The 144,179-nt window shown below is 32.0% G+C and overlaps 1 protein-coding gene across 1 annotated transcript; it reads left to right on the forward strand.

The window, feature by feature from the left end:
* Positions 1–22,538: 22,538 nt before the first annotated feature.
* Positions 22,539–80,250, forward strand: LOC142326159 (RCC1-like G exchanging factor-like protein). Its single transcript, XM_075368406.1, has 8 exons — positions 22,539–22,717; positions 26,933–27,093; positions 33,126–33,228; positions 40,702–40,993; positions 49,791–49,963; positions 66,505–66,663; positions 71,198–71,457; positions 80,113–80,250. The coding sequence occupies exons 1-8, from the start codon at positions 22,585–22,587 to the stop codon at positions 80,188–80,190; spliced, it is 1,359 nt and encodes a 452-aa protein (XP_075224521.1). The 5' UTR covers positions 22,539–22,584; the 3' UTR covers positions 80,191–80,250.
* Positions 80,251–144,179: the final 63,929 nt, after the last annotated feature.

Below are 144,179 nucleotides of genomic sequence, written 5' to 3' on the forward strand. Positions count from 1 at the left end.
AATTATTACAGAGTATCCTTCAAAACCACTTTCAAATAAACAATGGTCTGATGGATTGAACGGACTATACTATTAATAAGTATATTTTCATGTAAATACTCGTACATAGTATGTTTCAGGCCTAAAAAATAATAGAACATTACTTGTTTCACTATTGCAAATAAGATTTCTTTTTATTTCATCACAATTTCACTTAAAAATTATGTAAATTAGGTGAGTGAATATCTCTCTATAAGATGATTGAATCTGATCATTGTAAAAATATGTTATAATAAAAAACAAACCTTTATTAACTTCCGAACTATTTAAGTGGGGAAAAAACGAAATAAGATTTTCATTAAATTAATCTTATAATATTTTCAAACTTTGACCGCAGTTGGGAAAAAACAACTTAAAAAATAACAATGTAATTTCTTTTGTCCTCCAAATTTACTGACAGTTAAGATAAATTTCCATATATGAGAATGCTATATTGATACTTACTTCAAAGAACATAAGTAAAGAAGTGAAAAAAAAGAGAAGACTAAGGCAAGGTGACATGTTACCAGCAAAGATTTTTTATGCAACAATGGAAACAATTTTTCTTAATTTAAAAACTGGCAAAGCAAAAGAATATACATGTGAGTATATATATACGGCTCCATCTATCTAGAATAGAGAATTGGAATAAGGTAAATAATGAACGGAGTCATTAGAAGAATTTGTTTAGGGCAGTATATATTTAGAAAATATAAACACATTTTTCGAGCCGATATTTAAGAGAAAAATGATAAGAAACTACTTAATAGGTGATCCTACAAGTGGTAAAGGTGATAAACATTATATTTGTTTACTAACATGCGATAGATGATTTTAATCTGTTTTTTTGATGCTGAAAACTAATATAAACTCAGAATCTTTCTATCACCCACTATTTTGGAAAAATTTTTTAATTTTAATTAAAGGATTTTTTTTCATTTTTCAACGTACAGTTAGCATTTTAAGCTCCTGTATTGTATTTTGTTAGCTCATTTTTTATTGTTTAACTTTGTTAACATAATTTGTAAGCTATAAATAAACAATATTAGACAAAGACTTAGATCATATCATAGTCACATATTACGACATATGTACCTATGGTTTGGCGTGAACCAAATGATTGTGAAAACGATTGTTGTTTTTGTTTAACAAGGGTGTCTGGAATTTCAGAAAAATCTAAACATACTGTAAAATATCCTTTATTGCAATCTGCTATCAAGACTGTACCTCACAGTGAAATTATTCCAGTTCCTGAGCCACCTGTGAATGTGTTTCGAAAGCAGCGATGAAGAATCAGACAGTACTGAAGAAGACAACAATGATTTTGTTTTTGAATTATCTTCCAATAAACCACATCTTATATCACAACGAGAATTAAATGACTTGGTTAGGGATTTAAATTTATCAAATAATCAAGCTGAACTGTTAGGATTAAAACTGCAAGGTTGGAATTTACTCCAAAAAAAAAATACAAAAATTTCAGGCTTTTGAAGCAGACAAAAAGAACTTTCTCAGTACTATATTGATGAAAATATTTTGGTTTATTGCACAAATATTGATGAGCTTATGTTGCACTTAGGAAAAGTTCATAAACCTGAGGATTGGCGACTTTTCATAGATTCGTCCAAGTATAGTTTAAAAGTGGTTGTACTACACAACGGCAATAAATATCCTTTGATACCAATCGCTTCTGGTATTAATTTGAAAGAGACATACGATGTAATGAAAGACGTTCTTGAAAAAATAAATTACAAAAAACACAGCTGGAATATATGGTGATTTGAAAGTTATAGCTATTTTATTAGGCATGCAGTTAGGCTACACTAAATACATGTTTTCTTTGCAAATGGGACTGCCGAGATAAGAATATATCTTACTAAAGAGTGGAAAAAACTGGACAACTTAACTCCAAATGGGAAAAATACTATTTATAAGCACTTAGTTGAACCCAAAAATATATTTTTACCCCCTCACCATATCAAGCTAGGACTAATGAAAACTTTTGTAAAAGCAATGAAGAAGGATAGTCCCGGATTTTTGTACATCAGGCAGAAATTTCCGAATGAAAGTGAAGCAAAAATAAAAAAAAGAATATTTGTTGGTCCTCAAATAAGAGAGTTGGTCGAAGATGATGTATTTAACTCAATGTTAAATAATGTAGAAAGTGCAGCTTGAGCTTGATTTAAAGACGTTTTCAAAACTTTTCTTGGCAAACAGAAATCCGACAATTACCACGATATTGTTAATCAACTTCTTCTTCACATAGAGCTATGGGATATAATATGTGTTTGAAAATACATTTCCTCCACTCAAATCTGGATGGAAAGCCACTATGAAGGGAAATGGAATACTAACATGCTAGCCGATTACTAATTACTGTTGGGCATTAATTCGGGATGTTCCTGAGGCTATTTATAAAAAAAAAAACGAAATCATTCTAACACAGGTATGGCCATGCAAAATTATAAATTTTAGAGATTTTAACTATATTTTCCCTTAATTTTTTTGAAGCGTAATTTATTTAAAACTAAAGGTGATATAAAAATTGTATTTACAAATCTGTAATGTACGCAAAACAGCAATTCAAGAAATGGTATCACACTTAGAGAAACATTAAAAATGTTTTTTTTTTTTCTATCAGTGTAATAAACGATTACAAAACGTGGAAATTAACACAGAAGATAGGAAAAAATACAAGTACAAAAACGAGAAATAGGAAAATGTTCAGGGAATAAGGAAAAGTCTAAGCAGTGGATCACGAAAGAAACCAAACTACTCGTAGAATATACAGGAAAGATAATTTTGGAAAGAAAATAGGATTAGAGCGGCCACACTGGCATTTTCTGTCGTGATATATACTCAAAGAAAATAATAAATTCAATATTATTAAGAATAAATAAAGGGAGAGCGGAAACTAACTTTAAATATCGATAAAACCGTTGCATTGTGCTTATTAGGTAGACCTAACATTTCTAATCGCGTGGATGGAATTTTCATTAACGATAACGGAAGCGATAATCTACAAAACGTAATGTGTAAGTTTTATTAGACGACATATTCTTGCGGGATGATCAAATTTGATTTCGTTTGTAACAAAATCAAGTCGCAATTCTTTTCTCTGAAGCTGCTTAATAAAAAGCTAAGCTTGCCATCAATATTAAGTACCTACTATGCTTACGTAAATTCTAAGTATACTGTCATCTCTTGAGCCTACTTTAAAAAGTCACAATGAGTTTTTAAGATTCAAAAATGGGCTGTTAAATCTTTGGCGCTCCAAAATATGAATCTTGTAGACCGATGATTAGAAAATTAAATACGTTATTTTATCCTTGTGTTTATATTTATGTACAATCTTTGATAAAAATAACGGTCATTTATTCATATAAAATAACAGTATCCACTGTTATCACACCTGACAATGAACTCTTGGTATAACTCAACAAAATACTTCGGTTTACAAACAAAAGTCTTATTATGCTTTGGTTGCACTATTTTTAATAAACTGCCCGAACCATTTGAAAAATGTTCCTATCTATTTATTAAAATACAAATAAAAGTTTTTTTTTACGGAAACAATACTACTCTGTTGATGAATTTTTAAAGAATACTAATGAAAACAAAAAAGTATGAATTATTTGCATCCCGTTCAACGTGTACTTAAACATGTGCTTAAAATAATTTTCAATAGCAGTTTCTGAAATGTGAATTATTTTACAGCAATTTTTTATATTTAATGTATCTATACATTATTTAATTACCTTAACAATATTTCACGTTTTTGTATTTAAATAAGTAAAAGACTTTAAACAAATCTATTTTTTATCTTATAAGTTGTTTTTTTATATTTATAATGTATCTTATAAATAAATTAATTAATATAATCCTCCTTACCAGCACGTTGATACGTTCACTAGTATACTACTAGGACCGGGAGAGTCCTCCAACTGTTTTTAAATTTTAGCTATGATTATTAAACTTTGATTCTAACATTAATTTTAACTCCTGATGATGGCTTCCAAGTAAGCCGAACGATCTACAGAACGTATCAACGTGCTGGTAAGATGACTTATATTAATTGTTAATTTATTTATTTAACATATCAGCGGTACCATGTTTGAGAAATTAATTTATCTTATATTTACGTTCTGTATATATTAAATTATGTTCAGATCAGAATAAAGGTTTATTTTGCTGGGAGGAGGAATTAAGAAAAATATGTGGAGGAACAACTTGGTAAAAAGTGGAAGGAGAAATAACTAACAAAACGGGAGAGGACCAAAGGGTGCAGTAGTAGTTTATATGTATATCGGGTTTAACTGTTTTGATTGGTTCTATCGTTACACATATCTTTTATTTTTATTTGGAGTTCGACATTAAAGATATAGATGAGGAGCTGTACGTGAAATCTTTTAAGTCAAAGTACAAAAAATACAGTAAGCCGAATGAATAATCAAGTAAGCCAATCAAGTATTTTTAATATTATAAAATTTAAGAATAAATATAATAGAAAAGAAGCAATAAATGGTTGTTTATTTAATTATTTAAGTCAAATTATCTTACTGAAAAGTATGTTATAAGTAAATAAAACAACATTCTTTTTTTTCTTTTTTTTAATTAACTGATGTAGAAGATGAAACGAACTTCTTTTCTATTTTTATTTTTATCTGATGAAGTAGTGATTACTACGAAAGCACTCATATTGTACAAGAAACAAAAAACCAGTGTGTGATTTTTATTTATTGTATAAAATATATAATTGACTGATACTGCATTTTACAGTATGTTACATCTATATTATTATTATTTTTTTTTTTTTATTTTTTTAAGTTTTAGGGGCATTTACTGCTATGGCATTAGCCCCTTCCACATCAAAAAAAAAACACAAAAAACACACTTTTCCTTCCCGGTTAAAAACAGGAGAGACATAGTATACTTGTCTTGTCAATAGAGATCATCTAATAAACAGACTTGTCATGGGATTAAAACCCCAAAAGAAACACAAAATGGCAGCAGTATAAATCAAAACCACTTAATGCAAAACACTTGCCGCTTAAAAACAAAAACCATTTCTCACGAAACGTTGTCAAACAATCAAATTCACATCAAGTACTATCCAAACCACCATTGCAAAATATTAAAAAACACTGATATAAAAATAGTGTTAAACACGCAATGACAAGGGTGTAAAGGGGCCTTGCCATCACACATCACTTATAACAGCAGATGTTAAAAGAACATCAAAAAACACATGTTAAAACTCTCATGTTATTCAAAAATAAAAGCACATCCTTTATTAAAAGAAATTCTTCGTAAAAGCATAAAATTTTATTGCCCTGGTTTCCTTTTAGGCCATCTTTTTTGCTTCTTTTTTCAAAGTATCATGTCGAAGTTCAAAGTATCTGAGGTCTCGGAGATGGAGTCTTCAGATCCTCCGCCGTAAGTCTGGGAGGATCTCCTGCTACCGGCATAGAATGGCTCCGCTGGCACTGTCAAAAGTACTTCACAGTCGAGACTGGATGCACTCACGCTAGAACATGTGAGGAGGCCGAAGTACTCGCTCTCTCGCCTAAAGACCTCCGTGCTTTCGGAGGCTCCATTGTTGGTTGTTTAAAATCTTCCTTTTCTAATATTTTCACTTCTGATTTCGCGGATCCAGCGATGAGGATCTTTTCTTCCTGCACTTTTACTTTAGATGTAGTGGCTCAGTTTTTCTGTCAGTTACTACTTCTTTTGGCTTAAAATACGTAATAATTGTAGGCTCAAATTTAGGCTTTACGGAGCTCTTTTCCACAGAAACTTCTGCTTTCTTTCGCGACGGCTTTGGACTATTTCTTTTTGATAGTAGACTCTTCATTTTATCCTCGATGATACATTCGACCATCTTAGCCAGAGCTGGTACCAATTCTGAGAAAAAATCTAGTGATTTAAAGGAGGCTGTAGAAGCTACAGAAGCAGCCGAAACTTATGCATATTAAGCTATCTTTGGCATTCTGCAAAGAAATCTTTTTCTTGCGTCAAAGTAGCCGACTTTCTGTATTGTCTTGATCTCTTGGACGGCTATTTTCTGTTTATAAATAGGACAATTCCTAGATCTTGCAGAATGATGTCGACAGACAGAATGTATCCCTGCACGAGTCATCTGGATGTAATGGTTCAACACACACACACACACACACACAAAATAAATAATAAATGCACATACACATAAATGCATATCTGCTTCCTTGTGCAACGAGCTACCGTGTGTTCGAATCTCTGACACCCAAAGCAATACAAAGATGTTGGTATAAACAAACGCACATCCAACCTGTAAAATCCAGCTTTTATCTTCTCCGGACACTTCGGTTTACTAAAAGTAAACACGTGTGACACAAAGGAGAGAGCTTCTCCATTGCGTCGTATGTTTAAGCGACGGAACGCAAACACACCTTGTTCCTGAAGTTAATTTACAATCTCCTTTTCCGTGCAGTTTAACAGATCTCTGCACACGATAATGCCCTTTGAGGTGTTCAAAATACTATGGACAGATACCTCCATGTCCATGACTCCGATCTTCTTGGTTTTTAATAATCGCAACGATTTAACAGTCTTTCTTCTTCAAAACTAAATATTCTGGTACTGAACCACTATTCTTCGGTCTAAACTTAGAAGTTTCCTTCTTTTTTCCAGATATAACGTCTTCTTTATCACTAAATTCTACACTCTTTCTTCTCTTCACCTACGAACGCAAAGCCTCTCCAGGATTAGGGTTTTTACGTGAACCCTCTTACACAGATGTAGATGTTGAAAAATTCATTACCTATATTTTCGCCAGTCATGATGTCACAAAGGGCGGGCGAAGAGACGGTTGGGCGTGCCCCAGATCATTAATCCTGCCTGGGTTCCTCTAGTCAGCCACCTCCAACAAATCTAATCCGGGCCGGAAAGCAGGTACTGCCTGACCCACTATACCGACATCCCAGAACTCACATGTAGCAGTAAGGGCTCCAATACCCTCACCCATGGGACAATCCTTGCCAAGGGCTGAAGTGACTGATTCACGCTGCATGGCGCACTGCTTCGGCAGAGCAAGCTTACAGCAGCACACCCTCAACCTGGCTCCATAACCCAGAGGGATGGGCACTCCCCGTCGGCACTCCACCCACCATCGGTAAATAGATCACGGTCACATTTTCGGCTCGATATTATCGGGTCGGTGTTAAATCTCCATGGCGAAACGAGGCCGAACGGGTCATAGTGGAGAACTTCATAAATTACTTGGCTAAAGAAAGGATTGCTGAGGGGGTCTAAGGTGCCGCTTGGGCTTTCTCGCTTCTGTTTCTGTTTTTTGTGTTACATTTTTGTTGTTTTGTATTATATTTGTTTTTCTCGTATTCTTTGTTGCGTGTTGAACTCAATTCTTTACCTTTCGGGTAAGTAGTAGATTTAGTTCCTTATTTTTGTTATTCGGTCTTGTTTGAGACTTAGTTTAGATGTTTTTTGTTTTCTTTTCCTGAGAGTTCTTAATGATACACCGATAGGAATGTCACACGAGGCATTTTGATCGGTGGCATCCTGATTGAGGAAAGAACAAATCTGAGAGATGCCTTAGATTTTGAAGATGAGCTCCAGTAAAGCACATAAGGACTAGGTACGGAAGTGGTGGCGTAGTGTCCGAAACTGCCACATGGGGGGTGTCTTCCCCTACAGAGTCAGGATGATTTCCAAGGGCAAAGAAGACCCAGAGTCGCCGTTCTCCTACCGCCCATTGTGTATGCTTGACACAGCTGGGAAGGTATTGGAGAAGCTGTTAAAGAAAAGACTGGTTGCGGCGATGAATCAGGCAGGTGGCCTATTACCCAACCAGTACGGTTTCGGCCAGGTTCGGTCGACCCTAGGTGGAGCCCAAGAGGTTGTTGAGGTAATGCGGCGAGCAGAGAACCACAATAATTTTTCACGCCGTGTGGTCCTTTTCGTTCGGTTGGACGGGAAAAACGCTTTCAACTCTGCACGGTAGAGCAATATGCTTCGGCCCTGGAGCATTCGTTCCACGTGCCTCGATACCTCCATAGAATGGTGGACGCATATCTGAGGAACCGTGGTCTCATATACGAGGCCGCGGCAGGCTGGCGTAGAACTGCGATCACGTCAGGGGCGGCGCAGGGGTCGATTCTCAGCTCCGACCTTTGGAACGCCGTCTATGACGGCTTGCTGAGGCTGGAGATGCTTGAAGAATCGGCCTTAGTTGGGTATGCTGATGACGTTGCGCTACTTGTCAACGTTCTTGTGACGTGGAGCGCGCCCAACTAAGGCTCAGCCGAGCCATGTACAAAGTCAGTGTCTGGCTGGACGACTATGGGTTGTCTCTAGCCCTCAACCCAACTCCGAAGGGGAAGGCACCCGCCTTGTGACGCCACACCACATCCCGTTCCTAGCCCTAGATGGCCCTAGTCCTAGATGGGCTTTAACGGGATCTCTAGCCCTCGGCAAAATGGAGATCATGGTTCTAATGAAGACGCGTATAGACATCCTCCTCCATCTGTGGGTCGGGGACGAAGTGTCAAGACCAAGCCGGCCGCAGAGTACCTCGGTGTGATGATTGACCGGAAAATCAGCTTTGCTGAGCAGCTTTGAAGAGCCGCCGACAAAGCTGTGAGAGCCATAACCGCTGTCAGCCGGCTCATGGCGAATATCGGCGGACTGAAGGTCAGCAGACGACGCTGCTGATGTCCACGGTGCATTCCATTCTGTTATACGGGGCAGAAGTGTGGACCCAGCCATTAAGATTCGAAAGAAACCGTAAGCTGCTCGCACAGGTGCAACGCACGCGGCCTTGCGAGTCGCTTCCGCTTATCGGATGATTTCCGAACCTGTCTTACTGGTAGTTGCCATCGTCGTTACTGGTAGTTGCCATTGCTGTTTTGGCAAGGCGGCCTACAGGAGGCGACGGGCAGGCGAAGACCGGATGACTATCGCCAAGAAGGAACAGTCTCGCCCGTTTCTCGCATGGCAAGAGACCTGGGACCACGAGACCGGAGGACAATGGACCGCAAGGCTTATCCCTTTGGTCAGACTGTGGATGGAGCGGTGACATGGAGAGGTGAGTACTACGTGACCCAATTTTTAACGGGTCACGGGTACTTCCGCGCTTATCTTCATGTCGTAGGGAAAACGCCGTCCCCCGACTACCTGTATTGCACCGGTGTACGGGACGGCGCCGAGCACACCTTTTTCAAATGTGCTCGGTTGACGGCATATCGAGGAACACCAGAGGCGGATCTGGGAGCGCTCAGCCTCCACAAAGTGGTTATGATGATGCCCCGTTACCTGAGCAGCTAGGAGAGTGGTCCGATTCGTCAACAGCATTCTCAGGATCAAGAAGGGTGACTTGCATAGTCGTGAAAATTAGGAAGCGGCCTTCTCAGGCTAGGATAATAGGACTCGTCCTGAAGTAATATGTTATACGGTTCTGGGTCAAGTCCTGGTAGGAAGGGGTGTGGTTTTAGTCGGTAGTCTGCTGATGGTGTTTGGATAATAACATCAGTGAGAGCCCGTCTCCACCTCCCTACTTCCAAAAAAAAATTATTATTATTATCATTACTAAAAACATTACTGTAATTATTACTTTCTTTCTGATTGATTTGGCTGTAATACATAGTGCAAACCAAGGCTGAAGCACTAAGTATACCGTTTTGATTCATTAAAAGATTTTCTTTTAATCATTGTCATCACCAGCACCTTCTTCATAAACTTGATCAGATTCATATCTAGCCTTAATAATTCCTTAATCTAACTTTATAGTCCCTTAATGCATATTTATAATTAACTATGCCCACATGGTATCGTCAGTATACGTATCGTCAGTATACGACATGGTATCGTCATATAGAAAGAGCTAGAAAGAGGTATCGTCAGCTAGAAAGAGCAATATTAATAGCACCAATATCCATTGCATTAACAGTAAAAGTTATCCAGAGCAGACGTTCCACATGCTAGTCCTGTATCTCTGACTCATACCTGTACTTTCAAATAGTCTTGTTATATTACCTAATTTATCTGAATAATTATTGATCCAGTTCTTGATCAATTTTTCCTGTAGAGAAATAATGCTGTACTCATAATTTTTCTTAACGTAGACGATTTTCGTTAATTTTTTTTTTATTATTTTATTTAAATTATAAGTTGCATTGTTCTAGTAAGCAATAAAAAAATTATAATTCACAGTTTACCAGTTTATTTAAATTATAAGATATTAAAAGTGGGTATAATTTAGGTGCTTAATAATTGATTAATTAAACGACGTGTTTGTGAAAAACGTCAAAATAAGAAACAGCTGAGGTATACTAATTATAAAGCATTTCCTTATGTTAGCAATTTATCATTTCTCTGGCAAAGTAGTGTATTTTAATATGAAAACTGATCTGTTAGCACTAAGTAAAAAGAAGAAATTAAAACTCAAATTGGGATTTCAAATTTAAAAAAAAAGACAAAACTCAAATATGTATTTACAATTACATCAATGCGAAAATTGCAATTTAAAAAAATGTTTAAGTAAGAATATGTTCTAAATAGTAATCAAGAAATTTAGAAGGTAAGCTGCATGAATTAGGAAAATACAACAATGGTATCATTCTTGAGATTTTTGGTCATTTGACAGAATTTAGCAAAGCCTCAAAAACTAATGTAGCAGTTGACAATAATGAAGTGGAAACGGTCTAGAACAGTGTTTCTCAACCTGGGAGTCGTGAAATTAGCCAACAATTTTACTTCTAAATAATAATGAATCATTTTTTGAGAAAAAAAATCATTTTGCATTTTTACATTTTACTTACATTTATGTGAAGAAAATAAATTATTGAGATGGTTGCACTTGCTTTTCATTTAAAAGTTTCTCCTTACATGGATCTATGTTAGAAACACACAAAAGCAAATTGATTTCAAGTGATAAAAGACGATTTCTATGTTTAGTTTTTAGCACAACCATACATAAAAAACTCTTTTTACAAAGTTAAGACGTGGCAAAAGGGATTAATATTTTCAATCCTTCTTGGACTAAATCTCCTTTTTCACTTCGATGAGCAAGCCAAAACATATCTAAATCTTCAATGTGAATTGTAGTTATAACGTTTTATTGGCAGACATTTCGAAGAGCTGGTCATGAATCTCAACTGGTAACCTAGCCGCTCGCTGCAATAACATTTTCCTAAATGCATTCAGTACCAGTCTCTTAGAGAAAACATTTTTGTTTTCTGGGAAATACTCCACAAAATGAATCTTTTTCCGGCGCAAATGCATATTCATGATACCCAAACTGTGGTAAATAATAGTGTCTTCATCCATATTTTTCTCAATATAATCAGAAGTGAAACATCAAATTTTTTACTTTAAAAGCAAATAATCCAGATCAAGCTTCTTAATGAAAGCAAGAACTTCATCATTAATAAAATGTTTATCATCTCAATGTAAATTCACATTCAAGTCAAAGATACTCAGCTAAATAAGTCAACATTAACATATACTCATTATTCTACAAAAAGATTGAGAATGGCATCTGTCTATCCAGGAAAAATATTATTAATTCACCTTGCAATTCCAATAACCATGTTAACACTTCCCCCACGATAACCTTCTGATTTCTGTATGGAAAAAGAGATCTTTACTTTTCCCCCATTTCATCACATTTTTTAGCAAACAGTCTATTCTTTAATGGTGGACTTTTAATAAAATTAACCATTTTTATAGCTTTGTAAAGAATTTGATTGAGATTTTCCAGCATATATTTTGTGGAAAAAGCATGTCTCTGAAGGAAGCAGTATGTCCATTCCACCCTTGGTGTAAGACGATCTTTTAATTTTTTCAGAGATCCATTCTTCTTTCCTGTTATCACTGACAAACTGCAAAATATTCTGTCCAATCAATGTTACAGCTTTTAGTAGCTCCATAAAAAACATCAAAAAGACACTATCCTATTATACGACCAGATATTGATTTGCAAAATAACATATTTTCTTTGACTGATCTGTCCTTATTGAATTCATATCTTACAAAACATAAGAACTGAAAAATGTTAGCCACATCTGTTGATTCAGAAAAAAAATCACTTGAACTCACTTGCTGAATTATTTGATCGTGAATATCAGCAGCTATGTCTACTAGCCTTAATAGGCTAGTAGACATTGGAAAGCAGAATTTTTTGCTTCTTCCAAGCTTATTAAAACCCTGATCATAGTTTCATTGTTCATTTCTCAAAGTATGTAATTTTCTTTCAAAAATTTCCAAGTGTTTGCTTTTAAGATCTAGATGTTTAGGTTGCAAATGTCAAAGTGATTTTGATGGTTTCATCATGGCTTTCATCTGAGAGGTCTTGAAAGCAAACAACACACTGTAGCTTTCCATCCAATGAGATAAAACTATAATTTAAATAACTGTCATTGTACAATCGTGTGTTTTTACCAATAAATTTATTAAATGTAGATGGCTCACTTCACAAATTTATCCATTTTGTATAAGAATCTAATTGAAAGAAAAAACAATAACACCATTTGACTACACTCTAAACAACTGAAATCTAAATTATTATTATTATTTTCAATGAAACTACACTTTTAAAAACTGAAATAAAGGCATCAGATGAACATTTCGCATTCAAAACTAAACAGACATTCTGCAGTCCCTTACGCCTCTTTTGTACTGCAGAGAGCACAAAATGTTTAAAGATATTATATACATGTTCGAACATGACACTCTTGCAGCAAATATTATCCAAGTAGACTATTTTCTTTCTTTCTTTTTCCTGTTTAGTCTCCAGTAATTATCGTTCAGATAATACTTCAGAGGATGAATGAGGATGATATGTATGAGTGTAAATGAAGTGTAGTCTTGTACAGTATCAGTTTGACCATTCCTGAGATGTGCGGTTAATTAAAACCCAACCACCTAAGAACACCGGTATCCATGATCTAGTATTCAAATCCATGTAAAACTAACTAACTTTACTAGGACTTTAACACTGGAACTCTCGACTTCCAAATAAGCTGATTTGAAGTAGACCAACTTACAAAGAATACATACACATCAAGTTGGAGCTTGTAAATTGCTAATTTTGATACACTTCAAAAATGCATGTTCATACCCGTCGCTATAAATGCAGTTAAATAGTTTTTACTAGATTTCAATGGTTGTGATTGATTTGTGATTTACTAGGTGGGTTGTGAAATATTCATTATATATATTTTTTTTTTTACATTTTGGCATCGTATGGCTAAAAAGGTTTGGAATCACTGGTCTAGAAACTGCAAAAAAGGAAGTTAGACTGAAATGTAGCCTATTGCAGTTCACTTTTACTAGAAGAATACATATGCATTTGCATAAAATTAAAAAAAGAAAAATTGAATACTTCAGATACTGATCAGGAAGTTGGTTACAGTTTTATTGGTGTAGATTAATCACCCTATTATATTTTATATTTACCCTTCAATAAAAATCTAACAATGTTTTTTTTAAAAAATACATAAATTATTCCAAACTAAATTGTACTTATGTAAATAAAGGTTTTTTTGGCAATTATTATTTAATTTTGAACTTTAGAAGAGTACACCAAATTAAAATAAAAAACTACCCACAGTTTAGTAATTCTTACTTTTGAAACGAAATCAAAAAGTTGAAATTTAAAGGCCAAGGATTATTTACAAGATAATAACTATATAAAAATTGATACAATAATCTTGGATCACATGCATACAACAATCTAAAAATAGAACTGAATGATGCACTATAACTTGAAGATCAAGAACATAAATTAATTAGTAATATTTCCAAATCTGAACAACTGAAAACTGTATCAATCTACAAAATCATTATTACCAATTAAGACTGATGATTGAGACATACATTTCGTTTTTGAGTTTCAATCTTTAGATCAGTTGGCAAAAGTGAATATTTTCCATGTTTCTTCGCTTCTCACCACCTCTTCATTTTATAATAAAAGTTATACCTTGCATCATCTTATGGTCTTCTGTATATACTGTTCCCTTGGTTTAATAACTACAGCAACTATTTTCTTCAACTGATATTTCCATTATGAAAATTGTACTGAACTCTCATATTGCAATGTGTCTCAACCGCTCAATATTTATTTTCTTTAATATTTTTAATAGCACTGACCTTCCTCTAACATTCTTAATATCTCTTTGTTCATCTTTACAACTTAAGGAATTTTTAAGTTTCTCCAATAGCACATCTTAAATGTTTGCATTACTTTTGGCTCAGTTGTCCCTACTCTTTTTCCTTTCCTTCATATCCATATAACAAATTAAACACATTTAAGTTTTATATGTATTCTTGATTTTAGTCCTACCACTTCTTACTTCTTTCATCTATTGTAACTTCATTTCTGCAGAATAAAAACTCCTTGATACTCTAGTAGTTTACCTGATTGTGTACTCACCCTGGTTTTCCTACCATGAGAATCTTCATCTCTTTGTTTATTTTCATGTAAATAATACCTTCCTAAAATAATTTTCATCTCTTCCAACACTGCAATTAATTCCTCTTTAATTTCTGCTACAAATGCAGTAACATCTGCCAAAAGTACACATGAACAGTTCATATATTTTCACTTCTAATTCTTCCCTGAACCTTTCATTCCAACATTATCTTACTTCATACAATATTTTTTTTATATGTAAGTTTAAAAGGTGGGGGACTGACAACAGTCCTGACTCACTCATAAATTTCACCCATCTGATAAATTTCAGATCACTTTCCTTTATACACCTTTATAGGCTAACAACCATATTGAAGAACTTAATGTACAATTAAATATCTGGTACAAGTTGATTGACCTTTCTTACTAACAGCATGGTACATAATAATCAGAACAAAATCAAAAACGTATTAGGTGACAGAAAATGTATAAATAACATACCTCAACCAATAGTCCAAAATACAAACCTTTTGAAAAAGGATATTTTGAAGTATAACCTTCAAATTATTAAATATTAAAATGGACTGAAGAATGCACTTCACAACAGAGATAAAAACACTCACAGGCATTACACAACATACCAATATGTAGAAACAACAGGACACAGACAATAAGCCACATGTAAATTGTATATACAGCACATAAAAACCAGGATCTTAACATATGCGAGTAGTGCAAAACTTACAACCAATAAAACTTGATAAAAACTATATACTTTTAATTGAGTGCATCATGTTTACTCAAACAGTTTTTAAGATGTTTAAGAATGGCAACTAGTAAACAACAGAGCTACCACCAACTCCACTGAAGAGAGTACTGTTAATTGACTCTTAAAGTAAATTTGGAGTAATCTTAAAGTACTCTTTCTAATATATTGGAACAGAGTTAAATAATAATTTAATTATGAGATTTTGTTATGATGTTAAAACAAATTTATTTGTAATACAAATATTATTAGTACAAATATATTTTATTAAATTAAATAAATTAAAAGTTTTGTAAAACACGACACATATTTACATCAAATATGTAAATTTGGTTCAACTTACATAATTTTTTTTTAATTTTATAAGACAAAACTAATAGTAATAATAATATAATTTCAGTAAAAATAAAGTGTAATATATATATATATATATATATACAGCAAATTCATTTCATGAAAAAAAATAATAATAATAATAATATGAATGTCTTCTGATTTGCCTTAATCCGAAGACATTAATTTAGTTTATGTGATGCTTCAGCAGAGCTGACTTCAATATTTAGTTGATTTTATAATAGTAGATGTGTAGAGAGGGTAAAAACTATAGAAGATAAACATTTAACCCTGCTGTTCTGTTCAGGTCAATATGACCCAAAAGAGTTGTCCTGTCATTTTAGTTTTTTTACTAATGTACTGTTCAGGTCAGTATGTTCTGATGCATAATTTTATTTATTTATCAACATTACCTACAATTTGTTACAAGGATTTTAGGCTTATGAGTTAAATCAAACTTTACAATAATAATTAATATAAATAATCATATAATGTTGAAGCTGTCAGAAAAAGAAAATCTTGAACGCTGGCAGCAAGTCAGAAATGTTCTTATAGATCAAAGAAATCAAGTTGTACGTATTGTTTTATCTCAACAAAAAATTGTACAAAACACAAAAAGAGTAAGTTAATATTACATCAGTTTCAACAATTCTAACTCAAAAAATATGTTTGTTGTGCTCCAATTGTCGATAATGTTTTATTATTTTACTTTCATTAATCTCACTGAACAATTTTTCTGGAAGAATACTGATTAATTTTGAACTTACAGAGCACACGATGATTTTGGTTGAAAAAATCAATTTTCACCCTTTTTGCTATTTTTTTGATAGTTTACATTTATATGAATGGGTTATATGAATCAACTCATATTACGTCCAAAAAATATTATAAATATAAAAAACTCATATTTTTTAATTGTCACAATGCTACTTAGAACATAATACTGAGACTTTACTCATTTCCCTTTATTTGAGATATGTTCAAGTATTGTGACTTTTATTTGATTTAACTGATTACACAGGTTGAATAGGGAATTTTTTTATGAATAAAGGAAAATTATATTTAATTCATAGCTACTCAAACTGATTTATTCATATTTTCATAAGGATAACTCAGGTGCTTTGTTTTTGAGGTTATAGTGTGCAGTTTTTCTTTTGTTAGTCATTTTATCTCATTTTGCTGTGTCTGTTTTTAAGTTTTAATTATAATTTAATAAATTAAATATGCCTAAAAGTAGCAGGTTATTTAAAAAAAAGGAACCCTGAAATACTGGTGGAAGGCCGAAAAAACAGGCTTTACTTATAATTGCCAAGTAAATAATTTTTTTAGAACTTGTAAGAAAGTTGAGAAGGGCTATGAAAATAACATTAGGCTAGTGTATGTCATGAGAATGATTTAGTAAAGGGTACAGTTCTGCTAAAACATTTTGTTCTGTTATTAACTTACCAAAGCCACTCTTTAAATTTAATCATTTTTGAAGCATTATCTGTGAGGCTGCTATAAATGCTGCTCTAGAAAATATGAAGAGAAGTGCTCAAGAAACTGTGAAGACAAACAATGATAATCTAGGTCTTATTGTAGTGCTAGATGGTACATGGCAGAAAAGAGGGTTCAAGAATCTAAATGGGAGTGATTTCTGCCACCTCTTTAGATACTGGAAATGTAATATATGTTGAGCTGCTATCTAAATTCTGCCATGGTTGCTGTAAAACAAAAACAGTTGAGAGTAAGGCAAAACATCAAGTGGCTGTTGTCAAAAGAATAAAGGAGTTGGTGCAAGGATGGAGGTCACAGGAGCTGAAGCAATTTTTAAGCGTTCTGAAACTGTAAATGTTGTAAGATACAATAAATATTTAGGTAATGGTGACAGTAAAGGTTTCAAAAAAGTAAAGGAACCTGGCTGCTTATGGTGCTATAGAAACTGAAAAGCTAGAGTGTACTGGCATGTGCAGAAGAGGATGGAGGCACACCTGAAAAAGTTATGAAAAGGTTTTAAGGGTAAAAAATTATTGATAGAAAATTATTAATAACATCCAAATTATGGTATGGCAATCAGAAGAAATGTGAAAAGTGCTGAAGAAATGAAACATGGAGTTTGAGCAATTTTCTTCCCATGACTTCAATGAATGAAAAACCTTCTCATCAACTATGCTCTAATAATTGAAGAACTTGGTGTAGGTGTAATAAAGCAAAAATACAGAAAATTATTGAAATAATTATTTAAATATTGAAAATTATTGTAATAAAAAGCCATTACTACCTGCCATTGCTGAAGTTGTTAAGCCTATGTTTAAAGATTTGGCAATCGTTGTTACATAAGTGTTTGCATGGTATCCAAACCCCAACAAATCTTTCAACAATATTATTTGGAGTAGAGTCCAAATTTGTTAGTTTAGAAACCCTTATTAAGTTAGGTGTTCATGACAGTGTTGTTACTTTTAATGAGGGTGATATTGGAAGAGTTTTTAAATTTCTTAGTATTAAATCGTGGGTGAATACTTTGATTAGTTTAGTTAACAATGATGAAATTAGAGTATAAAAATCTGAAAAAGAAGCTACATTCTTGTATAAAAAAGTCAATAGGAAATTACAGAAGAGAAAGGAAATTCTCTGAGGATCTATGTGGTGTATTAGTACAGCTACTGCCAGTTTTTTGGACATGTAATCCTTTTCAAGATAATAAGGCTAACAATTCAAAAAAATTGAATAAAAATGTACGAGTATATAAAATATTTTTTAGAAAATTTAGATTTTAGTTTAATAGCATGAAAAACTGTCAGCAGGTGTAAGAAAGTTGTATTTAAATGCATGCAAAATTTCAAAGCTGTAGTGTTTCTATATGGTGAGCAAAAGGAACTTGAAATTGACAAATTTAATATTATTAAGATACAAGATGCCTGCTCCCTTTAATACATTCAGATTTTTGAAAGTAAGTTTATATGGACACTGTTTATCTCTTTTTAGTATTGTTTTAATAATAAATTTTTGTATCTTAAAGATATCATTCAAAAAACCATCTACAGTACCACCCCATATAATGATGCCATACTGTAAAATAGATTGCACAAAAGCAAACTACATCATTCTGAGAAAATCAAATCATATTATTCTGTTTATTTTAAAAAAGTTATAGGCCATAAATTTAAGTTTCCGACATAAAAATGTAATATGTTGGTACCATTTCAAGTTTTCATCCACTATAAGCCCCAGAAACTTTAATGTAAGTTACCTCACTTATAGATGGACACTACTTACATGTAGCTCCATTACAAAAACATGAATATGAACTATGGATCTTCAAAACATTTCTCTAAGGTTCACCAAGTGAATTAGGAGAGAAGGTAACAAATTTTATTTTACTATAGTTAAGCTTGAATTGTGCTTTTCCAACCATGATTTCACAGTAAAAATACTTTTTTCTGCCCATTTGTATACTAAATTCCATGATTTTGCACATTAAATATTAGTGCAGTATCATTAGCAAATGATACCATTATCCATGTCTAACTTCAATAAATCATTAACATCAATCAGGAACAACATAGTTGTAGAACCATTATCCCTTAAGGGAGGCCATAACTTGTTAAACAGGTGTGATGTGGTTTATCTTTTATAATCATTTGTATTTTATTATCAGAATAATTTTTAAATAACATTCCAGCCCATAGGGGGAAGACACCCCTCGTGACATTACCAATCACCACACCACCACCTCTGTTCCGAGCCCTGAGGGGCTTTACCGGATGTCATCTTTAGACCCTCTAACTGATTACATCTCACAGTCATCAGCCAGGCCTCAGTCGGGATGCCACTGATGTAAATGCTTCGGCAGACATTTGCATCAGTAAAATACATATCAAATTTCGCCTTCATGTAGGCCTCAAACAAACATCTTCACATCCAACCTAACATGATTCTCTCAAACTAACTAACCAAAAACACAGAAGCATGAACCCTGCACCTAGTCCACACTTGACAGCACCATTCATGACTGTTAGTGTCTCACAATATGAACAAGTTTAAAGTCAAATCAGTGGTACACTAATACTAATCAAAATTGTCTTACACAACGTAGAAATTCAGACCTAATGAGTTGACCAATTTAGGTCACCTAACAAGGGGAACGTAACTTCATTCCGGTCCGTGCAGGAGCCAGGGACAAACCCCGCACCCCCATCTGATTCCACCATGGTGTCGCGTGTGGCATTACCATAAATAACACCTCCAATACCTATTTTTTCTAACTTACCCAGTAATACGTTGTGAGGGACTGTATCAAAGTCCTGAGCAAGATCTGAAAACACAGCCAAAGATTTTTCACCATTATTTAGATAATTAACAATAGTGTTAATAAATAAATACAACTAGGATATTTTCAGTATTTTTATTAGGTTGAAATCTAAATTGGTTAGATTCCAATTACTTGATATTTGTTTAAATATTTAATTAATCTAACTTTTATTATTTTCTCCATTATTTTTGTGATATTGCTAATTAAACTAACTGATTTGTAACTCTCAAATTTTATTGGCTCACTTCCTTTAGAAATTGATTTAATTCTTGCTTTTTTAAAAATGGAAAGGGTATTTACAATTTTTGAAACATCATTAAAAATTATAGATAAAGGCTTAGAAATTAGCTTGACAATCATTTTAAGAACCTTATTACTTACTTCATCAAGTCCAGGACTAGAATTAGCTTTAAAAGTGAAAGTAGCTTTTTCAACTTTTCCTTCATTTTATATTATGTACACTATGAACAAGGTGGTTTGGGGATATGTGGTTGTGCATATACAGTATAATATAACTGTTGGTTTATAAGTTTGATGTATCTGAAATTGTATGTACTACATCATCATCACAATTATGGCACACTATTCAATTGAAACAGATGTTTCAGAGAGTTTCAAAGAATTTTTATCACATCTGGACATGTCACTTGCATACATATCAGGCACAGTATCATAAATATAGCTGCAAACAATTCAGTTTATTTAGCCTCATTTCATTATTTTATTTAGTACGGAGAGGTCCATATTGATGGAACATTTACATTTGAATACTGCGAGCAATAACAGTCATGCATGTTTTTCATATAGCTTAACAGGAAGTGTAAGGATCAAAGTTAGAGATACATTTTTCTTTCGTTGTGGTAGGGAATCATTGTGATGTGGACCGCTGTTGAAATTTTGAATGTCGTGAAAACGTTCTTCAGTAGTGGAAGCTCCATCGTCACAGCATAATGGTGTTTCAAATAACATTTTAAGAAACAGGTAGCACCATCCCTAAAGGTCATACTGTGGGCTGTTCACAACTTTTGTGAGACCACAAACAAACAAAAAACAGTCCCCTGGGAGACCTCGATCGTCGCATAGTGTAATAAACATTCAACATGTGTCCAGTGCCATGGACCAAAGCCCAAACAAGTCAATTCAACAATTGTGTTGTCAAGTGAATATTCCACGTACCAGTGTGCAGCAAATCCTAAAAAAGGACTTAAAACTGTATCTATACAAGGTATAGGTGGTGCATAAATTGTTAGACCAACGTAAGATTTAACAAACCACATTCTGTGGTTGGCTAATCAGCAAAGGTGATGACTGTGCAATACATTTCATGTTAGATGAAGCTCATTTTCACCTCAGCAGATAACAGATAGTTCTGTTTATTAACATCAGTGATGTTAATGCAACAGGATTGTGCCACCAGACATACTGCAGTAGTGTCAATGGCAACCCTTCAATGACACTTCCCGGGACACCTCATCTCCGGATTTGGTAATATCCATTGGCCATCCAGATCCCCCAATCTAATTCCACTGCACAAGTACCTATGGTTATCTAAAGAAGCTGTACACTACAAAACCTGCTACCATCAATGAACTTCAGGACAGCATCTGAATGGAGATAGTAATCATCCCTGCCGAAACCCTGTGACAAACTATGCTGAACATTATTTTTAGAGCCAATGAATGTTCTTGTCGAAGGTGGTGCCCATCTAAGGGATGCAATCTTCAAACACTAAACACAGTACAAAACTCCTGTCCTTTGGCAATGTATTCCACATAGTTGGTAGTAAATGTTGAGTTCAACATGATCCACAAATGCATTTTAAATGTGTCCTATTAATATGGCCCACTCTGTACAATATGAGTATGGCATATCAAATAGAACAGAGCAGAGTTCAAGAAATAGCAGTTTCCAATAGTAAAAATGAAGTATCAAAGATTGAAAATCATGCAAATGTCAAGGCTGAGAGTGATAGTGATGATTCTGACAAGGATGGTGAAAAAAGTTAAAGAAATTTTGCAGCAAGCACTAGTATACTTTCTAAGGGTAGAGAGATGAAGTGGAATCTAAAATGTTGCCTCCACAACTATACGGATCACAAGCTGCCCAAAACATTACCAAAAATTGCACCCAGTGTCATCGATAACATACTTTGAGACTTCATTTCATCTTTTTTCAATTTTATCAAAAATGAAGTGATAAAATTGAAGGGTCTTGATTATATGGAGAAAATTGAAGAATTTAGACAACATCTTCAGGCATATTGTGGATAATTGTTTCTGGCAAGGGTTTATAAATATAACGGGTAATCAATAAAAAGCTTATAAGATCCAGATACTGGTCGATTAGTGTATAGATACACTATACAAATAGTTTCACAAAAAATAATATGTCACGGGTCATATTGACCCAAATGTATGTTAATACAGTAAATGTGAACAGAACACCGGGTTAAATACACAAAATACTTAAGGATGTAGTATATATGGTTTTGATGAGGTTAAAAGATAAGCATAGAACCTAATAGTAATAGCATCAATCAAATCAGTTAAAGCAATATAAAAGGATGTTTTATACAACATTCTAGAATATTTTAACGATTCATTTTAAAGATACCTTAAATTAAGATTCAAAGTATTAATGCAACAGAAAATATTACAAACTGTCAATTCTACCCCATCGATATAATTCGATACTACAAATATCGGTATTGTACGATGGTATTTTGTAACTATACATCGAAAGTTAATAAATGTAGTGTATTTGTTATTTAAAATGTTAGTTAGTGGTCAATTTATAGAGTTAAATCGTTACTCGAAGGCTTTAAAAACATGCTTGTTCCTTTTTGTAAGAAATTATAAAGCAAAAAGATTACACCCAGTGAATCCAGAAGAAGAAGAACTACCAGGTAAATAAAACTTTATTATTTTGTTTCGGACGTTAACATAACCTCAATAATCGGCTTGTTAGTTGACTAGCAAAAATAGATCTCTGTTGTCTTTACATCGGTATATATTTGCGATCGTCCATATGAAAAGGGGCCGTAATTTATAACTGGTTGATTTTTGAGATATTTTAGTCGCTGATAGAAATATGGAGAAAAATGGCCGTTTTAGTTTTTGCTATATAAGAAAATTAATTTTTGAAGATTATAAACCAAATATAAACGTCTGATAAAATGACACATATAAAGTATACTTAAAATACCAAGCAAGAATTAAATTTAAATATTTCGTTAATGAAATATTACAGAATACAAATTTCATTTTTAATCCATATATACAGTCAGATTTTACCTGTTAGATATAAAGTGAAATTTGTGCTCACACCCGTTTTATTTTACATTTTTGGTACTAATAGTATTAAATTAAGAGTGAAAAAGAGGAAAAAATATTTCCAAAAAAATTTATGAAAAATGAATGTCTACAAATGAACACCAAGACAGATTTTTCAATATAAATTATATTTAAAATTCAGATGAAAGAAAATTTGTACAGTATTATTTAAATTAGTAAAATACCATAAAATTGTTATGTTCTATCAAACAGTCTGACTTTCGTCTCTTCCATCATCCAAAGGGGACTTATTTGATGCAATACCGAGAACCATTGTAACTAACCCAATTTTAGTCAAATGAACTTACTTCTTTTTTTTTGTCTGATTCATAATGCAGTAATTTTGAGAAATTACTGTATATATTTTGAGCAGTTTTCATATTTTATTATAACGGTATTTTTTACAAAAAAAATAAAATACAATCTTGTGTTTTTCTGATCAAAAGATCCCAGTGTCAGAAAACAAGCTTGGACAGTAGGTGACCTGTGCAAGGTTAAGGTCCACACTTTATCATTTATCGCTACTCTAGTCAGTTAGCAATTAGTTTTATGGGCTATGACAACCTCTTCAGATGCTAATCCATTTTGTAAAGAGAGGTCAGAGTTAAGTTAGTCATGTGTGGAGAGATCTGTTTCTGTTTAGCCTGTGGAACCACTGTAAAGTATTGCTGCAGAGGATGAATGAGGATGATTTGTATTAATGTAAATGAAGTCTTGTACAGTCTCAGGTCAACCATTCCTGAGATGTATGGTTAATTGAAATCCTACCACCAAAGAACACCTATATCCACAGTCTGGTATTCAAATCCATACAAAAGTAACTTCCTTTACTATGATTTGAACCTTAGAACTCTCGACTTCAAAATCAGCTGATTTGTAATGATGGGATAAATTATCTAGATATGGCAATACTTACCATCCTGTAGGACGTTTTGCAGAATTTATGTTTAAACAGAAATATAGTCACTACAGTGAGAGACTACACCACAATCTTCCATGCTATTAATCATGTATCTGATGAATAATCACCTTGCAAAGAGCTGTGTCAGTCATCTATGACTGACCCAGAGTCCAACTCCAATTAAACAGAATGAATTAGAATCTGAAAAGGTAACCGTAACTCACAAAACTGATTGCTAATTTACCAGAGTACTGTTGATGGAAGTTGAAGTAATTACTCGGAATTATCAAAATAAGTTCTTTAGGAATGAGCAATTTGATTTCATCTGCGTACATAAACCATACTTCGTCAGTTTTAAGTATCTTAGTAAAGTACTTGATTTATCATTATTATTAAATATTTACAGACTGTATATATATATATATATATATATATATTCCTAGATTTGAAACAATGTTGGCTCCCTCATAGAATAAAGAGTTTTTTAAATATAAAATACAGACCGTATGTCAAAATAAAATAAATAAGGGAGGGAGAGTAGATTTGAACAATTTTTTGTAGATTCATTTTTACTGTTATCAATAACTGCATACCATTCTCCAATCTTTTTGGTATTTAATATTATTTTCTGATGTTAGCAAATCAAATGTTATTGTTATATTAGCTTTAAATTGTTCAAGTTTCCTTTTGACTTTGATTTCTCTAATTTTCATGCTTTCTTTATTTTTCTTTGGCATGCTTGTCCATTTTGCTTTCACATTTTTTCTTTTCCTTTAGTAATCCTTGGAATAACTTTAGGGTAAGGTCTCACTACATCTGGACCTGGTGATTTTTCAACAGGCTTAGTGCATGAGGTTCCAGTGGGGCTTTTTACAACTGAGCTGGACCTTGGCATTCCTTTTCAGATCAAAAGCATGATGACTCTTTAGTAGGGTTTGGTCTTTCATCTAAATCAGTGTACTGATCCAGGCTTGTTATGAAGTCCTCCTCTGTGAATACTGACCTAGTGAATGGCTGTATACCATACCCTTTAAACCCAGAAATAATGTTCTTTCTAGTAAAGGTCAAATCAAAAGCTGTTGCTGTTGAACCAGGAAGATCATGAATCTTTTTCCCTGAATTACTCATTGCATTCCCTGGATTTTGGGCTATTGCAAGGTGCACTTTGAAAGGGCCGAGAATGCAAGTGTCCAATGGCTGGAAGTGATAGTGTGAACGTATTGTTAAAATAATACCTTTTCCGTAAGAAACAAAATTGCATTCAAATGACCATTTCCATGATTATCCATGATTAAAAGAATGGGTGATTCCTTTGAACAGTTTGTTTATTAACTAGATGTTCTGGAACTTTGATGAACAATTCTTTGATCATTCAGACACTAGACAGACAATTCATTAAACCTATGCTGCCTGGAAGAGATTTTTTTCACGAGAGCATTTTTCACTCTGCTGTGAGATAATACAAAAACTGGAGGTACTTATTTCCATTCACATTGATAGCACACATAGTAATTAAGCTAACTTCTGCAGACACAATTTGGCCTACTTGCTGTGCACCTTTACAAGCAACAACCTTCAAAAAGCTTGTACTACAGTCATTACAATAGTTTAATCTAGTTTAAATATTTTGTCTGGGCAAAATTTGTACTTTTCATATACATGTGAAAGGCTATTCTGAAACCACTAGAGAAGACAATTTTAGTTTTAATTTTTTTAAGGCCGACAAAGCCTTGTGTTATGCTACATATAGTAGCTGCTGTCAAACGGGCATATTTTCCTCCAGCACCTTCTGGATACATTTCACTCCTTAAATACAATCACACCATGGCAACAGAACCTGAGCACCAACTCAAGAGACCTCCTTAGGAAAAAAATAAAAGCCACTTTTATCAAAATAAAAGTGATTAAGTTTTAAAAATAGATTACGCATTCTGCTGTTGGCCTAACCTACCCTAAATAGCATAATGTGATGGTTAAGCCTACAAAACATTTCCAACCAGTTTAAAATTTAAATACTTTTAAATTTTTTACATGTTTGAACTTAACTTTTGCATGTTTGAATGCTGAGCGTGTATCCTGGTTCTATGATCCAAATGAAACTAATATAGTTTCTGTAATACATTGCATTTTTTTACATGTTTTACAAATTATAATTTACTTTTGTAGTAGTTTTCTACATAACTTGTTTATTAAAAGAACATTTAAAATAGGGTTATCTAATTTCTGCATCATTATTACAAATTCTAATTTGTTTTCCATCAACCATTGACCCCTTTGGTTTTGTTAGTTATTGTAATGACATAGATTTGATGAGCATTAAGATTGATTTAACCTAAAGCAAAGTTGAATTATACAGATTATGATGTCTTTTTTGGTGCAGGTTAAGTATAATTTTTTATACACTATTGGTTTATAACAATTTAACTATAAACTCTTGTGCTATCACTACCCATTATGGTGTTTATGGTTTGTTTGAGTATGGTATGATCAGAAGAGAACTTCTGATCATAATGCCTCAAACTCAAAGAAGAGATTTTTTAGTAGTTATATCCTTCTGCTGCTGCTATTTATTTATTTTATTTGTTTTATTTTTTTTTCTTACACATATCTGATCATGTAATTTTGTTAAGATTTACTTCAGTGAAAATTTTATTCTGCAACGATTTTTTTTATGCATTTCTGTTAATAAACTACTTGTTTATATTTATTCAGTTCATGGTTATTAATTTTGCAGGATAATAATTTGTTCTTTGAAGTAAGGAAATTGTGAAAAATTAAAGAAAAGTATACATAATTATAAAGATTGTAAAGATATTGGAAAAAAGTACTTCTACTTTATTTTGTCAGTAAAATACTGATTATAAAATTATGTTTAATCTGTCAATAGTTTTTGAATATCCTGTTGGATCTCCATCAGATCGTAGAGTATATGTGTGGGGTGTGGTGGAACATGGAGCACTTGGTATCCATACAAGATTAAAAAGAGGAAAGACTTTGCCACAGTATTATCAACGACCAAGTTGTCATATTTTTGGATTTATTCGTAAGGTAGGTGAAATACATTTCAGGCATGAAGGAAATGTAACTTACAGTATGTGGATGGGAAGAGTAATTCTTTCTCACCTTGGTGGAATATTTGACAACAATGCATTACTTTTTTCTTTCTGCTAATACAGAATTCTAAAATGAATCATAGCTCAGCAAGACTGCTTCTGACCTTTAATCCAGTAATGGAATGGAGGTAGCCTATGTTATTGCACTACAATTCATTTCTGCCTTGAAAGAAAATACTGTAATGATCTTGGAAACAGATAAAACCTATCAAATTTTACTTTACCTGACAAGACATTAAAAAGTAATGTGTTCTTTTTAGTTTAGCGTCTGTTCTGCTGTTTTGAGTTATTTTGATGCAAATTTGAATTGAGGTTGATCTATAAATAGCTGAACAGAATATTGGAAACAGAATGTAACAAAATAAACAAATCATTTCTCATATATACAGATTGTTTTGGAGTAGTTCATTTTAAGCACAGACATATGGGATTCCAGATTATTCTTGTTCAATCCATACTGATAGTGAGAATGTTGTGAAAAAAGGATTTCAAATCATCAGATGGATGGCTTGAATATTTAAAAAAATGACATCATAAAATTAAATATACATCTACAAGTGTTATTGATCCAATAATAATAATAATAATAATAATAGTAGAATGGAAGAGCAAACTATTGTTTAAGGTAAGGTTTAAAGACCTTATACCATTTATAATGGTATATAAACTATCATGATATTTTATTTTTTTTATAATCTCAACTTTACAAAAAAGCACCTCATTAAAATGGTAACCTGCTAAAGCAGAATTTTCATTATGTTCCAGTAGTTCCTGTTATGAAAGCGTAGCATACATAAATTCTATATGATGCACCAGTTGACTCACCTCCTCACCTTTATAACCATCTTTTGATTTTTTTTTTTTTGAGATTTTAGACTAACTGCCTACTTTTGATCTTACTCCAAAGATTGTTGTATTTTGATCCCTGAACATAGGTACACTACAAATCTTTATACAAATCCATTTAATAAAATAAAATATACATTATTTGGATCTCTGAACTTGCATCACACTATATATTTTGTTGTAGTGTTTAGACCTCTCCTTATGAATTTATTTGTGAAGAGATTTTATACATTGCACATAAGATCTTTAATATTATACATATATTTTATAATAAACTATTTCTTTTCTTAAGAAAATTTCTAAATTAATAACATCAATTAGTCCTTTAAAGATAATTTATAAATTCTATTGTTGATCAGAACTACTATTGGTTCAAACTTTCAACCATATTAGCAGCACTTGAATAATCCATTATTGAGTCCCTGAGATGTTTTATTTTTAATAAATATGTTTTATGAATATTGTGATTTTTCTTATAGTAAACTCCTTTGTAACATTTTGTTGCCAAGTAATGAATCCAACGAACATTAGTCTTTGGAATAAATAATTGCCAGTTATCCTTTACATCTTCCCTCATATTTCGATAAACATCAAACTGGTAGTCACCATATGCATCAAACAGGTCCTTATCTTTACCAATATCATTATATATGTCAAAATTACCTGATCGAATCCTTGACAGAGTGTAATCTATTATTGTACTTATTTTGCCAAATGTTGAAACATAATATGCTTTACCTTCTATTATGTACTTAATACTTCTTTTATCCGTTTTTGAAACTAGGACATTACCCCAATGTAAATCCCTATGCTCAAATTCAAAGGCTTTTTCAGCAGCAGCTAAAGAATATATTACTTGTAATAAAATAGAATATGATTGCCTGGCACTGCAAAACTGATAACTTTCCAGCGGTTCTCCTCCATGTAACATTTCTAAACCGATAAATAGTTGACTGGAATCAAAAATTATTGGCGATTCATTTTCTGAAACATTACTTTTATCATATTTATTCCAAAGTTCAATCATTTTTTCTGGATATTTTCCCTTTAAACAGGTTATTTTCAAAATACTACAGAATCCTTCAGTGTAGTTGTCATTAATAAAATCTTTAAGACTGTTAAGCGAGAGTGAAATGCACATCTCAGAAAAGACTTCACTGTAAGATTTTTGAGGGGTAAAATTTACCAGTCTACTTCCTTCAATTGGTATGATTTTTAAAACTGTTTTTTTACTCAATTGATTAGGGAAAAAGCAGAAGACTTCCCCATAGAGACCTTCTCCAATTTTGATACAATTTTTAAGTTTATTTTTTGAGTAGACATCTGTAAAATTTACTGGTGATGTTTGGCCACACAGATTTAATACCTTCTCTTCAGATTTTTCATGATCTAAGAAACTTGATGAAATTGACATTGTTGTTTCAAGATTATCCATTTGCAGTAGGTTTGCAATTTGCTTGTGAATCATTGAAGTACTATCTAATTCTACATTTTCCTTTACAGTATCATGACGGTCTAAAGAATTATTATATAAATAAGCACTATGATGTGACACTTTTTCTTCAGCTGAAGAAATCTCTTTTATTTCTGTGAGGTTCTTAACATAATCACTATTATTTGTTTTTACTAAAGTACACTGGTATTGTGGATTAAGCGAAAGTCTTATGTTCCAATTTCTTATAGCCTCATTTGAATGTCCTTTTTCTCCTGCTAATGACACTTGTTTGCTTCTTACAACTGCTAGTAACGATCTTCTCCATTTCTTTCCTGGCAAAATTTTTGCATTTTGTTCAGTAAGATTTAGTCTTGAAATTATTCGTTTTGAGTTCAAAGACTCAAATGAACTTTCATGATTGCTTTCTTCAGAACTTTTTGTTGAATTATGATCATCTGATGAAAAGTATAAACTGTTATTAAAAGTGATGTCAAATATATTATTAGATATTGGTGGTTGATAACTGCAGCTATCATTCTTCGTGTCATTTAATTTCTCATCTTTTTTTACATCAGTATGACTGCAGTTCTCTTTACAGGCAGTAACTATATTTTCAGCGTAGACGTCTCTTTTTCTTGTTTCAGATAGTCTATACAGATCTGTTCCTAATGAGATGGTGTTGATTTGTTGCATTGGCTTACTTTCATATTCAGTGTTACCCAGGTAAAGTGAATCTAGTTCAAACTTTTCATCTGAGCCATCTTTCTCTTTTATTGGACAACTTTCAAATTGTGTATTCCATAACATACTATCACTTTCATCAATACTTTCTGCCTTTTGATAGTTTGAGAGGTTTATATTACCATCAGAAATATCATTTGAATAATTTTTATCATTTTCATGTGTGTAATTATTTTCATTAATTTTTATTTTACCTTGTGGGAAATAAATATGTTCAAGACTATTGTAAAGCTCAAAATTATTCATGAAATTAGGTATTTTTTTATTGCATAATGCGATGGGAGAAATCTCCCAATTTCTTTGTTCAGATTTTTCCTCATTGCAAGGTGTACTAGCCCTTGAAGAAGGTAATGCACTATTTTTTTTATAGAAAACTTGTTTATGAGAACAAGCATTATGTGATTTTGAAGATATAGAATTAAAATTCTTTTTCTTTTCTCTTAATTGAATGCATTCACTAAATTTACATAATAAATCTGGAGGTGAATGTAACATTAAAGAATTTGGATTTATAGGCAAGCCAATTATTTTTTTTGATGAATTTGTTAAGTCTCTCAGTGCCAGTTTTTGAATCCCTTCATCCACATATGATAATTCATCTTCTAAGGAATCTTGCAAAGTGATAGTAGAAAGTTTAACTGGATTATTAATTTCAGATGTTATTGTGCATCCAGGAATGTATGGTAATTTCTTAGATTTAGTAGAGTATGTTTTACTTGAATTTTCTTTATATAATGAAGCACAATTATCTGAATTATAATCTTTTACAATTTGTGATGAAATTGTATTATTTGGCAACTTAGAAGCTAATAGTTTCTTAGTTTGCTGTTGTCCAGAAATATCTGATAAATTGTATTTAAATATATCATCTTTATCTTGATCATCAGCTGCCTTTTCAAATTCAAAATTTGAAGGTTGTGTTAAATTACTTTTGTTTTCTACTCTCTGTAACTGATATTCATGGTTGTTTGATCTATAATTTTTTGCATATTTATAGTAATTGTATTGATTTATATTAGCATCATTTAGATTGATAAACTGATTTCCAATAAAAAAATTGTTTATTATTTTCTTGCAGTATTTTGCTTTTTTTGCGTTATATCTTCTCTTGAGTTTAGGTAAATATTTACATCGAAATGTCGGACGTGTTGACCGTGATGATCCTGACATTGTTAACTTTTTTATAAAAATATTCTTTCTCCTCTGAATGTATCAGTTGGAAAAGCAAAACTTATAAAGTGAAATTACTGAAGTTAAGCTGTTAAAATCCAGTATTATGAGAATGTATTTTTAATTCGCTAAATGTAGTATGTATAAGAAAATAATTTCTGATAAATTTATATTAATAACTTTATTGTGTAGTAAAAGTTATTTTTAAATAAATAACAGTTCAACAGTAACAGCTGTGTTTTTTTTTTTATTTCTGTTAAAAAATAATAATAATTAGTATAAAGAAGAAACAAAGTCAAAATCTTTTTTATTTTTTTTTTTTTTTTAGTTCGTTTTATGAAAAAATTTCTTTTTTTCGTAAAACTGATATTTTCATGATTAAAATATAAATTCAGATAGTAGTAATAACTCCCCATTATAAAAATCTTGCAGTTGGAATTTGTTTTATTTTATAGTATGAATACATTATAATTCGGTACTAGGTAAAGATTGAATATTATTTTATTATTATTTTCATTATAAACAAATTTTTCTTCTTGAATACAAACATTTCTTATTTTCATAAAGTATTGAATCTAATGTAAATAAAACAAAAAAAAACCTTGTCTAAAAGTTACACCAGTAACATAATTTTTCATTTTTTGTGTTAGCAGATTATGATCAACTTAATCAAAGGCCTTACCAATATGTAAAAAAAAACTGATGCAGTGAGCTTATCTTCTGTTGTAATATGAAGATCTGTGGTAAATTAAAAAATTGCTGATGATGAAGTTTTGTGTTTGTATAAAATATATTGGAAGGAAAGGAAAACTTAAAAAAAAAAACTGGTAGTAATTTTTTCTTTAAAAAGTGCAAAGAAAATTTCACCCACTTGTGCTTATTGCACCTTTTTCACTATTTGATAAATTGTCAAACAAATTGTTTTATGTTGCAAAAAAGCATATCATAAAAGCAAAAAATATTATTCATTTTTTCTGTCACTTTTAACAGTTTCTTTTTTGAGTTTTTGAACAGACCTGGCCATAATAATAAACAGATATTAAAAAATAAATAGATACTAAAAAAAAAAGACTAAATTCATTAAAATGTTATATAATTATGAAGAACATTACTAAATAAGATTTATTAACAAAACACAATTTGGAGTAATACAGGAATATGTTACTGAAGTAGAACTGAAGAATCTGTCATTGTACTCAAAAAAGTAATTTTTTTATTTTCTTTTTATTAACCTCATGTGTAGATAAATATTTTTGCTTAGTAAATAGCTGAGTAGTAAAATATAGTAGTAGTGCTCAGCAAGTTATTAAAATTAACGGTAATGTGACATCCTCAGTATTTCTATTAATACTGAGTTGAGTTCAGATTGATTAAATGAATGATGATTGTAAATTTCATTTGAACACATTCATAAAATTTGTTGTATAAAAATATACAGTTCTTGTTTACTAATCCAGACCTCCAGTTTTAAATCTGTTATTATGGCATCATGAATGTATAATCTTATTTACTATATTATAGTAAAAAATATAGATTATACCACATTATTATTTAACATATTCACATCAGAGAAAAAATTCAATTTAGAGTAATTCCTGAAAGAGAATTATAGCATTTCAGTTATTACAGTTAATAAAGGTTCATCCTTGGATACCTTAATCAACTTTTAGAAGATGCTCTCTGTGGCCAAGTATCAGTCACAAACTTAGTAACAAAAAAATTAATTTAACATAAATAACTTCACCTTAACATATATAACATTTGTTTTTTTTAAGGTGAGAGATGTAACCTGTGGTTTTGGATTTACTGCTTTTGCTGTTAAATCCAATGACAAACATAAATTATTTGGCTGTGGAATAAATACAGATTCTCAAATAGGTATGTACTAATCTATTTTTTACATTTTATTTTTTGTCTTCCGTCATTTGACTGGTTTGATGCAGCTCTCCAAGATTCCCTATCTAGTGCCAGTCATTTTATTTCAGTACCTCCTATATCCTACTTCCCTAACAATTTGTTTTACATATTCTGAATGTTGCCTGCCTGCACAATTTTTCCCATCCACCTGCCCCTACAATATCAAAGTGACTACTCCAGGTTGCCTTAAGGTGTGACCTATAAGCCTGTCTTATTTTAGCTATATTTTTCCAAATGCTTTTTTCTTCATCAATTTGCCGCCACACTTCTTCATTTGTCACTTTATTCACCCATCTGATTTTTTAACATTCTCCTCTAGTACCACATTTCAAAAGCTTCTAATTTTTTCTTGTCAAATATTCCGATTGTCGAAGTTTCACTTCCATATAAAGCTACTCTCCAAACATATACTTTCAAAAATGTTTTCCTGATGTTTAAATTAATTTTTGATGTAAGCAAATTATATTTCTGACTGAAAGCTTGTTTCTCCTGTGCTATTCGGCATTTTACATCGATCTTTAGTAATTCTACCTCCCAATTATAAAAATTCTTCTATCTCCATAGTCTTTTCTCATCCTGTTTTTATGTTCAATAGTCCATCTACTTTATTTCCACTACATTTCAATACTTTAATTTTGTTCTTGTTTATTTTCATGTGTTAGTTCTTGCATAGGACTTCTCCACTGATTGTTTCTTCTAAATCATTTTTACTCTTAACTAGAATTACTGTATCATCAGTAAATAGTAGCATCTTATCTTTTCAACTTGCACTGTTACTCCAGATCTACACTGTTCTTTAACATCATTAACTCCTAGTTTTATGTAAAGATTAAAAAGGAATTGTTGTAGGGAACATCCTGGTCTGAATCCCTTTTTTATTACTGCTTCTTTCTTATGTTCTTTTTACTGCTTTTGCTGTTAAATCCAATGACAAACATAAATTATTTGGCTGTGGAATAAATACAGATTCTCAAATAGGTATGTACTAATCTATTTTTTACATTTTATTTTTTGTCTTCCATCATTTGACTGGTTTGATGCAGCTCTCCAAGATTCCCTATCTAGTGCCAGTCATTTTATTTCAGTACCTCCTATATCCTACTTCCCTAACAATTTGTTTTACATATTCTGAATGTTGCCTGCCTGCACAATTTTTCCCATCCACCTGCCCCTACAATATCAAAGTGACTACTCCAGGTTGCCTTAAGGTGTGACCTATAAGCCTGTCTTATTTTAGCTATATTTTTCCAAATGCTTTTTTCTTCATCAATTTGCCGCCACACTTCTTCATTTGTCACTTTATTCACCCATCTGATTTTTTAACATTCTCCTATAGTACCACATTTCAAAAGCTTCTAATTTTTTCTTGTCAAATATTCCGATTGTCGAAGTTTCACTTCCATATAAAGCTACTCTCCAAACATATACTTTCAAAAATGTTTTCCTGATGTTTAAATTAATTTTTGATGTAAGCAAATTATATTTCTGACTGAAAGCTTGTTTCTCCTGTGCTATTCGGCATTTTACATCGATCTTTAGTAATTCTACCTCCCAATTATAAAAATTCTTCTATCTCCATAGTCTTTTCTCATCCTGTTTTTATGTTCAATAGTCCATCTACTTTATTTCCACTACATTTCAATACTTTAATTTTGTTCTTGTTTATTTTCATGTGTTAGTTCTTGCATAGGACTTCTCCACTGATTGTTTCTTCTAAATCATTTTTACTCTTAGCTAGAATTACTGTATCATCAGTAAATAGTAGCATCTTATCTTTTCAACTTGCACTGTTACTCCAGATCTAAACTGTTCTTTAACATCATTAACTCCTAGTTTTATGTAAAGATTAAAAAGGAATTGTTGTAGGGAACATCCTGGTCTGAATCCCTTTTTTATTACTGCTTCTTTCTTATGTTCTTTTATTCCTATACTTGAACTCTACATTTTTTTAAATTCTGAACATTTTATTCCAGTCTACATTATCAAATGCCTTTTCTAAGTCTATAAATGCCATGTGTGTTAGCTTGTTTTCTTTAAACTTCCTTCTACTATTAATCTGAGCACTAAAATTGCTTCCTTTGTCCCTGTACTTTTCCTAAGACCAAATTGGTCTTCTCCTAACACTTCTTCTACTCTCCTCTCAATTCTTCTGTGCAGAATTCTAGTTAAGATTTTTTATGCGTGGGTAGTTAAGCTAATTGTTTTGTATTCTTCACATTTATCTGCTTTTGCTTTCTTTGGTATCATGACAATAACACACTTTTTGAAGTCTGACAGCACTTCCCTTTTTTTGTAAATATTACACACCAGTTTGTAGAATCTATCTATTGCTTCCTCACCTGCACTGTGCATTAATTCTGCAGGTATCCCGTTTATCCCAGGAGCCTTTCTGCTTTTCAAATCTTTTAATGCTCTATTAAATTCAGATTTCAGTATTGTATCTCCCTTTTCGTCCTCTTCAACTTCCTATTCTTCCTCTATAACACTAGTTTCTAATTCATTTCTTCCGTATAACTCTTCAATATATTCCACCCACCTATCAACCTTTTCTTTCACATTATAAATCAGTGTACCATCTTTAGTTAACACATTATTAAATTTTAACTTATGTACCATAAAATTCTCCTAACTTTCCTGTATGCTCTGTCTATTTTACCAGTGATCATTTCTCTTTCCATTTCTGAATACTTTTCTTTAATCCACTCTTCTTTTGTTAATCTGCATTTTCTGTTTATAGTATTTCTTAATTTTCAATAGGTCCTTTTACCTTCTTCATCACTATACTTTCTGTATCATCATAACATCATGCATCAGCTGTAATATATTCCTCTGATATCCAAGGTTTTCTACCAATTCTCTTTATTCCACGTAAGTTTGCTTCTGCTGATTTAAGAATCTCCTTTTTATTATTTTCCCATTCTTCTTCTATATTTTTTACCTTATCTTTTTTACACAGACCTCTTAACGTTGTCCTCCTCAAAAATCTTCTTTACCTCTTCCTCAAGCTTCTCTAAATGCCATCAATTCATCTGACACTTTTTCTTTAGGTTTTAAACCCTAATCATCTACATTCCATTATCACTAAATTATGGTTGTTGTTAATGTCTGCTCCTGTCAACGAGTTGATTTCTAAATCTTTGCTTAACCATGATATAATCTAGCATTATTGCCTAGCTTTTTCCATGTTTATATTCTTCTATTATGAGTTTTAAACTGTGTGTTGGCAATTACTAAATTACACTGTGTGCAAAACTCAATATGTTGGTCCCCCTCTTTCATTTCTTTTGCCCAGCCTATATTCAACCACAATATTTCCTTCTTTGCCTTTTCTGATGCTTGTACTCCAATCTCCAACTATTATTAAATTTTAATCCCCTTTTATATGTTTAATTGCTTCGTAGATACACTCTACCTCATCTTCTTCATCATGAGCACTTGTAAGCAAATAGATGTTAACAATCGTCGGTTTGAATTGCTAAGCTTTTTGAAATATTCTACTCTCTCTCTATCTTGTTCATTATGAAACCTACTCATGCCTGCCCTTTATTTGACACAAAGTTAATTATTCTAAAATCACCTGATCAGAAATAGTTTTCCTTTACCCACCGAACCTCACTAATTCCTACTACATCTACATTTAACCTACCCATTTCTTTCTTTAAATTTTCTAACTTACCAACCTTTTTTTAGACTTCTAACATTCCACGCTCTGACTCATAGAATTTCTGGTGATCCCTTCCTTAGCAGTCCCCGCCAAAGATGTGAAGGGAATAGTTTACTTCCAGAATTGGGAAAAAAACAGCTGTTGTTTTCCATTGCTTTCAGTGATGTTGGTAGGCTGTGTAATTCTTCCTGTCCTATGTCCTTAACAGCTACTGAAAGAGCTGCTGCCCTTTTTCAAGAATCATTCCTTAATCTGGCTTTCAGCAGATACTACTTCTATATGGTTGCACCTTTGGTCCAACTACTCTGTATCACTGAGCACTCTATCCCTCTCACTATTGGCAAGGTCTCATGAGTCATACAGGGAAGGTTTTTACATATTCAATTATTACTTATATATTTGAATCTCTAAAAACGCAAGGAACTTTTGTGATAACAGTTGTTCAACTTTTTGACAAGTCTCGTAGATTAGATCTGTTTGCTTTTCTACATTTGAGTTTCCTCTTTAAACATTTATGTCTTCCTTCTGATTTGTTTTTATTTAATGTAGGTAAATTCATATAGCATGGACGTACTGAGTATCGAGTCATGTTATTATAAGTAATGGGATTATTAGAAAATAGCACTTCTTCCAATTTTCAGTGAAAAATGGTTCAGTTAACAATTGTATTTTTATTACTTTCTGGTGTTATTAGGACATCATTCTAATTTGGAGTAGTGTTTGTTGAGAATAAAAAACGACAATCATAACCACCATTAAAAAATGTAAAAAAAAAATTATTAAAAAGTTACCTATAATACGGTGAAGTAGTGTTGGAGGGATTCACATGATAGTTCATTTAAATCCATCAAATGTCATCTAAGGATCCATTCCCCTTTGTTCCTATCTGTTTCTTGTTGGAATATTTGATAACTGAATTGATTTCTTTTCATGTATATAAAAAAATGTGTATATATATATATATATATACACATATGCAAAGGTAAAGTAAAGGTGAAAAAACTAATAATATAAGGTCCTCTCTACTCTTAATCTGTTTACACCATTGCGATTGTGTAAAATAGTTGTGCATAAAAAAAGAATTATATATATATATTGAGGATTTTGTAAGAACATCAATGGTGGAACAGCAATTATGAAGAAACAGTGGAGAAAAGACATGAAGCATGGCTATTTCACCAATTTAAAAAATCAGACATATGCTTTGGTATTTACATATTAGCCCATCAAACATAACCTTAATGATCCCATAACTTTGAAAATACTTCAAAGTTACAGGATCATTAACATATTTTACATATTAAAAATATAAGCATTATTGCTTATAATTATAAGATATAAATTAAACAAACTTAATCTAAGCTTGCTTCACTAGCTAACCTCGACTAATCCCTAACAGTAATGTTTTGATTATTTAAATAACAATAAATACTGAATTTATTATTTCTTTTTTTCCTGTTTAGCTTCCAGTTATTACATTTCAAATAATACTTCGGAGGATGAATGAAGATGATGTGTATGAATGTAAATGAAGTGTAGTCTTGTACAGTCTAAGTTCGACTATTCGTGAGATGTGTGGTTAATTGAAACCCAACCACCAAAGAACACTGGTATCCACAATCTAGTATTCAAATCTGTGTTAAAATAACTAACTTTACTAGGACTTGAACGCTGGAACTCTCGACTTCCAAATCAGCTGATTTGGAAAGACGCGTTCACCACTAGACCAATCCTGTGGGTTAATTTATTATTTAAATACTCAAAACATTACTGTGTTAATTAGTCAAGGTTAGCAAGCATAGGTTAAATTTTGTTAAATTATATTTATAAAATAAATAAATATAAATGTTTATAAAAATGGTAATACAATGGTTATATCAGGTGATATTAACAATAACCCAGAAGTTTGCAATTTATTGGTCTATGGGCTAATATGTAAGTATCCAACCTTCCAAAATCTAGTAAAACAAAGAAAGGATACCACCTGAACTCTAAAGAGAATAAAAAGACAACACCATAAAGACACAGTAAATTCATTAGAAGAAGAATTCAATAAAACACAATCAAGAAACTACATAAAACATTCAAGAATCAGCTCCAAAAAATATGTTCCCCCAACCTTACTAATAAAGAATGAAAATATTAAACTAGCCCGTAACAATGAAGACAACATGAAAATCCTACTAAATATTTCAACAAACTCCTAGGTTGTGAAGAACTGACAGATGCCTAAACTTCAACACCAACACCCCAAAACAACCCACCAGAACATATCAACCCTCCCGTAATAAAAGAAGTCTACCAAGCACTAGGTGAGATGAAGAATTACAAAGCAGCAGGAGAAGATCAAACTTTTGTAGAGATCTTGTAACATGCAAGAAGATCATCAAAAATTGCCCTTTATAAACAACTTGTATCTGAATCAAAGAAAAACTACCAGAACACTGAACGATAGCCCTCATCCATCTGTTACACAAAAATGGGTACAAAACAGACCCTAACAATTACAGGGGAATTTCACTCCTACACACAACATACAAAATTCTTTCAAGAATCATCCTCATCAGGATTGGTTTAAAATTCAAGAAAGAACTAGGAGAATACCAGGGAGATTTCAGACCCTGAAGGAACTGTCCAAACCAGATCATGAGTCTCAAGCTAATAATGGATTTCAACAGTAAAAAAGCAGAGACATGGTGATAACATTTGTAGATTTCAAGAAAGCTTATGACTGCATTGAAAGAGAATCTCTACTAAAAATTCTAAGACACCTCAGACTACGTACCAAATTAATAAACGTGATAAAACTGACCCTCACAAACACTAAATCAAAGGTAAAATTCAGAGGTGAGCTCTCAGAACCATTCAAGATCAAAACAGGACTGTATCAGAGAAATAAGAAGGATCTGATGTAAATTGGCCCTACACACCTGAGGTACAAGATATCATAGTTCCTGTGGTAAACAGACTGTGTTACTTATAGGACTGAACATCGCTGAATTTTGATGGGCTTGACGTGCTGGTAAGCTGTCTTATAATTGGCTCAATGATCAAGTAAATGGAAAATCACTTCATTCTTCACTTTACCAAAAAGCCTATAATGAAAAAGCTTATTATTATTGATAGTGGTTATGTCATTTTTGGGACTCATGTCATGTCACTGTATAACGTTTATTTTAATAGCATTTAACATATGTATTTGTCATTTGCATGAGGTCACAAAAATTTACACATACCATTTCATATTGTATAACAAGCTAGTAAAATCTGTGATTTTTTTTACAGAGCTTACAAGTGATATAAAATTATTTATATATATTTCACTTGTTTATCATTATATGAAAGAAAATTTTGTTTATGGTTATTAGATGTTTCACATGTTGTAGGGTTAATAATATTTCATTCTACAGATACTATTAAAATTAGTTCTGACATTCTTGTGTAATACAGCAGCAAACAGACATTACTCTAGATAACTACATGATTACTCTTTAAGGGAACGCAAAGGCATCTTAAAAAGATAGTATCATCTTAAAATGATGATAGCTTATAAAAACCTGCATTTTAGGTATGTAGATCTTAAACAACTAGGAGGATTGGTATGTGATCTGCATGGTATATTATTATATAAACAAAATAAAACATATGTTTAACTGTAATCTTTTATTAATTTGTAAATAATTTTTATAAATTTTTTACTTGCATTTTATAGTTAGAAAAGAATGAGAACTTTTATAGCTAAAATTGAATTAATATCTTTTCTCTACTAGGATATCATGATCCTCATCGAGATCATCCTTTAGGAACTATTTTGGCTCCTGCTCCTATTGACCTTCCATTAAAGTCAGAAAAAACTAAAATATTAAAGGTGTCTGCTGGAAGAGCCCATCTTGTTGCACTCTCTGATAATGAAGGTGTTTTTATTCTTGGTAATAATGCATATGGACAATGTGGGCGAAGAATAATAGAGGATGAAAAATACGAAGGAAATCGTGTAGTAAATCACATACAACATTTAGATGGAGAAAATATCACAGACATTTGGTGTGGACAGGATCACACGTAATGAAATAATGTTATTTGTTTAATTTTAGACATAGAGAAACATATTAATGTTTGTTTTTATAGTATGAGAAATTCTCTGAGTTTGAATTACTTGGATGTAAAACTGATCCAGATTCGTAAACTACTATCTGAAGTTTACTAAAACTTCTTTACTGCTATGAGAAAAAATTAACTCACTGCAGTAAAATTATTAGTAGTAATTAAACATATTGTATTTAATGATTAGTTGCATTTTTTAAGTGTCATATAACTACCATAATCAAAGCTGCTTCAAATGCTCTTATTATGTTATGAAGCAGTTCTGTACAGATTGTTGAAACTGATAGCATGGATTAAACATGTATAAGTTATTATATTATATTTAACTATTAGAGTTTATTCCAGGTTATTGAGAGACTAATAAACTAAAAATTTCTCATAAACACAATTTAGTACTCTAAAAACATAAGAAATAAAATAAATAATAAAAACAGCAGAAACAATAATAGTAATGAATAGAAGACATACACAATAGTAGCAATTCAGATAAGGAAAAGACTTGTTAAAAGACAGTTAAATTATAAAAACCAGAATACAGTTTAATATACTAAAAACATAATCACCGCTAGAATCTGATATTGCATTAACAACAAGATAACACTAGATTAACACAATTCAATTTTCTGCAAGTATTATTACTTTTACTGTTTATAATAGAACTACTTACACTTTATGAATGAGTAGAATACCATCTCACTTTCACTACTGTTTACCAATAACTCACCAAAAAACTTCCTGCATTCATCCACTGTCACGATGGAATATTTGTGATGTACTCTTTGCTCGTTATTACCACCCACTTACTGATAGCAGTAACTATTAGAATACCACTGCAACTGTGTTGAACTCAGACTTGCAAGACTACTCTCTTCTCGTTTATTATCACGACTACACTGAACATGGCCTCGCAGAACTACTAACTCTCTCTGGTTACTGGCCGTAATTATATCCCCTGGCCTGCAGATCAGTACCCACCTCATCCCTTAAATCTTGAAGTATAATAATTTTTATCGTCTGCGACCTTACATTTTCCCTTAAATTCTTATTTTGGTACAGTAACCCTTCTGGTCGAACAACAGCATTTGGAGATTCTATTGTCTGTATTACAAAGAACATTGTTAAGCAAATCTGTTAGTCTGAGAAAAAAATCCTTGTTAGTTCCTTCTTGAGTCTTCATTATTATTTTCTCATTCTTTCTTCTTAATTGGAAGAAATCTGTTACCTTGGTCAGTTACACTGGTCCTGTTACAGTGTGATACAGCAAGTAAAGGATTTTGAAATTTCATACAGGATAACAGTGGAAATTTGACTGGGATTAACATAAATTAAAATTCTTGTTCGGTATATATGTAATAAAATATTTTACATGTACATTAATATATTGAACAAAAATTATATGTGTGTGTGTGTGTGTGTGTGTGTGTGTGTGCATGCAGTTTCTTTATATTTTAATGTAAAAGTAAAACAGGGCTTTTTATACTTCAGTTGAAGGTTATTAAAATAAATATGTGCTACTTTGATCAACCACGTTTTTCCATTTTTGAGACAATATCAGTATCCCATCACTGTAGAACGTCTGTTTTCTGGATAAAAAACTGTGATATTGACTTTCATAGGTGTCAACTTTATACTGTTAAAAAAGTTCTGTAGGGACCAAAATAAATACTAACTTTAAAAAAATACTGAGATGATATGTCAGCTTTCAAAAACGAGTGTTGATTAATATTACCAGTATTATATGATCCTAAAGCAATCTATCAGGAGAATACAAAGAAGCTTTTTCCCTAATCCCATTATATGAGGGAAAGTAAAAACTTATTTACGTTTTCACCATAACACACCTTCTCAAGGTTGTCATACTGCCTTCTGCACATGCGTCCTTAGAATTGCTGTGACGTGTGTGGAATTTACCTGCCAGCTATTACAATGTAAACATGTCCACTGCACTAGCAGTTTACACCAAAGACGAACAACAAGCAGTGATCCCATTTCACTGATCAGAGGGTGTGAAAGGGGATGAAATTCTTTGTAGACTTTTATCACAATATGAGGACAGTGCTTTATCATGTAAAAGTGTTTTTTGTGTGGATCAAGAAGTTTAAAAGTGGCCAGACAAATGTAGTGCAAGAAGAGGGAGCTCAGCTTCTGTAAAGTTTGTGTGCTATTGTTACCAAAACAGTTTACTGCAGAACACAAGCTCAAACGTGTTGACATCTTCCAACATTTACTCAATCATTTCAACAAGGAAGACGACACATTTTTAAGCAGAATGTCACCAATGATGAAACTTTGGTTTATCGCTATAAGTTAGAATATGAAGTGGAAACACCCAGGATCTCTGACAAAGAGAAGATCCAAGACTGAGCCATTGGCGGGAAAGGTTATGTTAACTGTTTTTTGGGATGCAAAAGAGCTTGTACTGGAAGACTTCATGGAAAAAGGACTACGATCAACAGTGCAAGTTACAGTAAATTGTTGGAAAACAAGCTAAAGCCAGTAATTCACAACAAACACAGAGGTCTGTTATTGGAGAAAGTGTTGTTGCATGACAATGCCCACCTGCACACAGCTCATCACACCATTCAAACCATAAACAAATTGAATTTTGAGATACTGGAACACCCTCCCTACAGCCCAGATCTTACTCCACCAAATTTCATCTGTTTGACCTGCTCAAGAATGCTTTGCGAGGTTATTGATTTTCCACAGACTTAGATGTACAGGAAGCAGTGCAAAAGTGACTTCATGATTAACCAAAAACCCTCTTCATTGAAGGAACAACACGCTTGTCAACTGCTGGATCAAGTGCATGGACAAGGGAGGTGAGTATGTAGAAAAATGATATACATGTTGAACCCCTCCCTTTGTATAAATAAATTTTAGAAAGAAAAGTGTACATAACTTTTGTCTCACTCACTTTTATATATATATATATAATATATATGTGTATGTGTGTGTGTGTATAAAATTACAATTTAAAGTAACTATAGAAATTTATTTCTCAAAAAATCTGTTTACAGAATGGCTTCAACATATCTGAAGAAAATGTATTACGTATGCTTTTCATAAAAATATTTTGTCAGTCTTTCATCAGCAACTCCAAACCGTAATGCCATATCTGAAGAGATTCTTAAAACAAGCGTGATAAATAATTAATAAAGCTTTAAGACTGCAGCTATCCTTTAACATTTAGAATGCAAACGCTGTGGAATATGATTTCTTAAATAAATCCATTTAAACATGACTGCACATTAACAATGAGCAGTCTTCCCCAGTACTAAGAAAGTTTATTGACTCAATCACATGAATATTAATACCACTTGTGATTATAAATAATGATTATTACAAGTTGAGTAATTCCATTGCAATAGTCATAGACATTTTTAAAAGTAGACATTGCCCTAAATCCTTTTTGAGAACTTAACACGCTGTTTAATAAATTTAGTTTAATAATAAAAATATATTTGTTGTTCATCAACCACTGAAGTATTATCAGCACATTACCAGAATAAATAGCAAGTGGACCCCTCATTTTCATGAAGATGAAACTGAAGGTATACCTCTTTGATGAAGATAATTTTAAACTTTCAGAGACTGAGTGATATCATTTCTTAACAGGCTAATCTAAAGGAAGGACTGAAATAAGTGTAATGTGATTCCTCAGATTTCATAAAATACATACTTAGACAGCATTATTAAAAATTTCACGATCGATTCAGTGAGTAGCAAAACAATACATAAAATCATAAATAGCAGTAATAGTTGATTTCTCCTTTGTAAAACCATTCTAATTACTATTAACTATGGGAAATTTAGAAGAAATATATTATTAATATAGGTAAAACAGTTTTTTCAAAAATTATATAGATAAGAGAGAAGTCGTTTCAGTTTAATAATAAGTTACTTCTGTTAGATATTCTTTTTATAAAGGTATTTAATGGTTATTTGTTGTAATTTTGATAGAAAGATACACTATCTAGAGACATAATTATCAGATGACTAATGAAATAAGCTAAATTTTAAATAGTTAATTTTAATAATTTAATTAAATTTCCTCTTAAATTATTGATTTTTTTATAAGTGTTAAATTGTTCTCAGTGAGTTATAGAATCAGCGTTGACCTTCCCATTTGATTTATTTCAACTATACTTTATATACCCTATGTTGAGAAAGAATTGTATTGTGTATTAAAATGTTAACACCCCCCCATGAGTTTCCTTTCTTCTATAGTTAATTAAATAACCTGCATAAAACCAATCTAAATATTTAAAGGGTGAGTATTACATTAGTTAACTTACGCTCACTTAAACATATATATTTTTTTTTTAATGGGGTGTGCAGGCATCAATTGCTATGATCATTTAGCCCAAATGTAGATTTGTAGCATATGAAAAATCCCATGCCTGATCAAGTTTCAAACCCAGGAACATACATTATTTACATTTATAAGAGAAGGCTCTGATTGCCTATTTCTTATCTGTTTGAGAAGTATCTTTCAAACACTTATGCTTAACTACATTAACATAGAATTTGACAGCTAATATATCAAAATATTAAATTTCTTAAGTTAGCTGCACTATTAATCTATTATAATTATTTTCTACTAATAAAAGAACCACTTTTTTCTATTGTATTAGTAGAAGAGATTAGGTTGTAAAAGTGAACAATCAGAGTAATGCGAAAGGAATGGTCAGAGACAGAGAATCCTCAGAAAACTGTCAGATCATGAGAATGTAATACAACCATTCAAATTGTAATAAGTTCTTCCATTTATCGGATTATTGAGAACAATTTTCCCTTCTAAAGAGCTATTTTATTTGGTGGGAATTTAAAAAAGAAAATTTTGAACATCCAATGATGCAAGCCGAATGTGAAGATGGGATTGTGTTGTTAGAGGATAAGAACACATCTCCCTGATCCAGGGAAGGAATTAGTGATAGTATTCATAAAAATTACTGTCTATGGCAGCCCTACAGAACATTTTCACAAAATCTATGCCTCTCTAAAGTATGTAATATGTAAAAAAGAAGACACTGCCATGAATTGGTGCCACCTAAGAAAATGTATGAAGTTAATAAATTATAAGAATATTTCTAATGGGTTAGGAGAATAATGGCTATCTATCAAATCTCTGAGCAATAAATAAATACACTTTTGCTAGGAATGTTTTAAATCAAGCAGGAGATATAATTAGTGTTAGGTATTTGTGAAAGTTCATAACTTTTTTTCTTAATAATCTATCAGCGAGATGTCAATAATTTATCATATGCATCAGAAAACTGTAATAAGGTAGTTTCTCATATAATAAAATTTTTCCATTTAAAAAAATTCTGAAAGAAAGGTTTTTGGCATTAAGATCATCTTTTAATTGTCTACCTTTTTCTCCACATTTCTGTGGATATTCAGTCACCAAATTGTTGCTGTTATCATAAAATTGTAACTAACTTTTCTAACGTCTTAAATATTATTAAATTTTTAATTAAAAATATAAGAAGGATATTTTTATAGTTGTTATATCTTATATTGCTAGAAGATAATAAATAGAAAAGTAACTAATGATACACATAATTATGGAAACTCATGCTCTTGATGAAATAGTACTCCTCAACTGAATTACCAGAACTGTATTTGGTTGTACAAATTAATAACTTGTGTGCATGTACTGACGATTAGCCAAATCCATTTTAAGTTTTAAATTTGCTTTTAATATTATCCCTAAGTCAATTTCATCATTTGAATAGATAGCAGGTAATAGTACACAAAGAGTCAGTGACAGCTTCATTATTATCACTCTTCCAATTTTAAGAAACCAATTTCCAGTTGAGTCTGTAAAAGCTTAATATGAAGTCATGTTATATTTTCCTATTCCATTCTAATTTCTTGTTATGTCATTAAAGAAGCGGAAAGCTTACTATTTACCACTTTTTATGCACAATTTCTACGTAAATAAAAATATCTCTAAGTAGTGTGAAGAGTCTTGTTTAATATGGAACATTCTTTAAAAAGATCAGTTTTTGAAAAAATAGAATTTTGCATAATCTTAACCTGTTTGTTTAACGCAGTCTGTAAGTGCGTATTTGTGTTTCTACTACAATAACAATTGTTATTGATTGATTTTAATGACTTTCATACTAAAAACTTAACATTGTATAACTATGATACAATGTCTTAAAATTTCATTGTATCAAAATTGAGAAGATTGATACAAGAAGGGCATAAGTCATAAAAGTAAAGTTTTGAGAAAATGAGTTCCAAAGTTTTGTAATGTGCATAATCATTTTTACTGTACATTCATATTTTAAACAAGATACTAATAGAAAAGTTTGATTAATTATCTCTTTAATAGTATGTGTAAATTTAAAACATTGAAATTTTTTTCATGAGTATTTAAAAAAATGACTGCAGACACCATTCTTATATAAAATAATATTTAAATACAAGATTTTATTAAAAATAACAGTTTTATTATCATATATAAAAACTCAATATTTCAAATAATTACAATGAAGCTCAATAATAATTTTTTTTTAATCTATTTCATATTGATTTTTAGAATTTGTGTGTCAAACATTGTATTTAATTGTTCTTTAAACCCTTGTCAAAGTTTTTCCATATCAACATCTTTATTTTTAACAAAAAGCCCTTCATTCTCTAAATCATTTTCTGTTTCACTCTATTGTAACTCTAGTTTCTGTTGCAGTTTCCAAATTGTTATGTGCAGTGTTACAATTTTTGTTTCCTTTGATATCTTTAATACATTTTGTTTTGTATATGACAGATTTAATAAGAAATTTTCATCAGAAGATATACCTATTTTTTAGAAATTGAATGGCAATTAGCTACTACAGTAAGTTGATGAATCCAAAACATTCCCAACACTAGTGTAACTCAGTCTTATAGAATACATAGCCTTTTATAAATGGTTCTGGAATAGTAAATGGTTTTTTATTACTTCTCCCCATTGCTTGAACAGCATAGTATAATCAATAACAGTAAAATTTGTTAATTAGAGATATATAACCATCACCAGTGTATATATTTTCTATGGTTTTCAGTTTTTTTGTTTATATATCATAGTTGTGATCATTTGTCCATAACTATATCCATGAATTTGAAAGATTTGTGTAATTTTTATGCAAAAATAATGAGCCAAAAACTGCACTGAAGTGAAATTATTGTAATATTCTTATTCTTCCTACTCACTTTATCAGCCAAAAACACTATTTCAGAAAAATTACCATTTTTAATTTTTCCTCTACAAAGTCAAACAAGCACAAAGCCACTGTACCTTGAATCGTTTTTATGCTGTTCTTAGGTAATATTAAATTACAGAACAGCCATCATTGTGGCTGTTGAAAATATTTAGCTATAACAAGTGCTTAGAACTGGGTATTGACATTTAACTTGGGTAACTGCAAGTTTTGGCCATTGTCAAATTACACAACTAGAACACTTTAGAATCTGGTTCCTTGCACTTAGTAATTATTTCTTCCCTTAAAGCATTATGTGCAGCTACCATTTTTTTTTAGAGATTTAGCTTTGTTTAAGTGAAATGTTGCGAGGAGTTTCTTGAAGCTGTTGTCTCTGTTGAAAAACAAAAATCTCTAGAAGCCCATTTTCTGATATTTGGAAGGTAGATTGAAATAGATTTACAACAAACTTGAATTCTTTCCTTCAACATGTGGAAACTAAGTATTCCCACAAATAATTAATTTTTTTACTGGAGCCTAGTTTTTCAATTTTTTTCTTTATTAATTATACAACTGTTTAAAAAATATATTTTGTTTTCTATAATCTGTTAAAACCTAATCATTAAAACCTACTTGCCTGCAGCATTTTTTAATGCAACCATTATTATCCACATACTTGAATGACTTGTTAACAGTTTCACTTATGCTGCTAGTGTAACATAACCCTGACTGCCAGTTCACTTCACATTTATTTCTTTTTCATTTCTATTCATTGACAGAGCTATTTTACCTGGCTTTTCTGCAAGATCATTGCATTCAGAATCACTTAATAAATAATCACTTTCACTCATTTTTATAATCACAGCAAGACACTTCTAACCAAATAACACAAAGGATGTTATGAATGAATAACAACAGTTACATTTCAAAAATTAAAAAAATAAACCATAGTACTATTAAATTTATACATCAAAGTAATGATTATAATTTATATAAACATGCTTTAATATACTGTTGATCACATATCCTGCTTGCAAAAAGTGAATATTAATTTGGTTTCAAAATGTTACGTAAATAGGGCATCTGACAAAAAAATGTAAAGGCTTATAACTCAGTCAATTTTGAAGATGTAACAATAAAATTTTGTACATATGTTATGACGTGAATCAAATAGTAACATAAATAGTTTCATGCAAAGAAGGCATCAGTACCCATCATGCCCTTCCTGCTTCCATCTCCTCAATTGTGATGCATCATTGTTAATAAAATGGTTGACTACTTCTAAAATTTTTGTTCATTATATATACAAAAACTTTGCAGTTACTTTGTATAATTTCATGATATTTAGTAATTACTCTTGTTTGTTCTTGAAGGTTTTAAAGATTTTCAAAAATAAAGTATTCTACTGTATAAGTAAATATATATAATTTTATCAGATTCATCTTTAAGAAATTCAGCTTTAAAATTCTACAAAGTAGTGTTTGTGACTATCATGTGTAATTAGTTGCTTTTGCATTCATCATAGACTAGTATTTTCTTTTGAGTAATGAATAATTTTTTTTCAGATTGTTCTTGACAGAAACCGGAAAAGTGTGGTCATGTGGCTGGGGAGCTGATGGACAAACTGGTTTAGGTCATTACAAATCTGAATGGCGGCCAACTCAGGTTAAAGGAGAAATTGAAAATGAACGCATTGTTAAATTATCTGGCATAGGAGACTGTGTTTTGGTGTTAAATGGTATGATTTTATCATGAACAGGTTTTTCTGTAATTTATAATTAATTCATTTTGTTTTTTTTCCAGTATGGTAATTTTTTGATGTATTTATTCTCTTTGAGATTGTTGATTTTGGTTTTTTCAGCCATAATATTAGAAAGAATTTATGGCAATAAAGATAAATTATCCAATTATGCAGGTAGGTAATTCATTATGCAAAAAAACTTATTATGAAAAATATAAATAAATAACTCCACACCATACATTGTAAAAGTGCATTAATAGAAATCTGAGACTAAAATTTTCAGATCAAACAGATGGTAAAAAATCTAAATCCAAATTGCAAGATTGCATTTATGTTAAAAATACTGAATTAGAGTAAAAAATAAAGTGCTTGAAGCATTGCAAGATGGGTAATTCAGTCAGAAGGAAGGGTAAGTCAAGGTAGGTAATAAACAAATATGTATTGCACTGCTGTTATCACAAAGATGTAAGATTCAGTAAATATTTTTTTTCTTTGCAAAACCAGTCACTCACATAATTTAGTAAAATAAATAGGTCATTGTACTGATGTAAGCCAAGGGTCTATGATACAAGCCAAGGGATGTGATGTAAGCCAAGGATCAGCAACATAGCAATATAAGAATGTAACATCTTGGGCTGCTTTTCCTTCTTCTCCAAAATCAGATGAGAATTGCATATATGGCTTTAATGATTGATTCATTAACAGTATATTCTGGACATATATGTATAAAATATAATTTTATTCAAATTAATTTTCAATTTCTTTCAAGTTGTGGTTGCTGTTGAGTACTTTCTTACAGATATCTAATTTTTCTGAATCAATTTTTTATTACAGTTAACTAAAAATATAATTATATTTTTTTAATTATTGCGATAGATGTTTTGTATCTCTGACATTGAAATAGAATGAATTATTCTGTTGTTTTTATAATATGTTGATAGGTAGTGAAACTGTTTTACAAAGCATTTTTCACAGAAAAAAAAATGAAACTGTTGTTTTGGTATCACATTTTAAATTTTTATTTGTAAAATACTGTTTAAAAAAAGAAAATCAGGATTTTAAATTTATTTAATATCTCTTAACTTTGACGTACAGTAATGAATCACAAATAAAATGAAATAGTAACTTACAGTTTTTCCTTACAAGTGTTCAACCTTTCATCACGCGACAAACATCCAACTGATAGGATAGTTCATTCCATACTTTAACCAGCATGTCTTGCATAATGGAAGCACAGCTACTTCAGTCTTTTGCCTTAAATTGGTAGATCAATAGATAGCAGTGGCACATAACAAAATGCTTAATAAAACCCTAAAGGAATAGGATCATTGGGTGACCTTGGAAGCCACCGCAAACAAGCACTGTCATTGGGTCCATGACAACCAACCCAGCAGTTGGAGAAAAATGTAATTTAACCAATACCATATAGAGTTATGCTATGAGAAGGCTCACCATCTTGTTGCTAAATAAAATTCTCTGGTCAGTCTTGCAAATGAGGAAAAAGCCATGTACAAGTATAACTAAATAAGCAACAACTGTTTTCTTTGTTTTAGCAAAAAATAATGGCCCATTAACTTGCTGTCAGAGTATTAAAAAACGTTTAATTTTGAGGAGTCCCTTTCATATTGCAAAAGTTCATGGGACTTTTCTAAATCCCAGATACAGACATTATGTGACTTAAATTTTCCACTAAGATGGAATGATGATTCAGCACTAAACACAATATGATCAAGGAAGTCATCACCTTCATGCTACAACATTTCAATTGCAAAGTTGACATGCACAGTGTGGCTGGTAGGATTCAAAGCCTATATTAGATGCAAATGATATGGATACATATGTAAGCATTTCCTGATAACATTCCATACTGGCATCGCTAGCTAGCAGTTAGTTTCCCTATAGATTTTTATGACTGTGCAGGGACTTCCTGACATTCATCATTTTCTTCTGACACCCTTGTTCATACTCTACTATTTCCTTTACACAGATGTCTGATTATTTCCACTGGTTATGCCTTCGACGAATGTTATTGTCGCTATGGATTACAATTAAACTTTCTATGGAATGCATGTTGAAATGTAACAGATTAGAAAACTGAATAACACAGAAGGTTTTCTGTTCAAATGTTGCCATCTTTGCTAATGACGTTGTCAAGATGGGAAATCAATCTACAGCCATCTTACAGCTAAAACTGTCCTTTTTTACTCTTTGATTCTAGCCTTAAATCAATACTGCTCATCTCAACCAAGAGGTATTATAACAAATTAAAACCCTGATGTCATTTTTTGTACAGTTGATATATTTAAATATTACTTATTTGTTACTTATATTTTCATTGTTTCTTTTATATGTATTTTTTCAAGAATAAAGAATTTATATTTGTTACTATTGATTTCTAAAAGAGAAATGTTTTCTTAACATGTTTTTTAACTTGACTTGAAAATATCTTTATTCCCCCAATATGATTAGCCTAATTAAAATTTTAATTAGGTTAATCATTAGATTAGAAAATGTTTTTACTGGCATTTCTTTGTAGAATCTGTTTTCCAGTTTTGCTCTCTGTTTTCTAATTTTTGAATACTTGTTTTATTATAATTGTTGGGTAAAGTTAACAAAAAAACACAGCTCGTATTTGCCAAAAGAAATTGGACTTTAATGAGAAAGAAAACAACTGAACTTATGTTAAATCATAACCTTAAAAACTAAAAAGAAATTATGAAAATAACATAATTTAAAGATACATAAGAATATCAACTGAAATCAGCATATGAACAATGATATTAAATGAGAAAATACATGAATGTACATTTTTAAATACACATTTTGGCAATATACAATTTTAACAAAGCCTGAAAACAAGAGAACATAAAATACCTTATTTTTAATTATAAATTTAGAAAAACATAACATCAATAAACATAGTATGTCTGAAAAACTATTGCATTGCTGACAAATGCAGTAATATTGAAAATTAGGAATGAACAAATGTCATTAACTTATAAAAATGAATTACAATAATTTCAGTATAAAAAAGAGTTACAATAATTTGATTACAATAATCAAATTGAAATAAGTAATAATATGTAAATAGAGTTAATTTTGGTAAATAAGCATTCTTGAAAATATAAAATTGCAAAGTCCTAAAACATAATTGCACATCAGGAATAAATTATTTTAGGTTAATTTTAGAACAGTATTATGAACACAGTTCATGAGTAGAAAAAGATTAATCTCGAGGATTAACAAGATACAAGATTAAATTGTAGAGTTAATTATCATAACTACAAAATTGAAATTAATAAAGTACGTAAAATAGGTTGCAGCTGAACAATGACACAACCTTATGTAAGTAACCTGTTGTGTGACTGTACTTAAGTGAGTAAATGGTTTTGTAAACTACACTTGAAAGTGAAAATGCATAAGGTACGATGAACTGAATGTTCCACAAATTTTTACTGGTAAAATAACTGTTTAAACGTAATAAATAATGAAAATTAAACTTGCCTGTAGCACACAAATATTAGTAAACGACGAACTCGTAAATGAAGGTAAATGAATACATACAGTAGTAATTCCTGGGCGTAGTCCGCCGTGGTGTATCAGGAATGCAGGGGTGAGACGTGGTGTAGAGTTAGACTAATACGTAGTATCTCAGATATGTAGCAACGAGGTTGGAGATTCTGGATGGAGGAAAATATAATCTGCAATTCGAGAAGATTCGGCGTCGATAGAAATGGCAGTTTGTAGTAATTGAAGCACTTTCAACATAGACGTAATGTAGTGAGTTTGAAGAATAACTTAAAAAAGAAACGAGGCTGGACGAACATAGAAAACTGTGAAATCACGAAAAACTGACGAGTAGAAGTAGAAAATATTTTAACAGAGAAATACCGCAACGTTTATAAGTGCAAAGACGACGAAAGTATTAACATTAAGCGAAAGAAAGAAAACATCGAACCCTGGTCCTCCAAGAGGACCAGGATCCGCACAACGTGAAAGTCTGAACTAGAATGAACAAAGCTGGCGTGGTGAGAAGTAGGGGAAGCAAACAAAGCAATGGACAGAAGAGTGTGTGTGTGTGTTGACAACAAGAGTAGTGTCTTAGTCTTAGTATGAGAACGATTAGAGAAACTGTGTGGAATTCGGGAACGAAGACATAACAAAAATAATTTAAGCGAGCAGCCCACTAAAGAATTACATAAGACTGATAAAAATAATTTCTGAATACGCAAGTTGAAGAAATGACATCAGGGCAGACAAAGAGAAATAGACTTCTAGGAACTATGACAATATTGAAATTGGTTGAGAATAAAAAAACACTAAGCCTAATATATACATTAAGACTAAACAGCAATGAAATAATGCGTGATAGAAATAAGCACCAATACGATGATGCAATAGTCAGACAAGCTGGAGCCTGAGAGAAATTGATATTGAAAATAAATCCAAATAACCTATTTAAAAATACACGTAGATAAGCCTTACAAAAATGCAAAATAAATTACCAAGCCTGTAAACTACAAGACTCGACCATAACCTTGAATTCATTGGAATAAAACGACTTTATGCCAACGGCGTAAACAATAATCATTAGAATAAAATCTGTTGAAATTAGTTTTTCTTTATATCATGTTAAGTTTAAAAGCAATTTTTTTGGGGGATGATTAATCACCGTATAAGCTCAAACCTTGTGCTTGGGAATATGAAATGCAAATTTTGTAGCATGTGGAAAATGCTCTGCCTGATTGGGATTCAAACCCGGAACCTGTGATTAATAGTCCGAGATGCTACCACTTCGCCACGGAGATTGTGACCCCAGCAAAGTTTCACCATTGCTAGATTTTACTGTATATATATATATGATTGTCTAAAAGTGTATGCTAGGTAAATATATGTTTCCTTTTTGGAGAGCTCAACCCAGACTGATTAATATCCTACAGTAGCAGAGTTATACCTAGTTATAAAGCCTACTAATAGATTTGAAATCATCTTGCTAGGAAGGTCACACAACATCCTCATCTTGCCCCCCCCCCCCCCCACAGTTGCATTTTGAGCAACACGGAGCACATATGACCAGTACATCACCACATCCATCATTTAGCATCAAAAATCTAATAAGCCAATTCACAAATATAATATTTTAAGTAGATAACTAAATCACAAAAATTGCAATCAAATTTTTCAATAGCCACGCTTAAGGTATTTTACATACATAATAAGATTATCTTATTTTAAAAAATTGTAATTGTTTTGCCATATATTTTATGATCGAGCTATTTCATTCCTGATTTTATTGTTATTGAGTAACAGTCACATACAGAGGCAAATCTTTTGTTAAATAAAAAAACTGGTATACTTATCATTTATTTTATTCAATTTAATTGTTATTTATAATACTCTATATTTACTCGTTCAAGACGTTGTTACATCATGTTTGTCACTGTATATGCAACTTTTATTTTGTTATACAATTTTGACCATTTCAGATTACAGTTTTATATCATCCTGACTCCAAATGGGAAGACCTGTTCTAAAACAGTTTCAGTCACCACACCAACCCCTCCATTACTAGCTCTGACAGGCATTACTAGAGCTCACCTTCTAGACCCTCAATACCAGATTACGTAAAGCATAAGCACAAGCGATGGCATGACATCTACTGGGCAACCTCAACCGCAAGAGAGTTAAACACCATAACCCAAAGCAGAGGACCCATCATACTGCCTTGGGGACATCCCTTGGACAGCATCTTACTCACCGAAGTGCCACCATCACAAAGTACTACATGTCGATTATAAAAGTAACTTTTTAGCACTCTGAACTCATCACACATACATACCCGCCGTTGTAATTGATACAAGGCAGAAGACTACCACAAGTTGTTAAATGCCCCAGATATATCCAAAATTATATCCAGGACATATGCAGAGTCAGAGTTAGTAATGATGTCAGTCACTTTTAAAATTTCATCCTACCTTTCCCCGGTCAAAAAGCATACTAGTTCCCCATCAAGAGATTTCAGGAGGCCAACCTTCCATTAATCTGCAAATACAGTACCTTCTCAAATACCTTACCAAGCACTGGCAGAAGCATCAGAGACCTGTACAATAAACTCATAGTAGGATCCTTGTCACCACCTTTAAAATGAAGCCACACCTCTCTTCCAGCAAAGCAGAAAATAGCCAGCAAAAAGCATTCTATTCAGAACTTCATTATTCCACCTATACTTACACCCAACAAGCTAATAAGGAGTTCCACAGTGATTCCATCATACCCAGGACCCTTATGTCTTGCAAACTACAAACAACCTGCTGCAACTCAGCCTCAGTAAAATCCCCAAAGATGCCATACAACGAAAAGAAGCGGCCTAATGCCTAGTACACAGGATATTGACACTCACCCTCCACATCATCATCTAACAGTAAATCATTTAACAGTGCACAATATTTCCGTTTTGTTAGTCAGTACACCGTGCTGGGTCGAGAGAGCAGACAGAAGAACATCTTTCTTTTGTTTATGTCCCAAAATCCTGTAAACAACACTCAGGAATCCTTATTACCTTGATCCTGCACACAAGAACACCAAGAATCCCTGTTTTCTGTTTGAATCATATGAAAATATCAGGTCTTCTAATCCCTATACTTGAAAGCGAGTTATGCTTGTCATGTAGGGTCACTCTTACCCACCACTAGTAATTCTCTCCCAACCAGAACGACATGGAAGCATCCACATAAGCAAGAGATACCTTCTCTACTAACTTCTCCAAATCCATCACTTCCAAACTCCAACCCAAGACATGACAACTGGCTGATAATATATCGACAAATTTTTGCCACTCTTCCTTTCTGTACAGGAAACGCCCCTGCTAATAGGAACATTACACCGGTACACCTCACCAAGGACATTTGCGATCTGAAACGCAATCAGACAGTGATCACTGGAACACTCATCAACTACTGTCCATCAGCAAACAGTCCCAGGAATATTCCTTCCAAATGTCATGTCTATATTTGTCCCATCAATCAACCTTCTACTATCCACCATTCCTGCAAAGGTTGGCAATTCACCCAAAATATAATAAACCTTGAAATTGTGATCTGCATTGAAACTCTACCCACTTCCCTTTCTCATCCACCTGTCCCATTTCTCTAAATGATGCTCAATAGGCTGAAAACACAAACACAGAACATAAAGTTGCAAGTCCCCAATTACCAACTTCACAACAACATGGTGAAAATCAGATAGCTTCCAAACAAAGACTTAATCCAGATGTCTCCTGCACAGAATAGTGGACATACTAGCAGGACCACACAGAAACTTCTGCGAGCCACTAAAGCCTGGCAGGTCACCTGCCACAACATAAGGATGCTGCAAAAGAACCACATCCAGATCCCTTTAATCTACAATCTAACCTAATTCAATGTACATAATGTAAGCACCCTGAGCATTCAATTGCCTGAAATTAACCATTCAATCAATTTATGTACATCTCCATAGCTCTCAAAGTAAGACCCAAAATCCTTACTGTCCACAGAGTGCTTATGCTCTTTGCGCAGCCTCTTTACAACTGACATAAATCAATCCCCCATTCTTCTTGGGACAATCCCCTTCCTCTCCGCAATGAGCACACAGCAACAGCGACTGGCAGATCTTTGCCCTGTGCCCAAAGCAACACTTAAAACAGTACAGGACATCTATAAATTCCTTCATATTACAAGAGAAGTTCACAAACAACCCTACATCAAAAACAAATTTTTGTAGAATGCTAGGTCCCACCATCAACAGTGTATGATTACACTCTGCCTCATGTTTATCTGTTTTAAACAGGAACCGACATTCACCCCAAAAAGTTGCCTCATCCAAATTGATATTTTGCCCTGTGACCAGTCATGAACTTATCATCCGGAGACAACAATCCATATCATGACAATAACTTTTGGTTGCCATTTACATTTAGGATCAATCCTTACCTCTACTTTTTCAGCCTTTAAAGACTCAAAAATAACCTCACAGTCTGTCATCAGTGACAACAACCAATCCCCTCTGGGTTTCTCGTATATTTCTTATCTTCAGGCTGGACCTCTTTTTACAAAGAGTAACTTGAAAGTTCTCTTATTTCCTTGGTTATTTTTGCCAAACCCTCGGGCTTCTTCAGAAAAATAACCACCAGCTGATTTTCAACAGGCTGGCCTCACTTACTATCAAAACCTCTGCATAGCACTTCCATTGAGGTTCCACAGACCTAGAAAAGACTCCTAGTAGGAAATGTTACTGTTTCCTTCACAATCACCTCCTTTACTTCCATTGGCTCAGAAACCAGTGCCTCAAAACTCTGAACCAAGGTAGAGAATGTTGCCTTAAATCCCTTTACCTTGGAAATAATCCTACTCCTAACCAAAGCCAAAGTGTTTCGCAGATTCTTTATAAAGAAGCCCTAAAAAACTCATTAAGCAGATTATCTCATGAAATCCAGGTAGAAACATTTGCCACTGCCTCACCTGAGATATTCCTCACCTGAGGAGGCAGAGGAATAATTGATTCTTACTTCTATCACTTCACCAGCCCTACCTTGTTTAGCTTGGGCTGTTTCCTCAAATCAGTCTTCTGGCATTTCTGCCAGAATACTTTACAAAGTCAAACTAACAAAGACTATCTAAATCCTGTTGTATCTACTACTAGTAAATATGGGCAAGCCCACAAATATGACAACTGCTATAAATCCCTATAAATCAGGAGGCCTATAAATCCCCGTCACTCAGCACCTCTTAGCCACTAATGGATCAATCTCACAAATACTTGTTCAAACAAGCAGTTGCAAGACCTCAGATTACAGCCTATACCCAAAGGGTGTAAACAGGACTAGATTTGACTAGGCCAAATCCTTGCTTATAACATTTACTTGTTAGTAGATAAAATAAGTTTTGAAGGGCTCTCGATGATTGAGGTGTACGTCAAATCTAACCCAAGTACCAAACTCAGCAAAGAAAAACAAAAAATGTATATGTTCTATTAAGATGCTGATGTTGCAAAAACTCTGCATCATGCACTCAACCACTAGCTCAAATTAGAGCCAAAGACAAGCTCAATGTAATAACAATTTCGGATGCATCAGAACTAAAATGCAGTTTTATATCAATTTGACAGGCAGTTTGTTTGGCTGATCTTTAATTTTGATAGTTACTTTATTTTAATTGTGTAAGCATGTAAGTTAAAATGGAAGCAAACAGTCCTCATCCTTGGAAACAATCTAAAAAAGTTATTTACAGGGTATATAATTATTTAAAGAACTTCTCATAGCAAACCTAATGCTACTATTAAGGAGATTTAAAGCAACGCAGGAAGTGACCACAACTGAGTGCATTATCAGTGCATACTGTACAAAATGTTTGTCATGAAGGTAATGAAAATACATCAGCCCAAGGAAATTATGTGAACATTTTTTTGAATTGCTTCGGAAAAAATACTTTATACAAATTGAGTAACTGATCTAGATGATTTTAACAAAGATATAGTTCATCATTCCATTCAGAATTTTACGATAGAGGAGAGTATCCAGTTTGCTGTAAAATTAGACATTTTGAAAAAAAATTGAGACGGTTTGAAAAAACCAGGAACATAAAAAACTTTTACGTTCCCAATAAAAATAAATTTTACCAGGAATGTATTGCGTATGGAATATGCTCCATAATTGTAATACAATTAAGGTTCACTTTCATTAGTGTAACGACGGCAGAAAATTTTTGATACAGAGGTCTGACATTGTTCTTGCTTGGGTTAACAGTTTAAAGAAAATGCACAAAATTATACAAAAAAATTCTTGACCAATAATTTGACCAAATGAAACTTGAGTAAACCAGAATCATTCCAGGAAATACATCTTTCAGAATTCAGCAAGCAGTGATGGCTTAAGATTCCAGTTGGGAAAGGAACCTGTAAAATTATATGCCATTCTAGTTGCTATAAACTTGGTTTTAGAGACTGTGCTCTCGTTTTTCAGTCAAGCATACAAGGAGGGACTTCCACCAAGAAATGAATAGTGATTGATATATTCAGAGAATGGTTCATAAATTTTTTGCAATCGTTGGAAGCTTAAAGAGAAAGTGCCAGTGACCAGCATAAAAAAGGCAGAAATTGTTCCTTGGCTAGAAGAGAAGAAAATACCACACAAACCTTTTCACAGAATTCCCGAATTACTGTCTATTGTTAATGAACACAGAGAAAAATACGGACTATGATTACCACTATAATATTGCCAGTATAACCCAGTCAAGCTAATTTGGGCACAGATAAGGTGAGGAAGCAGTTGAAAACAGTAAATCTCAAATAAATGACATAAAACCGTTATTGGAAAATGCCGTAAACTGCTTAACAATAAAGATTACTGGAGAAGATGTGTTAGACATGCAGAAAACCTTCAAGTAGAAGATTTTCATAAAGAAGGATTGTAGGATGACCACTTACAACACATTGTAGTGAACTTAGAAAATGATAGTGATGAAAATGACAGATTTATCAGATGTTGAAGACTTATAATATACTTCAGGTGATATTGACTTTCAGATTATAGTTTATTTATATTTTGTGTAAAGTTTTACAAATCTTTCAGTTTTAAAGCCCATATTTAAATGTAGTCATAACTTTCCAAATTTTTGAACATGTCAGAAAATTAGAGAAATATTTTATGTAAAATAAAAAATTTTAGAGAAATATTTTATGTAAAATAAAAATTTTAGATCAAGATCAAGCTTTTTTTTTTTTTTTTTTGTCTTCAGTCATTTGACTGGTTTGATGCAGCTCTCCAAGATTCCCTATCTAGTGCTAGTCGTTTCATTTCAGTATACCCTCTACATCCTACATCCCCAACAATTTGTTTTACATACTCCAAACGTGGCCTGCCTACACAATTTTTCCCTTCTACCTGTCCTTCCAATATTAAAGCGACTATTCCAGGATGCCTTAGTACATGGCCTATAAGTCTGTCTCTTCTTTTTACTATATTTTTCCAAATGCTACTTTCTTCACCTATTTGCCGCAATACCTCTTCATTTGTCACTTTATCCACCCATCTGATTTTTAACATTCTCCTATAGCACCACATTTCAAAAGCTTCTAATCTTTTCTTCTCAGATACTCCGATTGTCCAAGTTTCACTTCCATATAAAGCGACACTCCAAACATACACTTTCAAAAATCTTTTCCTGACATTTAAATTCATTTTTGATGTAAACAAATTATATTTCTTACTGAAGGCTCGTTTAGCTTGTGCTATTCGGCATTTTATATCGCTCCTGCTTCGTCCATCTTTAGTAATTTTACTTCCCAAATAACAAAATTCTTCTACCTCCATAATCTTTTCTCCTCCTATTTTCACATTCAGTGGTCCATCTTTATTATTTCTACTACATTTCATTACTTTTGTTTTGTTCTTGTTTATTTTCATGCGATAGTTTTTGCGTAGGACTTCATCTATGCCGTTCATTGTTTCTTCTAAATCCTTTTTACTCTCGGCTAGAATTACTATATCATCAGCAAATCGTAGCATCTTTATCTTTTCACCTTGTACTGTTACTCCGAATCTAAATTGTTCTTTAACATCATTAACTGCTAGTTCCATGTAAAGATTAAAAAGTAACGGCGATAGGGAACATCCTTGTCGGACTCCCTTTCTTATTAGGGCTTCTTTCTTATGTTCTTCAATTGTTATTGTTGCTGTTTGGTTCCTGTACATGTTAGCAATTGTTCTTCTGTCTCTGTATTTGAACCCTAATTTTTTTAAAATGCTGAACATTTTATTCCAGTCTACGTTATCGAAAGCCTTTTCTAGGTCTATAAACGCCAAGTATGTTGGTTTGTTTTTCTTTAATCTTCCTTCTACTATTAATCTGAGGCCTAAAATTGCTTCCCTTGTCCCTATACTTTTCCTGAAACCAAATTGGTCTTCTCCTAACACTTCTTCCACTCTCCTCTCAATTCTTCTGTATAAAATTCTAGTTAAGATTTTTGATGCATGACTAGTTAAACTAATTGTTCTGTATTCTTCACATTTATCTGCCCCTGCTTTCTTTGGTATCATAACTATAACACTTTTTTTGAAGTCTGATGGAAATTCCCCATTTTCATAAATATTACACACCAGTTTGTATAATCTATCAATCGCTTCCTCACCTGCACTGCGCAGTAATTCTACAGGTATTCCGTCTATTCCAGGAGCCTTTCTGCCATTTAAATCTTTTAATGCTCTCTTAAATTCAGATCTCAGTATTGTTTCTCCCATTTCATCCTCCTCAACTTCCTCTTCTTCCTCTATAACACCATTTTCTAATTCATTTCCTCCGTATAACTCTTCAATATATTCCACCCATCTATCGACTTTACCTTTCGTATTATATATTGGTGTTCCATCTTTGTTTAACACATTATTACATTTTAATTTATGTATTAAAATTTTCCTTAACTTTCCTGTATGCTCCGTCTATTTTACCAATGTTCATTTCTCTTTCCACTTCTGAACACTTTTCTTTAATCCACCACTCTTCTTTCACCAGTTTGCACTTCCTGTTTATAGCATTTCTTAATTGCCGATAGTTCCTTTCACTTTCTTCATCACTAGCATTCTTATATTTTCTACGTTCATCCATCAGCTGCAATATATCGTCTGAAACCCAAGGTTTTCTACCAGTTCTCTTTATTCCGCCTAAGTTTGCTTCTGCTGATTTAAGAATTTCCTTTTTAACATTCTCCCATTCTTCTTCTACATTTTCTACCTTATCTTTTTTACTCAGACCTCTTGCGATGTCCTCCTCAAAAATCTTCTTTACCTCCTCTTCCTCAAGCTTCTCTAAATTCCACCGATTCATCTGACACCTTTTCTTCAGGTTTTTAAACCCCAATCTACATTTCATTATCACCAAATTATGGTCGCTATCAATGTCTGCTCCAGGGTAAGTTTTGCAGTCAACGAGTTGATTTCTAAATCTTTGCTTAACCATGATATAATCTATCTGATACCTTCCAGTATCGCCTGGCTTTTTCCAAGTGTATATTCTTCTATTATGATTTTTAAATTGAGTGTTGGCAATTACTAAATTATACTTCGTGCAAAACTCTATAAGTCGGTCCCCTCTTTCATTCCTTTTGCCCAGCCCGTATTCACCCACTATATTTCCTTCCTTGCCTTCTCCAATGCTTGCATTCCAATCTCCAACTATTATTAAATTTTCATCTCCTTTTACGTGTTTAATTGCTTCATCAATCTCTTCGTATACACACTCTACCTCATCATCATCATGGGCGCTTGTAGGCATATAGACGTTAACAATCGTTGTCGGTTTAGGTTTTGATTTTATCCTTATTACAATGATTCTATCGCTATGCGTTTTGAAATACTCCACTCTCCTCCCTATCTTCTTGTTCATCACGAAACCTACTCCTGCCTGCCCATTATTTGATGCTGAGTTAATTACTCTAAAATCACCTGACCAAAAGTCGCCTTCCTCTTCCCACCGAACCTCACTAATTCCTACTATATCCACATTTGTCCTACCCATTTCCCTTTTTAAATTTTCTAGCCTACCAACCTTTTTTAAGCTTCTAACATTCCACGCTCCGACTCGTAGAATGTTATTTTTTAATTTTCTGGTGACCCCTTCCTTAGTAGTCCCCACCCGGAGATCCGAACGGGGGACTATTTTACCTCCGGAATATTTTACCAAGGAAGGTGCCTCCATTATTGTTATGTGAAAATGCAGAGAGCCACATTTTCTTGGAAAAAAAGCAGCTGTAGTTTTCCATTGCTTTCAGCTGCGCAGTACTCAGAGGACTGAGTGATGTTGATACGGCCGTTTAAGTCGTCCTGACTCACGCCCCTAACAACTACTGAAAGAGCTGCTGCCCTCTTTCAGGAATCATTCCTTAGTCTGGCTCTCAACAGATACCTCTCCGATATGGTTGCACCTTCGGTCCAGCTACTCTGTATCCCTGAGCACTCAAGCCCCCTCACCAACGGCAAGGTCTCATGATTCATAGAGGAGGAAGATCAAGCTAAGAAATGTAAATATGATATCAGGTCTTTGCTAATCAGCCAATCAAAAATTATATGGTTGTAATATTTTGGCATATATTGCTGGGAAAATCAGATGATCTCTATCATTGATAAATAATGGTGATTAACATAATAACAAGAAACTTCTTACATAATCCTCATGGCAAGTACAAGCCACTTCTGCTTGACTTAGTAAGAAAATTTATACAGACCATTATTTACCTGTCCCTCTTATGAAGCAAGGTTGCCCTTGCTTCATTCCTTTGTCAATTAGACTGCATTTCTTTACTATGTGCTCTTTTTATTATACATTTTAGTAGTGTTACTATCCTCTAAAGTGTTTTAATTATTTACTTTTAATAAATCCCAGCACAATGGACTGAAATTATTTCCAACATTTCCTAATATCAGCCGTCTATAGGAATTGTATTAAATATTATTTTAAACATAGTTTTGGCTGTTGATATTTTATTCTTGCTACATTCCTTTCAATGAAGATGTTCCACATGTTCAGGAGTTGCCTCGGAAAGAAGCAACAGATTGTTGAAATGGAGTTTGCTGATCTAAATCTATTTTCACAGCCACCTTATTGTTTTACAGTTATTGGTAAATAATTATTTTATTTAGTTTCATTAAAATTTCTAACATCCTGTAATTCTCTTGCCTTGTCCAGATCTGCAAATATTATTTAGGTGGATTTGTTCTTGAGCCTGTCTCATAAGAATATTTTTCAGAAAAGAATAATCTCTCATACCAATGCTTCTGAAACTGCTGGTCTTCATGGTATACCTTCTACCACATCTTTTATTCACTGTAAATTGCCTTTCAATAAAGGAACATTATACGGATAATGTGGTGATTTTTTTTTTTTTTTACATTTTCCTCCTGCTTTCTTGTCAGCAATTAATTACACTTTTTTAAATCTGAAAGTACCTTTCCAGTTTCATAAGTTTATGAAAATTAATATCTGTAGTCTAATCACTACTGCATCATAAGTAAGCAAATAACTCTGTGAAACGTAATCTTCCCCTTTCTCTATTTTAATTAAGTTTTCAATTTCTGTCAAATTTTTAACTCAAAATAGTCAATCTACAATTCTGGAATTATCAGAGATGGATAAGTTTTTATCCATCTCTGATAATTTTCCCTATGTGCAGCTAAAAGGGCAATATTAACGGTCTGAAAATAAGATTTAAAACTTTTAATTACAAATTTATAAATTGTAGTAAAGATGTAGACTTTGTCAACAAAATCAATTTTATATGTACTGAATTAACCTGCTTAGTCTTCAATTATCAGCAAAATTTTTCAGACCATTGTGTAATTTCTTTTTCAAAAAGACCAGAAGCTCACTTTTTCACTTTGTAATTAATGGAAAGACATTTTAAGTTTTTTTTTTTTTTTTTTAAATCGCCTAGATTTTTCCTATTATTAAATCTTTTTTTTATTGTGGCTAATGGCTGTTTTTTGTTAGTGCATAATTAAGTCTGTTTTTACTAGGTTTCCATCAATACATTTTTTACCTTTAAATTCTAAGGTTTAATCACAAATAATTATAAAAATTCTTGTACACCTACTTCATCTGCATTAATGTTGTCCATCCCTTACATCTGGCTATACACTTTTTTTCATCATTGGCTGTAGTTAAGTCAACCAAAAATGCTTGCCCTGTTTTTTTCCATAAGCAATATTGTTTATTTTAAAATTGATTTACCTATGAATGGATTGTTTTTTTTTCTTGTAGCCTAACTGTAACATTAATTTTTCATCCCAAACATTTAACATCAATCCACTAATTAGCATGAAGTAGCAAGTTTACACTTAAAATTGCAACAGAAGATTCCATCAGTATCAATTTTTTCACATTTTTAAGGACTTTATTATTTAATAATTTTCAAAAGATTCCAAGATCAAGTCCCTATTTTTCCAAATGAAATGTAAAATTAAATTCCATTTTTTTCCAAGTGGAATTTTTCCTATTTTCATCATGTTGAAAGTTCATTATATCTATTATTCCAATTCATAATAAACATAAATAATGTTCAAAAATTATAATCATAAACATAAATCACATAAGTATTTCATTATATTCATGAATTGTGTTATTTTATTACTTTTATAACCTTGTATGTGAGCATGAAAATTTTTTATTCTTCTGAATAATTTATTGATGATTGATATTATTTTCTATTTATATCTACAGTATTACTATAACAGAAATAAGTTGAATTTCAACCACAATTAACTCTTTCATATTAAAAATTGAATGAGTGAACATGCTGCATGTTCAAATGTTTAAAAATAATTTCCCATGCAATATTTTTTGCCTTGAACATTGTTTTCTGAATACTACTTGTATGAAACCATGAGTTGATATGGAACTACCTTACTTCGATGCAATCTCTTTTATCTTAACCTAATTATTATATTTTAATTTATAACTTGTGAAACTTACATATTTGTTACACTTTACAATAGCTATTTTCTATATTTACAGATAAAGGAGAAGTATTTGGATGGGGAAATAATGAATATAAACAGTTGCTGAAGAATGATGTCATGCAGTTCAGTACTCCACTTAACATTTCACAATTAAATTCACTTGGTCACATTATTGATGTTGCAGCTGGTGGTTCATCTTGTGTTGCAGTAAACAGTAAATATCATTTAGTAAAATTAATGATAGAATGATTAATGGTAAAATTACTCTGTTAAATGTTAAGAATAAAATTACTATTTTTTTATGGTAATACGAAGCATAGTACAAATGTAAGAGGCAATGAGTTATAAATAACTATTGGCAACACTGATTGGTTTACACATGCACAATAGCTTTAAGTGGTCAGTTGGGCATGCAATCACCACATTGCCATCAATTCATTGTTGTTTGCCTTTGCAAGACAATGTATTAAAATGATTATGGTAATAATAAATCCCACCAGTTGTGAAGTTCAATCAGTAATTAGATTTCTAAATGCAAGAGGACATAATACTGCTGAAAGTCACCATCACTTGTGTGAAACCTATGGGCCTACTGCAATGAGTGAAGGAGAAGTGAGGCAATGATATCATGAGTTTAAGCAAGGCCATTCAAATATTCATGACGAACAGAGAAGTGGCAGGCCTAGTGACTGGACTGATGATCTCATTGAATGTGTGAATGCAGAACGTTACTTTATGATTACTGCTCTTTCTCTAGAATTTTCAGCAGTTTCAAAGACAACATTGTTCAGAATCATGACTGACACTGTAGGAGGCTATAGGCTTATCGTAAACAGTATGCATGATGGGTACCGAAAATGTTGAAAAGTGCTCTCAAAGATCACAGAATGACATCAGCATGTGGGTTTTCTCAACCACTTTAACCTCGAGAGAGACAGATATATATCATCATAGATCCTATCATTATATATTCCGTATCATCACTAGTGATGAAACATATTTTTCTTACATCAGTGCTGAGACTAAACAGCAGTCCATGCACTGGCATGTCTGGTTCCCCTAAATTGAAAAAATTCAATTGAAAAATCATGCAACTGTACTCTGGGACCAAAAGGGTGTGCTTTTGATTGATTTCAAAAGCTTATGATGTGATGGAACATCCATCACATCATAAGTTTATTGTGAAACATGTTCTAAACTGCATAATGCCATTCAAAACCGACAACGGGGAATGTGTGATCAGGAATTGTTCTTCTTCACAAAATACACATCTACATATGGCTGCATGCAGTCAGCAGCAGAAACGATTCAAAAATTTGTATGAGATTTTTGGTCATCCCTTACAGTCCTGATCTCACACTAAGTGACTGTCTGTCATCTCTTCCTACACCTCAAAAACTGGCCGAAAACGATTCAAGAAAAGTCAGAGTTGAAAATCCCAGTGCAAAAGTGGCAATAATCCCAGGTGGCAGATTACATAGTGAGTTTGAAGAAGCATCTTTTACAATATTAAAAGTGTAGAAAAATAAAGTAAATATGTAAACATTTTAAACCATTGATTAATTTTTCAATTGTTCTTATTTTGATGCCAATCGGCTCTTACTTTTGAACCGCTCTTGATTTATTAAGTAAGGCATGCATCAAATGTTGAATTTTTGTCCAGAAATTATCATTATGAGGTTATGATAATAGTGTGGTATTTAAATGATTCAAATATAGAAAAATTATAAATTATTATTTAAAACCATTCTTTTTCAAAACCCATTCTTCCGTTGGAGACATGCAGGAAATTTAATTGAATCCAAGATACTCTTTCTTTGCTTTCTTGTCGATCTCTTTATCCCTCTTATTCCCCTAAATGTATGAAAATTAAATATTACATCATATTCAAACCATTTTTCAGTAAATCCCATTATATCCTTAAGGGAGAAAACATGAAACTTAATAATGTTAAAAAGGTTCAGACTTTCTTACACAACCATTCTTTTTCAAAACCCATTCTTCCGTTGGAGACATGCAGGAAATTTAATTGAATCCAAGATACTCTTTCTTTGCTTTCTTGTCGATCTCTTTATCCCTCTTATTCCCCTAAATGTATAAAAATTAAATATTACATCATATTCAAACCATTTTTCAGTAAATCCCATTATATCCTTAAGGGAGAAAACATGAAACTTAATAATGTTAAAAAGGTTCAGACTTTCTTACACACAAACTCTAGCTCCTTAGCTTCTACTATTTATAAAAATGAAATAGATATTCAAATTATTCTTTATAAAAATTCATTCTGCCTTCAGAAAAAACTAAAATACTTATTGATTGTTTAATAGTTTTAGATCACCTTGTCTCCAGACTCAAGACTCCTCTATCCCTTCTTAATGTACTGAAATTGTATATAATGATATTTAAATTATTCTTTCTCAAAACCTGTTTAAAACTCTGGAGCTGAAAAGGTTTAAGCTTGTTAGCCTTTTGAAATCAAGCCCCCTGTAGCCCCTTCACAAAACGGAAATATTAAAATTACTACTTTTTTTAAATTTATTCTACGTAGGGAGAAGTTGATGATGGGGTTAAAAAGGTTCAGGCATCCAAGTCCTGTTGTTCTCTTAGATCCCCTCAATCAACAATAATTGAAATATTGCAAAATTTAACAAATATTTTTTTTAAAGTGTTTACTGCCAGGGAACAACAGGAAACTAATAGTTTTTTGTTTTTTTTGTCTGTGGGCGAAAAACGCCTCGGCGTTATCATCGCCCGGTAGATATTAGTAAAAGGGTAAAATAACTCTGAAATAATAAACTATACAAGGTGTAAACGTAATATTAATCATATAGTAAAAATTTACTAAAACAAGCCAAGAAGGCAAAATAAAACTCAAAACCAATACCATAGACAAAGTTGATAAAATATAAAAGTTAAAATAATAGATTAAAGAAAGTATATAAAACTTATCCGATGGGTTGTGCAAAAATCCCCTCCCCAGATAGTAAAATTAAATACATAGAACCAAAAACCAAATTGAAATAGAGGTTAAAATTAAAAAAAAAAAAAAAAAAAACTAATAGTGTACCAAGGGTGGATCTTACATTTCCTGGGATTTTATAATATCCCCTTTACCCCTGCAGTTAAATAGCAGATCAAGCATTTAAAAACACCTCAGAAATCAAAAGTTAAAATTAATAAAACATGTTGAAGGTAATTTTAAAAACTGATATTTGGGGAAACTATTGCACAAAAAATAATAAGTTTATAGTATACTAAAGATAAATTTACTGATGCATAAAACATACAGACGTGCAGTGCATATATCCATAAGGTTTCCATTACCACCCAAGGAAACATGCCGGAAAATACTAAACACAAAGAGTGAAGCTAATTTCTCTTTTGATATCCTAATTGGGGTTACATTCTCTACAGGTTTTACCTTCAGTGAATTCCTCTTTTTGTCAAATTAAATAAATCTTGTATTTTAACTTAGCCAATGAACCTAGTTCACCTAAGAATCTATTACAGATCTCTCTCCTCTTTTACTTGTTTTAAGAAATTTTCATTTTTTAATTTACCACCTAATTTTCAACATCTTCTTATAATACTGGCATTTCTATACTTTTCCTCTTTATAGAGAAAGAGATCTTATTTCATTTTTGTGTTGAATAAATAACATAAATCAGCACATTCTTTACATTTTTTTTTTTTATAAATATAAAAAAGAAGATTTAAGATACTGAGTTATTAGAATGTGAAACTGATAAAAAGTAAATGATTTACTTATGTATTTTTAACTCACTTTAATTGCATTATAGTTTTAAAAAAGTATAAAACATGAAAGATATATCTGTAAGAATGTAAATGAAGTGTAATTTCTCTTCATTCCTGATTATTAAAGCAGTTTTTTCTTCAATAATTGATTCAGTTTTAAGTTTTTTGTGTGTGTGTTTTTTTTTATTAATTCACCATATAATGTGGAAGCTTATGCATGGGAATATGAAATAGAAATTTTATAGTGTATGAAAAATGTCATGCCTGAACAGGATTTGAACCCAGAACCTCCAGATAAAAGCCCAAGTCGCTACAACTTCACCACAGAAATTGTTTTATTTTTTCAACATTAAATTATGATAATTTATTTATCATAAAATTAATAATAATACTAGTAATAATAATTTATCATATAATTAATTTAATAGCTGTCAGATTGCTAATATGCTTGGGTTTTTCTCACTACAACATGATGATAGATTTGTTTTTCACCATTCACCATAATTTTGATATATGTATATTCTGTTTGCAAAATGCATGTATATGAAAAATGTACTATATCCAAGTAATATCTAATTAAACACTGATGAATAAAGTAAATACATTTGAAAATACATTTTGAGTACCAAAAAAATATACATTCAAGTATAATAATATTAGCTATATTATTGTTTATTTATTAAAGAAATAATCATATTAATAAAATTAGTCCATTTTAAAGATTTTTTACGAGTCAACACACAAACATCAGCGACATAGTAATATAGCAAGAAGCTGACACTTCCTTCATGCTGATCTGATAAATATGGTTAATTAATTAATTGACATTTATTAAACTTACCATGTTGATGTCTTATTCTTAGATTTTAATTTTACCTCGTAATTTTCTTTTTCTCTTTCCATTTAGTGATTAAAATATTAAATTAAATTTTAATTTTAAGAATAATTTTATTTTTTATTCTAACAGTAAATTATCAAATTTTTTTCAGATGAGGGTTCTGTATTTGTTTGGGGTTTTGGATTGTTAGGCAGCGGTCCACAAGTAGTTAGTTGCTCGAAGCCAATGGAATTACCGAGTACACTCTTTGGATGTAATAAATTTGATCCAAATGTTAAAGTTACAAATGTTTTTAGTGGATTATATCACCTTGGTGCTATTACAAATCACGGTCACTTGTACACGTGGGGTCGTAACAAAGGAGGTTGCCTTGGAATTGGCCATACAAAGGATCAATATTTTCCAATGAAGGTGAATTATTGTATCTGTTTTTTTACTGAAGCTAAAAATCTCAAATTAATGTATGTGTCTGACTTTATATAGATAAAAGAGCAACATACTTATACTCAAATTTGATTTATACTCAAAAAAAAAAACTTTTATAACTGATGATGATGATGTTTCCTTCTCTATGCTATGAATTTTTATCAAGTAATAAATTTATCTTTCAAACAAAATATAAAACTAATAGCTAAGCACAATGTTAATTTACGTATAAATTGTTCAGTTTTTAATTTTGTTAAGAATAAAATTGTATAAAAAACATTTCCTATCTATAGGATAATATTCGTATCATTTTCTTTTTATCTTTATAGATTAATTTCAAATGCAAAAGTGGTGGTAACATCTGCTTTTCTTTCAGTTTCATAGATGAATTTTATATTTTTGTTAATTTAATTTTTTTTTTAATTTTCAATATGTTGATAATTATAAATACACAAAATATTATCTGCTTATCAACTAAACTCACATTAAACAAAGTAAAATTCTCTTTTACCTTTCGTTTAAGATTAGCCATGAAAATATTAGCTTGGAATCCAGACAGAGTGTTACCCATTGCTCCATCAATTTGTTTATTATTAACTATCAAGTTGCTAAACTAACCATTGGTTAATCTTGTACATTCTTCTTTTATCAAGAATTAATAAATTGGACAGTTAATCATTCAGACGTTCCAGTGTTTCCTTGACTGTAAAACTAGAATATAATTCTATGAAGTAGAAATAGTATCAGAACATATTAAAAGACATTTCACCATTCTTGAAAGCCTCATCTTTTAGATTATTAATTAATTAGATCAAATTTATTAGTGGAGAAAGATACTGGTTGCTGTAATTTTGTAATTTCTTTTAATAACTGCTTTGCTAAATCATGGAGCATATTCTTGAAGCAATTGCTTATATTTGATTGCAAATTTTATGAATTTTTTTGCAGGTTATGTAATTTTTTCATGACTGGATCAGAAATAATTACTCTGCATTTTTTTGTAAGTCAAAATAAATTCCGGGCGATGATAATGTCAAAGTGTTTTTCACCCAGAAAACACCAAAAAAAAGAATCAATAAATCATTGCAAGTACTAATTTGTTAAAATTATCATATGAAACCTGAAAGTGGGTTCTTTTGAATTTTAATGTTCAGTCAACTTTTAATAGTTGTATAAACTTTTTCCAAAATCACATTGTGTTGAACAACTCTAACTTGATCAGTAGATTCTTTACATTTTCTATGTATAAATATGAAAGAGAGAATTTCAGTAAATTGGTTGACATAATTAAAATAAAATTTTGATGAGCATTTTCTGAGTGATTAGAAATTGATAGAAAGTGAAATTGATAGAAAGTAAATGTTTTACTTGTAATTTTACATTGTAATGCATAAATATGTCTTTTTTTTGACTTAACTTTATTTGTACTATAATTTTAAAAAGGAATAAAACTTGAAAGATATATTTGTGTAAGAGTGTAAGCAGAGTGTAATTTCATTTCATTCATGATTATTTATTGGAAACCATTTATTTTTTTCATTATTTTTACAACCAACAAAATCTGATATAGACATCAATGACTTCCTTGCATGCCTATTAAATTACATACATACATTTTTTGATATAACTTCTGATATTTTTTCATATTTTTTTTATTGTTATTATTGAATTATTATTTATCTTTTTTTTTTTACAATTAATTTAATAATTATTATTAAATCAATATATTTAAATTAAAAACAATTAAAAGTCTGATTCAAACCAAATGTACCTTCCCCTTGATCCAAATATTTCATTAATTAGAATTTTATTTTCCTACCTCTGGAACCAATGAAAATAAGTACCACTTATGATATATTGTTGAAAAGTTATCAATGAGAGCTTATTACTACAATTAAGAAAAAATTGTTTTTGGATTTTGGGTTTTTTGGACACTTTTGGTTCAGTCGATTGCAATCAAAAGTCCATAACTAGATGTTACAACAATCCTAAATCCAAAATTTTGACATCCTATGGCTAATTGTGTGAGATACATATGTACGTACAGACGTCATGTCAAAACTAGTCAAAATATGGAGTCTTGGATGGTCAAAATGTATATTTCCATTGAAATCTGAAAACCAAAATTTTTCACGATCACAATACTTCCTTTACTTTGTACAAGGAAGTAAATATGTAGTGATTTTAAAATATAGTAATTTCAGTTTACAAACAATGGTCACTTGTAGATGTGAGGGTCACAACAAAAGAGGTTGCCTTGGAATTGGCCATGTAAATGATAAATATTTTCCAATGAAGGTGAGTTACTGTACTTGCCTTTACTATTTTTATAAATCAAAATCACTACTTTTATAAATCTTTAAACAATCAATTTTTTATTTATTGTTTTTTTAACTTTTAATCCCATTAATTACTATTTTTGTTTCTCTTTCTGTAGTGCTTTGGCTTTTTTTTTTTTTGTTATAGTTAAGTCTGAGAAATGCCATTTACGCACTCCCCATAAATGGGGGAGTGTCGGACTCGCGCGGGTTCGACTAGATGTTATTAAGAGCCTACCAACTAAAACTCATATCTCACCTTTTCTCCTCCTCCGGGGTCGGTCCTGCAGTTTATGCACTGCACGGGCCCAGGAGGTGCCTTTAGGGTCCAGGGGTCCAGAGTCCCCATGCTTCATCACCATCGCTCACCTGCACAAGTGCAGACGCACGATGGCTCCACAGGGGGCTGTCCTTCGCCCCTTCACCTTCAAGTCACTTTCTTCGCCTGAGTTTCAGGTCTTTTGTATGGAACTCTTATTCCTTGCTGGTGATTTTCAGTTCTCTTACTGATCTGGGCTCTGAATCAGGCTCTATCCCATTCTCTGTCTTCTCTCGCTTTAGTTTTCAGGATTCTAGTAGCTAGGTGTACTACCTTGTCCCATTCCGTTCTTCCTGTCAACATGTATGGAACTGTTTCTTCCGGAGAAAGCCAGCTTAACCCGACATCTTGTCTTACCACATCCCACCACTGGCATTGGTAGATGGTGTGCTCAAGATGGTAACCTCAAGATCGCAGTACCTGCATAGAGGAGACACTCTCCTGCCAAATGGATGCAGGTAGGCTTCAAATTCACCATGTCCAGAAAGGAGCTGGGTTATATAAAAACATATCTCACCCAGTCCCTGCACCCATACATCTATTCTCGGAATTAATTTACGCGTCCATACACCAGTAGGTGAGGTGTTCTTCCAGGCCTCCTGCCACTCGGCCAGAAGTAAGTCCTTAGCCTTAGTCTTAGTCATACCAAGATAAACCCACCGGAGCATCAATGCACGCAGCCGCACCGGGGGAATCCCAGAGATGACCTCAATAACATTTCGCGAAACCATGCGGAATGCGGCCGCAATGTTGAATGCAGCACATCTTTGATGATATTTTGTCTCATTCCTTTTCTTTTCAAGGGCCTCTACCCACGCAGGGACAGCATAAAAGCACGTCCTGCAGGGACATGCTTTGGTTTAGGACCAGATTTATTTTATCCGCTTCAGAGATGATATACCTTCTAATTTCAGCCCTTCTGTTTTATCAGAAGTTAAATATTGGTTTCAACCATAAGATCTTTGATGAAGTCTTTCTTAGGATTTCCTAAGCTAGACTTTAATTATTTTTTCTGGTAAATCAGTCTCATCATCAAAGAAATGTACAGTGAATAGATTGTAAACCAATCTATCAACTGTAAAAATGTGCACATAAAATACTATAGTATTTCCCTATAATTCAACTGGTCATAAAACTATACCTGGACATAAAACTAGTCTTATCATAAAATTAGTTTATTAGAAAAATAATTTTAAAAAATGGCCATAATAAACAGGAATTTTGTTAAAATAACTTTATTAATATTGTTGCAAAAAATTCATTGTTTAATAACAATGATATTAGATATTGGGAACCAATATCTAATAATTACTTGTCAATGATATCTAATAATACTTGTTTAAATGCTAAATTTATATACAATTCATTTTGCGAAACTTATCTGCTTTAAGTACAGTAAATAAATATTTATCATATCCAGCCCTATGTGAGATGTATACATTACATTAGATCACGATGAACCATCTGAGTTGGAGGTTTCATGGGTTTATTGGTTTCATAGTGTTTAATGATACTTTTTGCTTTCAGTTTGGATTGCCTAAAATGGCAATGGTTGTGCTGTATTTATTATTTTTATTCTGTAATTATAACTCACATTATTTTGTAACTATTATTTACCTGTTAATTAATATTTATTATTTATTATTTGGTCACCTAATTCTATATATGAAGTAAAACTTATTGTTTCATTGTTTTGAATTTCTTTCAGTAACCATTTAGCATAGCTCTTTATTCATAACCATTCTTACACATTACTCATTCATATTTTCAGTTTATATTCTTAAACCAGTTCACTGAAAAAAGGTTTTGTGATACTAAAATTTTATTTTCAGCCTACATCTCGTTGAATTATAAAAGAGGTCAGGGATTCCTTGTTACCCAAATCTTCAATTAATTAAAATTACTTACCTCCCATTTTCAACTTATGGAACTTGAAATACTTTCATGTTCAAAAAATTATTTTTTAAAACTGCTATTTTTGAGGTGAGAAAAACTGTCGTCATGTCTAGTCCTTCTTTAGCCCTTCATTTATAAAAATTTAATGAACCTCACAATTAGCATGAAATTATATTATTTGAGCAGTGTAGAAATCTTTACATATGAAATTTTTGCAATTCCAATTAGCTACATTTTTATTGTTTTAATTTTATTTCTGCCATAAATATATGATTACTATTAATCATTTCTTTTTTTACTTTTATGTGATTTAATTAAAAATTATCCATTTAACAGAAACATATTTATGTATTTTCAAATGTATTTTCAACTTTGTGAGATTTCCTTTAGATTTCCTTTATTTTCCTAATGTGTATGTTACAATCTGTAATAAGCAACCCCCACCCCCACACACCATGAGGATGATATATGTATGACATGTAAAAGAGTGTAGTCTTATACGGACTCTGGCCAATCATTCCTGAGATGTGTGGTTAATTGAACCCCAACCACCACAGTACACTAAAATTATACCAAAGTATCCAGTATTCAAATCCATATAAAATCAACAAATTGTTCATTAGTAGAACAGATTGCAAGTACATATTAGGAAAATAAAATAAACAAATATTTTCATTTTCATTAAATTAGAATCTTATGAATATTCTGTGAAATATGTTCATTGTTCTAAAAAATTACTCAAAATTTACTGGGCAGAAAATTTACTTAGAAAGGAATTTCTAAGTAAAAACCTCGGTTACATCAATGGGTAAAAAAATTTCCTTTAAAATTACATATATTAAACTTTTTTTATGTGAAACAACAAACACATTAATTTTAAAAATCCTGTTTTTTTTATGTAGAAACTTTTGTATATAAAAAGCGTTATGGAATTGTATGTAGTAAGAAAATTTGTCTTGTTTTAAAAATAGGCATTTTCCAATGGTTAAAAAATCATTAAATAAATTAAATGTAGAAAAAGCTTTTACTAGTTAAAACTTTTTTTTTAGAAAAAAATCAGTTTTGTAAGAAAATCATAAAAAGTGTACATAGAATTATACAGGTGACTTTAGAGTAATTAACTCAGCGTCAAATAATGGGCAGGCAGGAGTAGGTTTCGTGATGAACAAGAAGATAGGAAGGAGAGTGGAGTATTACAAGATGCATAGCGATAGAGTCATTGTAATAAGGATAAAATCAAAACATAAACCGACAACGATTGTTAACGTCTATGCCTCAACCGCCCATGATGATGATGAGCTAGAATGTGTATACGAAGAGATTGATGAAGCAATTAAACACGTAAAAGGGGATGAAAATTTAATAATAGTTGGAGATTGGAATGCAAGCATTGGAAAAGGCAAGGAAGGAAATATAGTGGGTGAATACGAGCTGGGCAAAAGGAATGAAAGAGGGGACCGACTTAGAGAGTTTTGCACGAAGTATAATTTAGTAATTGCCAACACCTAATTTAAAAATCATAATAGAAGAATATACACTTTGAAAAAGCCAGGCGATACTGCAAGGTATCAGATAGATTATATCATGGTTAAGCAAAGATTTAGAAATCAACTCGATCACTGCAAAAGTTACCCTGGAGCAGACATTGATAGCGACGATAATTTGGTGATAATGAAATGTAGATTGGGGTTTAAAAACCTGAAGAAAAGGTGTCAGATGAATCGGTGGAATTTAGAGAAGCTTGAGAAAGAGGAGGTAATGAGGAGGACATCGCAAGAGGTCTGAGTAAAAATGAAAAGGTAGAAAATGTAGAAGAAGAATGGGAGAATGTTAAAAAGGAAATTCTTAAATCAGCAGAAGCAAACTTAGGCAGAATAAAGAGAACTGGTAGAAAACCTTGGGTTTCAGACGATATATTGCAGCTGATGGATGAACGTAGAAAATATAAGAATCCTAGTGATGAAGAAAATAAAAGGAACTATCGGCAATTAAGAAATGCTATAAACAGGAAGTGCAAACTGGCGAAAGAAGAGTGGATTAAAGAAAAGTGTTCAGAAGTGGAAAGAGAAATGAACATTGGTAAAATAGACGGAGCATACAGGAAAGTTAAGGAAAATTTTGGGGTACATAAATTAAAATCTAATAAGTCGATAGATGGGTGGAATATATTGAAGAGTTATACGGAGGAAATGAATTAGAAAATGGTGTTATAGAGGAAGAAGAGAAAGTGGAGGAGGATGAAATGGGAGAAACAATACTGAGATCTGAATTTAAGAGAGCATTAAAAGATTTAAATGGCAGAAAGGCTCCTGGAATAGACGGAATACCTGTAGAATTACTGCGCAGTGCAGGTGAGGAAGCGATTGATAGATTATACAAACTGGTGTGTAATATTTATGAAAAAGAGGAATTTCCGTCAGACTTAAAAAAAAGTGTTATAGTAATGATACCAGGGGCAGATGTGAAGAATACAGAACAATTAGTTTAACTAGTCATGCATCAAAAATCTTAACTAGAATTCTATACAGAAGAATTGAGAGGAGAGTGGAGGAAGTGTTAGGAGAAGACCAATTTGGTTTCAGGAAAAGTATAGGGACAAGGGAAGCAATTTTAGGCCTCAGATTAATAGTAGAAGGAAGATTGAAGAAAAACAAACCAACATACTTGGCGTTTATAGACCTAGAAAAGGCATTCGATAACATAGACTGGAATAAAATGTTCAGCATTTTTAAAAAATTAGGGTTCAAATACAGAGATAGAAGAACAATTCCTAACATGTACAGGAACCAAACAGCAACAGTAACAATTGAAGAACATAAGAAAGGGAGTCCGACAAGGATGTTCCCTATCTCCATTACTTTTTAATCTTTACATAGAACTAGCAGTTAATGATGTTAAGAACAATTTAGATTCGGAGTAACAGTACAAGGTGAAAAGATAAAGATGCTACGATTTGCTGATGATATAGTAATTCTAGCCGAGAGTAAAAAGGATTTAGAAGAAACAATGAACGGCATAGATGAAGTCCTACGCAAGAACTATCGCATGAAAATAAACAAAACAAAAGTAATGAAATGTAGTAGAAATAACAAAGATGGACCACTGAATGTGAAAATAGGAGGAGAAAAGATTATGGAGGTAGAAGAATTTTGTTATTTGGGAAGTAGAATTACTAAAGATGGACGAAGCAGGAGCGATATAAAATGCCGAATAGCACAAGCTAAACAAGCCTTCAGTAAGAAATATAATTTGTTTACATCAAAAATTAATTTAAATGTCAGGAAAAGCTTTTTGAAAGTGTATGTTTGGAGTGTCGCTTTATATGGAAGTGAAACTTGGACAATCAGAGTATCTGAGAAGAAAAGATTAGAAGCTTTTGAAATGTGGTGCTGGAGAATGTTAAAAATCAGATGGGTGTATAAAGTGACAAATGAAGAGGTATTGCGTCAAATAGATGAAGAAAGAAGCATTTGGAAAAATATAGTTAAAAGAAGAGACAGACTTATAGGCCACATACTAAGGCATCCTGTAATAATCGCTTTAATATTGGAAGGACAGGTAGAAGGGAAAAATTGTGTAGGCAGGCCACGTTTGGAATATGTAAAACAAATTGTTACGGATGTAGGATGTAGAGGGTATACTGAAATGAAACGACTAGCACTAGATAGGGAATCTTGGAGAGCTGCATCAAACCAGTCAAATGACTGAAGACAAAAAAAAAAAGAAGAATTATACTTGTGCAAAAAGAGCAAAAAAATCTTGCCTTAAGCATTGACTCTCTCCATCATTTTTCATTTAAATTAAAAAAACAGCAAAATGAGATTTTGAAAAATTGAATTAACTTTCAATGTTTATGAGCTAAATCTTTTATTGTACAGAGGCTAAAAAAACACCATACTAAAGGTAATTTTGAAAGTTCTTACGTTTTGATAACCAATAGTTATTTTTTTATGTTTAAAAATATTTAACCTTATATTACATTAAGTGTAGAAATGTTAGAATTTTTCATTTTTACATGAAAATAACTCTTAAATTCTAAAATTGTTATTAAAATCTACATGGTATACTCTGTTTAATTTATCAGTTATTACTGTTTTCTGGTTTCAGGTTGCTGTTGGTGCATTTGTGATTAAAGTAGCCGCAGGAGTTGATCACACAGTAGCCCTTTGTAAACCTTTTGCCTGAAGCATAAGAGAGTAAAATTGGTTAATGTATAATTGATACAATAAAATCATATTTTTTATTAAAAACTATGGGTTAATTTTATTTTTTATTATTTTAATTTAGATTTCTTTGAAAAAAGACAAAAATATTTAGATTTTTCCTTATATATATATATATATATATATATTTACCAACTTAGGTAAATGTATAATTTAATGAATCCACAAAATATATCATTATTCTTATTAAATTTAACTTGTAATTTAGATTTTTTATTATTTAAAAAGAAATTAATTAAATAATAATTAAATTACATAATTAATTTAAATGTAATAGAAACAAAATATTAAATTATTTTAATTATAAAATTCGTCTTGTTAATAAAAACTACATATGAAATTACTTTATGAGAATAATACAGGTTCATGGAAACAAAGGATTAAATAATTTTCTGTATACAGGTTCATGGAAACAAAGGATTAAATAATTTTCTTTACAGAATTCATCTACAATTTTATTTTAAGAATAATAAAACTATAGAGTGCCCAAATAACCATATCTAATGATCAGACTGCATTGCCAAAATTACAAGAAATCTCATTTATTTGGTATATGTTTGAAGTTAGCATTATTTGTATAAATTATAACTGCTTAGGTACATACCTATTTATACTTACCTTTTTTTCCTGTTTTGCTAAATATTGTATTTATTTCTCATTTAACATTAAGAAAAGGTACAGAGTGCATAAGAATTCCTCAGTATTGTTTGATTAAATTTCAGATATTACAATTATTTGGAATAGGATTAGATATTTTGAAAAAAAGGTCATGTAGTCTTTTATAAACTCAGTGAAAGTTAACCTTCTTGACTTTCATCCTTTTTGTTTATTTGATTCGTTTTATAAAGAGTACACTTAGAAAAATTTTATTTTGTTGAAATATTTTTAAACCAACCAAATCTAAACAATAAGATATATTAGAACAAAATTGTGAAATGAAATTGTAGATGGATACTGTAATGAAAATTATTCAAAACCTTCTTTCTATTAACTTGTATTAATTTTGTACAGAAAATCATTGCATATGTAGTTTTCATTAGCATAGATGAATTTTATTAAGAAAATAGTTTAACATGTTGTTTCTGTTAGATTTAAATGAAATTATTTTTGTACTTTTAACAGACTTCAAAAAAGGAGGAGGTTATCAATTCGACAATTTTTTTTTTTTGTTACACATATCTCAGACATTAGTAAACCGATTTTGATAATTTTTTTTAATCGAAAAAGTATACTTTTGGAATGGTCCTTTTATATATTTTTTTTCACAAGCTTTTTTTTAGAGTAGTTAATTTTCTTATTTACAAAAACACATTGACTGTAAAACTAAAATTAATTAATGTGAAGCTATTTTGTTTATGATGTAGTTTCTTCAGTATTTTCTAGTAAGCTGTTTGACATAAGTATACTGCTTCATTTTAAAATACCACCATGACATATATAATCAATATCATTGGACACACATTTTTAATCTGATCTCCTACAGTTATGTTCATCTGTAAATAAATTAAATTAGAAACACTGAATTGCCAAACTTAAACATAATCATGCCTGACTACTACTAGCTTACTCCTTCTATAATAGTAGGATTCTTGTCTCAGTTGTATACATATAATTTGTGTCATATTATCCAATGCAATATCACAGTTTACAAGGAGATTTAGATGAATTTTGTTTTATGTAAAAATGATGTATCTATCTGGTCTTAATTATGATTGGTTGGATCAAACAGCTTTCTTAATTAAATGGTTCCTTTATAATATTTCTGTCTGTAAAACTGCATAGTTCTTGGTTTTCAAAATTAATAACATATTAAGAGATTCTGTTATCTTATTTAAATATACAGTCAGAAGTTTTTAAGATATAGAGTATTACAAGCAAACCTACTAGTCAACTCTTCACCTAAATTAAGGGTCCAAAGAAAGTAAAATTTAATAAAAAAAAGTTGTTTTATATTAAGAATTAAAAATATATAGGCCTTTTTTCATCCATATATATATATATATATATATATTTGAGCTTATTAATTTTTAAAGTAAATCACTCGTGCAAATATTTCAAAAGTAGTGAAGGCAAATGAATTATTCAAAATAAATAAAAGAAAAGTTGAATCAAATCTTTTAGCACAAACTGTTTGAATCATAGATAATGCCCCATACCACAACATACAGGTGTTATAAACACTCTTTTTTAATGAATTTAAACAAAGCTGTTTATAAATTAGTTAAATACTGGCAGCATTCCAAAAATATTCCTTTTATGGAGTCTTTGAAAAGTTGAATTATTCAGATTAATTTAATTAGCTAAAAACTGTATAAAGGATTAAAAAATAAATGCAGCATTATCTGAAGATGGACGTACAGTCTTCTCTAAAATAATGAATTTAAATTCTGAAGGAATATGAAATACATGATGATAATATTATTACTTTATGGCAATGGGTCTAAAGTAGGTAAATAAACTTTACTTGTATAGTGAGCTCAATTTTACTAAATTACATGAAAAAATTAATGAAATAGAATATTATAATTTGTATATATATATTTATGAGCTTGATTTTTTCCATAGTGAAGATAATAAATTTTTTATAGCTTTTGAATACAGAATAATAAAGTTAATAAACTAACTAACTACACTTCTTAATGTAAACAAAAAATATTTTTCATTTTCCAAAAATAATAGAGACTACTAAATAAGATGTAAGATGACTAAAGGGGCTGCACGTGTTTGCTCTAGAGACTTGTACATTAAAATATCATCCTCTTATTACTGAAATTTTGCCAATAATTCTTTTGTTTTGTTGTTTATGAACTGTTTAAGTTTGATGATTTGACTTTGTTTCTTGTATGTGACCAGTGTTAATTTGTTATATGTCTTCTTTTTTTCTCATGTATGACTTGTGACAATTTTTTTTTACACTCAATTACTTATTCTGTTTTGTGGCCATTTAATTTTATTGTTCTGAATATCTGTGTAAACCCTTAACTGATATGATCAACTCTAACAGCATAAGTGGTACAATGTGGTCCAACATACTTATATACAACTCTATATTAAAATATACTGACTTAAGTGGCACAATGGAGTCTAGGAGACCTACTACAATTGAAGTGATGTAACAATGTTTGTACTCTTATTCTTTTTTATCCTACATTTTAACAATATTTATTTTTAATTGTTTATTATCTTTTAATTATTGTTAGATTTTGTATTTAAATACACTGGAATTTTGTTCTCAAAACAAAAAATTTCAATCAAAAATATCTTAACTATTTTTTTATTTTTAAATACATAAATGTAAATAAAACAAAAATATGAACATAACAATTTATAAAAATAGAAAAGTAAATATTATTTTAAAAAAACAGACTTTTTAGTTATTTTTATGCATATTCTTTTCACATTTTTTTGACACAATTTTTGTAAACCTTTTCAGCCCATTCCAAGCTAGAAGTCATCAACATTTTATGCAAAGATATTTTGTTTTTCTTCTAAGTCTAGCAGGGCACAGCACACATTTTTCTTTGCTGTAAAACATCACAATCATCTTCAACTAAGTTATTTGTTTCATCTTCTTTGAGGCCCATAACTCTTCTAATAGTTAACCACACTGTTCTTTTGGCACAGTAACTGTGTTAAAAAGTCTGTGTTTCATATGTGATCTTGTGAGAGAGTGTGTGTGTGTGCAATTTTTTTTATGAAATCCATTTGAGTAATTTTTTTGTCCCTTTATAGGTTGGATAAAGTACAAAAGAATAAGCTGCACTAATATCAATAATGGAAAAAATATAGCCATCGACCATCTTCACGTTCTTCTATCAACAGTATAATTTGCACATTTTTGGTTGATTTTTCTGCTCTGCTCTTAGTCATGTTATAATAACTGATTATTTCTGGTTTATCTGTTTCTGGATCATTGACAGGCAAATGATGCATGGAAGTTTTGGCTAATAACAGCTCTTGATTTTTTTAGGAATGTAGGACATTATTGTAATGTCATTAGCAAATCCATACATTTAAGTATTAACCTCACGTCTTCTATTTGGTAGGAGAACTCAGGCCGGAGTTCTGTTTTATTTTTTTTTCACTGTTCCTAAATATGTGATTACTACTTTCTGTAATTCCTTGACAAGTTCTATAGAAATGAACCAATTGTCAGCCGTTACATTTCTGCAAGAGTATGCAACTGGTTTCACCAGTCTAATGACTGATTGTGTTTGTATACTAAACTTTTTCTCTTCTTCAAAAAGTGTTATTCCGTCAGACCCTTTGCTGGTATAGATATATGCATTTAGTAGGTAGCTTGACCTAGCGTCTCTCATGCACATCACCTTCATTCCATACCTATTAGGTTTGTTTGGCATGTAAAACTGAAAGCACACAAGCATTTCATCAACAGTAAGTGATGCCTCGAAGAAAGAGATTTTTGTGAGTTTTCAATATTTTTCCTTCTCTCCTCACAGTCTCCAGGGTTGACAAAACATAGACGTGACAAAATAATGAGAAACCTTTTTTTTGACCTATTACATCAAAAAATATCTCTTCCTGTGCCATCAGTGCTAAATAAACTATCCGCATTCTCATTACCAAACTTTAAAATGCAAGTTACAAAAGAAGGCTGAGAAAAGATTTCAGTTCAATGATATCAATATTATGACTAAAAGAAGCATTGTAAACATCCTCGTACTTACTTCGTGAAATAGTAATTTTCACATTAGTTCACCGAATGATTTCCAGCAATATATCTTCAGAAACTAGAAGAGTTCAAATTTTTACTGGGTCTGGGTTGTCTCCAAGAGATTTGGCTGAATTTTTAATACCTGGAAGTTGAACCACAATATTCTAACGCCATGTGCGTACATTTTGAGATGGTGGTCTTTATTTCATTTGAATTCATTTTTACCATAATAAAATTTACCTCTCGACTGCCAGAAAACATTATTGTCTTCTCATTTTGCTCAGAATCTGAGCTACGGTCAGTTTTTTCTTCATAGCCAAGATCTATATTGCTGTCATCTATTGCTATGTAGTCATCTAAAAACAAGCTTGAATCTCTGCAAGATGCAGGTGTAAAGAACTAGGAAATTTAGACACTTTTTTTGTAACGAAGATATAAAGTAGTAAAAAGTTACAAAAGTAAAACATAAAATATAACTGTTTTTCACACTGTTCTTATTTGTAAAAAAAAAAACACAAATATTAGAACAGAACTGGTATGATGATTTCCGTAAGACCAGTATGTGTTTTAATGGAAAAATATTAAAATTTTATTAGCACAATGAAGTCTCTTAGACCACAATAGACTATAACACAAAAACAATGAACAGCAATGATTTCAATACAACCTACTTCCTACACTCACTCACTAAGAACTAATTTAATTCACTCAGCAGATGCGACTCCCTCCAGAAAAGGGGACGCATTGCTCCCTCCAATTAACTAGGGCCCCAGTAGGCATATTCCTGCTAGCCCATAAGGTGCTAGAACCTTAGAGAGGAATCACGCTGGGAGCACAAGGCTCAAAAGCTTAGTCTCCCACAGTCAGACCCAGTAAATAATTTTCATGTTGGTCCATACTGTGAAACACAGTTTCACAGTTTAGGAATGCAAATCACCAAATCCATCCATAAATAAAACTTGAAATTTATAACCGCCACTAAATAACCCATGAAACCCGCCCGATACCATTATCTTGAATGGTATCATTGGATGCCTCCCTTTCATGTCGTTATTACACTGTACAATTTACTTATAGTTTCATTGTTCAGGAAACTGATTGTAAATAAGGTAACACAAAAAATTCTCCAAAAATCATCTTAATTTTCATTGAATACATAAAAATATTGTTACCATGGTAACCAAAATTAAAAAATTTAAATTGCATGATAACATTGATGATTCATAATCACTTCCTTTTTTTACTAAAATTTATAGATTAATTTTAATTTCAAAAATAAATGAATGAATACTTTTGTTAGTTTATTAAATTTCTTCTTATAAGAAAAAAATTTGTCTCCTTAAAAAAAAATCTTCATCAGGTGTGCGTTGCCTTATGTAGGCAAAACTCTTAAATCAAGTTTCTTCTCAAGTGTTTTATTTATGCAACTACAGTGTTAAATGAAAGTTACGTGTTTCTCCTTAATATACACCAAACTCAGACAAGAGTTCTGCTAAGAATTGACTGGCAGTTATAGCTTAAGTGGAAGTTTATAAATTAGTTTATCTCTTTTCTGATGTTTAAGTAATTTATTGGATTCACTTTAACATGCCCAAGGAAATTTTTCTATATGACAATTTATTCTTTATTCTTATTTAAAAAATTAGCAAGCCTTAAATATCTGTCACTCTCTCTAGAACCAACTTAATTACAACTTACCCCATGCATTGAACTTAATAGTAATGTTTGGAATTTGATTCTCTATACCTATATTTTTGTTTGTTTTTTTCCCCAACTTAATATCAGTAGAGATAATGTGAATTGTCCTGTATTTAGTGTAGAAAAAATTAACATGAATCCTACAAAAACTAAATTTGTAACTAATTAAAAAAAAAATTGATTTATATATTGCTCCAAATTTATAAGATTGTAACTTCAAAGAATTAAAATAACATTTTGTGATAATATTTGAAAATTCTAATCTAATTAATGTACAATTGTTTTAACAAATTTTCCTTTTTTGACAAAATATTAAATTTTAAATAAAATTAATAAGAAAATAGAATAATTTCTTTTCTGTTTTTATACCCTCGCACCTGCCCTCATATTCAATACAGACCCAAAATGTTTATGAACTACAGAAGCACATTCAATTAGTGGAGGCCAAATTTATGTAGTATAAAGCTGTGACCAATCTGCATCTTTATTATAATAGGATATAGATATAACTGTTGAATTCAACTTTTATGTTAATGAGGTTCAGAGGTAAAAGCAACAACTGAAATTCATTGCAATTTTCTGTTTGAAATATTAGTCGAATTTAAGAATTAGTTGCCATAAAACAAATTTTTTATTCCAATAATTAACTATTCAAATTGCACTAATTAGCAGAAAGATTGTTTTGAAAACTTTTTTCACAAATATTATTAATATCTAAGAGGCAATAAATTGTGCAGGAAAAATGTACCTTTCTCACACTTTTATCTCCCTACTATCACAGCAGATTTATATTAAAAAAATCTAACAGTGTTCAACTACAATAACTATTAAATTGAATTATGAATTAGGAAAACCCAGAGTTGATTGAATTTTGTATTTTTGAAATATTTTATGGAGGTTTATGAACTTCAAGTTTTTTTTGGAAATTTTACTAGTAACAATAAGGGAATAATCTGACAAGAAAAAATGTACCCTTTGCACATTTTTAATGATATGTCACCACACACACCTTTGTATCTCTCCTCTGATACACTCTCTGATACGCCTTTGTATCTCTCCTGTATCTTGATGGATCACACGTAAATTTCTTTTCAGGAAGAAAACATTAACTAAATCTTTTTACACTTAACTTAATAATAATACTGTTACTATTGTAGCAAAATTAAAACAAAAATATTTTTTAATAAAACTATATGTATGTTTGTATTACTCCTTGTTCCTTCCTGTACAGAAAAATATTGAGAACACACTTTCCGAATTGTAATAAATTTTTCACCACAAATTCTTGTGTACAAATATGTCTGTTCTTGTGTATGTGAGCAAATTTTTATTTTTTATCTTCAATGCAGAATTTAGTGAAGTCATATAGCTTAATTTTGATTAACTACTTTAAACTACTTTAGCTTAACTACTTTAAACAGTATTTCCAATTTCACTGACAGTGAACACGGATCACCAACTTTATTTAAAAATTTTATTATGATTTTATTACCTTTTTTAGAAGTATAAAAATCACATCTTCCCACTTAATGCCAGATGTACAATCTGATCTAAAAAATAATCCAGTGAAAATTAACATTTTTTTCAACAAAATGGGCTGAAGTAAAGGAAAACAAAGAATAATCACCAGAACAGAAATAACACTGTTCATTTTGATATTTCTTACAGTAATTAAATTATTTGATTGGACAGGTAAATTTCCTTGACAAAATCTCGTAAGCAAAGTATTTAATTCAAATTCATTAATTTTATGTAAAAAATCATATTTTTTATTTAAAGTTTTATTTGTACTTCAGGCTATTTTATACTTGAGATATTCAAATTATTGTAAGTGGTCAGATTTTTGGCTTTATTTCTTTAAAATACTAAACTTTTCTTCAAACAGATTATCATCCCCTATTACCAATCTGACCTACAAGAAACACTGGGACAAATAGAGTAATAATAAATTACTATACTCCTTTCTTAAGAAATATGTTGTATTACACTCATTGTCTTCCCTCTATATGGAATTTATGTATTTAATAGAGTAATTGTAAATTAAGTTATTTAATCTAAATAATTTTTGGGCAAAAACAAAAAAATTATCAGTACAGCAAACTTTCTAATGAAAAAATATAAATATCAGGAACAATTTTAATAAAGATAAATTTTAATAACTATCTTTGAAAATCACTTTCAGAAATTTACTTTCCTACAACCTTCAGTTTATCAAACCAAATGTTTTGGTATAAAATATCCTAGTAGAAAGAAATTGATGTGATATAACATTTAGTGTAAAATAATGCATTCTTACAATGTTTCATAAGCTGCCATACTTGAAGAAGGTCATTTATGTTAAAAATCTGATGTGGACATCACATGACTTCCTTTTATGCCTATTAAATTACATATGCATATTTTTTTTAATTAAAAGTACATAAAATTTTATTTCTATATTTTTATATTTATAACTTCTGATATTTTTTCATATTTTTTTTATTATTGTTATTATTGAATAATTATTTATTGTAATTTTTTTTTTTACAATCAGAAGTTAATAATTATTAATAAATCAATATATTTAAATTTAAAAAAAAAAGTAAATTAAGTCGATTCAAACTGATGTGCCTTCCCATTGTAAGATCCAAATATTTCATTACTTAAAATTTTATTTGGCTATAACTCTGGAACCAATGAAAATAAGTACCACTTATGATATATTGTTGAAAAGCTCTCAATGAGGGCTTATTACTACAGTTAAGAAAGAGTCCAAAATCCACATATTTTCGGCTTTATTGGACAATTTTGGTTAGTTGATTGCAATCAAAAGGGAAGGTGCACAACTAGATGTTACAACAGTCCTAAATCCAAAATTTCAACATCCTAATTATACAAGATACATAAGTACATATGTTGTGCTGAAACTGGTCAAAATAAATTCACGGATGGTCAGAATGGATATTTCTGTTGAAATCTGAAAACCGAAATTTTTCGCGATCACAATACTTCCTTTACTTCATTCAAGGAAGTAAAAGATGTTAAAAACTTCCACTATCTTTTAATTTGTTTAACCTAAGTTAATATACTTTGTTTAGTCCTTATGAAAGATCAGTAACACCCAAATTTTCACTTCCAGGAATGTTTGGAATAATTCTCAAAAAATTGTATTTCATCAGAGACATCTCCATTAGTCCATATAAAAATAAATTTTAATGACTTTGAAAATTACTTTCAGAAATTTACTACTTCTGCACCTAAATTCATAATTAAATACATAAAAATTTACTATTAAATATCTCATACACATACATGAAATAATACATAAGTAGTATTAATCATATGGAACATCATTTGACTATAACTACTTTTTCTTATAACGAAGAAAACAGTTGACCTACAGAAAATTATTTCCAAATCACTAAATCTTGACATCACTGAAAAGGAAGGATATCATAGTAGGTAATGGCAGATAAGTTACAATTATACTTTCACAACTTGACCTCAGAACACTCATAAAATTTATAATGCATGAGAACAATTAATTATATGTTTAATATTAGAGTAAGCTACCAGACATATCTCAGTACACTTCATGTCATGTAATGTCAATATTGAAAATATAAGAAAGAATCACAGGTGTGTGTACAGCTGTTTCTGCTCTCTTGGGGAAATAAGGGAAATGTTAGACCATGTGTAAAAGAAGAGGCGATGGGAAGTAGTGAAAAAAGCAGAGAGGTGTGTCTTGATTTTTTCCCCTATAGTACTTATATTTTCCCCTTCAGCCTACTGTACCATCAAACCATTTCTTTATAGTCTCTCATGTAGTTGTTGAAGATAAGTTTTGTTTCATTAACACACACTACCATAGCCATTAAGGTATTTTTGCTAAAATTGTTATAATCACTATGAAGAGGTTGTCCTCGGTTGCTGCCTATATTTGGAATTTGTGTATGAATTCCTCATGTCATCTAGTGATGCTGTAATTTGTTCTTTAGATTACTGCTAAGTAGTTGTTCGTCATATTCAACTTACAAATTAAATATGTTGTGTGTGTTAGGTAATGTGTTAATTTAATGGGTCTAGTAAAAATTATTCATGAATCCAATTTGTAAATGGTATACAATTATAATGGAATTTATTTTGGAATTACAGTAAGTCATTGGTTTTTTAATAAGTTAATTTTTTATATTACTATTAGCATCATAATCATAATACTTTGTAATGATTTTTTTATTATTTCGCTGACAAATTAGATTCTATTAACATCAAATGATATACCATCCACAATCATACAGCTAAACATAGAACTAAAACTTTGCATAATTAAGACAAGCTTTGTTTTATTGAATTAGATTTATGATTACCTACTGAAGTGTAATATAATAGTGATATAACGAACTTTGACAAAGGCAAAATTATGGAGCTGAATGTTCTTAACTACGATTGTAGATGAAGGTTAGCTCTTTGTATTCCTGTCTGCAGGCTGAAACTCTCTCTGCTACTGGATTACAACTAAAGGTTGTACAACTAAAAGTTTGTGCAATTCAGATACCACCATCCACCAAACAAACTGTACTGTGCAGATTCAAATTAGGACATAGTGATATTTTCAATGATTATGGGACTGAAATTTAATTTCATCAACACTGAAAATACCATTAAATCTGTTCATCATTTCTACCATTAATTTGAATAAAGTTTTCAGCTAACTGTTATTTTTAGCAGGAACCCATTTTCACTATTACCTCATATACTTGTACATTTGTAGTATTTATGTTTTCTTGTAGTATACATTATTACTTATTTATTTCAAATATTTTTTATTTTATTTTAACATTTATTGGTTTTTTTTTATTGTAATTGTTTTTTACAATTGTGGGTTAATAATTATTAATAAATCAATATATTTAAATTAAAAAAAATAGATGATGAAGTCTGATTTGAACCGATGTGCCTTCCCCCTTGATCCAAACATTTCATTAATTAAAATTTTATTTGGCTGTAATTCTTGAACCAATGAAAATAAGTACCACTTATGATATATCATTGAGAGCTTATTACTGCAGTTAAGAAAAAGTCCAAAATCAAAATGCTTTTTGGATTCTGGGCTTTTTTGAGCACTTTTTGTTCAGCAGATTGCAATCATAAGATGGGATGCACAACTAGATGTTACAACAGTCCTAAATTCAAAATTTCAACATCCTATGGCTAATCATTTTTCAGTTATGTGAGATACAAATTTTAGAAATGTAAGATTAAGATAATTATCAGAAAAATCTTGCCAGTACTTGCAATATATAATATCAGTAACTAAAAAAGTACTAGCAATATATAATATAAGTAACTAAATAAAAACAGGAATCTATTAGCTAACTCACAATACTAAACCTGAATACATTTTTTTCACGTAACGTAACTTCACAAGAAATTTTATTAACTTTCCATTATTTTCACCCACAAGTTATAAAATAGTATTAATGAATAAAAAGTATTTGCTATGATAAAACATTTTTAGCAGTCCTTCATCAAAGCCTGGCATCACTATGATGATTGTTTTTGTACATGGTTGGACACTGAAACATTTATACAGAAACTATGAAAATATTTTTAAGGGAAAGACATTTTTTTAGTTTATAAAAAAATCTATAGTAATTATCCCCCATTCTCAAAATGTAAATGTTATTTCATAATTTACAACATCTGGTATGCTGTAAAATAAGAAGAAATCTGTTTTTATACATCAAACAATAATTTAATAATCAATCAAAGCATTCATTTATTTACTTTTATAATAAAATTTTATTTTTTAAAAATTAATGTGAATTTGAATTCTCAATGTTATGTGATTACAATTTTTGTAATTTTGGTTACCGTGGTAACAGTTTTATTTACATATTCAATGAAAATTAAAAGGATTTTTGGAGAGTGAAAAACATCTTTTATTTGTAGTTTTAGATGTAGTTGGTTTAATAAAGTTCTATCATCGTTCAATCATCATTCAAAAGCTATAAAAATTCAATTGTACCTTCAGTATGGAAGAAAGCCAAGGTCATATACATAACTTATACTATTCTTTTTCTTGTAGTTTAATAGCGAGTATGCTTTTATGTGTAACGTTTGCATGCTTACTACAGACCTCTTAGGTTGAAGTAAAGATTTTATTAAAACTACCATCATTTGCTTCATATTTCTTATGAATTTCAATTCATAATCACATTGCCTTCACAACTGTGGGTATGCGTACGTGCACGCATTGTTTTCCTAATTCTCAACGAGATAATTTTCCAGAAAACTCTACTGTAAGCTACATTTATATTATTATATTAAGCAGCCATTAAAATCAAACACTATTTGAGTTACTTTTTTTTAAGAAGTCTTTAAGTTATAACTATCCAACTATTATTAATGGTATTATTAATACCAACTATTGTATGTTGGCATAAAAAAACTACTAGCATTCAGCAAACATTTGGCACGATACTAGGCAAACTGAAAACATTGTCAGTTTAATGAGCAGTTGTCATTCCAACTAAATATTATAAAATTAATGATTAAAAAGCATCTTTAATTATTTGTGCAGACTGGTATATTTGTTAAAGTAAAATTGACTTTTATGAAGAAGAGATTGTAATTAGGGAATTGAATTCTCTGTTATAAAATTACCATGCTTTTGATCCTTCTTAATGATAGTTGCACATATAGCTGAGATTAGTAGAAAAGTTGTTTAATTACCTAATTTCAAATACAAATCAGATAGCTGTATAAGAAGAGTATTTAAAAAATAAAGAATCCTGAATGTTAATAATGAATATTTGACTTTATTTTCATAATGTAATAGTTAACAAAAATTTCTAGATCTTGCACACTTTACTTTCACAATAAATATTGGAAACCAACTTTCATTTGCAACAACTGCAAAATTTTTCCAGTAAATCCATTTGTCTGTAATCTCTGTGTTTGTTTCAGTTTGTTACGTGAATAAGATTTGTTTTGAAAATGCTACAAATTTGTGGTAAAGGAATAAATTTGGTGAAGTAAGATCTGGTTATCAAACAGCCATAAGTAATGGCCAATTTGAAATCAAGGAATAACTAACAAGAATAGGATAACTAAATATTTTTTTTTCAAAATAGCTTTTGCTTATTAATAGTGTCTCTGTTAAACCAGCATTTTTATTTATTTTCTTTAAGTAATGAAAAAGTTTTGTTTAAGGCTCAAGAATCTGTACAAAATAAATGACCTAGAAATTGCATGTTCATGATTGCATACCAAAGGCCAATTTTATGTTTAGAATTGTTAGTGAAAAATATGAGTTGCATTACTACATATTTATCTACATTGACTGTTTATACATCCTTACATCAAGTATCATAATTTATATATATATAAATATATATATATATATATATATATATATATATATATATATATATATATATATATATATATATATATATATATATAATACATGTATTATTATATACATAAACTATAATATTATACAATGTAGTACTTGGGTGTATAATAAGTATTTTGATATAGTTAATATATTTAATGTGAGCTGGTTATTCGTTTAGAATTTGTGTTTGTGAAAATTTACAAAAAAAATTACATCAGTTTGCAAATTTATAAATTCTTTTTTTATTTAAATGTGTTGTTAAATCATAAACATCAATCAGACAAATCAAAATTAAACTATATGACTTCACTAAATTCTGCATTGAAGATAAAAAATAAAAATTTGCTCACATACACAAGAACAGACATATTTGTACACAAGAATTTGTGGTGAAAAATTTATTACAATTCGGAAAGTGTGTTCTCAATATTTTTCTGTACAGGAAGGAACAAGGAGTAATACAAACATACATATAGTTTTATTAAAAAATATTTTTGTTTTAATTTTGCTACAATAGTAACAGTATTATTATTAAGTTAAGTGTAAAAAGATTTAGTTAATGTTTTCTTCCTGAAAAGAAATTTACGTGTGATCCATCAAGATACAGGAGAGATACAAAGGCGTATCAGAGAGTGTATCAGAGGAGAGATACAAAGGTGTGTGTGGTGACATATCATTAAAAATGTGCAAAGGGTACATTTTTTCTTGTCAGATTATTCCCTTATTGTTACTAGTAAAATTTCCAAAAAAAACTTGAAGTTCATAAACCTCCATAAAATATTTCAAAAATACAAAATTCAATCAACTCTGGGTTTTCCTAATTCATAATTCAATTTAATAGTTATTGTAGTTGAACACTGTTAGATTTTTTTAATATAAATCTGCTGTGATAGTAGGGAGATAAAAGTGTGAGAAAGGTACATTTTTCCTGCACAATTTATTGCCTCTTAGATATTAATAATATTTGTGAAAAAAGTTTTCAAAACAATCTTTCTGCTAATTAGTGCAATTTGAATAGTTAATTATTGGAATAAAAAATTTGTTTTATGGCAACTAATTCTTAAATTCGACTAATATTTCAAACAGAAAATTGCAATGAATTTCAGTTGTTGCTTTTACCTCTGAACCTCATTAACATAAAAGTTGAATTCAACAGTTATATCTATATCCTATTATAATAAAGATGCAGATTGGTCACAGCTTTATACTACATAAATTTGGCCTCCACTAATTGAATGTGCTTCTGTAGTTCATAAACATTTTGGGTCTGTATTGAATATGAGGGCAGGTGCGAGGGTATAAAAACAGAAAAGAAATTATTCTATTTTCTTATTAATTTTATTTAAAATTTAATATTTTGTCAAAAAAGGAAAATTTGTTAAAACAATTGTACATTAATTAGATTAGAATTTTCAAATATTATCACAAAATGTTATTTTAATTCTTTGAAGTTACAATCTTATAAATTTGGAGCAATATATAAATCAATTTTTTTTTTAATTAGTTACAAATTTAGTTTTTGTAGGATTCATGTTAATTTTTTCTACACTAAATACAGGACAATTCACATTATCTCTACTGATATTAAGTTGGGGAAAAAAACAAACAAAAATATAGGTATAGAGAATCAAATTCCAAACATTACTATTAAGTTCAATGCATGGGGTAAGTTGTAATTAAGTTGGTTCTAGAGAGAGTGACAGATATTTAAGGCTTGCTAATTTTTTAAATAAGAATAAAGAATAAATTGTCATATAGAAAAATTTCCTTGGGCATGTTAAAGTGAATCCAATAAATTACTTAAACATCAGAAAAGAGATAAACTAATTTATAAACTTCCACTTAAGCTATAACTGCCAGTCAATTCTTAGCAGAACTCTTGTCTGAGTTTGGTGTATATTAAGGAGAAACACGTAACTTTCATTTAACACTGTAGTTGCATAAATAAAACACTTGAGAAGAAACTTGATTTAAGAGTTTTGCCTACATAAGGCAACGCACACCTGATGAAGATTTTTTTTTAAGGAGACAAATTTTTTTCTTATAAGAAGAAATTTAATAAACTAACAAAAGTATTCATTCATTTATTTTTGAAATTAAAATTAATCTATAAATTTTAGTAAAAAAAGGAAGTGATTATGAATCATCAATGTTATCATGCAATTTAAATTTTTTAATTTTGGTTACCATGGTAACAATATTTTTATGTATTCAATGAAAATTAAGATGATTTTTGGAGAATTTTTTGTGTTACCTTATTTACAATCAGTTTCCTGAACAATGAAACTATAAGTAAATTGTACAGTGTAATAACGACATGAAAGGGAGGCATCCAATGATACCATTCAAGATAATGGTATCGGGCGGGTTTCATGGGTTATTTAGTGGCGGTTATAAATTTCAAGTTTTATTTATGGATGGATTTGGTGATTTGCATTCCTAAACTGTGAAACTGTGTTTCACAGTATGGACCAACATGAAAATTATTTACTGGGTCTGACTGTGGGAGACTAAGCTTTTGAGCCTTGTGCTCCCAGCGTGATTCCTCTCTAAGGTTCTAGCACCTTATGGGCTAGCAGGAATATGCCTACTGGGGCCCTAGTTAATTGGAGGGAGCAATGCGTCCCCTTTTCTGGAGGGAGTCGCATCTGCTGAGTGAATTAAATTAGTTCTTAGTGAGTGAGTGTAGGAAGTAGGTTGTATTGAAATCATTGCTGTTCATTGTTTTTGTGTTATAGTCTATTGTGGTCTAAGAGACTTCATTGTGCTAATAAAATTTTAATATTTTTCCATTAAAACACATACTGGTCTTACGGAAATCATCATACCAGTTCTGTTCTAATATTTGTGTTTTTTTTTTTACAAATAAGAACAGTGTGAAAAACAGTTATATTTTATGTTTTACTTTTGTAACTTTTTACTACTTTATATCTTCGTTACAAAAAAAGTGTCTAAATTTCCTAGTTCTTTACACCTGCATCTTGCAGAGATTCAAGCTTGTTTTTAGATGACTACATAGCAATAGATGACAGCAATATAGATCTTGGCTATGAAGAAAAAACTGACCGTAGCTCAGATTCTGAGCAAAATGAGAAGACAATAATGTTTTCTGGCAGTCGAGAGGTAAATTTTATTATGGTAAAAATGAATTCAAATGAAATAAAGACCACCATCTCAAAATGTACGCACATGGCGTTAGAATATTGTGGTTCAACTTCCAGGTATTAAAAATTCAGCCAAATCTCTTGGAGACAACCCAGACCCAGTAAAAATTTGAACTCTTCTAGTTTCTGAAGATATATTGCTGGAAATCATTCGGTGAACTAATGTGAAAATTACTATTTCACGAAGTAAGTACGAGGATGTTTACAATGCTTCTTTTAGTCATAATATTGATATCATTGAACTGAAATCTTTTCTCAGCCTTCTTTTGTAACTTGCATTTTAAAGTTTGGTAATGAGAATGCGGATAGTTTATTTAGCACTGATGGCACAGGAAGAGATATTTTTTGATGTAATAGGTCAAAAAAAAGGTTTCTCATTATTTTGTCACGTCTATGTTTTGTCAACCCTGGAGACTGTGAGGAGAGAAGGAAAAATATTGAAAACTCACAAAAATCTCTTTCTTCGAGGCATCACTTACTGTTGATGAAATGCTTGTGTGCTTTCAGTTTTACATGCCAAACAAACCTAATAGGTATGGAATGAAGGTGATGTGCATGAGAGACGCTAGGTCAAGCTACCTACTAAATGCATATATCTATACCAGCAAAGGGTCTGACGGAATAACACTTTTTGAAGAAGAGAAAAAGTTTAGTATACAAACACAATCAGTCATTAGACTGGTGAAACCAGTTGCATACTCTTGCAGAAATGTAACGGCTGACAATTGGTTCATTTCTATAGAACTTGTCAAGGAATTACAGAAAGTAGTAATCACATATTTAGGAACAGTGAAAAAAAAATAAAACAGAACTCCGGCCTGAGTTCTCCTACCAAATAGAAGACGTGAGGTTAATACTTAAATGTATGGATTTGCTAATGACATTACAATAATGTCCTACATTCCTAAAAAAATCAAGAGCTGTTATTAGCCAAAACTTCCATGCATCATTTGCCTGTCAATGATCCAGAAACAGATAAACCAGAAATAATCAGTTATTATAACATGACTAAGAGCAGAGCAGAAAAATCAACCAAAAATGTGCAAATTATACTGTTGATAGAAGAACGTGAAGATGGTCGATGGCTATATTTTTTCCATTATTGATATTAGTGCAGCTTATTCTTTTGTACTTTATCCAACCTATAAAGGGACAAAAAAATTACTCAAATGGATTTCATAAAAAAAATTGCACACACACACACTCTCTCACAAGATCACATATGAAACACAGACTTTTTAACACAGTTACTGTGCCAAAAGAACAGTGTGGTTAACTATTAGAAGAGTTATGGGCCTCAAAGAAGATGAAACAAATAACTTAGTTGAAGATGATTGTGATGTTTTACAGCAAAGAAAAATGTGTGCTGTGCCCTGCTAGACTTAGAAGAAAAACAAAATATCTTTGCATAAAATGTTGATGACTTCTAGCTTGGAATGGGCTGAAAAGGTTTACAAAAATTGTGTCAAAAAAATGTGAAAAGAATATGCATAAAAATAACTAAAAAGTCTGTTTTTTTAAAATAATATTTACTTTTCTATTTTTATAAATTGTTATGTTCATATTTTTGTTTTATTTACATTTATGTATTTAAAAATAAAAAAATAGTTAAGATATTTTTGATTGAAATTTTTTGTTTTGAGAACAAAATTCCAGTGTATTTAAATACAAAATCTAACAATAATTAAAAGATAATAAACAATTAAAAATAAATATTGTTAAAATGTAGGATAAAAAAGAATAAGAGTACAAACATTGTTACATCACTTCAATTGTAGTAGGTCTCCTAGACTCCATTGTGCCACTTAAGTCAGTATATTTTAATATAGAGTTGTATATAAGTATGTTGGACCACATTGTACCACTTATGCTGTTAGAGTTGATCATATCAGTTAAGGGTTTACACAGATATTCAGAACAATAAAATTAAATGGCCACAAAACAGAATAAGTAATTGAGTGTAAAAAAAAATTGTCACAAGTCATACATGAGAAAAAAAGAAGACATATAACAAATTAACACTGGTCACATACAAGAAACAAAGTCAAATCATCAAACTTAAACAGTTCATAAACAACAAAACAAAAGAATTATTGGCAAAATTTCAGTAATAAGAGGATGATATTTTAATGTACAAGTCTCTAGAGCAAACACGTGCAGCCCCTTTAGTCATCTTACATCTTATTTAGTAGTCTCTATTATTTTTGGAAAATGAAAAATATTTTTTGTTTACATTAAGAAGTGTAGTTAGTTAGTTTATTAACTTTATTATTCTGTATTCAAAAGCTATAAAAAATTTATTATCTTCACTATGGAAAAAATCAAGCTCATAAATATATATATACAAATTATAATATTCTATTTCATTAATTTTTTCATGTAATTTAGTAAAATTGAGCTCACTATACAAGTAAAGTTTATTTACCTACTTTAGACCCATTGCCATAAAGTAATAATATTATCATCATGTATTTCATATTCCTTCAGAATTTAAATTCATTATTTTAGAGAAGACTGTACGTCCATCTTCAGATAATGCTGCATTTATTTTTTAATCCTTTATACAGTTTTTAGCTAATTAAATTAATCTGAATAATTCAACTTTTCAAAGACTCCATAAAAGGAATATTTTTGGAATGCTGCCAGTATTTAACTAATTTATAAACAGCTTTGTTTAAATTCATTAAAAAAGAGTGTTTATAACACCTGTATGTTGTGGTATGGGGCATTATCTATGATTCAAACAGTTTGTGCTAAAAGATTTGATTCAACTTTTCTTTTATTTATTTTGAATAATTCATTTGCCTTCACTACTTTTGAAATATTTGCATGAGTGATTTACTTTAAAAATTAATAAGCTCAAATATATATATATATATATATATATATATATATATATATATATATATGGATGAAAAAAGGCATGTCTACAACAATAGCATCTCCCGCCAAGTGTGAAGAGCGTGCGGTAATTCGATTTCTTCAGGCTGGGCTGTGTAATGCGGCTGAAATTCATCGACGAATAAGTAATGTGTACGGTGAAACTTCAATGAGTGACAGCAAAGTGCGATAATGGTGCAGGAACTTTAAAGCAGAACCTACAGATGTTCATGATGCAGGCGGTCAGGCAAGGAAGCGAATGTCAACCGATGATCTCGTTGAGCGAGTGGATGAGGCAATTCGAGAAAATCGTCGGTTCACAATTTCTGTATTGAGTGATTCGTTTCCTGAAATTTCAAGGTCAGCTCTCTACACCATTGTGAGTGAGAGACTTCAGTACCGCAAACTGTGTGCGAGATGGGTTCCCAAGATGCTGTCCGACCATCAAAAAACAATGAGAATGGACGCCTCCGTAACGTTTCTCCAGCGCTACCGCAATGAATGAGAAGATTTTTTGAGCAAAACTGTCACAGGGGAAACATGGATCCATTTCGAAACTGAAGAAACAAAAGAACAATCCAAACAGCGGATGCATTCTCATTCTCCCAGTAAACCAAAGATGTTCAAGCGAACCTTCTCCAACAGAAAGTGTATGGCTACTGTGTTCTAGGACCGGAATGGAGTTCTCTAGGTGGAATTCATGGAACGGGGCACGACCATCAATGCAGCCTCATACTGCGTGACTCTTAAACGTCTACCAAAGGCAATTCAGAATAAGCGGAGGGGAATGTTGTCATCAGGCATTGTCTTTCTCCATGACAATGCTCGGCCGCACACTGCAGCTGTAACAAAGAAGCTCCTGCAGCGTTTTCGTTGGGAAGTGCGTTGGGTCAGTTTTGATCACCCACCATACAGCCCGGACTTGGCTCCATCCGATTTTCACCTCTTTGCTCACATGAAACGCTGACTAGTAGGACAACATTTTGGCACAGACATCGAGCTGCAGACCAGCGTAGAAACATGGCTGAAAACACAGGCGGCGGCTCCGTTCTATGACGTGGGTATTGGAAAGTTGGTACCACGCTACGACAATTGTCTAAATCGGAGTGGCGACAATGTAGAGAAATAGCGTAACTATGTAAGTACTTGTTACAAATAAAATTTTTTTAATTTTCACTGTGGTTTTAAAATCGTGACCGAACGGACCTTGAAAAAAAATAACCCTCGTAGATTATACAACATTGTATGGAATTTTCTGTGAACTCCATTTCACAGCCTGCAAGTAATATGCAATCCAATTCAATATATAATGAAGTTTCAACCGTCTGGAAATATGTACAGGAACTCCAGTAGTGGATTCTTGTGTTTTATCTTTTTTTTTTCTACAACTAATGCTGTGAATACACTAAACCATATAGATGGACACTGAATCAAATATGCCTGTACTATGAAAGTATTTTTTAAAGGAAAAATTTGTTTAGTTTAAAAAAGTAATATTTAGTAATTATCTCCAATTTGCAAAATTATAACGAACAAATGTGATCTTATGTTATTTTATAACCTACATCATCAGATATTAAAATAATAAGAAATTTGTTTTATTAGACGAAAATAATAACTTAATAGGCTTTCAAAGTATTCATTCATTTACTTTAATAACTAAAATTAATTTATAATAATTTGCTAAATTTTAATAAAAAAATCTGATATGAACACCACATGACTTCCTTGTACGCCTATTAAATTACATATACACAGTTTTTGGTGCACTTTATTTAAACTTATTTTATTTGAAAGTGAGATACGATCCTTCAATTCTTTAATAAACTGAACAGCTACACAATTGCTGAAATATTAGTTTTAATTAACATCAAATATTTATAAACTGTTAATTCAACAATCTTACATAAAATATTAGGATAGAGTAAAAGTCCCTTTATTAGTTGTATTACTAGATCAGTATTATTCGTATCTTCGTGAATTCCTGATTAACAAAATTTTTAGATTTCTGGTGTGTCGTATAAATAAAAGTTAATAATAATTAAACTATTCTGTTTAGTGAACTCCTGTATACTGGTTACAAATGTTAATTTCGACCTTACGGTTTAAAATATTCAGTTTTTATTATTGGATTATTTGGTGAATAATCAAAAATGAAAAAAATAAACAACCATAAGGAAAAAAGAAAGATAACATGAAGAAATATATCTCAAAAAAATGACAAAAAGGTGAATATGAAGAGTATGTTAAAACCAAAGAAAGAATAAAAAGAAAAAGTGTTAAACCCAAAAAAAGAATAAAAAAATTAAAGAGAAGATGATAGATAAAAAGAGGAAGAAAACGTTAAGACCAAGGAAAGAATAACAAAATTAAGAGAAGATGAATAAAAAGAATGAGAAAATTTGAAAACTAGAGAACGTGTACACAAGTTAAGATCAGAAGAATTATATCATACCAAAAATTGATTAAATAATAGGAAACAAAAAAACGAAACGGTGATCAATTCTGACTTAGGGAGAACCTTGTTCGACAATATCAGAGGAATGAACTAATAGACTCGAATTTTTTGCAATTTATTAATGAGCATGTATGCCTCAGCGTATTTGTTCTTGTGAGGGGTCTATTTTTCAGTCACTCTGTAGTTAACTTTAATGTAGATAAAATTAAACAGAAATTCCAGAATAATTAAATAAAATTAATCTAAAAAATCCAAAAATAATACGATTCTAAATTATAATTTTCAGTTAATACTAAATAATCAGAGTTTCACCAAATCTATACATACATATGTGATAATGCCTATTAAAATTACATATACACATTTTTAAAATACATTTATGTAATTTTAAAATAATCTGAAATAAAATTTTTATTTTATTTCATTAATAATAACTCCTGATTTTTTTTCATATTTTTTTATTGTTATTATTTAATAATTATTTATTATAATTTTTTTTTACAATCACGGGTTAATAATTATTAATAAATTAATATATTTAAATTAAAAAAACGTTAAAAAAATAAATTAAAAAAAAGGAAATTAAGTCAGATTCGAACCGATCTGCCCTCCCCTTGTAAGATCCAAATATTTCATTAAATAAAATTTAATTTGGCTACAACTGTGGAACCAATGAAAATAAATACCACTTATTATGTATTGTTGAAAAGCTCTCAATGAGGGAGAAACTTATTACTGCAGTTTTATTTTTGGTCTAGTCGAAAAGGGGAGTTTAACAACTAGTTGTCACAACAATCCTAAATCTAAAATTTTAACATACTACGGCTAATAGTTATGTAAGATACATATGTACGTAAAGACATCACGCAGAAACTAGACAAAATGGATGTTTCCGTTGAAATCTGAAAACCGAGATTTTTTGCGATCACAATACTTCATTTACTTCGTACGAGGAAGTAAAAATTGTAACCATGGTAACCAAATTAAAAGATTTTTAATTCAAAATCACATTTCCTTTTTTTACTGAGTATAAGAGGAAGTATTGTGATAGCGAAAAATTTCGGTTTTCAGATTTCAACGGAAATATCCATTTTGACTAGTTTCGGCGAGACGTCTGTACGTACGAATGAGCATACGCATGTATCTCGCATAACTCAAAACGATTAGCCGTAGGATGTTGAAATTTTAGATTTAGTAAAAAAGAAAAGGACCAAGTTAACAAAATAAAATGAACTAAAATGATTCCAGAGCTATAGCCAAATAAAATTTTTATTAATGAAATATTTGGATCTTACAACGGAAGGCAGCACATCGGTTCAAATCAGACTTAATCAAACTTTTTTGGAATTTAAATATATTGATTTATTATTATTAACCTCTGTAAAAAAAAATTTACAATAAATAATATTCAATAATAACAACAAAAAAAAACATGAAAAAATATCAGAAAATTATTAATGAAATAAAATTTTTATGTACTTTCATTTGAAAAAAATGTTTATATGTAATTTAATAGACTTAACAAGGAAGTCATGTAGTGTCCACATCAGATTTTTTTGTATAGTCAATGAAAACTAAGAAAATTTTTGAAGAATGAAAACATTTTTTATTTATATTTTTAAGTGTAATTTAGTTTCAGTAGCCGCCATGTAACTGTGAGCTTGGATGATCGCCAACATGACACTGAATTACTGTTGTTTTCTGAAACATGACATACCATGATTAGTCATTTCCTAGTAGCATAAACTTGATGCTACCTAAATTGGGTAGTAATCATCACCATTCCAAGCTTGCTATTACTTGGCAGCGACTGTAGTTCAGCCGCCGATACAAGATTAATAATATTATTATTATTAATAATAATAATAGTTTAATATCGAACATATTTTACCAACATATGCCTATTTCTATCACTTGACTTGATTAGAAGTCAAGATTATTAATCTTGACTTCTACTACTTTAATCCCATTTCTATCAATATTTTCCATCAGAATCAATCTGAGTGTAATTTATAACAAATTATTAAACTATTTCTTATTTTAGATCATCCCTTAAAAACTGGTGATAAAACTAATGAAGATATATTAAAGAAGTTCCGAGAATTTGGTCATAAAGTATCTGGCACAAATTTGTATGTATTATTATATATATATATAATTAATTTATGAAAATTAACCAATAAGCATATGTTGATCCATTAAAAAAAATGAATAGTAGCAATTAACTGAAGGTAAAAGTTTATTCAGCTATAGCTTGGCCAACAAAATAAAAATACCTGAAATAAAACTGTTATTATTTTTAAACCATAGACAAAAATAATAATACACTAAATTAAAATATTAAATTTTATAGCAAGAAATATATTACATTAAAATAAAAATGTGGGTAAAAATTTTCTACAGCCTTATTATATGTATATGTAATATCCTAGTTAACTTCTACAAAACATGTCTGTTAATATTTATAAAAATATAAACTTTTATCTTTATTCTCATCAAATTGTTTTGTTTAAAAAAAAACACTTCATTGTTCTATTCACAGTACTTAAATGATGTTTTAACAAGAAAACATCAAACAAAGAAAAATTAAAAGGTTTAGTTGTAATGCTCAAGTTATAAGAAATAAAACCTGAATTATTCAATAGGCCAAACTGTATAAGATTTTTTTTTAAATGCTGACAGTACATTAATTCAATAATAAAATTTATAACATCAGTTCTGTTTTTACTTAGACTGAGAGATAAATTTTATTTTTCACAGTTTTAAACTAATCAATATAATTATAATGTAAAAAAAAAATGCATATGCCCACCTGTACAACCTACATGTTTATTTTTTATACCTGCTTAAAAAATAAAACTAAATTTATGTAGTTAAATGCCTTTGTTAATTACATTTTTATATGTAATTACGTGAAAATTTTAAAATATCCAAAATTATGCTTTTTAATTAGGGTACATTGTTAAAAAATATACTTTACCATTATCTATTTTGCTCTATGTTAAATTTCTTAAATACCAGCAGTAACTATGTTAAATAGTTACTAAATATCAGCAGTGAAGTCTGTACACCACAGGCAAATAAAATTTTTGGTTTGTTTATCTGAATTTTTGTCTGATGTGAATTTTGCATACATAATCACTGAATACAACAAAATGCATATTTTTAAACAAAAATTCATACAAACAGTTTAACAAACTTCTACTTACCTGGGTATACAAACTTTACTCCTCAGATTACAAAAAAAATTGATAAAAGCACTTCACTACAATTATAGAGCAACTTTAAGAAATCATTTAATTGAAACAAATTACACAGATAATCATCAACAACACATGAAAGTATTGCATTTTAATTTAAGAGACTTGAAATCTGCAAACACATAAAAACAAAATTCTATGTGAACAAAAACACAATTTTAATCATATATACGCTTCAAACAAATTATGAACAACAAAGATCTTACAAAAAAAAACAATTCAAACACTAGCACTATGTTTGGTAGCACACTATATCCAACATTCCCAGTGGCATTCTTTAAGAAAGTTTAAGGCTAAAGCTTGATGTAACTCAGACAAAGAAGACTCCATAAAGAAGACTCAGTGTTTAAGTTAAATTTTAGAACATTGTATACCATATAAACAAAGATTCAAACTTAGAAATTAACTTTTGGTTTTTGAAATGTTTATATTCATCATTAAACACTGTAATGGCCTTTTAGAAATGTTTTTAATATAAACTTATACTTTTATACAGAAATTGCATGCTTTGGACCTTCTTATCTGGATTATTAAATTTTGAATAATTTGTAGCTAGAATTATTCATTTTCCCATAAAATTATCATGCATTATTAAATTTGAATCGCCCACCAGTCATGGTTTTACACAAAAATTTAAGTTACACATTTCGATAACCATAACTAAAAAATTAAATGTTGGACATGTTTACAAAGATTTTTTTGTTTTTTTTAGCTTTATTAGAATATCACATAACTTTTTGAAATAATATGTATGCGTGTGCATATGAAGATAAATTTGTGCAATTATTTTAATAAGACAATTCCACAAATATCAAGATGACTAACACATTTTTGTATTTTTATTACCCGAGAGTAAATATCCAGTGATCAATGAAATACATATTAAAAAATATATTTATATAATTATTAATCATGTTAAAAATAATTTTTTTAATCCTAATTTTCTTTTCAGAACTAAAACCATAAGTTTAGATTCAATAGAAAAAACCCTTTACGTAAAATATTATGGTAAAAAAGGAGAAAAAGAAGAAAATAAAACAAAAACAAAAAAGAAAGAGAAAAAAATTAATATTGATATATTAATAGAAAACTTTTTAAAAGAGTCTGATAAAAAGAATTACGTACCAGTACATATTCCAGATCTGAAAAGAATTGTAAAATGTAAGTTGAATAAAGTTCTTTGGTAAAAGTAATAAACTTTTAATTAACATTTTTTATGAATAAGAAGTTGTCATTTAATCATACTGTAAAAACATTCCTGTAATTGAAATTTTATTAATTTATGTCTCTAAATTAAATTCTTAATTCTTCTGATTTCTAAGACCAGCGGCACAGTTAAGGATTATCAGGATAAAATTTATTCACTGTTCACAACATATGAAAGCAGGCTGAAATTTATGAACTTTTTATTTATTATAAATCTATTTTCCATTCATAAGCACAATTTTTTATCACTGAAAGTGTAATCAAGCACATTTTAGTTGAAACTTCAGAATTGTACATCAATTTTTTTCAGCAGTGCAAGTGACAGCTTGACTTAACCTAATTACTTTTTCCAATTTTGTTTTTAATTCATTTATCTCCATTTTTATCTTATTGTTTTTTTACATTTATGTTATCTTAACTTCAATAATTTCATTTTTATTTTAACTGCTATGTTTTTTACTTTCTTAACTTGCTGGCTTGTGCCCCATTGCCCTGAATTTCATATGATTTTATTAAGAAATATTTACTAAGAAAAATAGTAAAATCAATTTTCAGCAAAGTAGGATTAAAAGAATGGAAGGTGCCTACTTATGGCAGTTAAGTAGTTTGACAGGTATGTTTACACTTTGTTGTGGATTTAGAAACGGTAGCCTTCAGATGGGAAAGAGTTATGAAAAATAATACAACAAGCCTGATTATGTTAGTGCTTAACAATTCTTTAAAATAAATAAAAGTATTGTTTATTGATTATAAATGTGTATACTTCATTTATCTCATTCGCCTTGTTACATACATGTACAGCATGTCAAAGAAACTAAATAAATAAAAATGATTATTGTATACATTATAAAATATGTGACTTACTTGTACTTTTTTCACAGAATGCACATGTGTAATAAATACTATTACACTTTTATTAAAAGAATAATTTATATTCTATATTATTTCATTCATCTTTATTATTTTCTTATTTTATTTAATCAAAATTGTGGTTAGCAACTTGATAATGTCAATCTTGATGAAATATATTTAGTCCAGAATAATCAGAAGTTATGTTTAATGTAATATTCTTTTTACAGTACCAAAATTTTCAGTTCATTTATTTTTTGTGTCAAGCTTTACAAATTATATCTAAAATAAAACTTGCATTAGTGAAGTGTATACTTGCAGAACATCCAAAAGCATCTGAAGGTACAATATACTAAAAGAAAAAGAATCAAAGCATTATATTTTATTAATTTTCTTAGCTTATTTACTCTTTATGTGAAAATGTTTTCAATTACTTTTCTATTTTTCTTTGTTTCAGTTATAAACATGTTACATGTATTACATGTACAAGTTATTACTGTAGCCCTAAGAACAATAATTATGTAATAACAGTAATTATTATTATTTACATTATTTTATTATTAATCTATTATAATTTATTATTATAATAATTAGATTAACTGTTATATTTTGCAACCTCTACCTTTCATCCAGTAGGTTCTGGGTTGGAATTTCGGTCAGGCGTGGTTTTTTCAATGTTGCAAAACTCATTGCAGATTATAGAAAAAGATAAGCTGACATTTATATCATCCAGTAGTTGCTAAAGTGAATAATTATTAATATAACAATCATAAACTTATTACGTATTACTGATAAAGATTGAGTGTGAATGCAAATAAAGCTGCGATAACTGATTATGAAAAAACTAGCCAAAAAAACATTAGCAAATGAAAATTAGTGGAAGAAGAGGATCAGAAAATCTAATTTATGGAGCTGACCTTATTTAAAAATGTTAATGACAGTCATAAAAACCTCCACTTTAAATGCAATTTTTCTCAAAATTTATATTTCTTCTTCTTAAAAGGAACATTTTCCTTGGTTCTAAGGGATAGAATTGGCTGAAATGTTTTCAGTGTACACTTATTGCATATTTACAAATGTCAAAGTATTTTGAAAAATGCATTGCAGATTTTTGTAACATAAAAAATAATTTCAGAAAATACCTACTAATGGAAAATTTTTTGTTAAAAGTAAAAATTTAGGTTTTCTTTTTAATAAATATATTTAATGTAACTGACTGAAACTTGTATACATTTTTCTATAAATTTAAACTCTGTGTTTACTGATTTACGTAAATGTTAGCTAGAAGTAATCAAACTAACATCAGAATGTAGAATTACATTCTACATTCATTGTTCATAATTCTATATTGTTAAAATTTCCTTAACACAAATTAATTTTATTATTAACTACTCATTATCATAAAAAGAAATTAATAATTTCTTATAAAAATAAGGAAATAAAAATATAAACTAACAAGACCAATGAAAACAAAATAACTATTACAGAATAATACATGTTACAAATAATTCTCTGTTTTTAATAAATAATAAACAATGTTCATATCATATTGGAATTTACTGTAATAAAGTGTAAAACGTAGGAGGGCAAGATTTAAAAGCCATATTCCGAGGTTAAAGAGCTACTTTAAAACAATATCAGTATGGTGGGTGGAGGAGGAAGTCTTGGTTTCATTGTATAAAACTGAAAATGGAATATGTTTTAATTGACAAAACTATGTCAAAATGAAAAGGAAGGAAAGAAATAGGTACTGATTGCAGACCTATTCACAGACATGAAGAAAATGGAATGTTTTATTTGACAAAACTATGTCAAAATGAAAAGGAAGGAAAGAAATAGGTACTGATTGTAAACCTATTCCCGGACTGAACATCCAAGAAAAAGAAGTAAGCGTCTTAAAATGCAACAGTACACAATTTACAGTATCAGTTTGATTTACAGTTTATGAAAATTTATACGCGGTAATATATTAAACATCACAATGATTCCTATATGTAATCTACGCAATAAGACTGAAATAAAACCTTACTTTTGCTACACGTAAGACTAAAATAACCTTACTTTTGACACAGTCAAAGCAACTAGATTTAGACTTTAGTAAGTCTAACAAAAATAGTTTGTGTGGATGTACCCACAACAATTCTACTTTTATTCCTTTAATAAGTGCTCGATTGGGAAATTTATAAAAGTGATAATAAACGTTGGAAAACTGAAGTTCTGTATTGAATCATAATTTTATAGCATCTCTGTTTAATAGTTAAATGGAAAATACTAGCCCTCTTTGTATAATAAAAATTAATAATTTAAAAGATCTTTGTTTTATTCATTACTATTCTAGTACTTCTTTGTGTACATTATGAGTAACAAAAACAAAAAGTTTAAAATAATTACTGACATCCATTATTATTAACCCAAAATTCAGTTTGGAAACTAAAAAAAAAGTATAAAAAAGGAAGACAATCATTCACAACTTATTAGTCCTTCTTCCTTACATGAGTATTATGGGAACTTTGATCAGTCGCAGATACAGTTATATCTGTGGCAACATTAAAGTCAGAGCTGCCACTTTTTTATAGGGTCACTACTCTACTCACAGACTGACAGTCTGTGTCTGCAGAGCTGTTCAAGAATTCTTTCCTAACCAGGGATTTTACAGTAAGAAAAACTGATGAGTGCACACCAACTTGTTAAAACCAAGCTTCTTATTCTTCATAAAAAATAATCTAATTTATTTATAGTTAAAGTAATAAAGGCACCAAATTTCTGTGAATTTAGTGCCTGGTTAATATACCTAAAAGAAGAATTACGAGGGTTATTTTTTTTCAAGGTCCGATCGGTCGTGAAATAAAAACCCGCGCAAAAATCGGATGAACCTTTGCGCATATGTGTTGCGCAGCGTCTCTAGTATGGCCTTCAATAACGCCGCGTCACTTCGTTGTTCTGAACACGTAAAACTACACAGCTAGCACGTAAACATGTCTACAACAATAGCATCTCCCGTCAAGTGTGAAGTGCGTGCGGTAATTCGATTTCTCCAGGTTGAGGGGTGTAATGCAGCTGAAATTCTTCGACGAATAAGTAATGTGTACGGTGAAACTTCATTGAATGATAGCAAAGTGCAACAATGGTGCAGTAACTTTAAAGCAGGACGTACACATGTTCATGATGCAGGCGGTCAGTGAAGGAAGCGAGTGTCAACCGATGATCTCGTTGAACGAGTGGATAAGGCAATTCGAGAAAATCGTCGGTTCACAATTTCTGTATTGAGTGATTCGTTTCAGGGCAATTCAGCAAAAGCGGAGGGGAATGTTGTCATCAGGCATTGTCTTTCTCCATGACAATGCTCGGCCGCACACTGCAGCTGTAACAAAGAAGCTCCTGCAGCGTTTTCGTTGGGAAGTGCGTTGGGTCAGTTTTGATCACCCACCATACAGCCCGGACTTGGCTCCATCCGATTTTCACCTCTTTGCTCACATGAAACGCTGACTAGTAGGACAACATTTTGGCACAGACATCGAGCTGCAGACCAGCGTAGAAACATGGCTGAAAACACAGGCGGCTCCGTTCTATGACGTGGGTATTGGAAAGTTGGTACCACGCTACGACAATTGTCTAAATCGGAGTGGCGACAATGTAGAGAAATAGCGTAACTATGTAAGTACTTGTTACAAATAATTTTTTTTAAATTTTCCCTGTGGTTTTAATTTCGTGACCGATCGGACCTTGAAAAAATAACCCTCGTATTAATTCTTGACGATGTGAGACACGTGTGAATAAATTTTTTTTTTCAGATTTATCAGAATTCCAAGAGAAAAGAATCATAAAATCAAAAGTCATGAAAATTGAAGTTGCTCGAAAAGATGTAAAAGGTATAAGGTATAAAATAGATAAATATTTAATTGAAACCAAAACATAATTATACATTTTATACTTGAATAATATAAGTGTGCTCACAGGTTACAAAATAAACTACTTCAATATTTACCTTGAAGTATCACAATTTTTTTACAGTTACCTTGGTCAGAGCTTCATCACAAACTAGAAGATTAGTCTACAGAAGATAAGATTCCATAAGATAAGATAAGATTAGTAACTAGAAGATATAGTCTACATTAATGCATAAATAAAGTAATTATTTAAATACTAGTGATACTGTCATATTAAGACAATTAAATTACTACCATATTTTTAAGAGAATAATTTTTTAATGTGTTCATTAGGTTGGTACTTATTTTTTAAATACAAATTTTATGCATACTACCTTCTTAGAATGATTTTCTATAATGAAAAAAAAATACCAGCTTCCTCTGATCACATAAACCCGCTCCGCCTTAGAAGAGAAGAAATTTTTATCCTTTTAAATGCTATTTTTATGTAAATGTAAAATGCATGGGACTACATAACAAATTTGATCGATATATTAATAAATATGTTATTAATGTCAGAATAGTCGACACTTGTTTACCGTTCAGCAGTTCTGCACTGTTCGATATGTAAACAATACTACTCGAGTTTTTTGGCAAATTGAAGTTTTTCTCCCAAATTGAAGGTAATAAATTACTTTCAATCTGGCATTTATTAAAAGTTATAAGTTAGTTAACCTTACAAATCACCACAAATGCGCGGTTAGAAATAAAAAGACAGTTTTGTTTTGAGAAATCCACCAGATTGGTCTAGTGGTGCACGCGTCTTTGCAAATCAGCTGATTTCGAAGTCGGGAGTTCCAACGTTCAAATCCTAGTAAAGGCAGTTTTACTTCTATACTGATTTGAATACTAGATCGTGGATACCGGTGTTCTGTGGTGGTTGAGTTTCAATTAAACATACATCTCAGAAATGGTCGACCTGAGACTGTACAAGACTACACTTCACTTATGTATGAGTGTAAGTATGAGGGTGATACCCTCATTCTTCCTCTGAAATTATACCTGACTGTGATTCCCGGAGGCTAAACAGAAAAAAAAGTTTTGTTTTGAGAGAAATGAGAATACCTATCCAAAATGAAAATTATTTTATAAAATGTGACAAAGTATTAAAAAAAGTTCTAATAAGATTTCTACAGTTATTAAAAAAAAATTTTTGACCTACATCAAGACCATTTAATGTGAAGAATGTAGATTCCCACTGTCCCTACCGATGTTGTATATTATATATAATGTATATTGGTTCAGATAGGTTATAAGACGACGTATCTCGATTTTTGATGATTTTATTAATGATTCTACATATGTTGTACAGAAGCTCATATTACCTGCCGTACGGAAGAACATATACCATCATGTAACATGGCGCATATACAGAGTGATTCAAAGAAACGGGAAATTTTGAAAGTTGTGTTGGTAGCCGTGGGCGATTGGTACCACTTGATAAGTGGCGCCAGCCTCTTTAACCTAACCTGTCATTTAGTTGTCATGGATCCTTGGAGTGGTGCGCAACGTGCATTTGCTATCAAAGCATTTTACAAAAACAATGACAGTGTGGAGGGAGCGCGTAGAGAATTTTAATCTGGGACGGCACGACCATGTTCCATCAGCACATGCAATTAAAACATGGATATCTAATTTTGAGGAAACTGGTTCGGCAATGAAAAAGAAACCTCCAGGCCGTGAGCGAACCGTCCGTACACCACAGAATGTTCAAGCTTTACAACATGCCGTCACACGAAGTCCATATCGGTCAATCCGGCGTCTCTCAGCATCTTTACAATTGCAATCAGGAGTGTTCGAAGAATGTTAGTGAAGGACTTGCAATTCCATCCATACAAGTTGCAAATCGTCCAGGAACTGAAACCGAACGATGCAGTTGTGCGAGCACAATTCTGTAATGTAATGCTTCAGAAGATAAATGATAACAAAGAGTTTGTTCACGAACTGTGGATGTCAGACGAAGCGCATTTCCACCTCAGTGGATTTGTTAACAAGCAAAATTTCAGATACTGGGCACAAGAAAATCCTACGCAGCTAACCACCGTCCGTTGCACAGCCAGAAAGTGACCGTGTGGTGTGCTATGTCATCTTACGGTGTTATATATAGGCCCTTATTTTTTTGAGGATGACAACGGTTTTGCGATTACACTGACGTCGGCTCGTTACGTAGCCATGCTTGAAACCTTTGTTGTGGAACAAAAGAGATTTCCACCAATTCTTAACACAGCCTGGTTTCAACAAGGCTGAGCAACGTCACATACTGCACGAATATCGATGGCAGCTGTACGCCGATTGTTTGGACAACGTGTCGTTTCACGAAATGGTGACATTAGATGGCCTCCCAGATCGCCTGATCTCTCAGCTTGCGATTACTTTTTGTGGGGTCACCTTAAAAGCAAAGTTTTGCTTTGCAAAGCAAAGCAAAGAACTGAAGGCAAAGATCCGAGAAGCAATTGCGGAAATTCCAGTAGAGATGTTACGTCAAACCATGAACAATTTAACGAAGAGACTTCGTGAGTGTTTACGTAGAAGAGGAGGTTACCTGGAAGATGTCATCTTTAAAAAATAAACTAAAATGTATGATCCTAAAATGGCAACATTTGTACAATTACATGAAATAAAATTCATTTTCTAAAAAAAAATTTCATTAACGTTATTTAATTTTTTAAATTTCCCGTTTCTTTGAATCACCTGTATATAGATTATCAGGATTCCCACTGTTCCTACCACCTACCCCTTGAACGACGAAAAAAATTTTTTTGCCAATTTTCAGACTGATTTTTTGTCTAAAATATTTTGTAACATCATGGCACCACCCCAAAAAGCAATTGTGTCGATTGTACAGATTTATTTCAATCGGATTAATAGGAATATACGGGAACAAACAAAAATATATATATCGATCAAATACATGTCCTCCTTTTTTGAAGTCGGTTAAAAAGAAACTAGAACAGACATTCATTGACAAGTTTAACTATATTTTTTACATCGCTCACGAAAATATGCAAAGTTTAGTGACGATAGATTAGACAAAGAATTCTTTTAACAACAGCGGAAAAAACGATGTATATGTGGAATAGACAAACATTTGACAGAATAAGAGAAAAGATAAGTGAACCAGCTGAAAAGTCGGGAAATTTTAATAAAAGAAAAACTGAAGAAATAGATAAATCAAGTAAGATAAAAAGTATTTTATTAATTCAAATACTGATGTATATTTTAAGTTTGTATAGTATGCTACATTTTTCATTTTCAGGAAAGTAAGTAGAGTTAGTGTCAAATAGTTCCTGCAGTGAGATTAAAGATGAAATTTTCACAACAGAATATACTAGTTGTTCCGTTCCATGTCCAGCCGTCCTGTGCTGCGATCTAGTGGGTGCTAGCGCTCACCGGAAAGTTAAGCTCTACTAGCATTCTAAGTTAGAATCCCGCGCAGTGCGATCGCATGTTTCTTTTCGTCCGGATGGATAATCAGTGTTACTCACACTGAAATATAGTTTCAGTGGTTACTCATAGTTACTTCATTCGGCGCTCGAATCTGATCCAAGTCGGTCACGTCATAATCTTAGTCCGGATGGACTCCATTCTTTGTTCGAATGAACGTTAGTTTTAATGTTTTATTTAATTTTTTACTTTTATATGTCAAGTGATACGTTACGTTACTATGCATTTCATTAACTGCCCTTACGACAATCAATTAATATTCAACAAGCAACAAGGCGTTGTCTTCATTCATCACCTATGAATATACAGTCCAACCTCACTGTAAAATCTACCAGTAGTAGATGTCATTTCTCTCCCAGATGCGATTTACAGAAGACAGAGATTGGAGCATTAAAATAGTGTGTGGTATATACCCCAAATAAATGCAAAATAAGTGGGTAGACAAGCCATGCATATTTTAGCTGTAAGTGCCTATTAGGGTAGCATTACTGTAATATAAACTACTTAGTTCAGAATTGTAAGTATTTAATTAAAGTAGTTAATTATTTAAATTAATAAAACTAAATAATTCTATTAAAACAAATACAAACATTATGTATATTATCAGTTCATGTACACTTATTTTGTATAGAAATAGCATAGACTTTTTTCTTTTCCTCTTCTTGGTGGCACAGATTAATCTAATAAATGTGGCTGAAACTTTATACACTTTGTTTTCATGGTACAGAACCATTCTAGAGAGAAGTAGTAGAAAAGAGACAAGAAAAATTTTCTTCTATTAATAAAGACCACCCTAGTGTTAGTGTTCAAAACGTTTTTTGTACTTTTTAAATTCACATAAAACAAGCAGAAAATTCATTTTTGCCTAATTATTATTGTTTAAAAGCTTAACAGAGCAATATTGTTTTTATAAAAGAACAATTTTTTAATAAATTGATTAGAAGTTGTTTTAGTTCATTAGGTTGTTCATTAAAATTAGAAAATGAAAAATAATAAGTTCTATCTCAATAACTGAAGCATTATGTTGTGTAACTTAGAACTACTTCTGTAAATTGTTTAATTCAAGTGTGTAAGAAATGAATGTTTTTTAATTTATTGTCAAAGTAGATATTTTTTCAAAATTCATAGCCATTCAGTTATGATTTAGATATTAAATAAAGGCTGACTGATAACAAGACATTAGACTACAATTCGTAATGAAGGAGTATTCTTTTTGTAATTTTTAACACTTTTTTCAAGATTTTTTATTTATTTAATAATAAATATAACTACAAATATTTTGCTATAAATTGTGTTGTATTTAACTACAAATATAAACTAAAATTAATGAACCAATTATTAAATTAATTACCATCAGTTCTTTGTTTCTTGATCAAGATATGGCGCAAAATAACTTTTGTGACTTATAAGTTATTACAAAACTTTATTAACTTATTTAGTTAATAAGTTTATTTATTTAAGTTATACAATTACAATTCTTTTTCTGTAATTTTTGAGCTTCATTATTATGTGTAATAAAAAAAGGAAATTTTTTAACAAAAGAAATAATTAGTCTTCTTTGTACATTTTTAGTTCAAGTTTGTTTACTTCTAAGGAATGACTGATGTATAATTAATTACAAACACAACTTGGATTTGCTTAACAAGCTCAAACTTTTTTATGCATGCAAAGAATCAGCCTGCAAATAGAGCTGATTTACTAGACAGTGTAAATGTACCATAATCAAGAGCCTATGTGGCTGCTTACAAATCTCCAAGATACTTAACCTGAAAAAATGAAACTGCAAGTATAAAAAGAATAAATTACCAAGTAATGGAAGAACTTCATTAGGAGATCTGGCTCCTTAACTACTTTACTTGAAGCATACATCTGTATAATGTGACAGACATTGCATAAATGTTTGTAATTTTATAAATAATTTGTAAATACACAATATTTCCTATACTGCAACAAAAAAAATCAATATTTACTTTATAGGTTATTTGTAATCTTTATAAAGAATTAACTAATAAAGTATATTAGTTAAGACACTGCACAAATGCTACGATTATGTTCAACTTAACTAACTCCTGTATAATTTAAATAGCAATGGGTATGTCCACTATTGAATTCCCAAACAGGATACAATATTTTAGAACAGGGAGTTTAATTTAGAGAGTATTAGAATCCCATCTTTACCCATAGTCACTTTTGTCACAAAGTCACTGTGCAACAGGATGGGAGTCCCTAAATCAACCAATTGGTAGTTCTTCTGCCAGCCAGCACCAAAAATGCATTACCCTTACCAAGTTTCCAGCATCTAAAGATGAATTCTCAGAGAAAGGATTAACTAGACTGTAAAGTACCTCATAGTCTTCCCCAGGATCTTATAAGTGATAAAAAAGGTTTGTATCTACTTCAAATCACAAAGAACACCTCTCAGATGTCCTTACGGGAAGTATCAAGAATAGTAATGCTTATCACAATCCATAATCATCAAAGATTAAAGATCATCCTAGAGAATAGCCTAAAGTTCATAGTTACATGAAAATGCACTTTGGCACTCAGAATTTCCAGAGAAGCCAGAGAAGCATTGTTTCACATAATTTCTTGTTTGTATTTACCCTTGAACATGAATTTTTTCGTTGAGAAAAGAAACCTCTTTTTTTAAATACCAGTCTCATTGGAACTTGTAAATACTTAGAAATATTTTTTTGTAAAACAATAGTTTCAGGGTTTACAATTTTCTATGGTTTGGCATTGTCTTTAATAACCAAGTTATTCTCTTTGTTATGAAATAAATAATATTCTGATTGAATCTGGTCCCTTAGAAACAACGTAATATTGGTTGTAAAAGCTGAAGTGTCACTGATCCATTCTTCCAAATACATGCAGTTAAAATTATATAATTTCTTACCCTGTCAATGTCTTTTCCATGTGAAATTGATGTTGTATATAAATTTATGAAAATTAATCAGTCATTTGTTTGCATAAAAAAATTGAATTGCTTGTTATTATGATTTATTTTGGATGACAGATTAGTATTAACTAGTAAATAATTTTATGAATGAAAAATTATGTTTTACTTCATAAGTAAACTGCTCACAGTTGTGAAACTTGTGAGTTGAGGGATAAAGAATAGAGTGCACTAACACCATTATCGGTTTGGCTTGAACAAGGCACAAAGTTAAACATCCAAAATGTCATTTAAAGAGTGTGCTCAAAGTTTCATTTTGCCTCTTCACCACAAAGGATTCATTACTTGGCACAGACATAAAACGCTCCTCATTTTAATTATGGAAGTAATCACATCTGACCATAATATTTAACCCTGATTTTATAGATTTGAAAATAAATGTAAGAGCTCAAGCCTTCTTGATTTCACAACTAAATGGCTTTTCCTACTTTTGTAAAAATTTTCACAGCAAACAATTATTTTGATGTCATTCACAACTGCTAGCTTCAATTATTGCTTCATTTCATTTTAAAGTTTTTTGAGGAATGCTTCATCAGATTCTGTATTTTAGTTTTCATACCTTATTCCCATTTCTGTTAACTTGCTGCTTGCTTCTCCACAGTCTTCATTACAGTCTTTCAGTCATTTAATTATAATTGATAAATGTCATTTTTCCCCAATTCATGAAACATGTTGATTTGCAGCAATGAATTGATCCTCATAATCATTGAATACTTTTGCCAGAGTTCATACAAAAAAATTAACAGAAAATTAAAGAATAGTTTCAGGATTGATGTATATCTGACTTTATTTTTACCGTAATCCCAGAAAAAGAATACACTATTTTACAAAATATTTTTTATATTATTTTCAGTTGGAATAACCAGCAAATAACAGAGAAATTTTCTGGTAAAATAAGAAGAAAATGTGAAGAACTAGTACCAACAGGAATATCTCAGGCTAGTAAAGTTGAGGAAAACATAATCAGAGCGAAAAACACTGATTTTGGTGTTAGTAAACGTTTTTTGGATGTCACATCTAATACTCCTGGACCAGGTAATTGTTAATTTCTTTTTTATCAAAGATTAGACTCAGTTTACTATAAAAGTCGTCTTGAAAGTAAGTTTAGGCATTTTCTCAGTTCGCTGAATAGCGATTTTTTACAATTTGTACTTTAGCTTCAGGCTTCATGTCCATTTTCCATTCACTGTCCTTCACCTTGGAACTGGTCACCTTGGAATAGTCATTCCTCGGTGGAGATGAACTCTTTTGTTCAATAATCTCTGCTTTTGTCTTTGACAACTTTGTGCTGCTTTCCCTATTTGGTAGACTCTTGATCTTCTGATCAGTGATCTGTTCCACTAAATTGGCTAAGGCTGACACTAGTTCAGTTATGATGTCCTTTGGTTTAAAAGTAGCCATAGGAGTGACAACAACCTGTGCATAGGAATGACCTTTGGCAATTTGCTGAGGATGATTTTTCTGCCCTCAGAAGTAACTGACCTCGTGAGTGGACTTTACCTTCCGTATTGCCACTTCTTCTGTGTATTTCAGACAATCTCTTGATTTTGTGGAGTGATGTCCAGATCCCTACATGGGTCATCCAGGTGTAATGTGTAACTGCAAACACAGACTTGTTTCCTTGTACATCGCGCTGCAATATGTGCCAACCTCCAAAACACCGCAGTGGTGTTTGGGAGAAAGCACAAATATCCAGTCTATATTTTCTCCAGGCACTTAGGTCTATTAAATGTTATGACAAGTGACGTAAAGGGTAAGACTTCTCCGATGCATCATGTGTTCAATTAATGACATGCAACTACTTGTACATGAAGCTCCTCAATACGTTTTTCTTCAGTGCAGTTTAGCAAGACCCTGCACATGACAATACCTTTGGAAGTATTAAGTGTACCATGTGGAACAACCTCAATATCAAATAGTCTAATCATTTTGGCTTTCAGAAGCCGTGATGATTGTAGGTTGTTGACAGTCTCTACAAATAGTCCCACTGCAATCTTCCTGCAGCTTCTGTGATCCCCCGAGCAATCACGAAAGGACTGTCTTTAGAATTTTCTTAATGACCAAATACATTGAAATTGGTTCACTGCACTTGGGTCAAACCCCCAGTCAGCTGCATCCCAGATTTAACCCGGTCCAAGGGTCAGGTACTGCCCGACCCACCGATACCAAAATTCCAAGACTCACACGTATCAGTAAAGGCTCCGATACTCTTATCCATGCGACAATCCCTGCCAAGGGCCGAAGTGACGGAATACTTCGGCAGAGCAAGCTCACAGCAGCCCTTCCTCAACCCGGCTCCATAACCGGAAAAGGGATGGGCGCCGTCCGCATTCCCGCCAGCGTCGGCAAGGCAGATCATGGTCATGCCTCCCGCCACCGCTGAAAACAACAAACCGAGAAGCAAAACCGCAATCAGCTTGGACAGCTCGGGACCGCCAAGCTCTCCCCAGGACAAGCACTCACCTTTCGATCTGTGTGTACTGGCATATCATACGTGAACGTATACCTGTTGTTCGTTACTACCCGCTGATGCATATACTAATACCGTTTGTTTGCATTCATCAGTATTTGGAGTTCTCAACACATGGCCTAGTGAATGTAACCACATTCTCTCATGCCACTGAATGTATTCGAATATTGCCACTTGCAACACCCCAATATGACATGATCTATTGTTTCACAGTAAGTCCCGCACAGTCTACATTTATCATCTTCTGTTGTTTTCATAATATACTTCTCGTAATTTCTTGTCTTCAGTGCCTGATCCTGGCCGCTATAATCAGGGCTTAGGTTTCAGTCTTCAGCCGTCCTCTACGAAGCCATGAATACTGTGTGATCCTTATCGACGTCTGGTGCCTCCACTCTGATGTCATACTCTACATAAAGATTTTCCTACGCCATCCTTTTTTCAACAGTTCCTGAGATATTTTCTTCATGTTATGTTCATAAAAGCGTTTTGCAGTGGCTTTTCGTCTTAATCTCCTGGCAGCCCTGCATATTTTTGTGCAATTCTAGGGCTTTCGATAGGACTTGCGCATACCTTGTTATTCCATTCTTATAATTACTCATGAGCCTATCATTCTGAGTTCTCAATAGGAATTGCGTTAGAATAACGATTCCATTTCTCCATTTCTATACGCCGCGGCGATTTGCCGCAATCATCTGCCCTCCTTCTTTCGTGAGACATCATTTTGCAGATATCGAGACCGCTAATCCCGACTTTTGCAGATATTTGCTGATTGAGAGTTTCAATAAAGGTAGTACTGTCTACTGCATTGTTAATTTCTATTTTTCTTAATTTTCTGTATTTGCTCTCTCACTCTTTTATTGTTATACGTTCCTCCCTTAATTTCATCGTCAACTAGTAAAAATTCTTCCTCAATTTCTTGATTTTTTTTTTTTTTTTCAATTCAAACGACTCGCCCATGGTGGTTCCTTTCCTGGCTGTGTCATTTTTCTATCTCTCATGTCTACCTCACCATTTGTACTTGTCTTGCCGCTTTCTCTTTTTTTTCTTCCATTTTATTTCTCTTGTATTTGATTGGCTATATGAGCAGAAGCATATACGAGATCATTGATCTCCTTATTTACAGCGGCTTCATATTTGTTGCTATGTCCTGTATTATAACTCTACTGAATATCTGTCTGATGTGATGTATTCTTTTATATCTTGATCGGTTGTAGTCTTTGATGCACTTGCATGTTCGCCACCTCATCATACTGATGACAGTCCGTCATCCTCAACAGCTTATCCCATGAAACGTTTGCTTACGCCCCATTTCCATGGCATTTGTAGCAATATTATTTGTTCCTTGGTATCGATCCTCATGATCTCATACTAACTGCTTAACGCGTTCTCTCTCTTTTTTCGGCCTTCATCTTGTGCTTGTATTGTTCTCCTTACTTCTATTTGAATTCGTCTTCTCTGTGCCTCGCTTATCTTAGTTTTCGCTTACCGTCTTATCAATTCGCTTTTTTTCAATTTCTCGCCTTTCGTTACCTAGTGTCTTATTATCTATATTGAGCCTCGACGTCGTGTGCTCTCCATAAATTGTATACTTTTCTTTCGGTTTCCCTCAATTGCATTCGACAATAATAAAAGCACCAACTCACTTGTTTGATTTCCACTTCTAAGCAGACCGTTCCTCGTGGTCTGTGCGCTGTCTGGTTGGTGTATTCTCATCCCCTGTTGCGGTCCTCTGATTACTCAAATTGTATTTATTTCTTTCCAAGGTGAATGGCGATGCCATTCCAAGGCGGACGCCGCTTATCCCATCACTTCCTGCGGGAGCCATCACGTTGGTTCTGAAGGGCCATCACCACAATAACCCAACCACCCCAGTAATTATTTTTGCTTTGATCCTCCACTTATTTCAATGGGTGATACTAAATAAGCTCCAACTGGCCTTTAGTCTCTGACACTCCTCTTGACATGGCATAGCTAACAAACGCTGACCAGAACGCCGCCCGATACGGGTAGAGCGGTAGGCGGGTAGGGGAATTCATGTCTGGATTTGAGTGCCTATGTTTGGTCCACGAGTGGTATTTTATTTCCCACCTACCCGGTATAGCTGTCGAGCATTTCCATATCTACCCCTAAGGCCTTGAAAATTTCAGTATGATCTCATTTCACCGGGGGAACTGAAATCCGGGCGAAAATGTTCGCTACCTGTAACTCTATAACAAAGCGTTTTCGGACATATGTTTGTATGAATCTTTTTCTTACTTCAAGCTCTGGAATCAGTTCTCAAATTATTTCCCTTTTCTTCTGAATCACGTGTAAAATAAAGAATAGAGGATTCATAATAGAACAAAGAACTCTGAATTTATGGCCAAGGTGGTCAGTTTTGTTTAACATAGTCCTAGCTGCTGTAATTTGAATAAAATGATGGATAATGGTAAAATTAAACCATTAGATATGTTGTGGACATGGATTACAATGACTTGTTTGGATTAAGTCAGTTTATTGTTTATTTATTTTAAATTTCTGTCTCTAAACTCACATTAACACTTGAGATCTGCTGTTATAACAGTAATTCTTCAATTGTAAAAGATTGATTGCTTATCATGTTTTTTTTTGTCAGTTTTGTCATGTTATCGAACCCATAACATGTAACCGCTGCAGAATCAGTAGGTTATGTTCGAATGAAATTTTATCAATGATACAAACAAATTAAATAAGAAAAACATAAAACGTAATTTAAATGTTTCATTTATTTACCTTATTGTTACAAAAGATGTTCAAAATGACCACCCTGATGCACTTTTGTTCTCGACTGATTATATTAAAAGTTGTCTGATACAAACATTGTTATCAATTGCGTTGATTTCTCATTAAATGTTCTCCTTCAGTTCATCAACAGTGTGGGGATTAGATGCATAAAATCTTCTTTAAGTAGCCCCAAAGGAAAAATCCTCAAGGAGATAATTCTGGGGAACATGGAGGTCACCTTCCTCTGCTGACAGCTCGTTGTCTGTCTCCTTCAGTAGTTGCACAGTTGTAACATGGTATGGTTTCAATTTTAATTCATGAAGAATTTTACAAGATGTGTAGTTAACACCAGATTGTTGGAATAACTTGCGTAGTGATTTTTTTGTACCGGAAATAATTCTCCTTTCAATATCGGCAATGGCCTGTGGAGTCCTAACAGATGGTTACTTATTTCATTTTGCATTTGAAACTGAACCTGTTATATGCCATTTTTTAACTAAATCATGTATGCTATCCTTCACTGGGATACAGGCATTCAGACATTTTGTATGAATACTAGATGTGACTCTTCAAACGATCCAGAACAAATATAGACCTGAACTATAGCTATCCTCTCCTGGATTGGATAAGACATTTTACACAAACACAACTGCACTCACAAAACTGCACTGCAACAAAACATATACTGCACTGACATGTAACCCCATGACAAATGGCAGTAACAATCAGTAGTAACATATACATCCACTTGTCACACTACTTGTGAGAGAGTCTTTCAAAAATGGTGTTGGGTAGCGGTTTCATTATGGGTTCAGTTTTATGTTGCTCATCCTATACTTTATTTATATATATTGTTGAACAGTCTTTTTTTCTTTAATCTACATTATTTTTATGTAGTTATATTTACTATAAATATTATATTTTATATTAAGTACTATTTGAATGACAGAACAAGGTTAAACCACTTACATCTGTTTATGGTTATGTATGTGCAGAATTTTCAATATATCAAAATATTCACAATTGTAATTGTGACCACCACCTATATAATGATATACAATTCTGGTAACTTCTAACCATATAAAATTGCCATTTAACACCTGATAACTTTAACTCTTGATAATCATGCCTACCTTTGACCCAATAACAACTTTAATTATAAATTTAAATAAATATTACTTACATTTGTTTAACTATGAGTTAATATTTGTGTTTAAAGGAAGTTACGGATCTGATTCAAACTTGCACATTCCTCAGAAACCACAGAGTAAGCCTACTTCCATACTTCCAAGTTTTGAATGGGTACCAGAAAGAAAACTGAAGTTCTTGGATGATGGATTATCTCCGACAACATATTGTAATATTCATAATACAATAGAAGAGAAAGTTAATAAGAGAATAAGTAAAAGAGGCCCTTATGATACTTTTACAGGTAAATATGCAAATAGTTACCACTACATGATAAAGTTATTTCACTGTATACTCGTATGTATTGGGAAGGCAAACTGGACTAAAGAAAGAAATACACCATAATTATTTATTTTATATTTTTTGCTTAACTATATTTTTTGCTTAACTAGAAGGAGAGTAATGTGTTAGTTTGTTATATTTGTTCTATGTCTGTATAACTACAGAACGATTAAATTTATTTTCATGAAATGTGTTCAAATTAGTTTTATTTTTATTGGATAAACTACAATGGGTTCATAATAGTTTAGAAAAAATAGCAGATTGAAGGTGCTCATATTAATATATACAGTATATATTAATTTTTGATATAACTTTTTTTTTGTTTTTTGTTTAATGAATTAATTCACCAAAAACTTCTAAGAAACTTGTATGTAGAAATATGGTAATGGAGTATTTGTAGTGTATGAAAAATACCATGTCTGACTGGGATTTGAACCCAGAACTTTCATATGAAAGATCGAGATGCTATCACTTCACCACAGAGATCAGTTTACTTCTAATAATAGCAATAATGTGATATCAAAAAGAAATAATATATGTAAATTTATTAGAAGCTAAATAATATGATCAGTCTCATAACAGAAACAAAATCATAATAAATATTTTAAACAAGAATAATGAATAATGCCCGTGTATTTATTGGTAGTTCTATCTCTTGGTATGTTCTATCTCTATGTTAATGAGTTTGAACCTTAGTGTTGCTTGTAATCTACAATTCATCCTGAAAATTCTCATTTTTAAGTCTGTCCATCTTGGAACATCCTCATCTCCTCATCTGCTGGAACTGCTCTCACGACCAGCATTTTTGCAGCTTCTATTTGTTACTCCAGCTTTTATGCTTAATTTGTTATCGGCCAGATTTATGCTTAAACAATCTAAAAACATTTCGCCCTTCATTACCCATATAAACATTTTTTATTACACCTAAGTGGGAATGCACTTCTCTTCTCTACAGAATTTGCTATGAAGATTTTCTATCAATTACATCAAAGGCCTTCTCTGAATCTACAAAAGTTATATTGATTTTGTATTCCCTGTGTTTCAAAACAATCTGTTTTAGAGTAAAAACAGGGTCAATTCACAACCTACCAACTCTTGAAACTACACTGTTCTTCCATAACTGCAGCATCCACTTTCATATTTTGCAATATACTCTTACAATTATTCTAGAGCAGAATCTATAATAAACTAATCCTTCCACATTTTGAACAATAAACCAATTTTCTTTTTTAAATAATGACTTGAACACTTGTTGCAAATTTTTGGGAATTCTCTTTTCAATCCAACAGGTTTTAATTTCAAAAGTCTATTTTTAAAAACTGGGCCAGCAAACTTAAAATGTTTGAAATTTAGACTATCCAGAAGATGATTTCCTATTTTTCATTGACATGCACCTTCCAACTCCTCCATGGAAGTTTCATCAATTCCAATTACATTTCCTTCATATCCTGCTGGACCTGTTCATCTTCCTAAAGAACCATGTACAAGTACTCATTGTACATTCCCCAACGGGGAGTCTGACTTTGGGTGTTGGCATCCCCACAGCCCTAACCTATGCAGCTTTACTTCCTACTAGACATTAAGCTGCTGAATTATTTACCAATTACACATGCACCAGACCACAAACAATACACAAATTACAACATATACCCTTACTTAGCAACACATGTTACATTATTGTTTCTTCTTACACTTACACTCTACACTCTTACACTGTGATAACAAACTGTGGATAGTGTTGCAACACCTTATGAAATGATACTGTAACGCAAGGTGGAAACTATCATATTGATGAGTATGGGTGAACAGGTCTACATAGCGAGTCTCAAATGATGTCCTCTGGGCATGAGGGTGAACTCAGTTGTATGCAGTCCTAGCTTCAGTATGTGCTCATTCTGTTGGAGTGAGCCATTAAATCGCTAGTTCACAAGGGAACTGTATGGCAGTCCCAATTAAAAATCTTATAGTGGTTGTTTGTTCACTTGAAAAACCAGCAAACCAGGAAGTTTGAATTAACTTCGATCAATGTTGTCAGCCACAAAGGTGTATATAGCGAAATAGATAGAAAGATATATCAGAGAGTGGCAAATTAACAAGTGTATGGTTTCTTGTGAATAGAAATAATGAGACAGGTAAATCCTTTTCAAAAGTTTCACCCTTTGTAATAAATAAATGCATGATAACAGCCTGTTGGTCTCCAAAATTCATTAAGAAGCTTAGGAGTGGTGCCCTGCTGTTTAAACTATAAGTGAAGACCAATACTGAAAACTCTAGCACTTAAGAATATAGGAAAAGAATTCTTGAAATTTTCAGTAGTAAAAAGAACATTTTAGTGTACATATTTTCTTCAATGAAGTCTTCACTTTTTTGTGAAAATTTTTTTTTAAATATGATGCAGTAAAACTTATTATCTCTCATTCGATGCTATTTCTATCAGTAATCTTTTCTTATAATGTAGCCGGCAGGACTTAAACCATGCAGTAACGCCATTTCTCAATTCGTCGTTATTATCAAAGTTTGTGGTATAAGCCAAGAGAAAAAAATTATTGTTGGAAGTTAAGTCAATTCTATAGAGTGGATGATCGAAAATTTTACAAAGAAATGTTTCCAATTGCTTTACTTGATTTGTCGTGTGTGGCCGGGTATTTTCTATAAAAAAAAAAAAACAATCCTACGGGATTGCGAACTACGTCTTTTGTTTTTTATAGGTCTTCTATGATTTTTTAACGTTCCGCAATACGTATCGGCAATCACATTAATTCCGCAATTACTAAAAATCGTCAAGTAAGCCCTTTTTGACCCTCCCCACCCCAAAAAACACAGAAGTCGTAAGATTCTTTAAAATTTGTAAAGAAGTTTGAATTTGTTTAAACTTATGATGAATTTACTGCTGTTTTGTCTCGACGTTCGAATAAGAAATCCAGGTTTCAGCTCGGGTAACAATCTGATCAAACAAAAATTCATGCGCTGCAGCAAGACATTTTTCCTTGTGTGCCGGTTTGACAGCATCCAATTCTACCCTATCTGGTACACATTTTTTTATAAACTAATTTTTCAGTCAAAACTTCATAAATCAAATTTAATGAAACATCAAAAACAATTGTGACACACTGGTTTTGTCGAATTTTTTCGTTAGTTTTTTCATTCGAATCATCCATTATTAACGACGACTAGCCTACGTTCTTCATTATGAACGTACACTCTCGCCCGTTGCCATTTGCTTACTTTAACGTTACTCATAATATTCGGTCCGTAAACTTCATAACTTTGCCTGTGAATTTCAGCCTCATAATTGTTTTTTGCCATTAAAATTCGGGTTACTCCTCACAGTATCTCACACTTGACGGAATCACGAATTGTAGCAATCATTATAAATGAATAAATATAAATGCTAACAAAAAAATGATTATATTATTGTTGCTAACAATTGACTATTGGTTGAAATAATTGAGCTACGCAATTGTCATCTGTTTACATAGCAAATGTAGGCGGAAGTTGCTTTAAAAACACGCTTCGTTATGAAGAAAGTAAGTGGTAACAATAAATTAAATTTATATGAGAATTTAAAAATAGATTTAAGACATTTAAACTTTTCGATTTCTGATAACGTTTAATCTAGGTTTTGAGTAAAAAATGTAGATTTTTTCATATTTAGATTGTTAATTTGAAACGTCATACTTAATTTGATTTATACTAAAATATATATAGTAATATACCACATAGTTTATACATTTCACTGATTATCTTAAAAATGGTATAACTAAAATAATAATAATAAAACAAATAAGCAAAAATAATAAAAACTCAAAGCACTTATCAAAAGTAAGTTTTTCACAGAAGTAACTTATTGTTCTGTTGCTTTCTTCACTGAATTGAAGCAAAACTTTACAGCTGAAAAATTTGGACTAAATAAAACATTATAAAACTGAAGGGCACTGCTAATCTTAAGGGAAAAACTGCAGAATGTGTTATTAAATAATGTAACAGATTGGTACACTGTCAAATTGTAAAATGAAATATTTGGAATGCTTGTTATAGAATAAAACCAGTTAAATATTGAATTATAATGTGTTTACTCTTTACTGAAACTTGTATAAATTGTAACAATATATTGCATAATTATGACTTCATAAAACTATAATATACATTAATTGTAAAATTAAACATTTTACTCATCTTTTAGCAAAGATGAGTAAAATTTTGATTTTCTCCAATTACATAAGGAGAAAATCAAAATATATGGCAATTGAAAGAACAAAGTTCTGCTATTTTATGGTTATCATCAAGAACATATTGAATTTGTACAAGCTCAAGTACAAATTCTAAGTAAATGCTAAGTTGTGGCTTATAACATTATGTAGATGGTATTGTAAAAACCTGTAAATCAAATTTTAAAAATATATCTGTCAATGACTGCAAAAATGCTCTCAAAAATTTAAAATCGCTATAGGCAATTTTATAATGGTCAACTTAAGCTCATTTAGAAATTGTGTAATTTAAATGAAACTTCAGATGGTGATGCAGTGAAAATGAAAATAATCATTAAATAATTTACTAATGATTCTATTCTGAACCAGTGTGTACAGCTACACTATGAGTGTGGCACATACTCATATTGGTAGACAACCTGTAGATGTTATACTTCTTTCAAACAGTCTGCCAGTTTTTCATGTAAAATATCTCATAAGAAAGTTCAATATTTTGATAAAAATTTAAATTATAAAATGAATATTTTTTTTCAGGTCCCCGAGATTTAACAACAATAAAAAATCATTTTGCTCTCCCTAATCAGATACCAAGCAAATCATGGCCAATAAAATTTCCTGGAATGGTCGATTATCTGCAAACAGATGGTATGAAATATCATGGTCGTTGGAGTAAAAGTAAACGATGGATATTAGTCAAAGATAAATTAGTACCGCCACCTGACCATTATCAAAAAATTGAATTAAAATCTTTTAAACAAAATAAATATCCATTCAATAATTCTATACCGTGGGTATGGGACTGTCCACGAAAAACTCTTCCAATACCAGGACCTGGCAGATACAACCCATAAAAATATAAAATACTTTGAATATAACAAATTCTTTTAAAAATTTATTTTGAAGTTTTATAACTATAATTTGGTAATTTCTGGCTTAAGAAGATAAGTTTAAAATATACTTTTGTACAACTAACTTTTAATTAAATGTAGAATAAGTTCAAAAATATGCTTGTATTTGTCTTCTTTTTTAATTTTTACTAAATTCAAAAAATTAGTACGCTCTCAATTACAACCACCTGTATATGTAAAAGTATATAATTATGTTTGTTTTACTTATAACCCCTAAACGGTAAGTCTTATTCTTTAAAACTTTGGGGGTTGGTGTCCCTACGGGGCAGCTTTCCATCCCAGTAGACACAAAGCTGCAGATCAGCTTTACACTATATACTTCATGAAGAACACTACACCAATTACAACATATACCCTTACACAACTACACAACATTCTACGCTGTTTCTTCTTTCACATACACTCTGTGGTGTTGCGACACCCTACAAAACGCAATCGTAACCCAAGGTGAAAACTATCATATGCCGATGGATGGATGCGCGAGGTTCGCGCATCCACGAGTTCGGTTAGCTAGTTCAGAGGGATACGATGTAGGACATTCGAGATTTACGGACGAGGCCTACAGCGAAGGCAATAAGCAGAGTTATTAAATCACCGATACAAATGTCTACAAAGGCATTTGCATCGGTGGCATCCCAACGAGGCCAGGCTTATTACTATGAGATGCAAAAAGTTAGAGGGCGATAGACGACTCCCGTTAAAGCCCAACAGGACAAGGAACAGAGAGAAAGGGTGGTGTGACGACCGGAACGTCATTAGGCGGGTGTCTTCCCCTACAGGGTCGGGATACTGGAGTGGTCTGTTATATACCCGGTACTCGTGGGAACTATATGTCGATTACATTTACTAATTCTTCAGTGGTTGTTGGTCCACCTGAAAAACCACCAAACTCGGTAGTAGTTGCAATAAACCTCGGTCGATATCGTGAGCAAAAGACTTAGCTAGCAGTGATGAAATTTTCTTGTGTAAGGTATCTTGTACTTAGTTACATCGAGAAAGGTAAATCTTTCTGAATCTGCTGAAGTTTCTCCCTTCCTGATAAATAAAATTATTGTAACAACTTGGGGATCTCCAAAATCGGTTAAAAAGCTCAGGAGTGGTGTTCTGCTCAGAACAATGCGGTGTCTGCGTGTGTGTTCGAGTGCGTGCGTCGGCGGAGCAGCGCAGAGTTGTGACGGTGCGAGTGGGAAGAACAGCCGGCGAACACGCCGCGGTTTCCTGATTATTTTGTCCATATAAAAAGGAAAAAAAGAAATCCATGAATCGACGCGATAAATATATATTTTGTTTTCCTTATTACCACGAAAAAAATTAAAAATAATTCCAAGAACCGACGCGAAAAATATATTTTTTTTTTTTACGGATAATCTAATGTATCGTATCGTGACCGATAACATTTACGACGATATAATTCATGATATTGATCGGTTCGATACTTAGGATTACCCCCGCGACCATAGATGTTTTAGGTAATACCAATAAGAAACGAAATTCAAAGACGAAATGAATGGGAAAGCTATTCGTGAATTTGTTGAAATGTTATTAAATGTTATAAATGAAATATTATTCGTTGAAATGTTTCTGGTCTCCGTTTTCGCCGTGAGGATATTGCAATCCTAATAAAGTAAGAAAATCCTTTAGTATAGTGTCTGCAGGAGACTCACCTCCGTCCCTAGGATGTGTCTTTACATGGATACTGTTGCGAAAGATACGACTATCAGACTGAAGGCAGAGGACGAAAAGGTGTGGCTGTTTTCCTGAGGAAGATTGTTATAGCCACCCGTGTCCTGCTAGTGAAAAAAATTCCTGCAATCTCAATGAAAATATTGGCGCCATTCCAAATGAATATGTTCAACTTATATCTTGCCCAAATTCCTACACCCTGCCTAATAACTGGTGATTTCAACGCCATCACCATTCTTGGGGCTTATCATCATGTTCTCCCCGTGGCAAAACAGTTTATCGACTGAGGTAGAACGTAGATCTCTGCTTTCTTACTGATGGATCGTACACGTTTGTCATCTTCAACAGGTACATTTTCGTGCATTGATTTATCCTTGTGTTCGGCAACGTTGCTCCCACATTTTACCTGATGTGTTTCTAAAAACTTATTTGAAAGCGAATATAGACCGGTTGTAATCTCAGTCGGTAATTGTGATTTGCCTCAGTCATTCATGCAGATGAGTAGTTCAGAAAGCGGACTGGATCGGGTACAAGAACTCCTTTGGCCAGTATGAAAAGAGCGATAGCGTGATTCACCAAATTGCCAAGTTTACACACCAGATTCTGAATTATGTAAACCACTTCATCCCTTTAACATCTGAAAAGCTAAAGCGGGTTCCTTAATGGGATGAAGAGTGCAGGCGAGCACTAAAAATTATCGAAGCGCTTTATGAAATTTCAATCCGAAGATCAACAACTGAATTGCTCTGCACCTTCCGCAATGGGACAGCTGTTTTCCGTCCAGTATTTAGGTCATGGGTTCAGAGTAGGAGTTGCCTCAGCGTAAACTGTACGCAAGGTGCTGAAAGAGAGGTGGAAGGCTAGTCCCATAAGAAGCCAAAGGTTGTGCTCGACAACCTAAAGGAGGGGACAACTACAAAAACAACTAAGACGATAGACGAGTTTCAGGTCGTCCTTCGATATAAGAGACAGAACCTGAGAATTCGTCATTTTAGAGAGACAAAAAAGGGTGTTTAGTCGTCATGGCTGACGACAAAGAAACTGTGCGGGTCATCTCTGACTCCTTTAAAGTCGGAAAGTTGACCCTGAAGGTAAGAGGCGTCCTAAAGTGATTGTCTGTGACAGATTGACGGCTGTCCGAGGAAGAATTAATGGCTCTTATTAGGGAGTAAAATACTCAGATGGATGAGGCTACATTCAAGTCTGAGTATCGATTATTATTTAAATCGGGTAGGCGCAAGGCGGAGCGCTACCATGGGATTTTTGAAGTTTTAAATTTTTCATGAGCTTCACTACAGAGGGCAGATTTGGTCACAGGGCTAAGTTCTGTGAAGATCCTGCAGTTTGCGGGACACATGTGAGAAGTGTTAAAAGAGGTCAGAGGGTCCGACTTGTGCTAATTGCAAACGTCTTCGGAAGGATCATAAGCACTCTGTGAACAGTAAATATTGTGGATGTTATCAGAGAGCTCTAGATATGTAATACAATTCTATTTAGTTATTAAATTTGATCAGTTAAATGCACAATGTACTTACATTGCTCAAGTTAGGTTTGGAGAGATTGCATTACGAAGAGAATTGGCTGTTGTTATTTTGCAGCATCCATATATTGTGTCCGGTGATCTGCCAGGTTTTTCTCGTTGAAGTGGTTCTATTGGTTCTGAAAGCATGTCCGCTGTTTTGTACAGAAGGGAACTGATTGAGAAATTGATTGTGTTTTTATTCGACAGCTCTCGAATAATCATCATGTCGTTGTCCGTGTGGATGTTCAGAATTTGCATTTGTATGTTTGCCAGTATATTTCCAGTGTAGAGATCCTGCTGATGTCATCTTGAGGTTGGGATAAAATCCTAAAATTCTCTGGCACTCTCCCAATCCTTCTATGTGCGGATATGAATGCTCTTAAGTCACACTTGTGACATAGCGGTTTCAACGATGATGGCAGTGAATTAGGCTTTTTAGTCCAGAATGATCTACAGGTATATAACGTACGTGTGAGTTGCCTACCTACGTAGGTGGGCGTCGATTGTTTGGTGAAACGAACATCGATGTTACCGTTAGTAGGTTTATCCTTGTCAATGTTTGTAATTGGAAGGTGGTTGATAATTGCTCAAGTGATCATCGATTGATTGTATATGAGATTGCTGGTGGCTTGAGTGAGCGCTATCAATGTAAACTTCCGGTTCAGCAGTCATTTCCTGCATAGGCGTGCGGACTGGAAGAAATTTGTTGATTTTCTTTCGACAGCCGTCTTGAATTTGGAAGATCAGGCAGTTGGTTTGTCGGCGGCCTTTACTGATGTCGCTGAGTATTAAATTCCCTAAAGTTCGGTCGAGAGAGAATTGATCATGGTGGAATACGGAACTGTCAGGAATGAAGAGGGCTGTTTGTCGTTTGCGGAGAGCTTCTTAATGTGAGGGTGATCCGGAACGACGGCCAGTCCTTGTTACTGAATACAGAAATCTGAGATCTCATTACTTTCATAAAGTCCGGACAGCGAAAAGGGACTCCTGGTGTTCCTTTGCTCATAAGTAGGGGAACAGGGATCCCTCGGACGTAGTATAAAGAGTCTTGGGACAGAAACGACGAAAGGACGTTCTTCTGTCTGCTCTCTCGACCACGTTTGGTGTAATTTGGGATACTTCTGAAATTTTACCCAAGTTACTAGACGACCTGATGATAATGAAGCTGGAGAGACCGCATACCATCTGTGGGTGCGGTGAGAGGTCGCTTAGTTCTACGTGGGTTCAGTGTCCCTAGAGATTACCGAGACCGAGGTACGTCAAGCAATCTGTAGTTTAGGTAGGGGCAAGGTCCCAGGCTTTGATGAAAAAACGGCGGAGCTTCTTGTACGCTCGGAAACAATAAATTAATTACATGATATTTCTCTAGCATCTTAGATAATTATCAAATCATGTCGAGAAATAATAAATACATAATTGTGTAAAAAAATTTTCCACAATCTTTTTTCTTAAATAAATTTATTTATGAGTTTCTTTCATGATTAATTTATTTAGTGTTGTAATTTTTTTTTATTTCAGTCTTGCATTACTTCAAAATTTTTATCACAATATTGCTTGTATTGTACTCTTATTTCTTTTATATCATATTCATTATTATTAAACGGTTAACACCTGAAAAACCCCAACTTAAGAGTAAGATACAGGTCTACTGAATGGAAACAAAGTTGGGGAGTGAGCTGATGTAAGCTTGCTCTGCCGAAGACTTGTACCGTTTAATGTGAGTCAGTCACTTCAACCCTCGACAGAGATTGTCCCATGGGTAAGGGTATCGGAACCCTTAATGCTACGTGCAAGCTCTGGATGTCGGTATAGCGAGTTGTACCCGACTCCCCGCCTCTGATTAAATCTATAGAAGGCGGGTGACTTGGGGAACCCAGGCAGGATCAATGATACGAGGAATACCTCTCCGACCGCCTCTCCGGCCGCAATTTGCGACGTATTGATTGATGCCACTTCATTCATGGAAACTTTAACTTCTTCGATTTCTATGGCAAAAGGTTCACAAAAACCTCATCCTGGAGAGCCTTTGGCTTCACAGCAAAACAAAGGAAGAGCGATTAGTTTGGTTATATTGAAAAGAGTGACGAAGTAAGTTTTGACCAAACGGTAGTGAAGCGTCACCAAAATATTTGGTGAAAAGAGCAAAGAAGATTTTACAAAGACCAGTCCTTTTGTGATTGCTACAGAGGCTGCAGGAAGACCTGTTAAGGAGAGAAGATAATTGCTATGGAACTGTTGCAATCATCAACGACCTATAATTTTCACGGCTACTCAAAGCCAAGAATATAGACTTAGACATTGAGGTTTTCTAAGTATCATATCTTATCTAAGTTGCATGTCGACGACTGAACACACGACACAACAAAGAAGTTGTACCCTCTGCGTTGCATGTCTACGTTTAACAAACCCAAATTTCCCCAAAAGATAAAAGTTGATTTTCATAACTAGATATTCGTCCATTCATCAAAACTCCATTGCGGTGCTTTGGATGTCAGAAATTCGGACATATAGCAGCGCGATGCACTAAGAAATAGATCTATCCTTGTGGTGACCCATCACATCTGGATGACTCATGCAGGTATCCGTCGGTTTGTGTCAACTACCATGGGCATCACTTTGCGAGATTGTGAAACCGTCCGATTTATACATAGAAAGTAGAAATCCTAGAGATAAGACCATTCAAAAGGTCAGGCACGTCGAAGCTAGAAAAAAATCATGTATAGCAGATCACCGAAAGTTGCGTCTTATGCTCAGGTTGTTGCAGTTCCTGCAACTTCCTTTAAACCAAAAGACGTAATCTCTAAATTGTCCCCAGCTCCATCGGACATGGTCGAACATATCATCAGTGACAAATTGAAAAGTTGTTCATTCAGAAAAACTATTCCAAATCCGATGCAAGAAAAAACCCTCCAAAAAAAAAAACATTGTACAAAAAAGATTGTTTACAACTTAGAAATGAGCCTTCGACCAGTCAAAAGTGAAGATAAACTACAGTACCCACGGAACTGGAATTTTAGCGTAGAAAACAAAGGCTACGGCTGATCGGCGGGGTTGCGTACGAGGTAGCTGAACAAGCTTACCTGGCAAGCAAAAAAGAGAAAAATGGCGTGAGTTGTCCCAGGACTTAGAATCCGTGGGGACGGGCGTATCAGATAGCCATGAGACGCTTTGGCCGACGTCTGCCCGTCCTCACCGAGGATCAAGTAACACAACAGATTGAAAAGCTTTTCCCCTGCCAGGAACAGGAAGTTACTGAGGTTATCATTTGATAACCTCAGGGTGATATCAGAAGGTACACTCTAGAGGAAGCTACAGAATCAATATTAAAGTTAAAAAATAAAAAGAATCCGGGATCGGACGGAGAACCGGCAGCCGTCCTCAGGAGCCTAATATCTAAGGTGCCATGACAAATAGTTGACAGCAAATTATGGAATAGAAAGGAAGATGTTCCCAACTTGTTGGAAGGAGGCCAAGGTGGTTTTCCTCCCGAAGAATAAGAGTGGTGATCAACATCCTGAATACCGGCCGTTGTGTCTGCTGAACAATGTGGGGAAGGCGCTCAAACGGATTCTGGCATCCCGTATTTCGGACGAATTCAGGCTAGCAGTCAGTATCCATGATAATCAGTTCGGATTTTGGCCCGGTCGGTCGACTATACATGCGGTCAGTAAAGTTGGGCAATAACGGAGAGGATTAGTACATGGAGGACACGGTTTGCCAGTTCTTATTCATTTAGATGTCAAGAATGCCTTCAGGTCCCTGCTGTGGAATGTGATAATGTTATCCCCCAGAGACAAGAGTATAAGCCCATACTTAAGAAGGCAGATCCAGGAGTATCTCAGCAACAGGTAGGCGACAGCGATTACGGAGAGGAGACCCCCTCCGATTTCAAATGCATGGCGGCGTTCCCCAGGGCTCGGTCCTGGGGCCATTGTTATGGCTTATGGTCTATGACGAAGTATTAAGACTAAGGTTGCCGGAGGGCACTGAGACCATCGCGTTCGCGGATGGATGATCTCTCGGTTGTGGTTGGAGACCGGAATGAGGAGGAAGTAACAGACCGAGGTAATGAGGTGTTGGCCTTGACTGAGCTTTCGCCACACAAATGATAATACATCGCTCTTACGGGGAAGAGAAGAATTGGAAGAGAAGAATCCCATCAATTTTAAAATCGGTGAATTGCCATTACATATGAGGAATACGGTAAACTACTTGGGAGTTACGCGTGACAAAGGACTCCCATTTAACAGGAATGTGTTGGAGGTTGTGAGAAAGCCGAGAGCAGATGATGAAGTCCTTAAACTTGATAATGACGCTTCGTACCGCACCTAGGGTCTCGAAGAAGAAATTAATTTTGTCGGCAGTAGCATCAGCCCTACTGATGTCGGCGCCCTATTTGTCGGCACCACCTCCTCGGTGTGGTGCGCGGCAGTCAGGATACAGAAGAACGTCATGAGACTCCGGAGGATTCATAGAAGATTACTTATAGGGGAAATTTCGGCGTTTGGTTTGTGTCGTGTACGACTTGGTGTGTATACTAGCATCAATGCTGCCCGTAGATCTGCTGGTATATGAACGAACAAATAGGCACAGCGGTTAAGCAAACAAGAAGCTAAACAGACTACTCGGGTGGCCTGGAGAGCAAGATGGAGGTCGGGAGAAGTTTCGGCGGAGACGAGGAAATTGATCCTGGATCTGGAGCCTTGGTGTGACAGGGGCTTTGGCGAAATGAATTTTAGTCTGTCACAAATGTTTACCGGGCACGGTAATTTCGAGTCATTTCTTCATAGAATCGGAAGGCGGGAGACTCCGACATGTCGTCGGAGGACACGGCTGAGGACACGCTTCTGTACTGCCTAGAATGGGCATCCGAGAAAAGGCAGGCCGGTATTGAAGGCCTTAGGCCTGATGAAGTAATTACATATATTTTGGCCTCGGAAATTAATTGGAGAAGGGGGATACATTTGCGTTCACCGTATTAAACGGAAAAGATATAGAGGGTATTAGAGTAGGGTGTGGCGGATAGCCCCGGTCGCGAGGGCCGGCACGCTTAGGTGCGTCGGTTCCAATGAACGGTCGGGGGCTCTCCGGGGGCATTTAGGAATTGGGAAAAAAGAAAATACCGAGACACGGCCGCCGGGTTGGGGTGCTGGGAACTGCATAGTCGGGCCTGGTTCCCCTTCTCGGCGGTTTCAGGCAGGCAAGGTAATGTCCGAGACCCAGTCTCTGGATGGGAGCCAGGAGACTACATAGTCGGGCCGGTTACCCCCGCTTGGAGATTAGAAGCAGACACTAAAAGAGATCCAACCGGGGGTGCTAACCTGCCGTGCGGACTTACTGCCGGTGGGTGGGGAGGTGGTCCCCTTAGAGTTAAAAGGACACTCTCTTGGGCTGAGTAATACTTCACTGTTTATCCGGCCCAAGGGAGTAGGGGTGAAAAGAAAACTGCAGAAGTACATAGAGTACCGACGGTAAAAGTTGAAATAGAGAAATCCCAATTCAGGGAATCAGGAAAAAAGACGATGTAATGGTAATTAAAAGTGCTGGACGAGCATCAATGTAGCTCGCGGAAGCTCGGAGGTTTTGAAAAAAGATGGCAAGCTCGTTTAGCCGCCCCAGACATTTCAGCGGGGAGTGCATCAAACCTAGACTCTGATACAATGCTCACCGCACCATTTGGATCGGTCGGTATCTTCCAATACCGGCAGCAAAGCATCGCCCGTTATCTATTGCAGAGATGGATCAAAAGATTCTATTTCAGAGGCCTCAGATAGCCTGGAACACTCTAGAATCAGAAGTATAGGCCATCAGGTGGTGGTGAAAAGAAGTAAAAAAGGTTAGCCTAAAGCTAAACCTAGGCGATAAATACGCACATGTAGTCAGTTTTCATGTAAGGATGAGTTTTTAATCGCAAGACGTTAATGTCGTGGCGAGAGGGCCTATACACCCTTGTCAACTTGTGTTCTGCGGTTTAAGTGTCCTATGACAAGTCTATTTCTCGATGATGTGTCTGGCTAGGTCGCTAGTTGTTTTACCAGGGAGGGCATCGAAAAGCATCAAGCCTAGACTCTAATACAATGCTCACTGCACCATCTGGGTCGATATCATCTAATACCAGCAGCCAAGCATCCTCCGTTATCTATTGCAGAGTTGGAGAAGCAGATAACCGAAAGGCATCACTCTGCGAGATTGTGAAACCGTCAGTTTCGCAATAGAAGAAAAGAGAACAAAGAATTAATCTCTAATTGATAATCAATTTATGATAATAAACTGAACAACAGAGAACATCGCTGTTATTTTAAGAATTTCTTTTTCTTTTTTTGTTTGGGAAAAAGGCTAATTATCACAGCAGTCGATGCCCGTACCGTGGAAAAAAGTTATTTATCTACTATTTTACAATATTTTATCATTCCTCTTATTATTTTCATGGTCATCAATTTTAATTTTTTTTTTAAGTTGGTAATTTTTTCCTGATTTATTTATATATAACATTATAATACACCATTATTAAAACTTTTCAATCTAACACAATATAATTTTTTTTTCATAATTTTTAATGATTGTAATGAAACAGAATTTATAATAACTTTATTGTTACTTTAACTTTGTAATATTAAAATATTTTTATTATTTTTACATATTTGGGTTTTTACTTGTGTTCACATTAAGTACTTAGTACTCAAGAACTTGTCCTTGATAATTACAGCGTTGGCTAATAATTTAGTCCAAATAAACTTTGAACTAGATCAGTTAACTACATAAGTTTTAAAATAACCATTTCAAAATGGTGATATTTTATAATAAAAAAAAGTTTAAAATATTGATTTGGATAAATTGTTGTGGTTACCGTAGACTTTTTTTAAGATAAAGTAAATCATAGAAATAGCAAATCATTATCATTATCATTATAGAATTCTAGCATTATCATTATAGAATAGTAGATGATTGTAAGCGATTATCTTAATTTTGATACCAGAAAAAGGTTTTTTTTATTTATCCGTAATGATCTTAAATATCTAATTTAAACACTTGTATATCTTTGGATATAAAATTAATGAACATACTAAGTCTTTTTTTTTAAAACAGATTAAACATGCTATATTAATTTCTAATATAATTAAAAATATATCAGGCTTCTAAATCACCCGGTCTTAGTTTTAATTTCAGATGATACGTTTTTCACCTCTCAGTTTCTCCACCTAAAAATCTTTCTTCCACCTTTATCTTTCTTCTGAAAATAAATGTATTGTTTTTCTTAAATCATAATACTAAAATAAATTAAAAAATTAAGCAGCACCCTTTGGGGATTATTATTTAAATAGCCAAGGGTGTTGACGTCTGCTTTTCCTTTTCCTGTTATAGTTTTTAAAAAAATATTAATATTTATTCTATAAAATATATATTTTCCGGATAATCTATTGACTACTTTTAGCCTTGAAAGTCTTTTTTTAGCCTTTTCAAAGTCATTGTGTAGTAATGCCGTTTTGGTGTAATAATAACCATCAGAGCAATTACGGCTTTATTTTTGCTTGTGGGGAAAGTCTAAAGTAACACAAACATTGTGGTTTATTCCATTGATTCGAATGAACAGTTTGTCAGAAAAGGTGCATCCAAAATTTTCTACGGTAAGTATTTGGAATAGCTACATCAAAATTTAAATTTTGAACTTTGCATGAGTCCTACATCATGCAATTTTAAAATTGACATTCTGTGTTAGGGTTATTGGTATTATTTTAATCGTAAAGAATAAACCTCTGACGCTTTTAAAATTTCGCTTTAGTGAAACAGTTTGGAAAAACTTGTACATTGACATTTTTACAAAAACAACTTTTGTAAAATAACTTGAGAACAGTTAAAACATTAAATCCATATAAAGTAAATATTTAAAGTAAACATTAAATCAAATATTTAAACTTCTTAAATATTAAATCTATAGAGTAAAAATATAAGGTAGCTGCACATCCTGGGAGAAAACTGATTTCCCACCCCATACAAACAGGCACATTTCAACATTACATCGTACTATCAATTTATACATCATTTAGTAAAGCCACTTTATAACCGCATAGCCCCTAATTCATTCAGTTTATTAAAAGAAATACTATAACATACTGTTAGTGAGTAACGTGAATTCTACGCATAAAATAATTTTTAACAAAACTTATTTTGTTCAAAATGCTACTCCAGTGTTCATCAGAAAAATGATATAAAACATACAAGGAGTTGTGAATTTACTGTAAAATTTAAATAATTTTCTAAAAGTAGAAAAATTAAATGAACCGTTCCAATTAATTTCTCTTTATTTTAGAAGTAAATAAAATCGAAGATAAGTAAACTAATTTGAACTAATAGTCTTTAACTCGCCCAATATAAAGAATTGAATTCGGAACACTGTCCAATTTAACGAACTTTTAAAGTTTCTATGAAATGGCTGTGCTATCTGCTTTATACATCGCTTATAATACTGATTATTGTTGATCATTCACACATTCATCCAAAACATATTTAAAGTAGTTTTATTGTTACCATCAGTAACAGTATTATTCAGTAACAGTAACAGTAATATTCATTCATTCATTCATGGTAATGAATGAATGAATGAAAGTATGTCATTAATTTTGAAAGCTATCTACTACGATAAACATTTATTTGATCCGTGCTCAATTACTCGTATCTTATGACTGAATGATAATCGATGCCCAGAATAAACTACTGAAGATAAATTAATGAATATTATTGTATAAGTTCTTTTTACGATGTAAGTACACACCAAGAAAGGTGTTTATGAAATCTCGAATTAAAAAAGGTAAAAGGGAGTAACATTTTAATTTTTTTTTGAAATTCTGGGTTGAAACTTGATTCTTGGTATATGTAATCTTCATGTGAATATCTAAAAATCTATTTCTAGATTTTTGGAAATTCGATTTTGAAGGGGTGAAGAAAGGTAAAAAATTTTGAAGTACGATTACAAATTTTCCAACTATCCTAAACGTGAGATTCACTCGATTTAAGCTTGAAAATACTCTTCAGATAAATATCTAAAAACCATTTTCGGGATTTTTTTCAATTTAAGTTTTTTAAGGGGTGTGACAGTGTACGTTGCAACGGCTCAACCAATACAGCCACTGCTACTTTTATTGTATGTGCAACGCGACTGGTTGCAGCTGCCTACGGATACTTGATTAAAAATAAATAAATTAAAGAAATTTAAATAAAAATTAGAAACGAAGTACGGTCACTTGCTAGTGGTATTAGATAGAATAGCAACCCTAGTAGTTAAGAGCCCGCCTGAATGCTTACTTCACCAAGATAGGCGTTTTGGCATCGAGCTCCGGTTAGCTGAGATATTCGCTGTTGGATGAGAATGGATGTGTGGAACTGCGACATGGGAGGGAGTAGGCATTGACCTCTGTCCCGAAAGCGGACCACCAGAGTGATGGGGTATATTTTTATTAGAGACTTATTAAATTTGTGAATCTGTTTTTTGATTTGTAAATTAATCAAGAGAATGTTGAGTAAATTGAATTGTAGCACAAAACTGTCGTTGTAGCGAACACTTTGTTTAGTTGGTATGAGGATAGTTTTTTAACGACTCAATCAAGTAATGATCTGAGTGCATATTCTAATTGAACTTAGATGTAGGAAGAATTTTTGGGTGAAACCTTTTAGAAGAAGGCGCGGGGATCGCGCTTCCGCGAATCGGTTAATTTGACAGTCGTGGTTGGAAGATGCCATACGACGGCGATAGTAGGTTGTGTAAATACACCGATGAAAATGAATACCGAGAAGACATTTGCTTCCTGGCAGAGGCCAAACTGATGACTGTTATAAGGAAAGGAAAGAGTGGTGCGGCGACCGGGATCTTCACAAGGCGGGTGTCTTACCCTCCGGAGGTCAGAATGTTAGATTGTAATTATATTACGTGTTTAATTAAATCATCAACCTCGAACGTGATATGGTGGATATTTTCTGTTTTTGTTTATTTTTGTAAATGTAATATTTCTCGAGTACCGCTTAGCAATGCGATGTGCATATTCGGATAGCTTACGAACTACTGCTGTGTACAGTCACGTTCCAGTGCTACTAGTAAAGTAACTGCGACTTCTGCCGTGAGATAACATGCTGTTTTAAACATTATTGTGTGTGTATGGACGCAGATGAAACATTATGATCGTGTTATATAATATTATATTATTTATTCGGCTTTATTTATATTAATGTCATATTAATGAATTAGTTATTAATTGATGTTGTTTTAATTTCAATGTTTAATAATAATAATGTTTAATAGGGTTAATAATGAATTTTATCTTTTTCACTGTTATTTTGTAATAAGAGCAATTGTTTTCTTAGACAGTGTACTTTAAAATACAAGCATGATGAAAATATATTAAAAAACGTATATAAGTACTTGAACTGATTCGCGGAAGATTATCCTCTTCGGCGTTAGCAAGTTTTCAATTTGTATTCATCAATCGCTTACGCTCTGCGGTCAACTTCCGCTTTGAATTTAATATTCAATATTACCAGCCACGCCGTTTTAATAATTTGGTTGTCAGTTACATCCCTTAACGCTACATTAAAGAAAGATATTCTCAATTTTGTTTTCATTAATTTTAGTTAATTTAGTCACCTAAGGATGCGCATCATAACATTCATGTACTGCCATTTCAAACTGTGCATTTGTGTGTAAGTATTTTAAATAATTTTAAAATTATTTTAGTAATCTCCTTACGAAATTACGTGTTGTTATTTTGTGATTTTAACTTTCCGATGAAATGTTACAGAATTGTTTCTATTGTTAGACTTATCTGTTTCATATGACAGTTGAATTTAATAGGTTTTGAAAAATTAACAATTTTTGAAAGTGATATGTTACAGCTTTTTCTAACCCCATCTTTATTTTGTAGGATTATAGTTTTTTTTTTTTTTTTAATCTTATTAAGAATAATAATAATTATCAACAAAAGATAAATTATTTAGCTTAATGATGAGTAGTTAACAATTTAAAAAAGTGATTAACTGAAGCAGAAAATTATTTTTTGTTGATT

This window comes from Lycorma delicatula, chromosome 1, assembly GCF_047948215.1.
Source record: "Lycorma delicatula isolate Av1 chromosome 1, ASM4794821v1, whole genome shotgun sequence".
Taxonomy (NCBI): domain Eukaryota; kingdom Metazoa; phylum Arthropoda; class Insecta; order Hemiptera; family Fulgoridae; genus Lycorma; species Lycorma delicatula.

What these genes read in the sequence shown, in the direction of transcription:
- LOC142326159 (XM_075368406.1), top strand. Translation starts at nt 22,585, where the DNA reads ATGTTAGTTAGTGGTCAATTTATAGAGTTAAATCGTTACTCGAAGGCT. An exon ending in AAATACAGATTCTCAAATAG is followed by an intron (nt 33,229 to 40,701) that starts GTATGTACTAAT and finishes TTTCTCTACTAG; the next exon opens with GATATCATGATCCTCATCGA. An exon ending in TGGTGTGGACAGGATCACAC is followed by an intron (nt 40,994 to 49,790) that starts GTAATGAAATAA and finishes ATTTTTTTTCAG; the next exon opens with ATTGTTCTTGACAGAAACCG.